Genomic DNA, 144,179 nt, shown 5'->3' on the forward strand with positions numbered 1-144,179 from the left:
TTTTTTGGGGGGTGGAGGGGCGGAAGATGTATGGAGGCCCCCACCCACTGTCTCTGTTTCTCTCTCAGGGTGAGGGGGGATTTGGGGGGGTGAGGGGGGATTTGGGGGGGTGAGGGGGGATTTGGGGGGGTGAGGGGGGATTTGGGGGGGTGAGGGGGGATTTGGGGGGGTGAGGGGGGATTTGGGGGGGTGAGGGGGGATTTGGGGGGGTGAGGGGGGATTTGGGGGGGTGAGGGGGGATTTGGGGGGGTGAGGGGGGATTTGGGGGGGTGAGGGGGGATTTGGGGGGGTGAGGGGGGATTTGGGGGGGTGAGGGGGGATTTGGGGGGGTGAGGGGGGATTTGGGGGGGTGAGGGGGGATTTGGGGGGGGGGGGGCGTGGAGGAGAAGAAGAAGAGTTGTTCTCGAACCTTCTCAGCCGACTGTCACCTCGTTGCCCGGCACAGCCTCCAGCGGCTCGGCGCTCTCCAGCGGCGGCCCCGGCTCAGCCCCCGGCCTCTCCCGACAGCGGCACTCCCGCTTCAGCCGCTCCAGTTGCCGGGACGTGGCCTCCAGGGCAGCCTCGAGCTGGCGGCTCCTCTGCCGGAGGTGATCGTTCTCTCCCTTGAGGCAGGCGATGAGGGTCCGGGCCACCCTCTGGCTGGAGCTGCAGCGGAGCCGCATGATGGCTTGGACGGCCGCCTGCTCCCAGGAGCCGCTGGCAGTGGGAGGTGGTGGCGGCAGCCAGGGCTTCGGGCCGTCGTGCCTCTGTTGCTGCTTCTTGCGGGCCCTGGACGCCCGGGTCTCCCGGACCCGCCGGTCTTCGGCCGCCTCGTCCCAGGTCGGAGACTCGGGCGGCAGTACTTCAGCCCGCGGCTTTTTGCGAAGGCCCAGGCCCAGCAGCAGCGTCCCTTCCTCTAGGTGCAGGGAGCAGACGGCGGCCTCGGGCCCGGGGTCAGGGCCGGACACCAACCTCAGGCCACGGCCCCGCAGGGCCTGAACCCACCGGCCTCGCTCGTCGGTGCCGCTCGGGAAGCTGTAGAAGCAGAAAGGCTCGAGGCACGGGCACTCGCGGTGAAGCTGCGGCCGGTGCTGCTCGCAGGTCGCCTCCCTCCACTGGCTCAGGACGTTCTGGGTGTTGGTGCAGCCGCGGACAGCGCAGCTCCGGCTGTCACCCTCCTCATAGGCCATAGCCGGAACCGGAACTGCCGACCCCCCTGACCTCTAAACCGCCCGCCGGAACCGGAACTCGCTCACACCCACTCTCCCAGCCCTACCCCCCGCTCACACCGGAAGTGCGCTTTTACTTTATTTGTAAAATCAAACCTGTTTTGGTCCTTTTCCAGATTCAGTTTTGTAAATAGAAAATAGGAGAATGATTGTAATAATTTAAATATTGCCCTTTTTAAATGTAATGTAGCGCTGCAAGTTTGATCACGTGACCACCCAGCCCTGGGCACCCCCTTAGCCCCGCCCCATTCCCTGATATTGGTCATTATCATTGAAAATAAATAATCATTATTGTTAGAGACAAAAAACCTGCAGGTGCTCGAATCCGAGTGGACACACAGGCGGCTGGAAGAACACACCAAACCAGGCAGCATCTGGAGGAAAGGGAAAGTAAGTTTCCAGGTATTTTGGTCCTGAAGAAGGTTAATACCCAAAACGTTGGCTGCTCCTTCCCTCCAGATGCTGCCTGGCTTGGTGTGTTCTTCCAGCCTCCTGTCTGTCCGCAAAGTATTTCATATATTGAATGTTTAATATGCTGTGTTAAATATGTTCACTCTTCAAAATGCCAAATATGTTTTATATGTTCAATGTGAAATATCAGTATTAAATATATTCAAGGTGTTCAATGTTTAGTATATTCAATGTTAAATATGTGGGTGACCCTGAAACCGTTGTCAATTGTCAAGAAAAAACCCATCTGGTTCACTAATCCCCTTTAGGAAAGGAAACTGCCATCCTTACCTGGTCTGGCCCACATGTGACTCCAGACCCATGACAATGTCGTTGTCCCTTAACAGTCTTCTGGACGATTAGGGATTGGCAAAAACTTCTCACCTAACCAGTAACACCCTCATCCCTGAATGAATAAAACATGTTTAAAATGCTCAATATGTCCAATATTTAATATGTTCATTGTTTAATATAGTTCAATGTTTAATGCAAAGTATGATCACAGAGTATGGAACTGATACAGTACAAACAAAACCTTTCATCTCAGATCCAGTTCCAATGTTTCCTCTGGTAGCCTTGCTTAAACTTCCTTTTAAGAGAATAATCCATTTTTTTTCTCAGAATCAACTGCCTCCACCTCTTAGGTAGCATGTTCCACACCTTAAATACTTCCTACACATTTTCACCTTCACTTCTTTTGTCAGTAATCTCAAATCAGGGTCCTCTGGTACATACACCTTCCACCAATAAGAATCACATAACACCAGGTTATTTCTGACTTTGTCCACCCCAGTCCAACACCAGCACCTCCACATCATGAACAATAGGAATAGTTTCTTATATTTACTCTGTCCAGATCCATGATTTTGAATATCTCTATTAGATCTCCCTGTAATCTTCTGTAGACTAAAGTGAACACACCTAGCTTCTACAGTCTTTCCACATTTATGAACCCCTTCACCCTCAGAATCTTATTGTAAATTTTGCTCACTGCATTTAAAAGATTTGTTCTTTTTCCAATCACCTTAAAGTGATATCATCTGCTTCTCAATTCTAATGCCATGGAAATGGTTTCCAACAACTCTTAGTGAGGGTCTCTGAAGTAGAATGGGAGTGTCCCTAGTGTGCCTGCATTCAAGTCCCACCTGCTACTGAGATACTTAATAATATCTCTTAAACAGGTTGATTAGAAAGTATGTAAAATTACTGTAATTTTAAGCATATTGATCAAATCTCCTCCCCACCTTTTCTGAGAATAATATCCTCATTAAATGAGGTTCCCCATCAGCTGACCCAAAATTAAATTGAAAACACAATTGTTTGAATACCTCTGCGCAGATTTGTAACCCAATGGAGATTAATCTCTAAACAAAGACAGGAAAGCTTGAAATACTAAAAAGGTCTTGCAGCATCCACAGGGATAAACATAGTTAAATGTTACGTGATGCTGCCAATCCTCATGGACCTCTCCAGTAATTTCGGGGGAGGTGATGGCATAGTGGTATTATCACTATTAATCTAGATTCGCAAGTAGTGTCCTGGGATCTGGCTTCAAAAGCCTGCCATGCCAGATGGTGGAATTTGAATTCAATAGAAATTTGGAATTAAAAGTCTAGCCATTGTCCATTATCAGAACAAACCCTAATGCTCTTGAAGGAAGGGAATCTACCATTCTTAACCTGGTCTGGCCTGCACGTGACTGCAGACCCACAGCAAGTGGTTGACTGATGGGTGCCACATACTGGCCGATTAGTGACACCCACGTCATGTTTTGTTTTAAATTCTGCTTTTATTTGTTTAACATTTCAGGCTGATGACCTTTGTTCAGATTTTGGGGGCGGGGGGAGAAAAGAATTAGAAACCTCATCAAAATGAATTTTAAAGCCACTTTAGGATACACAAGAGAAGACCCAAATGGGGTGGGGTGGAGATCAGGAGGGATTAAATGTTTAAAAAAAGTCTCAATGTGCACAAAACAATGGGAGTGGTGATGGGGAAAGTAAGGCAATAAAAGATTTTCTGAAGAAGGGTCTAGGCCCAAAAGGTCAGCTTTCCTGCTCCCTTGATGCTGCTTGGCCTGCAGTGTTCATCCAGCTCCACACCTTGTCATCTCTGATACAAAAGGTGTATCTGGATGGTGTGAACAGCTGAGACTCCTTACAGGTGCATTCTGGATGTTATAGTTCCAAAATAAAATCACTAAGAAATAATATTAAAAGCTGTTAAATATATCAAGCTCTGCCTCGGAAGTCATCAAGACCCATTTAGTTTTATTTATTGATTATTTTGTTTTATCTCCCTGTTTTGGCTGGTTTCCGGTGTGGTGACGCGGCAAACCTGCCGCCATTTCCGGTCCGTCTCCATAGTAACCGGGCCTAATGGTTAGGCTCCGTTCGGAAGATGCGGCCGGAGATGATTGCCGTTAAACTGGCCGAGCAGCCGCGGGCCCCGAAATTGCTGTTGCCGCTGCCCGAGGGCCTGCAGCAGGGCCCCGGTGGTGGAGTCCGGATCTCCGCCTTGAAAGAGCTCATCGTCGAGAAGTTGCCCGGAGCCGCGGCCGCCCCGGAGCTGATGGGTGAGAAATCGGGATCGGGAGAAGGACCACCTCGCAGGCCCCGCCCCTACTCCTCCCTTCCAACACCCCCCCCCCCCAATCTTCCAGCGCCCCCCTCCCCCACCCCCAACACGGTCTCGCAGCCCCCCCCCCACCACACCGTCTTGCAGTGCCCCCTCCCCCTGAACCCCCCCCCCCACACAGACTCGCAGCCTCCCCTCCCCCGAACATCCCCACCACACGGTCTCGCAGCCCCCTCCCCGACACCCTGTCTCGCAGTGCCCCCCACCTCCTCCGACACTGACTCGCAATCCCCCGAACCCCCCCCCCCAAACACGGTCTCACAGCCGCACCCCCCCCCCCAACACGGTCTCACAGCCGCACCCCCCCCCCCCCCAAAACACGGTCTCGCAGCACCCTCCCCCACACAGTCTTGCAGTCCCCCTCCCCCAACATGGACTCCCTTCCAACGTGTCCTGGATGATGTGCTGAATTTGAAGTTAGTTTGTAAACGCATGTTCCTGGCCTTACTGACTGACTTGAACACACAGCCGCCTGATTCAGAGCTGGCTGTGAACCTGCTGCTCGTACTGCAGTCGTTGGAGTTGGAGTTCGTGTTCCTGTCGTCATGGCACTCCCTGTTCAAAGTCAGGCAGACGGATGGTTTGTTACTTTGCTGGTTGATTTTTTTTTTGTTTGCAGAGCTGGTGTATTGTGGACGGAAACTGAAAGATGAGCAGACGCTGGATTTCTATGGAATTCAAGCTGGATCCACAATCCATGTCCTGAAGAAGTCCTGGCCGGAACCAGAGCAGAAACCTGGTTTGGAAAATTGTGATTTATGAAGCATTGTTGTAATAAATCCAACGGGGAAGTGAAAGGACAGTTCTTAATGCAGTGGTGAACTTTCCTACCTCAGAGTGGTTAAGGCAAATAGATGTATTTAAGATAATTATATTTCAGGTGGGAGGGAACTCTGAGCAGGCTGGAGTGGACGTGAGGCCATGAATGAGTTTAGCTGATATCACTCATTCCAACTAAGGGAGTAGTTGAGTTTGTGGATAAGGTGGATATTCAGTTTGGATGAGAGTCTGCGCCAACTCGGTGGTCGGACATTGAGTGATATAGAGTTTAAACGTTCAATGTGATCACTGATCAAACACAGCATAGACAAGGGCTATTCCGCCCATTGTATCTGTAAGGTCCTCTGATGGAGTGATTCACTTTAGCCACTCCCTCACCTTTTCCCTGTAATCCTAAACCAAAGGTCTAATTCCCTTTTGAATTCTTAGATTGGCTGTGCATCCACCACACTCGGGCAGCGTATTCCTCACCACTTGCTGTGTGAGATAGTTTGCCTTGTGTCTGCCTTGCTGCTTTTGGCAGTTATCTTAAATCTGTACCTTCTGTTTCTCAGTCCATCCAGCAGTGGGAACAGTTTCTCCCCACTGTTCTGTCCAGACGTACTTATCACTTTGAACATCTCTGCACCAAAGCACTAGGCTTCAGTTGCATGCTGCCCTGTAGTAGCTTCATAATGCTGGAATAGATTTCGTGTCACTCGTGCCAACAGACAAGCCAGCTGTGCGGGTGAGATAATAGGAACTGCAGATGCTGGACAATCCGAGATAACAAGGTGTGGAGTTGGATGAACACAGCAGGCCGAGCAGGAACGCTGCCCCTTGGTCTAGGCCCGAAACGTCAGCTTTCCTGCTCCTAAGATGCTGCTTGGCCTGCTGTGTTCATCCAGCTCCACACCTTGTTATCTCATCTGTGTGGGTGTTTGTCAAGTAAATTACTTAGTTCCCAATAGTTCCTCAACCTTGAAAATATAAATTAGAGATGGTCCCTAATGACTTTGTCAAATAAAGAAAATAAACCTTTAATGATATTTTTAAGATTGCCAAGGCGACGCAGCTTGTGAAGATTAGGTGACGATTTAATGATATGGATGGAATGAGTTGCCAGCAGTGGTCATAGAGGCTGGGACCTGGGCTCATTTTGGAAGAAGTGGATTATTAGTTTGAAAGGATAAGGCTGACACAGGCACTTGTTTAACTAGGAATACATGGCTTTGTTCCGAGGGTGAAATTGTTAGAAGAATGGGAGAAGAACTCCATCCCAAACATCACTGTGCGTGTCTTTGCACTAAATGGCTTGCTTTTGACCGGGCACCTCTTTGGCATTTAGGGACAAATAATAAATGAGGTCTAGCCAGCAACATGCACATCCCATGAAAGTGGTGAAATGAATTTTCAATTCTTTGTGTTTACCAATTTCTCAATATGGGAGTCAGTGGGAAAAGTAATTGTTGGTGCAGTATGCATTTGGTCTGTGTATTTCAGAGTGCACTGACGTGTCCCTTCTTCCCAGAGCCTGTGGAGCAGTCAGCCGCAGCCCGGGAATTCCGTGTTCTCCAGGCAGCACTGCATGCCAGTCCTGCGTACAGGGAGGCAGTAAGTGAAGTTTTCTGGACCTTTGATCTGCTTATGTTTTACATATTGTTATTCTTTCTCACTTGCCCTCCGTCCAAATGATGAGTCCTGTTGTGATGCTGGTGCTGACTGAGGTACATTGTTACCTCTGACTGTCTGACTCTTGGATATGTGGGCATTTGACTGCAGTAGCTTTGCAGTTGAGCCCGCCTTGTTCTACCCTGGGCTTTACATGCCAACTTCCCAAGGAGAGTCGCTGAATAATGAGGAGCAGGTAATTTATTTTTCCTGCCGCACCTTTTGTGCTGGGCCAGTTGCGGGGTGCTCTATTTGAGATTAACTGGATAGAACAGACTGGAGATCAGAGCCTAATGATTTCCTGTGGTCTCTGTAGCACGATGCCACTCTTGAAGGTGCCCTGAATCAGTGAAGTTCTGAAGCCTCCTATTGCTAATGCGCTTCACTGTTGCTTGGTTACATTCATGGAACTCCATCCCGAACAGCACTGTGCGTGTCTTTGCACTACATGCTTTGCTTTTGACAGGGCACCTCTTTGGCATTTAGGGACAAACCGTAATTGAGGTCTGGCCAACAACACGCACATCCCATGAAAGTAGTGAAATAAAATGTCAATTCTTTGTGTTTTTATATCACAGGAGCATTGTCAAACAACATATGTTGTTCAGTCACATCAGTTACTAGGTGATGCAAAGCTTGTGCAAAGTAGGTTTGAAGGAGAATGTTAAAGAGGAGTGGAGAATAGAGAGGTTGAAGAAGGGAATTTGAGTTTGTGGACCATGGCCATCATTGGTGAAGAATTCAAAGTAGGATACCCCTTCAAAGTTAAATTCATGTCTTTGTTCCGTTTGGAGCTGTTGTTAATCCCTTCGCTTTGCTGAATACATGAAGGGAGAGCAGACAGAAAGATGTTGAAGGCCATACGTGGTACTCCCAAAAAAAAAGCCACCTGTACTTCAAAACAAAGAGAGAACCTCCTTATTTGCCAAAAGGAATGCAACTGCAAGCTGAAGAATGTCATCAGAACATTTATCCTGGAGATTGTTTAAAAGTTACTTTGTTTTATGAGTCATTTACTTATACAAGTCTGGATTGCAATTTGTGGGAGAATGTGGGTGGGGTTTATGTGAAACCTATCTCACACTTTGTCCTTTGTCCAAGGCAGCTAACACTGTACTGGCGCAATGTATTGCACAAATGTAGTAGCTGTAAGGATGCAGATTCTATTTTTAAGTGTCCTTCTCCTGGATGAGTTGCTGAGAAGACTAAGGAGCCCCATCTACCCTCAATATTGGTGTCCAGTCCGTTGACGCTGTTAGTAATTTTCCACACGATCAACTGATGTACATCTTGCGAGTGAGCCAATAGCTGGGAATCCCAAAAATACCCCACAGTGAAATATAGCAGTTGCGAAATTAAAACCAGTTCTATGTTCAAACTGCAGCCTAGATCTAATTTGCAGCATTGACCAGTTATTACTATATTTCACAAATAAACTGTGCGTGAAATTAAAATCTGGTGAAGTCTTTTTTAAGAGGATGGTTCACAGCGGTGTTGCATTCCCGCAAAAAGAAATTAATTGTTCCCTGACTTTCGTCACTCACCCCTGCCCTACCCTGAGAACATATGAAGAAAGGTATTATCAATCTGCACAGTTTGCTGCCCAGAACTGTAAATTTACATTAAAAACTAGAGTCAGTCAAAACTTATGACCATTTGGAAAGGCCATGATGTTCTACTGACATTATGCTGTGTTTTCTACCTCATGTTGTTCTATTAAATCAATCACAGGTTTTCAAGATGTTGGCAAACAAGGAGTCACTGGACCAGATCATTGTTGCTACACCTGGGCTCAGCAACGATCCCATTGCTTTAGGTGAGTTTGAAAGATTTATCTTTCTCACAGTAAAGTGGCATTCTCGTGACTTAAGTTATTCCACATGGAGGAAGTCATCTGCAAAGCACACCTTTCTCTGACCTGGATATATATTGGTGTTCCTTCAAGAAAAGGCATGCAAGTTAGCTGTAATGCTGTTTGGAGTTTAGGTGAATGAGAGGATAATCTACTATCTCACAGAAGATTGAGGAGAACTTGGCATGTTGGGTGCTGAGGGAATGTTTTCCCTTGGTCCAGTGGTACAGTTTCAAAATAAGGGATCTCCCATTTAGGATAGAGATGAAGAGAAATTTCTTCTCTGAAGTTGATTGCTCTTTAGAATACTCTTTCCCCAAAGGCTCACCATCACCTTAGAACAAGAGAGGTTGGCAGTAAATGGGAAGGAACAGTGGCTCGGTGGTTAGCACTGCTGTCTCACAGAGCCAGGAATCCAGGTTCAATTCCACCCTTGGGTCACTGTGTGGAGTTTGCACGTTTTCCCCGTGTCTGCGTGGGCTTTCCCCCGGTGCTCCGGTTTCCTCCCACAGTCCAAAGACGGTGCAGGTTAGATGGATTGGCCATGCTAAATTGCCTGTAGCGTTCAGTGATGTGTAGCTTAGGTGGGTTATAGCAGGATGGGTCTGGATGGGATGCTGCAAGGATTGGGGTGGACTTTTTCCACTCTGTAGGGATTCTATGAATATCTTGCATCTATTTTAAATGTATCTTTGTCATGAATATTCCAAGAACTAGTCTTAAAATATACTATGACGAGTCACGGATGGACAGCGTGGTTCATAATGATCCCACAAACACACACTTGTGTAGAACTCGCTCAGAACTTCAGAGCATCTTAAAACTGTTCACCTCTCTTGAAGTACTTGTTCCCTACAACAGTGAATACGTTTGATGTGTTCAGCAACCTATTTTAAATGTGAGCATTTCATTTTTCAAATAATTTTGTAAATAAACACGTTAGTCATTGTTCTTAATGAACTCTTGCTCTTTCTTGAAGAGGCAGACTTGTTGGAAAACCGCTTCTCAGTAAGTCTGTTGATACTTTATCTGTTTGTGAATCCCGACGGTGTCAGCCTTGGCTCACTGGGTAATGCTCTTGTTGCTGAATCAGGTATTAGCTTTAAGGCCCGTAGGAGAGAACTGAGCATCTAACTTAGACCAGCATGTGCAGTACAGTATCAAGATACAAAGTATCAGTACACTATCGTCTGAATAAGACATTAAACCAAGGCCCCATCTGTTGAGTTAAGTAGATATAAAAGATACTGTACCTGTTCTTTTGAAAATGGGAAGGTTCTCCCTAATGTCTGGCCAGTATATTTCCTCTGACAATGTAACAAAAAGAAATCAATCTGGTCATGATTTTGATAGTGTGAGCCTTCACAGGTTGCCTGCTGCTTTGTAATGACCTGAGGTCGTGGAAGGCACTACGTAAGTCTATGATTGTAATTGACAACTCACAATCTGGTCCAACTGGCTTCTGTTCTCTAGCATCAATACTGGCTACCCATCCCTAAATACCCTCGAAGGTGGTGAGTTGTATTCTAGAGCCACTGCTGTCTATGATGCCGGAGCACCCACAGAGCTACAGGAGAAGGAAATCCAGAATGTTGATCCAGTAGCAGTGGAACAGTGAGGATAGAGTTCCAAGTCTGGAGTATGGCTTGGAGGGACAGGTGTTGCAGTTATACTGAAACAGTCTATCTATGGACGTAGCAAGTCCTGGTGCTCAAGTCTTCAGTACTATTGCCAGAATGTTGTCAGCATCCATACTCTATGCAAAGTCTAGTACCTTCAGTGATTTCCTGATACTATGTGGCGTTAATCAAATTGGCTGGAGACTGGCACGTATGATGTGGACACCTCGCAAGGAGGCAGAGATGGATTATCAACTTGGCGTTTCTGGCTGAAGATGCTAACGAATACATCAGGCATATATTTTGTACTGATGTACAGAGTTGCCCATCATTTGAAGATGCTGATATTTGTAGAGCTGTCTCCTTCAGTGAGTTGTTTAATTGAACACCACCATTCATGGTATGGTCTTGCTAGGTCTGAGAGCTTAGATCGGATCTATTGTTTGTAGGATTGCTTGGGTCTATGTACAACACATAAACAGACTGCACAGGCCAGATGGCAAAAGAAAGGAGATAATGGGAACTGCAGATGCTGGAGAGTCCGAGATAACAAAGTGTGGGGCTGGATGAACACAGCAGGCCAAGCAGCATCTCAGGAGCTCAAAAGCTGACGTTTCAGGCCTAGACCCTTCATCGGAGAGGGGGATGGGGAGAGGGTTCTGAAATAAATAGGGAGAGAGGGGGAGGTGTACCGAAGATGGATAGAGGAGAAGATAGGTGGAGAGGAGAGTATAGGTGGGGAGGTAGGGAAGGGATAGGTCAGTCCGGGGAGGACGGACAGGTCAAGGAGGGTGGATGAGGTTAGTAGGTGGGAAATGGAGGTGTGGCTTGAGGTGGGAGGAGGGGATAGGTGAGAGGAAGAACAGGTTAGGGAGGCGGGGACGAGCTGGGCTGGTTTTGGGATGCAGTGGGGGAAGGGGAGATTTTGAAGCTTGTGAAGTCCACATTGATACCATTGGGCTGCAGGGTTCCCAAGCAGAATATGAGTTGCCATTCCTGCAACCTTCGGGTGACATCATTGTGGCATCTCCCCTTCCCCCACTGCATCCCAAAACCAGCCCAGCTCGACCCCGCCTCCCTAACCTGTTCTTCCTCTCACCTATCCCCCCCTCCCACCTCAAGCCACACCTCCATTTCCCACCTACTAACCTCATCCCGCTTCCTTGACCTGTCCGTCCTTCCCGGACTGGCACATCCCTACCTCCCCACCTATACTCTCCTCTCCACCTATCCTCTCCTCTATCCATCTTCGATCCACCTCCCCCCCCCACTTTCCCTATTTATTCCAGTTCCCTCTCCCCATCCCCCTCTCTGATGAAGGGTCTAGGCCCGAAACGTCAGTTTTTGTGCTCCTGAGATGCTGCTTGGCCTGCTGTGTTCATCCAGCTCCACACTTTGTTATGGCGAAAGAAATGAAATGCTTTTAACAAGAGTCGTATTAATGTGTCATAAAACAATAAGACAATATTGTGCATTCGTCTCAAAGAACTTCAGGTAAATTCCATAGCTATCAACAATTATGATTTCATTTCTACGAGATTTGTTCATTTGTGGAATGTACTTGTGAAACAAAAAGGTAAAGTCTCTATAGCCCTAGAGGACCATGGGGCTGCTCTCATTACAGAGAGAAACGACCAGTGATGATTTACACTGAGGGTCACTATACCACTGGGAAGGCAAGAGGTTGATAAGTCAGGACATTTGTGGTAAGTTTAACTAATGAAGAACCTACTTGTAGCTAAGTAACAACTAGCGATTATATTGGTGCCTTCACATTCTAATTACATTTTTCGATTGAAGAGTCGCTGCATTGTCAGATGTAGCAACTTTTTGCATCCAGCAAGATCCCAAACCCAGTCTTGCGATAAATTACCAGATAAACAGTAACTTTGGCTGATAAAGGAATGTTGGCCAGAAAATCTTCGTGCCTTTTATTTTGTGGTGCAATTGAATTATTAAGTTTTGGCTGAATAGGAAAATGAGCATAAATTTGATGTCATTTCATCAGGTAGCTTTGCTGGAGCACATCACTCCTTCACTACTGTATTAGCATGCAAGCAGAGATTGTGCACTTGTTTAATGGGATTTAACCCTTTCAATCCAGATGTATGCTTACATTTTTGATGTGCATAAACAGAATTTATTCAAACCTTTTTTTTTATTTTCTAGGTGTTTTGCAAGACAAAGATTTGTTTGTGCTCTTCACTGACCCAAACCTATTGGACACGTAAGTGCTGACTGCTCAAATGTCAGATGTAGCAATCATATCGAAAACAGTCTCTGTTGTGGAACTTCCATTCCAAGGGTCTTGGGTCTGCAGCTTATTCTTAACCATTGGCTTCTGGACAGGCATTTGAATGGTGCCAATGAAGGTCCATGTTACCCATCAATTAGCTCACTGCCTGAGTAGAGTGGCTCAGCAATTACATGCAGATAGATGGGCAAGTTGTGTTACTGGCAGCTTTTTATTGGGAACTTGCCGAGTGACCATTGGGATTTGTGTGGGTATGATATCTGGGTTTGAATTTGCTTGCCTCTTGCTTTCCACTAAGAAAAATGTAGCCTGACTATTAGGATAGTTATTAGTATTTATGTGTATAAAATTTTGTGCATTACAAAATATGTGAGAGATATAATGTTTATCCTGGAATGCAATAATGGAGATTGTAAGGGCTCTGTTATTAATTTTCGCATTCTCTCTGGCCACCAAAGAGATGCCAGAAGATTGGAGGGCAGCTAATGATACCATTATTCAAGATAAATCGTACCTTATGTGCCTGTGGGTTGAGAGTCCTAGCCATGAAGAATTCACATACGTTAAGCAGTTTATGAGCTCTTTTGCTAATCTGCTGTATGCTGATGTTTGCAGTGTTGGTCTTTAATGAATGTTATTCCCTCTGCAGGTTGATTTCTTCACACCCTGCATTAGTTAATGCAATGGTGTTGGTCCTACACTCTGTAACTGGAGAGGCCCCTTCGCCAACTGCTGCTGGTAACTCGAGGAGTATTCCATCCAGCTCTTACAGTGAGGTTCCAGGTAAGCCTTTCATCAACACCAAGACCTTTCATTTATATAACTCCTGTAATGTATTAAAGTGTCCCAAGGCAATTCACAAGAGTATTATCAAACAAAAGAATTTGTTTGTTATTACAGGTGACCAAAGCTTTGAGCAATAAGTTAGATTTAAGGAGTATTTTTGAAGAAGGAGCATTGTTTAGGAGAGATGAATAGGAATTCCAAAGCATGCACGTACAGGGGAAAAAAAAGTTATTATTTTCAATGCCATCCTTCAGACTGGCTGGACCAGGCATTCCAGTAAAGAACTGCAACTAAAACATTAACCTGTTGGCAGGCTCTAGTTTTTATTCCCTATTTCACGACTTTTCACTTCAGGAACGGTGGATGTGCCAGATGTGTGTGAGAGAGAGAGAGATTTGTAGTGAAGGGGGAAATAATGGAAGGCAGGAAATGCTAGAAATTACACTGCTAGATTTTGTAGAGAAACGGAAAGTAGGAAAATTGGTTGACACATTGAGATGGGTCTTCACCTTCAAGATAAACTTAATGCATTGCCCAAAGCTTTGGTCACCTTAATAATAACACCAAGTCTTCAACTTCTGATCCAATCCCTCGTGTTTCCCCATGTTCACTCTTTCAGAAACCCCTCTTCCCAAACCTCTGCCCAGTTTGATTATAAATGGAATGCCTTTTACCTTTATGGGTAGTGGCTAACTTAAGGTAGATAGGATTGTGGTGGGGAATAGTCAGTGGGAAGGGTGGAATGGAAACGTGGGAAAGATGAACAGGTTGTGTCAGGTCAAGGAGGCTCGGGGAAGGTAGTTGGGATGGTGATAAGTGGATGCAGGTAGGGATTGGTTAGTGGGAAGGGTGAGGTGGATAGCTGGGGAAGATTATGGACAGATTGTCATGTCAAGGAGGTGGGCATCAGAGGGACGTGGGATGAGGCTGAGTGTGGGACATCTTTGAACAGTGAATTCCAAGAATTTGGGCCATTGTGTTGTCGGCTCCCAAGGCGGAATATAAAAATTGTTGAGTTTTCCTACTCCTCTGCCTGATCTGCTGTGTTTCTCCAGCTCCATGCCATGTTGACTGTGACTCCAGCATAAACAGTTCTTGCTATCTCCAAGTTGGTATGCTGGCTGTATTTGAAATGATAATTGATTCACTCATGATCTCTGCCATGTCTTTTGCTTTCTGCTTAAAGTGACAATGGAGGAGGGGAGTGTTGTGATATACACATTGATAAAAGCCACAATTTCTTTTTGCTTCACGTTCCAGGTGGGTTCCTCTTTGACGGGCTTTCCGACGATGAAGATGAGTTTCATCAGGTAAATCCCATTGTTCCACCTAGTTGGAGAGTGTGCTTGTGTTTGTGAAAAGTGTTTTATTGTGTACCTAAATTGATTCGAGTGCACCAAGTTAAATATCATCATGATATTTAGCACTAGGTTGCCGGTATACGCTGAGTTTACTAATGTGGTCAAAAGGAAACTAGTTTTCTTCAGTGTGTGTTTCTTTTTTTTGAGAGGGGGTGGTTTTGTGCAATTCTAAGTGTGTCTTAGTTGATTATCTTTAGTCAACAATTGATTTTAATACCACTAATGCAAAATGGAAGCGGGTTTTTAGTTTGACTAAAAAGTGTTTCCAAGTGCAGCTATAGACTAAATATCTAATCATAAATGGTAATACAGAGGGCTGTATAACCTCACTGTCCTGCAACTGACACTTGGCATGTTGAATGTTCCTACTGTCAATAGTTAATATTCTTTTATTGTCATGTTTGCTGGTATGGAATTTGAGGATTGCTGAAAAAAATACTTTTTTGTTGAAGCTTTTCATTGTTCTGATCAGGATATTTTAAAGCATATAAATTTAAAAGGAAAACCAGCATGAGGAGTACTGATTAATTGACAAGTGGACTCTCTTAACAGGCTATTAATTGTCGATCTGCATTAATAGATGCATTTTCCATGGTTACACCTTTGCCAATCAGTGGTCTCCTCTCATGCAGTGTCTATGTTGGTCTTGCCATTTAATTGATATTCTTGAGCGATCCTGATGAGTGCGAGATGCAAAGCTTTGACAAAATATCTTTATGACCAATTTCAATTAATACCTTCCAGTTGTCTTCACAGGCCCGGGCCACTGCTTCCTCCAGCAACCCCTCTAGCTCCCGTCCAGCCACATTGGGCTACAGTGGCTCAGTTGGACCTCGACCTATCACACAGAGTGAGTTGGCGACTGCGCTGGCATTGGCCAGTACCCCAGAAAGTAGTGCTGCCACTCCGACCACAGGAACACAGGTGAGCCAAACTCAAATGGTGCACTTACTCTCCACGAGGGCATCAGCTCCTCTATTATCCTAGTCTCGACTTCTTTTTCTCTGTCCTCACAGGGCACAGCATCAGGTCTGTCTCCAGTGATGAATTCAGTGCCGTCAGCCACCCCGATCAGCCACGATATATTCAGCCAGGCACTGCAGCAAGCTCTGCAAGCTTCGAACATCTCAGCACTTCAGGTTGGTGCCTTTTTGATCAAGTTTCGTCCACTCCTCAATACAAAGCCATCTGAGTTAATCTTATTTGGGGTGCTGCATTTGACCTGGGTATCATTGGCTAACTTTTCGATGTCAGATTCAATTAGGAGTCTTAGTCCACATGACTCCTGCTGCTCCTACAATAGGGTTAGGGTTGCAAATTCTGCATTTGAAGGATGCAGGTGTAGGGTGATGGGGTCAGGTGTGGGGGTTATGTGTTTGTCGTTGGGCTGTGTGGGTGTGTGCATCTGTAGCTGTGTCCTGTGGGAAGCTGTGTGCCTATCTGCGAGGTTGGTGCAAGTGTTAAAACCTTCAGTAATAGAAATTATGAAATTGGTGGAAAACACAACTGGTGCATTGCTATCCCTTTTGGAGAAGGAAATCTGCCACCTTAGTTCAATCTGGTTTCTGACCCCATGCTGAACTGCCCTTTGAAGTGGCCTCACAACTCCGGCAGGATCTGCCAGTGGACTACTCTGGGATTGTTGTGGGTGGAAGGCGTCATGAAATTTCTTTGTTCTCTCTCAGTTTAGTCAAATGGAGTTCTTCTGCTCTATTTTGATTCATGGTTAAGCTTTGCCTGGAGGAAGGAATAAAATTTGACCCTGTATACCTTTTGTCTCCTTCAGAGTCAGTGGCAGCCGCAGCTCCAGCAGCTCAGGGACATGGGGATCCAAGACAGCGAGCTGAGTCTGCGGGCTCTGCAGGCCACCGGAGGGGACATTCAAGCCGCCCTGGAACTCATATTTGCTGGAGGAGCCCTTTAGCTTTACTGGCCAGTACCTGAGGTGCTCCTGCCCGACAGAAGAGGCAGGAGAGTGTGTGTAGTGCATGCCAGAACGTGTAACTCTATAGAATCAATTGTTTTAGCAGGAAGCTTTCATTTGTGAGGAGAGCACTGGCTGTGGTAAGTACTTGGCTGCTACAGGTCGCTAGGATCTTTCTGTCTGCAGTAAGAAGTGAGTCACCCAGTTTGTTTGTTTTTAAAGATATGCCCATTTCAACAAAACCTTGTGACTGGCATTTGTTCTGTTAAACTGTGGTGGAGGAGATATGCTCCTGCCACAGGGCGTACTTTGTATTTTAAGGCTAATTTCTGTCTCAGAAGGTGGGGTGAACTCCCTAAAGCTGGCTTCTTGTCACTTTTTGTGTTACTGCCTCATGTTAATGCCGCATGTGATAAATACTGAAATATAAAGTCATCTGTCACTTTCCCTAGTTTTTGAGTACAAGTCCATCAGTTTGGTTTTCCAACCCTTCTATCAATGTGAGTACATTTAAATCCCATGCCGCTGCTCTGTCCCAAAAAGTAAGTTGTAATGCTTGGAACTTGTCTTGCCTCACCACTGGCCATTCCTGAAGCCCGGAACCTTATTCTAAAGTTCCTCCTTAAATTGCATCAATTTAAAAATGCAATTGGAGTAGTTCTTCCTGGAGTGTTTACATTTCTGACCTCTTCCATTTTGCATGACTTGTGTATGCTGATGAAGGCTTGGGTCTCCAGTGCCATTCAATTTTGGGTTGGGGGATGTTGCTACAAACAGTTTTACCATTCAATCTACTTTGGATGACTTGCATGGTTTAAGAGAATTTCCATGACAATTGCCTTATTTTTAACCTGACAATAAGAGCTTCTAGTACTATGGTGCACACCAGCTCACCTGCCTTCGTAAAGTTATCTGCTATCCAGTAGTGGCTTCTTTGTGTGGACTGGATTTACATTACACAGTGGTGGTCTCTATTTGCCCCAAGCTTTCAGCATGGGACACAAATGTCACCTTGCCAACCTCAACAACTGGTCAGTTTCTGAATGACTGCTTAAGATTACTTTAGACTGTTTTAAATTATTGTGTGATGTTACTTTACAAATATGTTGACCATTAAACTTTACTTTAACACTTTCTCTGGATTCTGTATCTCATTTCTTTTCAAGTTGTTTCTTACCCTTGTTTATCACCCCAAGTATAGATTAAGTTTTTGGTACTGCCTTTGCATTTATTTAAATCCTATAATGTTTTGGTATCCAGTGAATAAAAATGCATCCTTCATGATATGAAAAATCTGTACAGAAAGATCTCAAAAAAACAACAAATGGCACTTATTGAAAACAGGAACGCATGTCAGGACACAGTGGGAACTAGCCACTTGCTCACTAACCATATCCAGAATCTTGGGTTGTGTTATAGAGTTATACAGCACGGAAACAGACCCTTCGGCCCAATAAGTCAGTGCTGAACGACATCCCAAACTAAGCTAGTCCCACCTCTGTATCCGTCCAAACCTCTCGTATTCATGTACTTATTTAAATGTCTTTTTAAACATTGCAGTAATACCACCACTTACTCTCAAAATTAATTCCGCATGCGAACCACCCTCTGTATATTAAAAAACAAATTTACCTCCTACGGCTTTTTTTAATTAAATCTCTCTCCTCTCAACTTAAAAATGTGCCCCCTAGTCTAGAAATTCCCTGACTTAGAGTTAGTGCTAGTTGTCGTTTATCTGGTTACCTGTCAACCTCCAACACTCCAGTGAAAAATGTCCCAGCCTATCCAACCTCAAACCTTCCATATCCAGCAATATCCTGGTAAACCTCTTCTGAACCCTTTCCAGCTTAATATCCTTCCTATAACTGGGTGGCAAGAACTGGATACAGCTGGGTTATGTAATTTGTGCGTTCTCATTGTAAAAAGATATTTTGGGGTGAAATGATTGCCGTTTTCAGGAATAGTGGATGCAATAACATTGAACTGTGACAAGCTGTTTCTGGAACAGTAGAAAGCGAGGATTCAAACTGCACTGGAGTTGAGAATAAAAACTACACTAAACTTTAGAAGGACTTTCGAGTGAGATTTTGTTAAACTTATTGAAAACCCACTCATTTGCATAGAGGTAAAAGCGAGCATCGTGTTTTAATGGATGAGGGGGTGGCCAGTCTGTGGATCAGGCTGTCCATGGAGACATTGGAAGCAGCTAGTATTGATTCAGTCTAATACTTTTCTTCTTCTGGTATTGATTAATTAATTAATTAGTTACATAATCTTTTGTGTGTCACCTGCTTGGGGTTGATTCCCAAACATCTTGGTGTTATTTTTGTGCCTGTTGTCAACTCATTAAGGTGATTTGTCAGCCACTATATGCTGTTGTATCATGAGATGGTAGCAAGTGACTTTTGTTTTGGTGAATTCCTACACTGGTCCACCTAAACAGGCTGGATTGGCCTCTGTTAACTGTTTTATTTAAAGAAGTAGACCTTCTATTATGTGCTGAAAGGTCAGGCTAGGTTATAGTACAGAACAAGTATAAACTTTCCTCTGAGGCCAAGGTTCTACCAAGTGAGTCAGGCTGACACCAACAATGTAGATCTGAGAGATCACACTGTCAGTGCTCTGACTCTCTGTCACTCTGGAGCAGTTGTAGTGGGTTGCTATATTGTAAGTGTTAGATCTGTTATTGACATGTTAAAAATCCACATTGAGATCATGGTGCGTTAACGGAACTTTTTTTCTTTAAAACACTAGTGTAGTGGCATTTTAATTATTTTATTGGATATCACTGAGCTGGCAACAGCATTGCACTCAGTGTTGACCCCCCCCCCCCCCCCCAAGCGAAATGTGTACTTACAATCTTTAACTACATATGTGTGCTTTAATAAGCTGTGAAGATGGAGTACCCTTCATCTGTTGCAAGGAAATAAAATCCCAGTACACACACGTTTTGTTACTCAGGAAAGTTACTCAGGCAAAGGCTGGTGTAGGTTGAATCACTGTGCCTTTAATGAACAAATATGCTTGCAGTCTTGTACAAAATCCCTTTGGCCTGCCTATGGGTTAATGCCTTTATTGAAATGGAAGGTAGAAGAAAATATTTGTCATACAGCAAGTTCAGTCATCAGTACATTGGCACCAGCTCTCTCACTTTCCCTTCTCAGGATTATTGAATGTAGTTGTCTCTTCACCTTGCTCCCTTTAGTGATTCTCTTCGTGCTGACTTGCCAGTTTCTCAGCACATTTTCAGACATACTAAGTCTAAAAGTCTATTCTTTTCCAGTGAACTTAGACATGGTTGATTCATCAGATTGATTTCATACACTAGCAGAATTCCGATCTCAGCTGACCTCCATACACGAACCTGCTAGTTGGAAATGTCTGACTATAATGGTGATCACTGCATACAAAATATACTGTGTGCTATTAATCCAGGGGTTATCTGATGATAGAGGGGCAGCAGGGTGCCTCAGTGGTTTGTACTGCTGCCTCACAGCGCCAGGAAACACTCTGGTTCGATTCCACCCTTGGCAAACACCATCTGTGTGGATTTCCTCCCACAGTCCAAAGATGTGCATGTTCGGTGGATTGGCCAAGTTAAGTTGCCCCATGGTGTCTAGGGATGTGTAGGTTGAGTGGATTAGCCATGAGCAATGCAGTGTTACAGGCATAGAGTAGGAGGTTGGATGTGGGTTGGGATGCTTTTTGAAGGGATGGTGTGACTCGATGGGCCAAATGGCCTGCTTTCACCCTGTGGGGATTCTACGATTCACTGAGGAGGAATTCACCAGTCAGAAATGTTCAACTCGTTTGCGTGGCACAGATTTTATCTGTTTCTCATGTTCCCCACAGGATAATATGACCTTCTGGTGGAGTGAGTGGGACAGGCTGGATGGAATTTGTATGTTTGATCCCTGTAGTAGATATCAGGTACTCAGGCTGGCTTTGCCAATCTAACTGGTTTGCTTATGATCCAGCAACAACCATCAGTGGTGGGTAAGTTTTGGAGGGTATTCTGAGGGACAGGATTTACATTTATTTGGAAAGGCAAGGACTGATTGAAGGATAATCAACACGACTGTGTGTTGGAAATCATGTCTTACTAACTTGACTGAGTTTTTTGAAGTGACGAAAAGGATTAATGTAGGCAGAATGGTGCACATTGTCTACATGACCTTCGGTAAGGTGTCCGACAAGGATCTGCGTGTTAGCAAGGTTAGATCACATGGAATATAAGACCAACTAGCCATTTGGATACAGAACTGGCTCAAAAGTAGGAGACAGAGTGATGGAGGGTTGGTTTCGGACTGGATACCTGAGACCAGCAGTGTACCACATTAATCAGTGCTGGGTCGACTGCTTTTTGTCATTCATGTAAATCATTTGGATGTGAACAGAGGAGGTATGGTTAGTAAGTTTGCCGATGATGATGGCAGCAAAGGAGGTTACATCAGAGTACGATGGGCCCTTGATCCGATGGGCTGGGGAGTGAGAATTGTTGCATTTTGGTTAGGCAAATCAGGGCAGCACTTCATCATCTAATGGTGAAGTCCCAGGGAGTGTTGCTGAGCAGAGAGACTTTGGATTGCAGGTTTGTAGTTCCTTGAAAGTGGAGTCACAAAGACAGGGTAGTGAAGGAGGTTTTTGGTATACTTGTCTTTATTAGTCAGTGCATTGAGTATAGGAGTTAGGAGGGCTTGTTGCGGCTGTACAGGACATTGGCTAGGCCACTTTTTTTAATTTGGAATACTGTGTTCAATTCTGGTCTCCCTGCTATAGAAAAGATCTTGTGAAACTTGAAAGGGTTCAGAAAATATCTAAAGGATGTACCAAAGTTTGAAGGGTTTCAGCTATAGGGAGAGGCTCAGTAGGCTGAGGGGTGACCTTTTATAGAGTTTATAAAAGCTTGAGGGGCATAAATAGGGTGAATAGCCAAGGTCTTTTTCCCCAGGGGTAGGGAAGTCCAAAGCTAGAAGGCATACATTTAAAGTGAGAGGGGAAATATTTAAAAGGGATCAAAGGGGCAACTCTTTCACGCAGAGGTTGCATGTACGGAATATCCTCCAGAGGAAGTGGTGGAGGCTGGTACAATACAATATTTTAAGAGGCATCCGGAGGGGTATATGAATAGGAAGGGTTTGGAGGGATATGGGCCAAATACTGGAAAATGGGACTGGATTAATTTAGGATATCTAGTATGACATGGATGTGATGCATCGAAGGGTCGGTTTCCATGCTGTACATCTCTATGACTGTAATAAGGGGAAGAACAGCCTAGTGGACTATTAATCCAGAGACCCAGCTAATGTTCTGGGGACATTCTGGAATCCTGCCACAGTATATGGTGAAATCTTAATTCAATAAAAGTCTGGAATTAAAAGTCTAGTGACTGTGAATCCATTGTACATTGTCAGAAAAGCTGATCAGGTTCACTAATGTCCTTGGGAAACTGCCAACTGCCTCCAAAGCCACAGCAATGTGGTTGATTCTTAACTGCCCTCTGGGCAATTAGGAATGGACAATAAATGCTAGTTTGTGACACCCTCATCCTGTGAACAAAAAACAAGTCAGTTGTCTGAGCACAGCATCAAAGTCGGAACTGAAAGTTATTGTTTGGTGGGTTCAGGTTTGTAATGGCTGATAATGAAATACCCATGTCTTGAACTTCTAATCACTTGATAAGTGCCAACTGCCTCTTGGCTGAAAGACAGCGTGCAAGATCTAAAAGTTGTAGGAAATATCCTTTTTTACAACTTGAATGTTGCAGTCTTTGAGCTGTACTAGCCAGTTATTGCAGTTGTCAAAATTAGCTTCCGAGATTCTGGTTGGACAGATTTGACATCACATTTATGACATGAAAGCTCTGTAACTAAATTTTGCTAATACTAATTTTTAAAAAAACATGAATGTACACCATAGCAAGTATCTCTAAGGTACAGAAAAAGATGTTCTCTAATAGCTGTAATTTCTTTCTAGATCTGTTGTATAAGCCAGCTCTCCCTCAATGCACAATGCTCACACAATAATCGAGGACTCCCCTGTATTTACAACAAGTTACCCATCTCCTGACATTCACAACTCCTTTACATTCATTAGGGGCTGTAGGAAAGAGGTGGCTGTTCCCAAGATGCCAATCAGGATGAAGATCCAGAGGAAGATCCGATCAATTACCATGGCAACATACTTCCAATCATCTTGTATCTGTAACAAGCACCAGATAGAGAAAAACCCAAATTATTAGACTGTAATTGATTTACTGTAAGTCCCTAATAAATACTCCCAAGGGAAGAGACAGCCAGCACAGAATTATAGAGTAAAGTACATTCTACGTTGTCCCTGTCAAACACTTCCAGGACAGGCACATCGCAGGTTCAGTTACAAAGGCAACCCTTTAATCAAAAAATACAGTGGATGCTGAAGATCTGAAATAAAAACAAAGCACAAAAGAATCTGAGCAGTTTAGACAGCATTTGTAAATTGAGGAAACAGTTGATTTTTAGAATTCAATATGGGTCTTGGGGAAACATTTCAAACAGTACCTGGCTAGGTGAAGCATTGATTTGATACAGAATAAAGCTCTGTCTGCATTCTCCACGTCAAACATTTTTTTGTTGCAGGCGCAGGGTGGAGTTAGCTAGACAGTAAAGCTTTCTTGATGTCACCCCCATTTGCTTGTCCTCAAGATACTGGGTTCTATTAGATGTTCCTTGCTAAATTGCCCAAGTGACAATTCTTGATGCTACCTGAGTCAGTTCTGGCTTTTCAAGTATGCAATGCACTATAATCAGATCCTTTTCCTGTGTGATATTCAGATGCGATCCAACACTTAGATAAAATCAAAATACTGCAGATGCTGGAAATCTGAAGTAAACAAAAATGCTAGAGAAACAGCAAGTTTGGCAGCATCTGGAGAGAGACAGAGAGTTAATGCTGCATGTCTTAACTGGAGTTAGGATGGTCGAGAAGGCATTTAATCCTCACCTTCACTTGCTCAGGCCTTTGAGTATAGGAGTCGAGGTTGTACAGGACATTGATGAGTCCTGTTCTGGAATACTCTAAGTTTCTCTATTCTCTGCTTGTTTTTCCACTAGCCAGTGTCATTCAAAAACAGAAAGCATGAATGATCGTCTCTGGCTGTTCTATGCCCAACTGCAGCGTTTTGTGTTGTTGCTAACGACTGGGAATGATCCTACATAAGCACTAATCAAGAATTAAACCTGGTATACATTCTGGTTTGTGTGTGGATCATTGCTACGTCACAAGGTGCAGTGTGAAACAGAACAATTGAAGGATGCCTATTTATTAAAGAATTTTAGTAAACATTAATTAATCTGTTCTTTTACAATCCCATAGGGAGCCTAGTCGAACATTGAGTAAAAGAAAGTGAGCTCAGACTAAAGATTTGCAGTACTAGTGTTTGCCACCAGATGTCAACCTGTGCCACTGGAAGTGGTTGCTCTAGTGATTTGTGGAAGCCAGGAGGAAAGCAATCCTACACCAATTTGAAGGGGTACTTAAAATCACTGCTATTATAACACAGGAGAACACTTTGCCCATTTGAGTTTATGGCAAGCCAGTTCTATTTCCTCATTTTCTACCCCTGTACCCCTACAAATTTATTTCCTTCCCAGTGCTTACACATTTTCATTCTGAAATCAGTTGCTAATCAATATTACAGATAAATTATAAAATGAAACCTTACTTTATGGATGACACAGTGGCTCAGTGGTTAGCAATCTTGCCTCACAGCACCAGGGACCCAGGTTCAATTCCACCCTTGGGCGACTGTGTGGAGTTTGCACATTCTCCCCATGTCTGTGTGGGTTTCATCCAGTTTGTTCCCGTGGTCCAAAGATGTGCAGGTTAGGTGGATGACTAAGCTAAATTGCCCATAGTGTTCTGGGGTCTGTCGATTAGGTGGGTAAAAGGGGAATGGGTCTGGCTGGGATGCTCCAAGGGTCAGGGTGGACTTGTTGGGCCAAAGGGCCTGTTTCCACACTGTAGAATTCTAATTCATGCAACCTTTTATCTGGCACTAAATACAGAGTGAAAACTTTCCCTGTATATTTTTTCCGTGAGCAATTTTTGCCCATTTTGCAGTTATATGTGGGGTTATACTGAATGAAAATCATACCTCCCCCGCCATCTCTTTTCTCTCTCTCTCCTATGCCTCTTTTCTCTCACCTGCGCTACCCCTCCCCCCCGACCCACCTTTCTTAAAGTACAGCTCTCTATCCTGCACGAGTAATTCAAATGAGTGGATTGGTGGACACTATAGTCTCAGATTAAATGCTCAAAAATAAAGGAGAGCATTTAAATCATTCAGTAGACATGAAACCTGGAGCCTTTCATGAGTCAATCAGTGTTTGAAGAAGCATTTGCTTGTATCATTCCTAAATTTGACTACTTTGATGAAAGAAGCAACAAACTGGAAAATAACTTCTTAAGGAACCAGCTCATGGCACAAATAGTGACAGCAGGCTTAAGGAATGGTGGATTCCTGGTCTGACATCTGATGAGTTTCAAAAGCCAAAGGAGTCTCCCTTTTATATTGAAGGATCATATCTACTGTAAGGAAAGCTCTGTTGTGGCTGCCTGCTGATGTCAATTTGTCCTGTTTAAATCTTTCCACTGCAGTTCAGATGATGCATCTATTAATGACCCTGTAGTTTGGTAATAACATTTTGATTAGGACCCCCAGGAATTCTAAACTCTCACAGAGACTCATGAGTTACATAATGAACTCAGCTTCTGTTTATATTGCACATCTCTCAAATTTCCACAGAGATATACTTTCAGTATCATTTTGCCCCTGTATTTGGTTGTAATTATCCCCACTTTTAATCCATAGTCCTTATTGCCTTCAAATAACTGCAACAGTATCTAAAATTTCATCTGCACATACTAAGTTAACTATCACAGACTTTTTTTTAAACCCCACACATGCTTGCTTCCAGCCTGACTTTTCCCAAAATGATGGTGGATATTCAGCCTGAAATTCCAACTCTTTCTCTCTCTTGAGATGTGTCTGGAGTGTTTCCAGCATTTTCTGTTTTTATTTCAGATTTCCAACATCCTTTTTGCTTGTAATTACAAAGTGCTATGTTTACATTCAAATGTGAACGTAAGAAATCCTAACAGATGTATGGAATGACTAAATGTGCACCTAGAAGGTGGGAATCGCATTATGTCTGCTTGGCCTGGCTCTATAATCTCCAACCCTCCAAGTCTATTTCATTTGAAGAAACCCCTTTGTATGTCTTGGTGTAAAAAGAATGCATCTACAGTTTGTCACCTCTTTAGACTCATTCTGCAACTTCATGTTTTCTGCAATGTAGGTGATACTCCCGATTGCTTCTTGAACCTCAGGAGACAGGGAGGAGATTGCGAGCAGGGCATCTAGGGACTCTGTGCTGGAACTCTGTGTTGAGTTGATGCCTACATCCTGATTCTTCATCTTGCAGAACCTGCAGTGAGTGCACTGTGGGTCCTGGTAGCAGAATCCATCCCCTGGGCATTTGGATTTAGAGCCTCTGCTGAAGCTGTTGATGCTGGTGAGCTCAGTGTTGCTGTTGAAGAACCTGGGGTTCTTTTGAACCTCAGAACTAGCCGTCGGTCTCTTCATAAACATAACCCGTGGCAGCAGCTTTAAGAAGATGGTTTTCACCCAGACTGGCATGGTATGGGTCATGGGGGTTCTGTAATGGATGTTCAGCACAAAGACGGTTATAACAATGGATAGAATCACAAAGATCATGGTGAAGAGCAGATATTCTCCAATAAGAGGAATCACCAGGGAGGTGGATGGTATGCTCTCAGTGATGACCAGAAGAAACACAGTAAGGGACAGCAGTACTGAAATACTCAAAGTTACCTTTTCTCCACAGTCAGAAGGCAGGTAGAAAACCAAAATAGTCAGAAAAGAAATCATCAGGCAAGGGATGATGATGTTGATGGTGTAGAAGAGTGGCATTCGTCTTATGTAAATTGAGTAGGTTATGTCTGGATAGATTTCTTCACAGCAATTGTACTTGATGGCATGTTTGAACCCTGGCGCAGCGATGATCTCCCATTCACCGCTTTCCCAGAAGTCCTTCCTGTTGATCTCGTTGCCGATTAAAGCCAAGTCGATTTTGGCTTGGTCGTGGGTCCAGGAGCCGAACTTCATGCTGCAGTTCTGGTAGTCAAAGGGGAAGTAAGTCACGTCCATCCTGCAGGAGCTCTTGAATATGGCCGGTGGTATCCAGGTCACGGTCCCATCGAACTTTACCAACACTTTGGTCTTTTCATCCACTTGGAAATCAGCAACTGCACTGTAGTCACAAACCATAGAGACAGAGAGAGATATCAGTTTCCACTACCATTTTCAAGCCCCAAACTGAATTTTGACACTTTCTTTAATGGAATGTGGCCATCACCAACAAGGCCAGCATTTATTGTCCTTGTCTTAAGTGTCTCTCTCAGCCATTTCAAAGGACAGTTGGGAGCCTACCACATTGCTGTGAGTGTGGAGCTGCATGTTGGCCAGACTACGGAAGGATAGCAAATTTTTTTTCTGAGAAAGGAAATTGTATTTTTTTTTGAATGAAAGTTGTCATCATTGAAATTGGCTTTATATTCAAGAGTTTGTTAATTGCATTTAAATTCCACCAGATAACATGTTTGGGTTTGAATCCATATCACCAGAGTATTAGCCTGTAGTTTAGTAGACCAGTGACATTAGCACTATGCCATTTTATCTTTTTTCTCATTTAGAAGTCTCACGCTCCAGATTTGAAGAGAATACCTTGAATGAAGAATGAGATCTTCAGTTAGATGGGCTGAATGGCCTACTGCATTGTGAAATGACACATGGCTGTAAGTAGCCATGGTGAGCCACAAATGATTTACTTTGTGGTTGAACAGTTTGTGATTCACATGTGGACAATCATCTCAAGATGGTATTTTGTTTAAATTTTCTACAGCTAAGCTTCCAAAAAGAGGGTGAACTCACTCCAGAAGCATCTGTAAGGACTTATCCACAAAATGTTGGCCATTCAGCAGTTTAGTAAAATATTTTAAAGGATGACTTGGAACAATTTATCTATGATAGTGTGGCTCAGTTGATAGACTCTTGAGCTAGTATGCTAGGCTCAAGCCTCACTCATAATTCACATTAATACTTGCAAAAGAGAGAGGTGCTGCAATGTCATCAGTGTTTTGGATCCTACTTTGGGTCCTGCTGTTTGCTTTCATGAATAGTGCAGCTAAAATAGAGATTTCACAATGAAAGGATGAGAATTAAAAAGCTTAATGTATACAGTGGTAAGGATAAATGTGTACAAATAAGAACAGCTTTACATTTAAATGTGTACCTTTCATGACCTCAGGAAGCCCTGTAGTGTTTAATGGTAGTTCATCTATAGCAGCTTGTGTTGGCTTGTTCACTGATCTTAGTAATTCTGTGTTAGACTGTTAGTCTGTGAGTACAGCTATCGAGTCAGAACAATGAAGAAAGATTCCTGGACTTGAAACATTCATGCTGTTTTCACAAATGCCACCGAACCTGCTGGGTTTCTCCAGCAAATTTCTGTTGTTTGTTTCAGATCTCCAGCATACACACAGTTCTTTGTTTTCTAAAAGGAGACAGTTGGAATAAGAGGTGCACTTTCAGGATTGCCCCCTGTAACTAACAGTGTGCCACAGGGATCAGTGCTGGGGCCATAAATATTTAAACTATATATTATTAACTTGGACAAGGGAAGTAAATGCGTGAGCGTATGATAGCCATGTTTGTGATCAGTACAAAAATAGATGGGAAGGCAAGTGGTGAGGATGACAGAGTCATAGAGAGGGATGTTGAAAAGTTGTGAATTGGCAAAAACTTTGCAGAATAATGTGGGAAAACATGAGATTATTGTGAACTTTGGCAAAAAGGTAGCAGAGATGAATCTTGTTTAAATAGAGAAGGATTGTAAAAACCTTGACTCAGGAATTCGGGAGTTCTTGTGTGTAAATCACAAAATTTTAAGCCAAAAGTTCAACAGGTAATAGGGAAGGCAAATGGAATGTTGGCCTTAATTTCAAAAGGAAATAGCCTATAGAAAGAGGGCAACCTTGCTAAAATTATACATGACTTAAACTACACCTAGAAGCCTCTGGACGGAATTGGGCCTCTTATCTAAGGAAAGAAGCAGTCCATAGAAGATTCATTAAGGTTGATTAGGGGGAATGTTCTTCTTTCAGAGAATAGTAAATCTGTGAAATTCATTCCCACTGAGGGCTAGAGAGGGTGGCATTTTAAATATATTCAAAGCTGAAATAGACAAATTTTTAATCGGTAAGGGAATGGACGGATTTGGGGACGGGACAAGGTGGAATTGATGATTATCAAAACAGTTGTGATTTTGTTGAATAGCTGAGCAGCCTAATGATGAAAGCAAGCACTGAGCCAGGGATGATATTTAACCATACAGGATAATTGTTAGATCTCTGTGCTTGCAAATGGTCTTCCATTCCCAAAAAAAAACCACAGAGAGCACACGGTATAGATTCATCAAGCTGTTCTAGGAATTGTAAATAGTCTTAGGTAGACACTTAAATAGTGGAGGATAACAGGAGATTTAGCAGACTGAATAGGGAAAACCAATTTCATTTATTTCTGAGTGTGCGGTAAGGAGTTAAATTAAGAGAAAATGAGTTTCAAGGTAAGGAGAAATTGTATTGTCGGCATAAGGAATGCATATCCAGAGGGAATGACGGAGACAGAGATTGATGATCCGCAAGAGATAGAATGAGTAGATAGATGGAGCAAGTGAACAGCTAATCAGGCTAGAGAGTTGTAGTGTATGAACTTTTTCAGCAGAGGTTTTGCATAAATATAAATGTTTTTGTTCATTCACAGCATTGTGGATCATATTTATTGCATATCCCTTACTGGCCCAGAGGATAGTTAATAGTCAAACAATCACTGTGGGTCTGGAGTCACATGTAGGCCGGACCAGGTAAAGATGGCAGTTTCCTTCCCTAAAGGACATTAGTGAACCAGATGGGTTTTCCTGACAATTGGCAATGGATTAATGATCATCTTTAGACTCTTAATTCTGGATTTTGAGTTCAGGTTCAAACCCAGGTCCCAGAACATTGCCTGGGTCTCTGGATTAACTGTCTATTGATAATACCATTAGGCCATCATGTCTCTTAATGGGCCTAAGTGGCCTCTTTCCATTGTGTAGCAGGTTTTCATTCTCAGTTTGTCTTTACAGGGAGGAACCTGAGTTGTAACATCATTCACATCGTAAGGACATTCTAAAATGTCTTACAGTCAAATGTTGTCATTGTCATTTTGTAGGAGAGCACAGCAAGATCCAATTCCTGAAGATAAATGATCAGTCAATCTGTTGCAGTAATGGATATTTGCAAAATTATTGCTTGTTGAAAGACAGCTGTATGATTATTTTATCCACTTGAAGAATGTAGTCAGACATCAATATCTCATTTGAAAGGCAGCATCTCTGACAATGTAATACAATTGTGTTGTGGTAACGTACTGAAGTATTAAACCAGAGGCTGTAGCCAGTGATATTTTTAATCAATCTGTTCAGTGATTTTATGACACCTCTGGAGCTGGTGGGACTTGAACCCAGTCATCATGGCCCATAGGTCAGGACGCTATCACTTTGCCCCAAGAGCACTAGGCTCAGGCTAATGACCTGGATTCATGGATATAAATCAGCTGGTGGGACTTAAACTAAATTAATTCTGGTGTCTCCGTAATGGTGATCTGACCATTGGTATTATAAAAGCTCATGCATTACACTATAATGCCCATAAGGGGAAGGAAATTCACCCTCCCTATCCAGTCCGGCCCACATGCAGCTGTAGATCCACAACAATGTGGTTGACTTTTAACTGCCCTCTGCAATGATCTAACAAGTCACTCAGTTCAAGGTCATTTGGAGATGGGCAGCTATTGTTTGCCTTGCTGGTGATAGTGCATCCCAGTGAAAGCAGTACACTCATGCCAGGCCAGAAAATGGAGTTGAATGATGCGCCAGTTTCTTTGCAGTCTACCCAAAATCAGAATAACATGAGCACAGTATCGTGGAATTTTAAACACAAATATTGTTCAATCAAAATTTATTTTCCAGAATCTGTTGGAATTGTTTAAAAAGCTCCTACTAGCCTTTAGTCATGGCCATTTGATTAAGATAATGGATTTGATTTCTGTTGGGCATTGTGGTGCCCACCTCTGGGTCAAAAGGTCCGGGTTCAAGTCCCACTTGTCCTGAAAGAGTGTCATAACATGTCCACACAGGTGGATTAAAATAACTAAAACGCTAACAGTTAGGTATTTCCCCCTAGTCTGTCTATTCAGAGATGTTCTGTACACACCTCTAGAGCCTGTAGGATTTAAATCCAGGTTTCCTAGCCTAAAGCCGATGTTATCATTGTGCCACATGAGCCCTCTAGTGTTCAGTTAGAACCTGGCCCCAGATATAATACTAGTCACGCTCATTGGATGAATCAATCGTCAGCGGACATTTCTGCTAATTTTTATGAACCTTCCAAAAGGTATTTTTAATTAAATTCCAGCTCCATTTTGATCCAGCCCCTCCCAATCTCCACTCCTCTCCCTCACCTTTTGAGTTTCCACTGCCTTTAATGGGTTTTGCATGTAAGTTATTCAATTGGAGAGCACGGATGGTTAATAGGTGAGAAAAAACAAGAGATTTGGTGATAGGTAATAACTGTTCAGTTGTGTGCAACAGCACTTTTGGATATAAGCTGTTTTTAAACAATTAGTTCCTCTGAGTGGAAGTTAGGTGCCCTGGAATACATCCAGAGTGAAGATTCACTTCCAACATCAAGTTTCATAGAATTGCAGCAGGGTTATGACATCAAAAAGACCATTCAGCCCATCGAGTCTGCATCAACTAGTTACCTAGTATGGTGCCAATCTGCTGCTTTTCTACCCATATTCTTGCACATTTTCTTTATCCAAATAATCATCCAATGGTGTCTAGAATGTCCTCCACCTCCACTTCTCCCTCCCACCCGCCTTGGTGCCCTATTACTAGCACAACCACCTCCTTGGGTGCCCTCTACACCTTCACCTCCACTTGGGTGCAATTTGCATACCCTATTACCCCCGCCCCAATTTTCATGCTCTGAGTCCCCTCTAATTCTGTTTTACCCCAGCCGAAAAATAATTGTGCCCTGACAGTTGCCCCAAAGTCCTCGCTGTCCTCCCCGGAAACACTGCCAGTCCTCCACTCCGTGAGCTTCAACTCATACGACACAGATTCAGAAGGAACAACCCCGCTAACAAACTAAACTGACACTTCCAAAGCAGCTCACATTTACTGTACATCTGCAAAAATGCCAGTGTGCATGGTGAATTATATTGCTTATTCATGAAATGGGCACCCAGTCTCATTAAGTGCACAGCTCATGTGGAATAATTTATTGATTTTAATGTGAATTAGTGTTCCTATAAATTTCACATCACTTTAATTGTACTCTGGCAGCATTTCTGCCTGCATTGATCTTGGCCAAATGAAATTGGCTGGTAAGTTAGGAAGTGTAGGAGAAACCCCGTCAGCCTAATGCAATGCAGCGTTGGTAGAATCATCACTAAACTATCATCTTGAGTGAAAGTAAACCAAAAGCAAAATGCAAGGAAAACAGAAAGAATACATTTTTATTTTTCATTGCAGAATTAATCTTGTCCTAATTATACTTCCCATCCTTTGACAATACTTTGATTCTGCCCTTTCTACTGAGGAAATCTGAGAAGATTATAGATGTCTTCTAATATTGACTTGTACATGAATTCCATCAATCATCAACAATAAATTCAGTAAGGTAAGGAGAAATTCCTTTAACCAAAGTAGAGAGAATATGGAATTCACCATTAGAGAATGGACTGGAGATAAATAACATGGGTGCTTCCAAAAAAAAGAGTTGTATTCATGAGGGTAAAGGGAATAGACAGATATGTCAGAAGACCTGAGAGTTAGTGCATACAGCTGAAGGAGATTTGTGAGGAGTATAAACTGCAGAACAAATTAGTTGGGCCGAATGGCCCAATTGCTTCTAAGTTTTCCCAGCTTTCTCTGGTTGCAAGGAATGGTCATTTTGGACTCAGAGCATTAACTTACTTTCTCTCTCCCAAGATGCTACCAGAATGGTTTAATTTTCAAGCACTTTCTGCTTTATTTCATATTTCCAATGTCTGCTATATTTTGAGTGTGTGTGATGCACTTGAATCTGCCTTGTTTATTTAATGCAATTGATTCTATTCTATGAATCTGCTCTCCTCGACATTACCAAAGGATGATACAACTTGTGATTCCTCAAGAACCTTGGTGTATTGGTGCATCATTGAACTGTTTGGCATCATTGTCAAGCTAGATATCATTGTCAGTTGTTTTATTCGATCTATATTTCACATCAAGTTTTTTTGAGCTAAAGCAAGATTGCTTCCAGATGACACTGAATTTTGCAGGGGCATGCTTCCATGGACACGCAGAAGCCTAAGATATTTCACCCCAATGTGTTTGTTTAAGTCGGTGGGCTGCTTAAGAAGGGGAAACATTACACCCTGGCTCAGCACAATCTGACATACAAATATGTGGACCACTGGACAGCAGGAGCCCTAATGTTTCCCTAGACTGTCTGAAACCAATTGCATCTGTCAATAGCACATCAGGGGGCAGTTAATTCTGGGCTCAAAGTAGGCCTCTTCTGGCATAGTGGTAGCGTTCCCACCTGTGAGCCAGGAGAGCTGAGTTTAAGTCTCACCTGCTCCAGAAATGTGTCATAGCATCTCTGAACAAATTGATTTTATGAAGATAAACTGAGATCAAACTAGAGCTCTTGTGTAGTGGCGGTGTCCCTAGCTCTGAATAAAGAGGTCCAGATTCAAGTCTCACCTGCTCCAGAGGTATGTAATGAACATTTCTGCACACATTGAATACAAATATATCTGGGGAATTAACTGGAAACATTGCTGTCTGTTTATCTGGCCTCTATATTGAATAATGTGGTTTACTAATTAACTCATTCCAGATCTAACTGTAGAAATGTTATCGTCTGTTATGAACAAGGTCAAAGTTTACAGTTCAGCTGTGCCAGTGACTGGTTAATTTGACCTCACTTCTTTTTTACTTACTTGTTGTACAAGACAATGTCTGGTTTCCAGATTTTTTCAGAAGGAATGCGAATAGACTTGACACCTCCATATTCAGCAGGATCCCACTTTAGCTTATAATCACTCCATATCTGAAGGAGGCAGAAAGGACAAAAGGGAGGTTAAAGGTGCCATATGAAGTTATTTATCACAAGATTACCTGGTGGCCTGTGGTATTAAAAGACCAAGTTATAGTTATATAGCACCTTTAATAACATGAACATTATAAAGCAAAGTATGACATCAAGCATAAGGCTACATTATCATGGTCAAAGAACTAAGTTTTGAGAACTGTCTTAAAGGAGGAAATTAAGGCAAAACTGTAGGGAGGGAATTTCCAAATTTAAATCTTAGGCAACTGAAGATGCAACCAGCAATTAAATAATGGTTGAGATTGCATTAGAAATTAGAATCAGGGGAGTGCTGATACTTCAGAGGTGTGTACAATATGCCCCCTCATTCTTGTTTCTGTTAACAGTTTTTCTTTTGTACCGTGTCCAGCCTGCTTGTGATTTTGAAAACACTTATCAGACCTTCTCCTAGCCTCCTTTTCTCCAAATATAACAGTCTCAACTTAGAATCTCTACAGTGCAGAAAGAGGCTATTGGCCCATCGAATCCACACCAACCCTCCAAACAGCATTCCATCCAGACACAGCCCACTCCACACTATCCCTATACCACCACATTTCCCATGGTTTATCTGCCCTAACTGCACATGCTGGACAGCATGGGGCAATTTATTATGGTCAATCCATCTAACCTACATATCTGTGGACTGTGGGAGGAAACCGGAGCACCCGGTAGAAAACCCACGCAGATGCAGGGAGAATGTGCAAACTGGACATAGACAGTTGCCCGAGGGTGGAATTGAACCCAGGTCCCTGGTGCTGTGAAGCGGCAGTGCTAACCACTTCAAATTATCCTCATAACTGATGTTTCTCCAACTGGAACCATTCTTCTAAACTATTTCTGCACTCTCTCCAATATGTTAATACTCTTCCTGTAATATAGTGCCCACAGCTGTACACAATACTCCAGTTGAGGTCGAAAAAGTCTCTTACACAACTTTAAAATCACCTCCTTGCTCTTGTACTCTATTCCAGAGATAAAGAGGGACAAGACCAAACAGGGATTTGAAAACAAGGATAGGAATTATAGAATCAAGACGTTTCTTGACGAGAAGGTAATTTAGGTCAATGAGTGCAGAGTTGAGGGCAGAATGGGACTTGAAGTGAGCTAGGACAGAGACAGAGGGACAGAGATGACTTTAAGTTTACAAAATGTAGGCGACCAGATGGAGTGGTGAAATTGCATTTTATCAAAGTAATCTGTTGAAGTGGAGCATTTTTGTATGACACAAGCTATTAAAGGATAATGCCTATTATTTTGGTATATTAGTTTGATAGAGCTGAAAGGTTAATATGTTTTCCAAAAACTGATACGTCTACAAGGATATGTAGACAGTATGGACTGTTGTTAAACTCCAGTTGCACTTTGATCCACATTGGCTATATAACACCATTCAGTAGGATCATGGCTAAATCCTGACCTGTGCCCTTGATTCCCCATCTGATCAAGAATCTATCTGCCTCTGCCTTAAATATACATAAGGTCCTCTCAATTCTCTGTATCAAGGAATTCCAAAGACTTTAAACCCCCTGACAGAAGAAATTCCTTCTCATCTCAGTCTTAAACTGGTGTCCCTTTATTCCGAGACTGTGCCCTCTGGACTCTCCCACAGGGGAAACATCTCTCAGCAAGTACCCTGTCAAGCCCCTTAAGAATTCTATATGTCTCAATGAGATCACCTCTCATTCTTCTAAATTCCAATAAGTAGCACCCCCAACCTGTTTAACATTTGGTCACAAGACAAGTCCCTCCATACCAGGGATCATCCTGATGAGCCTTCTGTGAACTGCGCCCAATGCAATAATAGTTTTCTTTAAAAAGGGAACCAAAACTGCTCACAGTACTCCAGATGTGGTCTCCAGTGCATTATACAGTTGTAGTAAGACTTCCCTACTCTTGTATTCCAACCCCATTGAAATAACAATTGCAGCATTTCATAAGCCCATGTATTAGATCTCCTATTTTGAAGTCTAATCACTGATGTAAAATGAGACACAGCAGCTTCTTACCTCAGGGGCTCCAACATCCACCCCTGCTGTTCATTCAAACAGTGCTGTGGGATTGCTTATAACCAGCTGATGGGAGACAGGGATATAATTTAAAATTTCATCAGAATCACTCTATCTCAGGGAGGAGAGCATCACTGCAGTAGAATTTGTATTTAAGTCTTTGTTAGGTCTTGAACTCACAACTTCTGAACTACACTCTGAGAAATGACTTTGCCAGTAATAATATGCTGAGAGGAATTAAACAGGGTGCTAGTCTATTTTTTTGTGACTCTCCGATGGTTCACCATAAATGAGAAGATACGACCCTGTCTCTCTTAAGTTTGTAATAAAAATGGATAATGCTGGATATGCTGAGCAGGTTTAGCACTGTCTGTGAAAAAAGATTTAAATGCATCAATTCAATAACCTTTCATCAGAGCAATGCATTACTGTTCCAGAAATATAGATTCACCAGTGTTTGTCACCAAGCATATTTATTATGTAAGGAAGTGTTATTGACACATGGAATTGCTAAGAAATGGCTTGTTTGCAGTTGAATAGCTTTGAGTGATATTATTATCACTTTGAATTGGAAATGTAAGTTTATTAATTATTTAAACATCGCCAATAAATATAACCGCAGTGCATAAAATGAGCAGCCTCTTGTTTGATGGAAAATCAATGCTATCTTATCTCGTGAAAGGTGAAATTAATGAAATCCTGCCTGAGTCACGAACAGATTTACAACATTCTTCTGGAAGCTGTTGCCTTAGCTTTGTTCCCCAAAACCCTTTCCTGCCCAGAAGTATTGCATTCTTTATCGGGTGAAGTTTCAATGGTTCCAGCAGCTCCCTGATGCAGATTGTTTATATCACCCTGCTGAACATAATTTCTTTTGAAAGTTGTTATATATTAGAGAATGTTTCTGCAAATTACATTAACCTTTCTGCTGAATGTCATTGCCTCTCCTACCCTAGCCTTGTCCCTTGTCAATTTCTTCCCACACCCCACCACCTGTCCCACACTCTCTCAACTGCCCTGCCAGCATTGCCTCCTCTCCCCAACTCTACCTCCTAATGTTCCCTTGTTTCTCATCTATTCTTGCTTCCCCTCTGGTGTTGTTTCCCTCTGCCCTTGCCCCAGCCTTGGCTTCCTCTCTCTGTTCTTATTTTAGACCATTTCCTTCGTCATACTTGGTAGTATATTTTATTTTGCCAGTGATTTCTGCTAATAACACTGTTGTACATATTGGACAAGAAAATATCTGAAGGAACTTAACTCCAGTTTTGAGTTTGTTTCCTATGGGCAACTGTAGTTGTCTTATATAAAATAGTAATTTCCAAGAACAAAACCTCAATTTCCTTCTACATGTATTTCAAATGGCCATCCTTTACAGGTAAGTAGATCTTTTGTTTTTAATTATTTGTTCCTGGGTATTGCTATCAGAAGAACGGCAATCCTTTCCCACACTCAGCTTCCCTGGTAAGGTTGTGGTTAATCCACCTGTGTGAGCTGTTACCACCCTTGTTATGATGGTGCTGTCATCGATACCCATGGGTGAGGTGCCGAAAGACTGGAGAGTGGCTAACGTAGTGCCATTATTTAAGAAAGGTGGTAAGGGAAAGCCAGGGAACTATTGACCAGTCAGCCTGACATTGGTGGTGGGCAAGTCATTGGAAGGGATTCTAAGGAACAGGATCTAAATGATTATGGAAAGAAAAGGGCTGATTAGGAATAGTCAGCAGAGCTTTTCATGTGGGAAGTAGTGTCTCACCAATTTCATAGTTTTTTTTAAAGAAGTGACAGAAAGATTGATGGAAGCAGAGCGGTAGACATTGTCTTTCTGGACTTCAGAATGACAAAGTGCCACATGCTAATAAGGTTAGATCACATGGAATCCAGGGAGAGGTTAACTATTAATTCAAAGAAAAAAAACTCAAAGTTAATGTTTCAGGTCCAGTGACCCAATAGAGGGCATTGGTTTAAAGTGAGAGGGGAAAGATAAAGAAGGGATCTAAAGGGTAACTTTTTCACGCAGAGAGTAGTGCATGTATGGAATCAGCTGCCAGAGGAAGTGATGGAGGCTGGTACAATTACAACATTTGAAAGGCATTTGAATGGGCATACGAATAGGAAGTGTTTAGAGGGATATGGGCCAAATGCTGGCATATGGGATTAGATTAATTTAGGATGTGTGGTCACCATGGATAAATGGGACTGAACAGTCTGTTTCTGTGCTTTACAAATCTACACTGTATTATGTTAGGTAGAGAATTCAGGAACATTGACTCAGTAGACATGATGGAACAAGATATGTAGGTTGACCCACAATGCCCTTAGAGAGGTTACTCCTGGGCTTTAACCTGGTGACAGTCAAGGAACAGTGATATACTTCCAAGTTAGGATGGTGAATAGAAATTGTAGGTGACAATGTTCCCATGTATCTGCTGCCCTTCCCCTTCTAGATGGAATGGTCATGGGTTTGGAAGGTGCTGCCTAAGAAGCCTTGGTGAATTTCTGCAGTGTATCTTGTAGATACATTGAGCGTGGGTGATGGAGGGAGTGAATGTGTGCCAATCAGGTTGACTGCTTTGACCTTGATGGTGCCGATTTTCTCAAATGTTGTTGGAGCTGCATCCATCCAGGCAAGTAGAGAGTATTTCATCACTTTGTAAATGGTTGACAAGCTTTGTGGAGTCAGGAGATGCGTTACTTGCTGCAGGATTCCTAGCCCCTGACCTGTTCTTGTTGTCATTGCATCTATACGGTTAATTCAGTTCAGGTTCTAGTCAACAGTAACTCTCCCTGGGATGTTGATAGTGAGGGATTCAGTGATGCTGACGCCAGTGAATGTCAAGGGATGGTGGTTAGATTAACTCTTATTGAAGATGGTCATTGCCTGGCATTTGTGTGATGTGACTTACTCGCCACCTTTCGGCCCAAGTCTAGATATTATGCAGGTCTTACTGCATTTGGATGTGGATTGCTTCAGCATCTGAGGAGCTGTGAATGGTGCTGAATATCGTGCAATCGTTATACAGATCAAATATCATCACTTCTGACCTTAGGATGGAGGGAAGATCATTGATGAAGAAGTTGAAGATGGTTGGGCTATGACATTATCCTGAGGAATTTCTGTAGAGATGTCCTGGGCCTGAGATAACTAACCTCCAACAACCACAATTATCTTTGTCCAACCAGCAGAGTGCTTTCCCCCGATACACAATGATTCCAGTTTTGCTAGTGTTCCTTCTTGGCACACTCTGCCAGGTGCAGCCTCAAAGTTAAGGGCTGTCACTCACCTCACCTCTGGAATTCAGTTCCTTTGTCCATGTTTGAACCAAGGCTGTAATGAGGTCAGGAACTACATGGTCCTGGCAGAACCCAAACTGGCCATCAGTGAGCAGGTTATGCTGAATAGGTGCAGTTTGATAGCATTATTGATGACATTTTCCATTACTTTATTGATGATCAAGAGTAGACTAATGGGGCAATAATTGACCAGTTTGGATTTGACCTGACTAAATTCCGAAAGAACTGCGGGTGCTGTAAATCTGGAACAAAAACAAAGATGCTGGAAAAGCTCAGCAGGTCTGGCAGCATCAGTTCTGAGGAACGGTCACCGGACCCAAAATGTTAACTCTGTTTCTTTCTCTTCACAGATGCTACCAGACTTGCTCAGCTTTTCCAGTAACTTTGTTTTTGTTCTGGATTTGTCCTGCCTTGTGTTCAGAACAATTTTCCACATTGTCATGTAGATGTTGAAATTCTTGCTGTACTAGGCCAGCTTGGCTAGTGGAGTGGCAAGTTCTGGAGTGCGGGTCTTCAGTACTATTGCCGGAATGTTGTCAGCACTCATAGCTTTTGTAGTATCCATTGCCTCTATCTGTTGATAAGATGTGATCAGAGATAATGGGAACTGCAGATGCTGGAGAATCCAAGATAATAAAATGTGAGGCTGGATGAACACAGCAGGCCAAGCAGCATCTCAGGAGCACAAAAGCTGGCGTTTCGGGCCGAGACCCTTCATCAGAAAAGGCTTTTCTGATGAAGGGTCTAGGCCCGAAACGTCAGCTTTTGTGCTCCTGAGATGCTGCCGGGCCTGCTGTGTTCATCCAGCTCCACACTTTGTTATGTCTGTTGATAAGATATGGATTGATTAGATTTGCTGAAGATTGGCATCTGTGATGCTGGGGACCTCTGGAGGAGGCTGAAATGATGCAGTTAAAGTCACAGTCGGACTCAGTGGTAGAGGTCATGGGGTTTTGGAGGTGTTGTCAAAGCTATCACATTCTATCTCCATTGTGAGAAGGAGTCAAATCAGATTTGAATTATAGGGAAAGGCTAAATGGATTAGGGCCTTTTTCCCCTGGAGCTTCGGAGGCTGAGGCGTGACCTTATAAAGGTTTAATAGGGGTGGGAGTCCTAAACTAGAGGGCATAGGTTTAAGGTGAGAGGGGAAAGATTTAAAATGGCCTGAGGAGTAGCTTTTTCATGCTGGGGGTTGTGCATTTATGGATCAGGCTGCCAGAGGAAGTGGTGGAATCCGGTACAATTACACCATTTAAAAGGCATCAGGATGGGTATATGAATAGGAAGGGTTTAGAGTGATATGGGCCAAATGCTGGCAAATGGGACAATGTCTGGTCGGTGCAGACCAGTTGGATAAAAGGGTCTGTTTCCATGGTCTATGACTCTGTGACTTGAAACCTAAATTCTGTTTCTTTCTCCACATGCTGCCAGACTGAACGAGTTTCTCCAGCATTTTCTGTTTTTATGTCATTACATTCTACCTCATCTCCTTACTAGGTTCTCCCTAATATTCAATAAAAACTGAAAGAACTGCAGATGCTGTAACTCAGAAACATTAACAAACACAGGAAAAGCTCAGCTGGTCTGACAGCATTCATGAAAGAAAAAACAGAGTTAATGTTTCGGGTACTATAACCCTTCCTCAGTACTTTACTCTTCTCCCTAATATTATATCCCTTCTGCGTTCTTCCCTCGAAATGGCGTGGATACGATCACTTTGCAGAGTTTTCTCAGTTGTTCCCTCCCTTCGTTAATACAAATACAAACTTGGTCCACTGTAGAGGTCAATTGTTACACCTCAGCTGAAGTTTCTGTACAACTGTAAGCCCTACATTATAGGAGGTACATGAGTGCAGAAGTGATGTACAAGCACGGTTGCAGGAATGTGAAAACTTCAGTTGTCAGAGTAGATTGAAAACACTGGGACTGTTCTCCTCGAATAGAAGGCAGCTAAGAGATTTGATAGAAGTTTTTAAAATCATGAGTGGGCGAGATACAATAAATAATGAGATGCTGTTTCTTCTGGTAAACAGAAGAGGAGAGCATAGTTGAAAAATGATATGCTGATGACGCAAGGTTGATATGACAAAAAGCTATTTCAGCCAGTGAGTAGTTAGGGTCTGGAATTCACTGTCTGGGAATGTCCGTTCAATTGAGGCATTCAGGAGGGCATTAAATAATTATTTAGAATATTTAGAGGGAGTTGATGGCCTATGGATAGATAAATAATCTAGACACCCAGGTAATATTCTGGGTACCTAGGTTTGAATCTCATAATGAACAGATGATGGAATTTGAATTCAATAAAAATCTGTAATTAAGAGCATAAGTTTGACCATTAAACTGTTGTCAATTGTTGTTTTAAAAAAAGCCCCATCTCGTTCACTAATATCCTTTAGGGAAGGAGCCTGCCATGCTTACCTGGTCTGGCCTACATGTGACTCCAAAGCCACAGCAATGTGGTTGACTCTTAACTGTCCTAATGGCAATAAATGCGGGCCTAGCGATGCCCTCATCCCATGAATGAATTTAATAAAACTATGAGGTGCAGTCATGATAGGCTGAACGGCACCTTTCAGCACAGTAACAGTTCTATGATTTACCACTGATGTAACCACGCTATTCCTGCCAACCACTCGCTGTTGTACCTCCCCCACATGTGGAAGGCTATGGGACCCCCTCCCCCACATGTGGAAGGGTACGGGACCCCAATTCCACCTCCCATCCAGCCCCTCACTCCACCCATATGTGGAACTAGCCCGCTGGGATAATCCAAGCAGCAAATCCAATACTGCGCAGGCCCCCAGAGCTCTAACCTTCCCTCTCCCCTGGAAACAGTCACGTCCTCATCACAACCTTGCCTTTTTGGTCTGGGAGCAAATCAATCTGTTAGGATAAACGGTAGGACACTTACATGTTTCAGCCACAGATTGGTCTCCATGATCTGATTGATCTCGTCCTGTGGAGGGAAAAATTGAGTTGTTACAGGATCAAGTAGCACTGGTAAGTCAGCCCACAGCATGAGGACAGAAAGTTCGGGAGAGCACAGTACCATACCACTTTGATCAGCTGGGACAGAGAGACCTCGAACTGCACCACCGCCGGCCTGGACACGTTCTCCACCGGCCTGATGTACCGACTGTAATTAGCGAAGAGTTTGGCAAATAGCTTCCTCTCTCCTTCTGTAGACAGGGCAGCTTGTTTTACAGAAGAAATCATCGGGGTTTGTTGGAGAGTGGGTGGACAGAAGGAATGGGGGGGGGGGGGGTGGGGGTGTAGGGAGAGAAAACAGCTTTCATTACTTTGACAAGCCTTCAGATTTCCAACAGTGAACACTTTTCAACTCGTTCCCCCTCAGCCAAACATTCCTTGTTTACCGTGACAAAGCAGACAAAACATTTAAAAAGCGTTTCACTTTAAAAAAAAAGCCGGTTGAGAAATAAACTGGTTGAAACGAGGTGTTAGGCCGATGTTAATTACTGCCCACTTTAGCAAGACCCACATCTAAAGAGGATTTTTACTTCACTAGTTACAAATTAATAATGCACTGCAAACCAGGGCTAGGACATGTAGCCAGCCTGATGTGGTCAAACCATTTCCCTATGCAGCAGATGTGATTGCTAAGCTTACCTCCAAGAAACAGAAAGAAGACACAGCCGGCCAGCGGCTCAATGCTGGCTTTGAGCCTCATTGAACCGAGCGGGTAGACTGGGAGTGAGCTGAAAGCACTGCGGCTGGAGCGAGCGGAGCGCATGCAAGAAGGAGCTGGAAGTCTCAGGGGAAAAAGCTGAGATAGACTCAACCCCTGCCAGGCTCGCCTCACAGGCAATTCAAAGCTCCTGCCTCTATCCCAGGCACGCAGCCATCTCCCAACTCCACCACACTCCCTCTTTCTCACGTTCACAGCACATAAGCTCTCACACTTTCACATTCCCCCTCTCTCTCACATACTTTCACACACTCTCGCCCTCACTTTCACACACACTTTCTCACACACGTTCACGCTCACACTTCACACACCCTGTCACACTGAGTTCAGATACTCTCTAACGCTCACTTTCACATAGCCCTGTCAGATACACTTCGCACACTGTCACATTCACTTCACATACTCCTCTCACACTCACAGGCTTGGAGACCGCTTTGCAGAACACCTCCGCTCAGTTCGCAACAAACAACTGCACCTCCCAGTCGCAAACCATTTCCACTCCCCCTCCCATTCTTTAGATGACATGTCCATCATGGGCCTCCTGCAGTGCCACAATGATGCCACCCGAAGGTTGCAGGAACAGCAACTCATATTCCGCCTGGGAACCCTGCAGCCATATGGTATCAATGTGTACTTCACCAGTTTCAAAATCTCCCCTTCCCCAACTGCATCCCTAAACCAGCCCAGTTCGTCCCCTCCCCCCACTGCACCACACAACCAGCCCAGCTCTTCCCCTCCACCCACTGCATCCCAAAACCAGTCCAACCTGTCTCTGCCTCCCTAACCTGTTCTTCCTCTCACCCATCCCTTCCTCCCACCCCAAGCCACACCCCCATCTACCTACTAACCTCATCCCACCTCCTTGACCTGTCCGTCTTCCCTGGACTGACCTATCCCCTCCCTACCTCCCCACCTATACTCTCTCCACCTATCTTCTTTTCTCTCCATCTTTGGTCCGCCTCCCCCTCTCTCCCTATTTATTCCAGAACCCTCACCCCATCCCCCTCTCCGATGAAGGGTCTAGGCCTGAAACGTCAGCTTTTGTGCTCCTGAGATGCTGCTTGGCCTGCTGTGTTCATCCAGCCTCACATTTTGTTGTCTCACTTCCACATCTCTCTCTCATATGCATTTCACAGACTTTCTGACACTTCATATGCTTATACTCACACTTTACACACCCACACTTCACACACCTCTCACACTTCACATGCTCTCACACTTCACATATCTCTCACACTCACACACCCTTCACATATTCTCACACTCACACATAATTCTGACACACTACTTTTGTCCCATCTCCCAAAACAAGTCCTAAACTATCTTTCTGAAACTCATACCTGTAGGCAATGCTGCAATGATGCTATCACACCTCTGGCAATTAGAAAAATGCATTCCTCGGGGGGTGTCTCTGTAAACTCCATTGCTGTGGATAAATATTAAGCACTGAGCTTGAATGTATTGTTACACTCTAGGGAGGAGAGGGTCTGCTAATGAAACATTAAGCCCAGGAACACTGGAAAGCTCTTAACTGGATAATATTTACGATGAGGAACATTGGCAAGTTGCTGTTATTTCGGGAAGACGGGATCCATATGAATGTGGTTTATTGATACATCTAAATGATTTACAAAATGGACTTCCCAATTAAATTTTGAAGAACCTACTAGAGAGAATTGTAAAGATCACAAAGAAATATCAAAAATCCTTTTCAATATGATGTCTTACACTATTTGCTGGAGGTCAGTAGTTTGATATTGAATTCTGGGTATAGCAATTCTTTTAATGTTTGATAGTCACTCTATTAAAGGTCCTAAATTGAACAAATTAGATTTACAACTGCATGTCATTTCCGTTATTCAGTTTAATATTGAAAAGCAGATGTCCATCGAGGTTACTCATGGTAGCTTAGATGACTGTTATTTTATAATGAGAGCACATTACATCAGCTTGTTCCAGAGTTTGTTCTGGCTCAGTGAGTGTTACTCCTTTCTCTGAATCAGAAGATTGTTTGCTCAAATCATATGCCAGAAATTGATCCATAATCTGTTTACCACTTCAGTGTAATGCCAAGGAACAGCTGCAGGGGTGGCTTCTTGGATGATATATCAAGCCATGGCCCAGTGCACATTCTCCCATGAAATCAAATGATACCAAGACACTGTGCAAAGAATAGCTGGAGAGTTTTCGTATGGAAATGGGCATACAATGTAGTCATCTTCTGCTGGTGAGATAGCTTGCTGTATAACTAAGCACTTCTTTAAAGATATATAGTCTAATAAATTTATGACACATCCTGAGGTCAAATATACACTAGCATCTCTTAGACAAATCTTGTGGACAACTGAGGCAGTTTTTGATTTAACTTGATTTATTGTCGTCACATTTACCTAAGTACAGTGAAAGCTTTGTTTTGCAAGCAGTACAGGCAGATCATTGGGTGGCATTGAGGATGCACCGCACAGGGGAAGTGTGCAAAACAAGATCAACATCAGCAAGATCAACATTATTTGAAGTCAGACAGTCCATTCGACAGTCTAATAACAGCAGGAAAGAATCTGTTGAATGTTCTTGAATCTGTTGGTGCGTGTGTTCAAGCCTCAGTATCTTCTGCCTGACAGAAGAGGTTGGAAGAGAGCATTACTGGGGTGGGAGGGCTCTTTGATGATGTTGGCAGCCTTTCTGCAGCAACAAGATGTGTAAATGGAGTACATGGATGGGAGACTGGCTTCTGAGATGGTCTGGGCTATGTGTAGCTGTGCAGGTTTCTTTGGGAGTTTCCCAATCAATAAGCACCCATTCCTCAGGCTGTATAAATTGTTGTTCCCTCTGCAATTTGATATTCATGCGTCTTTCCTACTGGGGACCAGATATAAAGCTTCATCAGCATATTGCCTCTTGTGGCAATGCTCAAGTGTCTCTGGCCTGATCATTTCAGCAGTGGCTCGGAGGGATGCATGCTTCTTCCTGAGTCAGAAGGTCATGATTTCACATCGATGACTTGAGTATATAGTTCAGGCTGAGACTTTGGTGCATCATTGAGGGACTGCACTGCTGAAGGTACAGTTTCGATTGAGATGTGAAGCAAGAGTCCACCTGCTGCTCTGGGTGAATACAAAATATTACACAGTATAAATTGTTCTGTTGACCTAGCCAGCATTTATACCTCAACTAGCATCCAAAACTGATGGCCATATTATTTGCTTCGGTTCTGTTTCTGGGAATGAGCTTTGTGCAAATTGGCTGCTGCCTTTTCCTGCCTTAAAACAATTATTACATTTCAAACATACTTCACTGCCCATGAAGAGCTTTGGCATGTCCTTAAATTGTGAGAAGTATTATTTTAAAACAAGTCCTTTCTTTCTGACAGCTGCTTGTAAATCAGCTCCAAGAAAACCCCGCAGCAGTGATCGACATTCTCATTTTTAATGCCTCTGTTAAGTGTGACCAGGAATTTTACGTGCAACAAGATATGATACCTGATGTGTGACTGATGCATTTCAAAACTCATATATGATCAGATCTATCATGATGTGATTTTTATGAGAAAAGGACATTACAGGCGTACAACACAACATATCAGTCTGTGAAGGTATAGGACTACAATATCTGCTTCAGTAAACTGTGCATGAGTTAATTCAGTGGGAAGTAGGCAATTCCAGACAATCTGACTCCAGCATCCTGCATTTCCATTCGGTTATTTTATTTATTTATACACCGGAGACAGCAGTGAGAACAGAGGCTAGAAATGCCGGTTTTTATAAAATCTATTCTTTTTGTCTCAGCTGAATTTAAGATATTTGTTTGAGAGCACCACCTTGCTCTGAACACTTCAGTGAATCCAGCTGTGTAATAGATAGCTCGGTTAGCATGAATCTTCAGTTGCCCATGTCTAGACAAACAGCAATTAGTAATATTTAACACGACAAATTTTCTTTGCAAATTTCCACTTTTCTACTGCAAATTTTCTTTGACATTTGTGCATTGGTATACATATGAGGCCTGAATCCACAAAGACTGATTATAGTTATGCTTTGTATCATGTTTTTCCTAATGCTAATGACATGATTTGGCCAGGGGAAAATTCAAGCTCATTAAGCCTAACAACATACCCAAAATACAAATCACTGCTGGCTCAATTTAGCTCCTTGTCAGTGAATGTTATCCTGCAAAATTAACCAGCAGCTCAGAATAAGGGAAGCAAGAACCATAAGGACAAGATTTGGATGAATTGAATGACATAACTGTTTTAGATTTTGGCTGTATCCAAGAGAGTTTAATGATGATTTGTTGGAATAGGTGGTTTTTCAAACTATTTTCCAATCATTTTGTCCATTTCTCTATCTAAGGCACTACTTCTGACTGGGGTCTGAACACACAGACAGTAATTGCCTATTCCCACCTATCCAGAATGTTGAGAATATTGAGTTATGGAATGCTTCATGTATAAACCTGAACTTTTCACTGCCATCTCGCATGCACTTTCCAACTTCATCAACTGTCATAGAATGCCTCATTGTGGAAACAGGCCATTTGGCCCAACAAGTCCACACCTACCCTCAGATCATCCCACCCAGACCCATCCCCCTCATCAACACATCCCTGAACACTATAGGCAAGTTAGCATGCCCAGTCCACCTCTTTGGACTGTGGAAGGAAACCCACACAGACACTGGGAGAATTTACAAACTCCACACAGACAGTCACCCGACGATGGGATCAAACCCAGTCCCTGGCGCTGTGAGGCAGCAGTGTAACCACTGAGCCCCTGTGCAGCTCCTGGAGGGAGATTGGGACCAGGAATCATTTTCTCAGTTCAAGAGTACAGAGACCCATTAACACATTGCGAACCACTGTGGCAGTGGAGTGTGTGCTCTATGCTCAAACTGGGAGTGGATGCTGTGATAATCTGGCTGGTGTTGTGGCACTGTTTAAGCCAGGACAGAGAGTTCTCCTCTTGTCCTTGTCAGCTTTCATTGCTCAACAACATCCATCAAATGCCCTAACTGTTCACATACAGTAATGTGCCAAAGAAACAGGAGGAGCAGTGGCCCAGTTGTTAACATTGCTGCCTTGCCTGGTTTTGATTCCAGCCCTGGGTGCCTGTCTGTGTGGAGTTTGCACGTTCTCCCTGTGTCTGTGTGAGTTTCTTCTGGGCGCTCTGGTTTCCTCCCAAAGGCCAAAGATGTGCAGCTTAGGCTGGATCGGCGACATCTAATTGCCCTTTAGCGTTCAGGGATGAGTAGGCTAGGTGGAATAGCCACAGTGAGTGTGGGGTTCTGGGGATAGGGTGGGACTCTCTTTGGGGGTGGCTGGTGCAGACTCAATGGGCTGAAGGTTTCTGCACTGTTGGGATTCTACGAAACACCCTATGGCTGCAGGTCATGGGGTCGAGCTTCACTCCGCAGACATAAGGACAAAGCTCAGGCTGATAGTTCTGGTGCAGTGCTGAAGGAGTGTTGCAGTGGAAAAGGTGCTGCTTTTCAATTAAGCTGCTAAACCAAGGCCCCATCTGCCCCCTTCAGGTGGATATAAATGATCCTGTGATGTCATTTGGAACAAGAACAAGGAAATCATCAGCGATGTACAGATCAATATAATTAAAAGAAGACAGATTATCTGGTCCTCATCTTGCTGCTGTTCATTGGATCTTGCAATTTCCAAATTGGCTGGCTTCATCGTTTGCTACGGTACAACAGCAATTACACTTCGAAGAATTGCAGTGGTCGCAAAGCATTCAGTGTATTCTCAGGACGTGAAAGGCAGTATATAAAAGGCAGCCTTTTTTCAAATATACACTGTTGCTTGTGGAAATTTACATTATATAAATTGCTGCTTTACTTGTTTGCATGTGAATACTTCCCTTCTGAATGCAACTTGCAAAGTGCTTTGTATTTTGAAGGGAATGTATAAATGCAGAGAATTAGATATACTTTCAGAAGTCAAAATTGGAAGCAAGACCGTAACAAACTTATAGCAAAATCAGAAAGAGTCCCTAAAATATTGTAGAGTCATAGAGTCATACAGCAGGAAACAGACCCTTCAGTCCAATCGGCCCAATCCAAGCATAATCCCAAACTAAACTAGTCCCATCTGCCTCTTCCAGGCCTATATCCCTTCAAACCTTGCCTATTCATGTACTTATCCAAATGTCTTTTAAACGTTGCAATTATGTACCTGCTTCCATCACTTCCTCTGCAAGTTCATTCCACAGCGAACCACCCTCTATGTAAAAAATATGCCTATTACTCTTCTTTAAATCTCTCTCCTCTCACCTCAAAAATGTGCTCCCTAGTTTTGAAATTCTTCATTCTAGGGAAAAGACAACTTCCATCAACTCTATCTATACCATTCATCATTTGATAAACTTCTATCAGGTCACCTCTCAACCTCCTACTCTCCAGTGGAAAAATGTCCCAGCCTATCCAGCCTTTCCTTACAACTCATCCTTCCATTCCCAGCAACATCCTGGTAAATCTTTGCTGAACCCTCTACTGTTTAATAATATCTTTCCTATGACAGGGCGACCAAAACTGGACACGATATTCCAGAAGAGGCCTCACCAATGTCCTGTACAACCTCAACATGACCTCCCAACTTCAATACTCAAAGGACTGAGCAATGAAGGCAAGCATGCTAAATGCCTTCCAAACCATGCTATCTGTATGTATGCAAATATCAAAGAATTATGTACCAGAAACCCAGTTCCCTCAGTTCGGCAACACTACCATTAATTGTAGAAATAAATTCTAGAAGTTTAACAAATGATTTGAGAATGAACACCAGGCAGACACAAACAATGGCAGTCAGAAAAAATACACTAGAAGAGATTAGAGTGAAGGTTGAAGTAGATGGTGTCACATTGGGATATGTTTGTCTTTTTAAGACAAATGATAGCTGAAGATAGCAAATGTGACACAGGAATCATAAGAAGGAAGGTAATAGCCAGGATAAATTTTGTGAAGATGAAGGATGTGTGAACAAGAAAACTGAAGCTGATAATGAAGAAAAAAAACTTATAAGATGTTACATTCTATTCACTTCCTGTCTGCATCAGAATTCTCCAATTCATATGCAGATTGACAGGAAGCGCAGACCAGGCTTCTACACTTAACAAGAATTACTACTTGTTGCAAATAAATGTGCTCTAATTACAGGTAAACAATGAAGAACATCAGTATACACCCAACTACTTAAAACTACAGCCCCCTTATAAACTAGCCCCACTACACATGCATACAGGCAGATAAGGACTGGAAAAAATAAATTGGTGTTATAGGTGGAGGGAAAGACTGAGAAAGCAATTCTTTTACATCTAGCAAAAAAAAGTCAGTTCCCCAAACATTTGTTCAGAACTGCAAAGGTATGGAAATCTCTTCTGGAGTGCAAAGTGGAGGGTAGTGGTAAAGAGAGGTTAATCAAAGTTTTGTGGGATGACAGATGGCACAGAGCAGTTTCAGACGAGCTGCAGTGGGTGTGCGGGTGATAGCATGGAACAGATGACAGTAACATAACATGATGGTAGGACTCCTGGTAGGAAAAGCTACTAGTAGCAATAACACTTGAATGCAGGTGAAAACAGAAGTTACCAGAGAAACTCAGCAGGTCTGGCAGCATCTGTGGAGAGAAAGCAGAATCGACATATCATGTTCCAGTGACCCTTGTTCAGGACTTGAAAAGTTGACTCTGTTTTCTGTCACAGATGCTGCCAGACCTGCTGAGTTTCTCCAGCAATTTCTGTTTTTGTTTCAGATTTCCAACAACTTAGCTTTTGATATTAACACAATTTTTTTCTTATTTATCTTTAGGTCACCCTAAATCATTAGAATTTACAACAGGAGGAATTGGGAATTTAAAAAATTGAAATTTGCAATGCCTCTAAACTCTGAGCGATTCTGAAAATTCTGCAAGACTTTCCATGACATACCCAAAGCTCAAACATGTATAGAGGTAAGAAAGTGTGGAGCTGGATGAACACAGCAGGCCAAGCAGCATCTTAAGAGCACAAAAGCTGATGTTTCGGGCCATGAGCCTTCATCAGAAAAAGCCTAGGCCAGAAACGGCAGCTTTTGTGCTCCTAAGATGCTGCTTGGCCTGCTGGGTTCATCCAGCTCCACGCCTTGTTCTCTCGGATTCTCCAGCATCTACAGTTCCCATTATCTCCGTATTATACAATTGATCTTCATTTACTTAAACATTGTTTTCTTGATTCTTGTTTCCAGTATGCTGAGTTACTGGCAATGCATGAGATAGTTGGTGCCACCAGATGCTAGTTGCTCCTTTCCATGAGAACCTCGAGCCTGCTCCTCTATTCAATAAGATCATAGCTGATCTCTTCATGGACTCAGCTCCACTTATCTGATTGCTCACCATAACCCTTAATTTCTTGACTGTTCAAAAATCTAACTATCTTTGCCTTAAAAACATGTAATGATGTAGCCTCTGTTGCTTCACTAGGCAGGGAATTGTGCAGATTCACAACCCTTTGGATGAAGAAGTTCCTCCTCAACTCAATCCTAAATCTTCTCCCCCTTATTCTGAGGCTATACCCTCTAGTTCTACTTTCACCCACCAGTGGAAACAACCCCCCTGGTTCTATCTTGTCTATTCCCTTCATATTTTTATATGTTTCCAAAAGATTCCCCCCTCATTCTTCTAAATTCCAATGAGTAGAGTCCCAGTCACCTCAATCTTTCCTCATAGATCAACCCCCTTAGCTCCAGAATTAATGCTGGTTTTGTTGACCTTATTGAAGCATGCACGATTCTAAGGGGGCTTTACAGGGTGAATGTGGAGAAGATGTTTCTACTAGTGTGGAAATCTCAAACTCAAGGACACAGAATAAGGGGTCTTGCACTTAAAATGGAGCTGTGAAGGAATTTCTTCTCTCAGAAGGTAGTGAATGTCTGGAATTCTCTACCTCAGAGAGTTGTGGAGGCTAGATCACTGGAAGTTTTTAAAGGGGCACGAGATAGACTTTTGAACTACCAGGGAGTTGTAGACAATGAAAAGCTGGCATGAAAGGGGAACTCAGGCCTTGGGTAGATCAACCATGACCTTACTGAATGATGGGAAGCCTTGAATGTCATACTCCTGCTTCTATTTCAATTTGATCTGATTTGATTTATTCACATGTACATCAGTACAGTGAAAAGCTTTGTTTGTGAGCAGTACAGGCAAATCACAGCAAACAAGGACATATAGTTGATAGGGTGCTTAGACAGAGCAAGGCATTCAGATTACAACTGCACAGGAGGTGCACAAGGCAAATTATTTGAAGTTGGTCTAATCAGCAGTCTAACAACAGCAGGGAAGAAGCTGTTCTTGAATCTGTTGATATTTGCGTCCAAGCTTCTGTATCCACCATCTGATGGAAGAGGTTGGAGGTAGTATTACTGGGTTGGAAGGGGTCTTTGATGATGTTGGCAGCCTTTCTGCAGCAACAAGACATATAAATGGAATCCTTGGATGGGAGGTTGGCTTCTGTGATAGTCTAGGCTGTGCACACAATTTTCTATAATTTCCTATGGTCTTGGGCAGAGCAGTTGCCATTATGCACCCAGAAAGAATGCTTTCTGTGGTGCATCTGTAAAGGTTGGTGAGGGTCCTTCTTCACCCTTCTTGACCATCACATTATGTGGAAGGTCCAGGACCTTATTAATATCTAACAGGGATAGATTGAGACATTAGACTGAAAAAACAGTCTTGCAGTGCTTCCATTTATTTAGAACAGTGTAGCTGTCAAAATCTTTTAAAAAATTTACAAAGTTACATTTAAAAGTATTTTATATTAAATCAAAGCTTTGCATGGTTATTAAAAGTTGATACTGAGGAAAAGTTATGCCACAATTGATATAATAATGCATCTTAATATAGTACAGACACTTTGCAGGTAAAGGGAGAGCGTTTGAAGCATATTCATTACTTTGGGATGGTTCACCTTCCTTGTGCAAACAGTCATTGTTTAAAAAGTTCCATGCACAATACACAGCAGAGATCCAACAAAGCTCAATGTTTCTGCGACTGACAAAATGGCTGGAGAAACAAACCAACTGTTCCCATAATGCAAAGTACAATAAAAATCCAGAGGAACAAGCGATCCACCACCATGGCGACATATTTCCAATCTTCAGTCACCTGGAAGACAAAACATTCAATGCATTTTTATTTATGCAGAAGGGGGTTACACAAGACTCATTTCTCCTCAAATAATTCAAGCTTCATAAACATTCTGAAATTTCATGCTGCATCAAACAAGGCTGTATCTCATGTTATTCAGATTTTGTATGCTTCTCTCCAATCTCACTCTTCTATGTTCAGCTGGCTCTTCAGCAGTTGTAATTACTTTTTAAAGGAGAGGCCTCTAAAAGAGTCATATCCATACTGAGGGGGTCGGCTCATTGGCAATGTACCAGCCCTCAATTACCCTGTCATTGTCTAACTCTCTTCCCTTCCTCTCCTGAATGGTTATTGTGCAGTCCCGATGGGAGCTGAAATCTCAGATCACTCACCTCAGAAGCCAAATGTCATTGTGCAGTTCTGGCCAGGCATTACTCATTGATGCAACTGACCAATAATCCTGACAAACCCCTGTCTGTGCATCGCACCACAGGGCAAATGAACAGAGATCTGGGATGGGAACAGTGGCTGATTTTCTTTTCTTTAACATTCCATACAATTTCACAGTATGGAAGGCAGCCATTCCAACCAATTGTGTCTTGTGCTGGCTCTTAGAAAAGGCTTGCCAATTCATCCCAATATCTTGCTTTTATTCAATGCACTGCATTTTTCGTTTTCAAGTATGCATTAAATATTTCTGCAAATTTTTATCGCTTCTAATCTGTTCTCAAGGCAGCAGATTCCCTGAGACTAATATATTGCACCTTATACATATGGTATTGTCATTACCACAACTTACTGCATTAAAAAAAACCTCATGCTCTCTCCATCTGATTCTTAGTTACCTTTAATCTGTGTCCTCTGGTTACTAGCCTTTCTGCAAATGGAGTCAGTACAAAGCTAGTTTTCACATTCCGACAGTCTCAAACAGCAGCAATTGAACCTTGGATCTTCTGGAATATAAGGCTTAGCACCATCATTTCCAAACTAAGTTATTACCAAACCCCACCTCTGTGTGTAATAAAAATCCTGTTCCTTGAAACTTTGACTTCAAAGTATATTTTTTGATTTCTCTCTTTGATGGTTTTTCTGGCCAATTTATACAAAGTTTAATATTTGTTTAGTGCTGCCTGAAAATCCTTCTGGGAAATCTCAGCTCACTGACTCCTATAATCTTCAGACTCTCTTTGCTGGTTTTCAATTTGAATCTGTGAGCTGAGCCTCTGGCAAAGACTCCCAACAGAGTTAGAGGCAGAAACATTCATCAGGCCCAGCCATTAGTCCACCCAATCCCATCTATGAAAACAAATGGATTTGTGTTATGTAGCTCATTTCATGTCTGCAGGGCAAGAATTAGGTTTGTACTCTGTCTAAGTCATCTTTAAAAATATACTTGTTTATTTTTGGTGAAGTTTGTGCTCAGAAGGTTAAGCAACATTCCTCGATCATTTTTCTCACTCTGCATCAAGCATGTATAGAGTCATAGAGCTGTACAGCATGGAATCAGACCCTTTGGTCCAACTCCTCCATGCCAAACAGATACCCTAAATTAATCTTGTTCCATTTGCCAGCATTAGGCCCATATCCCTCTAAACCCTTCCTATTCATGTACGCATTCAGGCGCCTTTTAAATGTTGTAACTGTACCAGCCTCCACCACCCCCTCTGGCAGCTCATTCCATACACACACCAACCTCTGCGTGAAAATGTTGCCCCCTAGATCCCTTTTATATCTTTCCCCTCTCACCTTAAACCTATGCCTTCTAATTTTGGACTCCCTACTCTGGGAAAAAGACATTTGCTATTCACCCTATCCATGTCCCTCATGATTTTATAAACCTCCATAAGGCCACCCCTTAGCCTCTGTAGCTTCAGAGAAAATAACCCCAGTCTTTTCAGCCTCTCCCTGAAGCTAACCCTCCAACCCTGGCAGAATTCTTGTAAAGCTTTTCTGCACCCTTTCAAGTTTAACAACATCTTTCCTATAGCAGGGAGACTAGAATTGAAAACAGTATTTCAAAAGTGGCCTAGCTAGTTCTAGGCTAACTGTGGCATAGTTAAGTTCTCATTACGTTTTGCTGACAATTCAGCCATAATTTCAGACAGGCTTTCCAAAGTAGCATGTTCATATTCTCCCATTTCTGCTTTCAACCATTGTTTGGCAGCTCTGCATGAAAATTTGCGTCAAACTGGTTGTTTAGTAACTATGAATCCTGCTATACAGGGGCGTGCTTCTTGGGAAGAAGAGAGCTCATTAGCTACCCAAACATGCAACATTCCCTTAATTAAATATTTGGGAATAATCTCATTTCTTTCACTGTCGCACACAATCAAGGGAGGCGTGCACTATCTGAAAGATGGTTCCTCTCCCACTCCTAGTCTCCAATCTCCCTCTCTCTCTCTCTCTCTCTCTCTCTCTATCTATCTATCTCTCTATCTCTCTCTATCTCTAACTCTATCTCTATCTCTATCACCACTTTATAAAGGAGCTGGATCTCACTGCCTGAAAGAGTGGTAAAGGCAGGAATCTTCAGTTCGTTGACGCGGTGTCTAGATATGTACCCCAAAGTCCCATAACCTCCAGGGGTATGGATCAAGTGCTGGAAAATGGTATTAGGCTAGGTGGCTTGTTTTCTAGCTGGTGCAGATGTGATGGGGAGACTGGGATCCTTCTATGCCCTAAATCTTGCCACTTTTTCGAAATAAGAGTCAAATGGGACCATGCAGGGATGCGGGGCAAGGTTGGGGTAATAGCTCCGAGGGAGAGTCAGCACAGACAAAATGAGTTAAACATAATTCTTTTGTGCTGTCATGATTCAAAGTTATTCTATTGATAATTCTGCAAACAACATACCCTCTTCTTCTCCAAATAATGTGTCCTTTGTGCTTATTCTCATTCCCGCATCCTTCCTGCATTGAAATCATTGCTCTGTTTACTACTTCATCTTTCCCAGTAGTTCTGAAGAACAATCATACCACACTCGAAAAGTTAACCCTGTTTCTCTCTCCACATGTGCTGCCAGACCTGCTGAGTTTCTCCAGGCCTCTCTATTTGCCTCATGTCCTGGCTCCCTTCAGTCTTCCTGCTACAGATTTTACTAACGCAAGCAAAATGTAATTTAATTGTTACAATCTTTCCATGCTGTGAAACTCTATGACCGTGAGAATACTAACTCAGCCAGCTGCAACAAACATGATCAGATAATCTGCTTTAGGAATGTTGGTTAAGTGGGGGAAACGGTGTGGTGAACATTTCTGCTCCTCTTCAAACAGTATCGTAGGATCTTTTTTCCATGAATAATTGAGGTGGATTAGTGTCTCATCAAAAGACAGCACCTCCAACAGGGCAGCATTGAGAGGCCCAATTTCATGCTTTGAGCCTGATGTGGGACTTGAACTCACAATCCTTTCACACAAGAGTGAGAACACTGTGCTCTGTGAAGTAGCCACTAGCAGCCCCCATGTGAACTTTAAGCGGTGTCACCCCTCCCCACAATTAGCATCCAAAGTGAATGTTGTGCTTTTGTGTGAGTAAAAATTCTGCATTTATAATCATGGATTTATTTTACATGAAAAGAAGAATATGATGATATTGATTGTGCATTCTCATTGTTCAACAGTCATCCAAGGACATGTACTGGAAGAAAAGTATGTTATAACATGGTATAATCCTATGTGTTCCTGTTGAAACAAAATAACATTTTAAATGCAGTTTACGCAATCATGACAGTACAGTAGTTTGGATGAAGTTACATTCCTTGTTATTCCTTACTTACTTGTAGTTTTGGAATCATCATGTGTAGATAGAAATTTGAAAACTGTTGTTTAAAGAATGAGGAATAGTAAACTGATTGTACGCACTACGATTACTGCTGAAAACAGGGGGTTCAGTTTAGCTCAGTGGGTTTGCAAGGCAGTGCAGTGCCAACAGTGTGGGTTAATTCCCCACACCAGCTGAGGTTACCATGAAAGGCTCTCCTTCTTAACCTCTCTCCCCTCACCTGAGGTATGGTGGCCCTCAGGTTAAATCACCACCTGTTGTTCTCTCTAATGCAAGAGGAGCCTAATTGTCTGGTAAGAGTACAGTGACACAATCCCAATACTGCTGAAAATAATTGCACACTTTGTTCTTGCACTCATCAGGATGTTTACAAGAATACCAATGTGAGGGGGATTATTTTGATTTTCCATGTTTGGACTTGTTTGAGGGCTGAAGGGAACTGGATACCCTAGACCAGTTTATCTATGGAGATAGCACATGACGCTGGTTTCTGCCAGGGATTGAATTCCTTCATTCCCTTAGGTTCCAGCCTTTGAAATAAGTCTGCTGTCTTGGGTTACCCTTCCATGCTGACCCTTCTTTTCATTCTGATCTGCTGCTTCATTGTCAGTGCTGAGCAAGCAAGCAACTCAATAACATCGAGAGTGTTGGAAACAGCACCCGGATTGCAACATCTTTGTTGGTTCAGTTTGCTGGGAGCACCAGCGGTCCTTTCAGCCTGGCTTGGCCCAGTCTAATGACTAAAACTGAAAGAACTGCAGATGCTGTAAATCAGAGACAACAGTAGAGATTTCTGGAAAAGCTCAACAAGTCTGGCAGCATCTGTGGGGAGAACTCAAGAGTTAATGTTCTGAGTGAAATGGCCCTTCCCCAGAATCATTCTGAGGAACGGTCACTCGATCCAAAACGTTAACTTTGATTTCTCTTTACAGATGCTGCCAGACCTGTTGAGCTTTTCTAGCAGTCTCTATTTTTGTGTCTAATGACTAAAACTGCCTGCCTGGTGAAGGGAGATTGTGAGACGGAGAGCCATTTTGCTACAGGAGAAGATTATGGACCAAATCTTTTGCAAGGACAGAGGAACAACTACATCAACAAGAACAGCTTAAGGACCTTTGCTTGAAAAACCCAAAAGAGTGCTGCTACTCGGGAGCCCATTATTATACAGATCGGGCACAAGATAGGGGTGTCTGTGGGCGATATGATCATTCGTAGGTCCATTAACCCAGTACAGATATCCACAGAGTTGGGTATTTGTAGTGACTCCAAATTAAAAATAGTGGACATAAAGGTGACCCGTACTGGACAAGGGGATGGACTGGCTGTAAACCAGCTGGGGAACCACTCCAGACTTGGAGCCATAGCCATAAGTCTGGGCTCAATTGATAGCTCAACTTGATCTCATAAAATGACTTACGTTTTGATTTTCATCATCATTCTTCAAGTGATCCGCAATGAATTTCACCCCATCGAGAGCATCCTGCAATTCAGGTGGGAGCTTTGTGGATGTTCTCAGCCTTAGGTCTTGTTGGCAGGAATCAGCTGCTTCCATAAAGTTGAAGTCATAAACTTTGGTGGAGGTGGGATTTATAAAGAAAGAAAAGTTCTTGTTGCTCTCTTCTGGACTTGCATGGGCATTGCAGAGATTGCTTTTCCTGGGTTGGTGTAATTTTTGCTTAGTCCAATTGTTTTGAGGTCTCTTTATGAACAGGAGAGAAGGCAACCTATTCAAAAAAATGTTCTTCACCCACTGGGGCATGGTGTGCGTGCTAGGAGAGCGATGGTGAATGTTGAGCACACAGACACTGGTCACTATAGAAAATGTCACTAGCACCATGGTGAACATCAGATACTTCCCAATCAATGGAACATCCAAGGAGGTTGGTGGGACAATTTTGGAAATCAACAGGAGGAACACAGTCAGTGCGAGTAGAACAGAGATACATAGAGTCATCTTCTCGCCACAGTCTGATGGAAGGTAAAACACCAGAATGGCTAGTGAGGTTATGAGAATACATGGGATGATGAGGTTGATGGTGTAGAAGAGGGGCTTCCTTTTAATGATGAAGTCATATGTCACATCAACATAGGTTGGGTCCAGTGGATTTGTGTTTCGCCTCCCTGGGAGTGTCAATATGTCCCACTCACCGCTGGGAGTGAAGTCATCCATGCTTGCACCATCAGTTTTGGGGATCAGGTTAATTTCAGTGTGGTCATAGGTCCAGGACCTGAACTTCATGGAGCAGTTCTGCTGGTCGAAGGGGAAATGTTTCACTTCGATCTTGCAGGCACTCTTGTAGATGGCAGGTGGTAGCCAGTAGATGCTTCCATTATAGGAAATAATGGCGTTAGTGTACACAGAAACTTCATAGGTCCCGTCAGCACTACAATGAGAAAGAAAGGTTTTCAGAAATTAAAAAAAAGTTAGTGATAAAATAGATGTGGAGCATGAGGCTGGTGGAGTGGAGCAAACACATTGCAATTGCACACTATTGAATGTCTTGACATGAAATTCCTCTATTTGCTCTTCAACAGAGATCTTCAGTATATTCTAGTCGCTTAATACTCTTAAAACAGGCGATTTCAGGATTTTGTATGAACTATTAACACATTTGCTGTTACAATTTCAGAGCACAGTTGAATCACATTGTGCGGAATACCTGCATTCACTGTTCACTTCAAGTGTTTGTGAATTAATGTTAAAGTAAGCATGGGGCTTGGAAACATATAATGCGCACAAAAATCCAGGCTGACACCTTATGGTATTGAAGTGAAGGAATGCTCCACTGTAGGGTCCCCACCTTTCGGATGAACTATTGATCAGAGGTCCAATCCACCCTAGAATCATAGGATCACTGCAGTATGGAAACAGGCCATTTGGCCCATTGAATCTACAACAACCCTCCAAAATGCATCCCACTCAGACTGGCCCCAATCCTTGTAACACTGCATTTCCCATACCTAACCTGCACATCCCTGGGCATTATGAGCAGTTTAGCATGGCCAATCCACCTAACCCGTACATCTTTGGACTTTGGTAGGAAACTGGAGCAAACCCATACAGACACGGGAGAATGTGCAAACTCCACACAGAGAGTTGCCCCAGGGTGGAACTGAACCCAGGGCCCTGGTGCTGTGAGGCAGCAGCACTAACCAAGGAGCCACTGTGCTCCCTGTTTCCTGTATGTGAATAGTTGTGGCATTTGAGGGTTTTGGTTGAGCAAGGAAAACTGACCAGGACAAAAGGAGAACTCTCTGGCCTGGCTTGAATAGTGCTACAATACCATCCTGATCAGACCCAGGCCCCTGGCGCTGTGAGGCATCAGTGCCACCCTCTCAAGTAAACAATAACATGATGCTCTTTCAATGAGATCACAGGGGGTCTGGCTTATGTTCCCCATGGTTTTGCCCACCTCTGCACAGACCCATGAGGTTCATGCATGGCAATAGCTTCTGAAACTGGAAGTCAATATGGGCATGCATAGACCCTCTGAGCAGCTGCACTATACAGGTTAGGGTTGACATTGTTTCTCACTGCTGAGCACTGCAGAGTTGACACTAAGGGAGTACTGCATTGTCAGAGGTAGTTTCAGGTCCCAGAGCACTTATACAGAAGGGCAGGGGTATTTTCCATACTGTTCTTACTAACATATGTCCCTCACCAAACTCCGTAAAAGGAAATTGTGATCAATATATATCATAAGCTTGAGTCCTTTAACGTCAAATTGTTGTTTGTGGGAGCTTGCGTCTCATATTTTGGCATTTTCTATGGCAATGATTACATTTCAAAAACATGTCATTGACTATAAAGAGCTACGGAACATTCTGATTTCATCAAAGGAGCTCAAGAAATGCTTTTGTTTTCCTGCGTTTGCAATTTGACTTACTTGTTGTATAATACGATGTCTGGGAGCCAAAGCTGCTTGGCGTTAATCCGTAGTTTCCGAATACCTTCAAACTGTTCCGGGTCCCATCGTAGGCGGTAGTCATTCCACTCCTGTAGTGGACCACACAAGAGGAAGTGACCCTGTCTCCATGCTCAGCGTGGTCATTCCCACATTTTAAAGATAAACATGCAGAGATACTGACCTGTTTTAACCAGACGTTTGTTGTCATGATCTGTTCACGTTCATTCTAAACATAAAGAAGGTTGAGGGTGGGAAGTTGGGGGACACAGAGAGTCGACATGAATAATATTTGTAATTGTCATTGATTAGTTTTACTCATGCCTGTGCCTCTCTAAAGTCTGTAAATACATTTCTGTATTAACGCAGTTTTTTTATTTTTACCTTCTAAAATTTGTTCAAGGGATTGGGTGTTGCTAGATGGGCCAGCACTTTTTGCCCAAGGTGATGGTATCTATAGAATCCCTACTGTGTGGAAACAGGCCATTGAGCCCAACAGTTTACACTAACCCTCAGAGCATCCCACCCAGACCCATTCCCCCTATAACCCACCTAATCTACACATCCCTGAACACTATGGGCAATTTATGGCCAATCCACCCTAACCTGCACTTCTTTGGACTGTGGGAGGAAACTGGAACACCTGGAGGGAACCCACACAGACACGGGGAGAATGTGCAAACTCCACGCAGACAGTCACCTGAGGGTGGAATCAAACACAGGTCCCTGGCGCTGAGAGGCAGCAGTGCTCACCAGTGAGCCACTGTGCTACCTCTTGAACCATGGCAGTCCAGGGAGGAGTTACAGGATTTAACCCAGTGAAGGAACACTGATACATTTCCAAATCAGGATGGCGTGTGGCTTGGAGGGGAACTTGCAAGTAATGGTGTTCCCATGCATCTGTTGGCATATTGTAACATGCACTGTTACCATGTCAACAATTGTACACTTTTACAACACTAATTCTGCATTAGGCTATGTCACCTGAGAACAGATATCCTCTGCGTAGAATGTGGGTGTCACCGAGGGCAGGAATGTACAGACCTAGGAGTGATCTAATGGATGCTCTGTCTCTTTTGATCAAATACTCAGCTGATATGCACACTCTGGGGTTATACTGGAGAAGCACTTGTGTGAAGGATCACTGAATTACCTGTGGGAATATAAGCCAGCTTGGAACAAAACTTTAGGAGAGGAAGGGAGTTCACTTGTAGGGGAAGAAACAAAGCTGACCCCTTGACACACATCATGCTATAATAAAATATCCTCAACCACCGTTTAATCCGAAGATATTGGTTGTGGTTTAGTGGGAGAACCTTTGTCTCTGAACCAGAGGTTATGGATTCATGCTTAACTCCACATGCATGATTGCAAAACCTAGGTTGACACTGAGGGGGTGCTGCACTGTCAGAGGTAAAGTTTCAGGTCCCAGGGCACTTATACAGAACGGCGGGGGTATTTTCTATACTGTTCTTACTGACATATATCCCTGACCCTACTCCATGAAAGAAAATTCTGATCAATTTACATCATAAGTCTGAGACCTTCTGATTTTTAAAAATTTTATTTAATTTACCATCAGCCGCAATGCCTGAAATTCTCGAGATTCTAAGCCCTGGATCTCTCCACCGTGTTTCTCCTTGAAAGAATTAATGAGATATAGTGTCAAACCTATTAAATGGCAGTGGGATATGTTGTTGTCAAGGGCACTATACAAATATTTCATCGAGACCTATAATATGAAAACAGATGCTTTAAATGTTGGCAGTACATCTTTAGCCCCTGCTAACTTACCACATTGATGAGCTGTGCCAGTGAGACCTGAAAGACAATAGAGACCAGCTCAGAGTTGTTGACAGCTGGTCGGATCAGTTTATTGTACCTTTCTGGATCCAGGAGGTAATTCATTAGCCTCTCCTCAACCTCTGCACTGTGGCTTCCTGCAGAAAAGTAAAGTGCACATTAAATCCAGCCTAACACTGCTCTGGTTTCTAAACCGCTTCATTTCCACCCTCCTCTTTCATGCCTTTCCTCTGGTGAGGATAGCTAGAGAATTTGCTGCTGTTCCCTGTCACTACTGATTTTGAGCTAACTGTTAGAAGGAAAGAAGGTAACAGAGTTGGCTTGACTCTTGGAGGTGAAAAAATCATTTCAATGGTGTTGAGGTGCCTGGTGTTAATTTTGTGACACGTGTAGGTTGTCAACTTTGATTTGACCTATTTCTGGAGGTTTCATGACCATCTAGGTTAATGCCCTACCAAGTCAAATAGCCTGTTTCTCACACCTCCTATATTTTTGTAACTAAAGTAAATATTATTTTTAAAATAATGTCGTCTGGATTTCATGGAATCAAAGAATTGTTACAAGTGCAGGGGCTGGTCATTTGGCCCATTATGGCTATGCTAGCTCTGTGTAAGGAGTTTAACCAGCCCCACCAGCTCCACCTTTCCCTATAGTTCGGCAATTACTTGCATTCCGGCGTTTATCCAATCTCCTCTTGAAAGACATGATTGAATCTGCCTCCACCAGACTCTCATTCCAGATCCATCCACTCCCTGTGTAAAAACAATTATCTTGTCTTGCCTTTGATTCTTTCGCTGATCACTTGGATTCTTTATTCTGCTGCCAACGGCAAAGTCAATCTTTATCTATCTATCCAGGATCCCCATGTGTTTGAAATTTTTGTAGAATCTTTTCTCTGTATTCTCACAGTTATTTTTATTCATTCAAGGTATATGGGCATCTCTGGTTTAGTGAGCATTTATTACCCATCCCTAATTGCCAATTGAAGTGATGGTGATCTACTTGGGTGATCTACTTTCTTGGACTGCTGCAGTCCCTAGAGAGTAGGGACACCCAATGTGTCATAGTTCCAAGTCAGGCTGGTGAGTGACTTGGAGAGGAACTTTCCAGTGATTGTGTTCCCATGTATCTGCTGTCCTTGTCCTTCTAGATGTATGAAATCATAGAATCCCTACAGTGTGGAAGCAGACCATTTGGCCCATTGGGTCTGCACCACCCTCCAAAAAGCACCCCACCCAGATCCAATCCCTTACCTTATCCCAATAATGCTGCATTTCCCAAGGCTAACCCACCTAACCTGCAGAGAACTGGACACCATGGGCAAATTAGTATGGCCAATCCACCCAACTTGCACATCTTTGGACTTTGGGAGGTTGCTAGTTTGAACATTCTGTCTAAGGAGCCTGGGTGAGTTGCTCCAATGCTTCTTGTAGGTGCTGCACACTGTTGCTACTGAGCTTCAAAGGTGGAGAGAGTGAATGTTGGAGGTATTGGATGAGATACGGGCCGACCCGCATTGGAAATGGTATTGAACCTGCAGGAGTGCTGTTGGAGCTTCAGTTATCCAAACAAGTGGAGACTTCTCCCTCACACTTATGGCTTATGTTGTGTAGATGGCTGGCAGACACTGGAGAAGCAGACAGTTAATACCTTGCTGCAGGATTCCTCTGATTTGTCAAAGGTATTCAAAATCACGCGGGGTTCTGGGAAAAGCAGATTGATGAGCAAAGCTGTTCACATTCATGGAAGGGTCGAGAATGAGCGAGCACAGATTTAAGGTGATTGGCAAAAGAAGCAATGACATCATGAGGGAAAACCTTTCAATAAGTTAAGAACGTATTGCCTGAGTCTTTGGTGGAGGTGGGTTCAAGTGAAGGTTTCAGGAGGATTATTATTGGAAAAAAGAAGAATGTGCAGGGTTGTAGGGACAAGGTGGGGAGAATTACATTAAGTGAATTGATCCTCTGGAGGGCCAACGCCAACAGGGCTGGCTGAATGGCCTCCTTCTGTCCTGCAGCCATTCTGTGATTTTTTTTCCTTTTTCTATGGAGAAGAGCCCCGGCTCTCCAGTCTTGTCTGTGACACAGGTGGTTTTCCCTTGGGTTTGTTTGCACCAGCTTCCAGGAGGTTAATCTTTAATTGCTGATAGCTCCAGGGTAGTTCTGGAACATTACATAGCTACTTGCCACTCCAAACCATGGTGCAGATAAGAATCAGAGCACTGCTTAACCCAGCTGATAACAGGGAATCGGGTTCACTTAGTTTTGATCAGTAGCTGGTGGAATTCCTATCTCCGTTGAGAATGAATCTCATCAAAGAGACAGTGAGAGAGGAAAGTGAGTACCCACTCTTTAGACAGTGCGGGCTGTGTCTTCTAGGGCTACTCAAAAATAATTATGCTTTTTTTTTCAGAAAACCGCATTCACAATGCAAATTGTTATCCCTATTGAAAACGTGAAATGGCCCTTTAAATTTTAAACCCTGCATCTGCCCCATATCAACCAGGGGCAAAGCAATCCTCTGAGCATCCAGTACTCAGAGTGAGGAGCAGAAAGAATGTCCTCTATCAGTTGTGTATTGTTCAATTATGCCTGTGTATGAGTCTCCTTCAGCCCTTCAAAATCTCTGTATTCCTCCAGTACTGGCCTCCTTTAACCTCCCATTGGCAACTGTGCTTTCAAACATCTGATTCTGGAACCTCATCTCTAAACTTCTGCCTCCACATCTTCTACTTAGAAATGAACTTTATGACCAAGTTTTTAACAACGCTCCTAAAGCCTCCTTCTTTAGCATGGGGCCAATTATAACCTCATCACCTTCTTTGCAGTGTGTTATTGCCATTATGTTAAAAGTGCTATGCAAATGCAAGTGTTGCTAAACAGTTATAAAGTCACATAGCAGTGAAGAGGGTGTTTGGTACACGTCTTAATTGGTCAGTGCATTAAGTTTAGGATTTGGGATGTCATCTTGCAGCTGTAGAGGACATTTGTTCGGCCACTTTTGGAACACCGCATGCAATTCTGGTCTCTCTGCTAAGGAAAGTTGTTGTGAAACTTGAAAGGGTTCAGAAGAAATTTACAAAGATGTTACTGGCGCTGAAGGGTTTGAACGACAGGAAGAGACTGAATAGGCTGGGGCTATTTTCCCTGAAATGTCAGAGGCTGATAAAATTATGAGCAGCATGGATAAGGTGAATAGCCAAAGTCTTTTTCCCAGGATGGGGGAGCCCAAATCTAGAGGGCATAGGTTTAAGATAAGAGGGGAAAGATTTTAAAGGAACCTAAGGGGCAACTTTTACACGTGTGTGTGTGTGTGTGTGTGAGAGAGAGGCTGGTACAATTACAGCATTTTAAAGACATCTGGGTGTGTACATGAATAGGAAGCTTTAGAGGGATATGGGCCAAATGGAGCTAGATTAATTTACCTGATCTGCATGGATGAGTTGGACTTGAAGGGCCTGTTTCCATTCTGTACATCTTTATGATTGCTTTCTCATTAGAGAGAGGGAGATGTCTGGTGGTGGTTTAACCTGATAGTCACCATGCCTCAGATGAGAGAGAGGAGGTTGAGAAGGTGAAAGCTACATGTTCTACTCATCTGGAGGAACTGACCCATGCTGCTGCTGTCACTGTGGATAATAAGCCAGCTGTCCAGCCAACTGAGCTGAAGATCCTGCTGTTGTTGAGCAGGTGAGTGAAGCCCTACGTTGATTTGTACTCTGAGAAAAACACTGTCAATAAGAAAGCTCTAAAACACAGTGGAAAGTCTGCCCATCATGCTGGGCTGTATATTGAACCTGCAGTGCAATGCTTGCTATGAACAAAGCTCTGGGTGCAATGCCATATGCATTACGCATGGCAAACCACCGCTCCCTGCAGCATCTCCAGAAACTCTCTAAGGTGAGGGGACAATGCTGCAGGGTAAAGGTGGGACAAAGATTGTGACTCTGTGCAGGAAGGGCAAGCACAACAATGGTAACAAGATTTGAGGCAACACCTTGCTCAGCATTGTGGCTAGAGTATTTGTTTGTGTTGCGGATCCTGGCTGAACACGTTTGCCCCGAATCCCAAACAAAAAACTCCGCAGGTCCCAGCAGCTTCTGTGGAGAGAAAGCAGGATGTTCTGCCAGGCTTTGGTATTTTACAGATTGAATGTATCAAGTGCAGCTTCTGCAATGGTATCAGCATCAAAGACAGATTGATGGTGATCGTGGAGCCTGTAGATGTGAAAATATCAACAGCTTTCAGTGTCACTTTGTCAATGCTGATATACAGCTGTATGGCAGTATCCTGGAACATGACATTTCCTCGCTCTGACTGTAGCTAGGAAAAGGTTGGTATATATGGGGTGGGTGGAGGGGGAGGAGTAAGCGACGGGTAGATTGCAAATGAAGGTGCCCGCTGCTGTGATTAACAAGACCCGGGTCATGCTTGACCTATCTCCTACACTTCGGCCCTTACCCCTTTCTACCCTTCCACATGGATCCCCCTCATCCCCACCTACCATCTCACATCCAAAAGATCATTAGCCGCCATTTCCATTCATAGCTACAATCAGTTCTGAAGAAGAGTCCCTGGGCCCGAAACTTTAAATTTGCTTTCATTCCGCAGATACTGCCAGACCTGCCGAATTCCTCCAGTAATTTCTGTTTTTGTTTCTGACTTCCAGCATCTGCTGGTTTTTCAAAACCCGAATCACAGTCTGGTTCCAGAACCCAAACGCATCTACAATTCACACGATCGTCTCAGCCTGATTAGCTGTAAGAGAATTGCCATGATATCTATATATACATACAGACTTCATTGATCTCACCGAGGCACTTGATGATGTGAGTAGAAATGGTCTATTAAAGCTGATGGAGAAAATCGGCCACCGGTTGTACCTGCCGAATGTGATCTCCTCTTTCTGTGACAACATGGTGAGTAAGGCTAACCATGATTGGGCAACTTTGGAACCCTTTGAGATTTCCAGTGAGATTAAACAGTTTTGGCATTGACACACTTTTGCACATTTTTCATTTTGCTGCTGTCATATGCCCTCAGGTCATTGGCAGGGGATATATACTAACAGTCCAGACTTGCGAAACTCTAATTGTTCTTGCTCACCTGAGATCCAATGTCAAAGTTACACCAAGACCCCTTCAAGTAATTCCTTTATTCTGATGATGCATTAACATTTCACAGTGAGGAATACCTACATCAGCAATCGACCAATTCTTTCACCAGTAAAGAGTTTGGTCTGCCTGTCAGCATCAGGAAGAAAATTGCTATACTGCTGTAAATCAGCAGTGACAAAATGCCACTGGGGGATGTTTGCATTTTCACATATCTAGGCTTCACAATCACGAATATTCTGTGATTTGATGCTGATATCATTACCAAAGCGACAGCTGGTACATCAATCTGTAGGCAACAAAAACCTTATAGAACATCAAACTGTGCATTGACCAAGCCTGCAACCTCAGTGCACTCCTGTACAGAATGCGCCCTGGAGTGTAATTGCATAGCAGGAGGAATGTCTCAACCATTTTAATCTTCACTATCTCAGACAGGTCCTGCATCTCTTGGCAGGATAAAGTCACCCATTCGGAGGATCTGGGGGATACTCATTCAATCAGCGCACACTCATCACTGAGCCAGTGACATCTGCAATGGCTCAACCACATTCATCAAATGGACGACAGCCTTTGTTTTGGACAGTGAACAGAAATAGAAATTGCTGGAGAGACTCAGCAGGTCTGGCACCATTTGTGGAGAGAAAGCAGAGTTAACATTTCTTTCAGACAGAGGTCACAGGACTCAAAATATTAGCACTGATTCTCTCTCCACAAATGCTGTCAGACCTGATGAGTTTCTCCAATACTTTTGGGTTTTTGCTTCAGACCTTCTGCATCAGGAGTTCTTTGTTTTTCCTTCTGGACAGTGATTAGCCACTGGATTAGGACTAGTTAAAGATGAGTTAGATATTGTTTTTAGGGCTACCTGAGTTACAGGGGAGAAATTGGGAAAAGGAAACTAGGTTTATGATCATCCATGATTTTATTGGTGGGGAAGGCTTAAAGGGCTAAATGTGCTGTTCTTGTTCCTGTTTTCTGAGCTTCAATGACTTCCTGGGGGTCTATATCTCTGGTTCAAGGGTATCTTCACAGTGAGATATGAAGATAGCAGATAATGACACTGACACATGGGAAACATTGGTTGATGGCCATGACATGTGTTTGGAAGGACACTGGGAGAGATGAGCAGAACCGAAAAGCTCAGCTATCTCAGAGTAATAAGTGGTCAGTGAATCATGCACTTTCTAAGCCTACAGTCTTGCTCTGCAGAGATTGTGGTGCTGGAGTGGGCCTCCTGAGCCACAGCAGATGATGAATATACAGTTGACTGTGTAAACCATCATCTAATAAGATGAAAAGCTGCTACCACTATGCCATATAAATGCAAGGCTTTGTAATTGTTGTCAATGCACCCTGTCAAATGATAAGTGAAATTCAAGTGAGCTGCCATAGAACCATGCCTTACAGCATGTTGCAACTTCAGGGAGAAGATGTGGGAAAAATTATTTTTCAGATACGATCTTTAGAACATAAAGCATTCAGTGTACAACACCAGATGTAGACTCTGTATGAAGTTTAGATAGACAACAGAATCAATTCCTCTGAGACTATGGAGCGGGGTTTGAAAAAATAAAACTAAAAACTAGTTAAGAATATTTATTTTAAAATGCCATTGAAAACTAAAACATCAGACATTTTCATCTGTTTGATTTGATTTCAGTGTTGTGCACCATTCTGTCAACATCTTCAAGCTACTTGAAACAGGCCTGACATTAGCACTTAAAGATAGAATTATAGAATCCCTATAGTATGGAAGCCAGCCATTGAGCCCATCAAGTCCATACCAACTTTCTGAAGAGCATCCCACCAAGACCCACCTCCTTATCACATCTCTGTAACTCTGCCTTTTCTATGACCAGTCCTATCCAACCAACCTATCCCTGACACCACTGACAATTTAGCATGGTCAATCCACCAAACCTGCACATCTTTGGACTGTGGGAGGAGACACTAGCACCTGGAGGAAACCCATGCAGGCACAGGGAGAAGGTACAGACTCCATACAGACAGTCACTCGAGGCTGGAATCAAAGCCAGGTCCTGGCACTGTGATGCAGCAGTGCTAACCACTGGATCACCATGCCATCCCAGTATTCTAATGATTTCTTCATCCTGTTGACAGTAAATGTCATTTCCAAAGGAGAGTTGAGTTAAGTGGGAATAGGGTTTGTAATGTGCAATATTAAATTGACTTGGTTCCCAGATCAGAAAATGTGGAATTCTATATTTCTAAATCCTCCCTCACACCCAGACACATACAAACACGCATACAAGCATCCTTTTGCTCAATACAATCCTGTTTTCTTGGTTTTAATAATCTCTGATTAAGGTCAACATTTAATCAATCAAAATCCAAACCAAGTATTCATTTCCACTCAAGGTAATGTATTTGCATTAAGACATATTAGAGAGGTAATTGTAATTGCAGTCTTCTGATTGTGTGTGTATGGGGTTTAGGAGGTACTGAGGTTTCCGAGACTTGAACTTATGTTTAATGCAATTCAAGAAGTGTCGGTTCATTGTCCCTATATAATTTGCCTCAAGGTTCAGTGTAGAGTGTTATTTGCAACAATGCTGCTCCTCACACTATATCGGAAAAACTGACAGAAACTAATCCAAAGGCATTTCATTACCAAAACCCTTCCAGATAATGCATAGTATAGCGTCTCTCCTTTCCAGTTTATGGGGGCGGGGGTCGACAATTTGGGCCTGTAGATGTCCTGGCAAACATTTTTTTTCTCTTCTCCCAGCATTGTATTCTCCCACTAATTCTATAGCTGCACACTTCCGAACGTCCAGCATCAGCTTTACAAGTTAACATATGAAAACAAAACTGATCCTTCACAGTCAAACCTAAACGTCTGGGCTGCAGTCACAAACACACACACACTCGGATTACAACACATGTCAACATGCAATATCTGTGGGACTAATAGTACACATTAGATGCAGTCTTGTAGACTCATTAATGTAAGCCTACCCAATTACACATTTTGCACCGCCTCAGTGTAACTTCTTTTAGAAAGGAGGGATAAATCGAGCACTTACTTGTTGCGATAGTTAGTAGGCACAGATACAGCATTGAACCCATGTCCGCTGCAGACCTCCAACGCTGCTCCGGACGGGGCTTCCGATCATCAATTTTTTTTTGCGGGAGAGGTGTTTAAATAGTTAATAACCTCTGGTCAGAACTATCGGAGGCGATCAAAGGAGCCAGTAGAAAAGGATTTGGAGAAGGTGAAATTCTAGGAAGGAAAGAGCAGCAGGGCGTTTATCTATTCAGTCGTTGGGAGCTCTCCGTGGTGCTGAATACGATTTCTGGTCGAAAAAGAGACAGGCTGGAAGGTGAAGAAAGAAAGGCGTCACTCAACCGCAGGCTGCAGCATTATGTTCATAGCATCACAGCCAGGCAGGATACAGACCGCCGGGTGATCAAGGAGCTCAATGCCAGTTCTTCTTCTGAGTTAATAAATATTGCCGGTCCCATTTCAGGTTACAGATCCCATCTTGTTAGGTCTCAAACTCTTGTACGTTGTCCAATAGCTGATATCCAACAATGGTCCCGTGTATGCGTATGTATGAGTATTCACATTTACAGATCTAGTTCATAAAATCGTATAGGGCAAAAGGATGAAAACTGGCCCATTCTGCACATGCCAACTCTTTGATAGTGCTTTCCAATTTGTCCAACTCCACCATCACCCTGTAAATCTCCCATTCAAGGTTTTCCTCTTCACAATCAGTATTCACAAATAAATAAATATAAATAAATAAATACAAACCAGTATTGACAGACAAATATCTGCATACATTATGGACATGATTACATCCATATTTAAATGGTAGCTTATTGAAAACAAAAAAAAATGTTTAAAATAAGTCAATTCCTAAATTGGCAAATTTTATACCAACATGCATTGGAGTTCATTACTCCATAGGTGTGACAGCCAACACACTTGCTGCAGATCAATTCTCTATTCTACATTGAAAAATTCAATTCACTAACATCTTAAAAAAGTGTATGGCTTACTCAGGCTAGAATGAACTTTAACTTTTATTTCAGTTATTTACTGAAGGTAAGCCCTGATCCTCCCAACCCAGAACAGGGATCAGCCCCGTGCTGTTATCTGGTCATCCAGCCAACTTCACCTCCAACCCCCAATCCACCCTGGTCCATCAATAGATTGCTATGGCAGCTTGCATGTTGCATGGATAATAATAGTAGAGATTGCAATACATCTTCAGTCCTGTGGCTGACCAGGAATCTCACCTATTCTTACCGCCTGCTAATGGAGCATATTGAAAGGATTTACAAGTTGATACCTAACCTGGTTGGCTACATTATGAATGCACCTTCTTTAGCCATCAAGCCCTGACTTGCACCCAGAGCTTTTTGCTCAGAGGCAGAGCCACCACCATTACAGCACAAGATTGCTTAACTTCTAGTACAAAGGGAAAATACTGCAGATGTTAGATAAACAGAAATGTTGGTAAAACTCAGCATGTCAGACTGAATCACAGGGTGAAAGACCAACTCTCTGTCACCTTTTCCACAACCTCTTATATGACCTGCTGAATATTTCAAGTGTTTTCTGTTCATAAAATCCGTGCACCTTCTATTGGTCTTACCAATAACAACAGCACTTACAAATACACAACATCTACTACCTAGAAGGACAAGAACAACAGATACATGGGAACACAGCCCAGGAGATTTTGCAAGTCACACACCAGCCTCATTTGGAAATATATCACCATTCCTTCATATCACTTAGTCAAAATCCTGGAACTCCCTTCATCACTACTCCCATGTGTACTTACACCCCAAAGAATGCAGCGATTCAAGAAAGCAGCTCACCACTTCTGCCTCTTCTCTTTGGAATTTAGGGATGGGTAAATCTAGCAATGCCCAAACCCATGAATGAAATGGGAAAAGGGCACAAAAGAGGACATGAGGAATTCAGATCAGACATCATCCTTTTGAATAGCAGAGCAGACTCGAAGGTCTTAATTTTTAATTTATTTCTATGGGATGTGGGCGCCACTGGCTGGCCAGCATTTATTGCCTGTTCTGAGTTGCCCTAGAGAAGGTGGTGGTGAGCGTCCTTCTTGAACCACTGCAGTCTACCTGCTGAGAGTTAACCCACAATGCCATTAGGGAGGGAATTCCAAGATTTAGACTCAGTGACAGTGAAGGCATGGCAATACGTTTCCAAGTCAGCATGGTGAGAAGCTCGAAGGGGAACTTGAAGGTGGAGTGTTCCCATGTATCTGCCGCGTTTGACCTTCTAGATGAAAGTGGTCATAGGTTTGGAAGGTGCAGTCTGAGGATCTTTGGTGAATTTCTCTCATGCATCTTGTAGATAGTACACATTGTTGCCACTGAGCATCAGTGGTGGAGGGAATGGAATCTTGTGGATGTAATGCCAATCAAGCAGGCTGCTTTGTCCTGGATGGTGTTAAGCTTCTCGAGTGTTGTTGGGGCTGCCCTCATCCAGGCAAATGGGAAGTATTCTATCACACTCCTGACTTGTGCCTTGTAGAAGGTGGACAGGCTTTCATGGGTCAGGAGATGAGTTACTCTCTGCGGTATTCCTAGCCTCTGGCCTGGTCTTGTAGCCACTTGTGCTTATGTGGTGAGTCCAGTTGATTTTCTGATGTATCAACCCCCAGGGTGTTGATAATGGTGGATTCAGTGATGGTAACACCATTGACTGTCAAGGAACGGTGGTTAGGTTTTCACTTATTGGTGATGGTCATAGCCTGACTTGTGTGGCATGAATGTTAGTTGCTGCTCATCAGACCAAGCCTGGATATTGTCCACGTCTTGCTGCATTTGGACATGGACTGTTTCAGTGTCACAAATAAACATTGCGCAATCATTGGCAAACATCCTCACTTCCGAGCTTTATGATAGAAGGAAGGTCATTGATGAAACAGCTGAAGGTGGTTGGGCCTTGGAACTCCTGCAGAGATATCCCGGAGCTGACATCACTGACCTCCAATAACCATGACCATCTTTCTACATGGATACAGTAAGGACTGCAGATACTGGCAGAGTCCTCTGACAGGGTTTTGGCCCAAAACGTTGATTTTCCTGCTTCTCGGATGCTGTCTGATCTGCTGTGCTTTTCTAGTTCCACATTTATTGACACCATCTTCCTTTGTGTCAAGTATGACTCTAACCACTGACAGTTTGTCCCCTGATACCCATTGATTGAAGTTTTGCTAGGGCTCCTTGATTCCACACTTGGCCTTAATATCAAGGGCTGTCACTGTCACCTCTCCTCTGGAAGTCAGCGCTTTTGTCCGTGTTTGAATCAAGGCTGTAACAAGGTCAGGAGCTGAGTGACCCTGGCAGAATCCAAACTGAGTGTCCCTGAGCATGTTATTGCTTAGCAGGCGTAGCTCGATAGTAGATAGTACTGTTGACGACACCTTCCATCACTTTACTGATGATTGACAGTGGACTGATCAGGCAGTAATTGACCAGGTTGGATTTGATCTGCTTTTCACACAGGATACACTTGGGCAATGCTCCACATTGTCAGGTAGACGCCAGTGTTATAACTGTATTGGAACAGCTTGGTTAGGGGAGCGGCGAGTTCTGGAGCACATGTCTTCAGTATTGTTGCCAGAATGTTGTCAGGGCCTATAGCCTTTGCATTTTCAGTGCCTCCAACCTTTTCTTGATATCACATTGAGCGAAGGTACGTGGAGTGGAGGGAGAATGGTAAATGATAATTAGCAGGAGGTTTCCTTGCCTATGTTTAACCTGAAGCCACGAGACTTCATGGGGTCCAGAGTCAATGTTGAAGATTTCCAAGCATCACCCTCCTGATTGTACACCATTATGTCGCCATCTCTGATGGGTCTGTCCTGCTGGTGAGACAGGACATATCCAGGGATGGTGATAGTGGTGGGCTTGAAGGTCTAAATGGTCTACTTGCTATTTCTTGTGGTTTTGGGGATTCAGAAGCTGACATCAATATATGTTATTGACCAAATATAGCAATATACTTGAGAACTCAGGAAAAGGAGGAGGTCATGCACCCCTTGAACGTGTTCCACCATTTGGTGAGGTCATGTCCAATATGCAAAATAGAAACATCAACGATAGGAACAGGAGTAGGCTATTCGACTCCTTAAGCCTGATCCACCATTCAATATGATCATGGCTGGTCATTGAGCTCAATACATTAGCCCCACCCTCCTCCCCATAATCCCTTGGACCCTTTAGATACAAGCCTTTGGCCATCTCGAAAACACATAATGTCTTGGCCTCAGATTAACTCTGCATACCTGCCTCTACCCAGATTATTTAATAATTTGGCTAAGAAAAATCCATCCATCTCTGTTTTAAAGTTAACAACAAATGTGGTATCAATTGCTATTTGCGAAAGCAAGAGTCCAAATCTTCAACCAACTTTTGTGTGACAAAGTATGATCGGTTTTCCTCCTGAAAGATCTGGCTTTCATTCTTGGCTGTCCCTCCTGAACTCACAGGAGAAATTTCTCTCATTGCGCTTAACTTAATACCTTGAAAACTTGGTAAATCTCAACCCTGCACTTAAATAAGAACCACACTCTGCCCACATTTCCTGGTGAAGGTCTTAGAATCTGGATGAAAAAATTGGTCAATGTGGAAGAGATTTGTTACAGTAGCCAGAATTGAAATTGTAGATGCGCTTCATTTCATTTGTACTGTGTCTGAGTTGACTGAATTAGGTGTTTTATGGAACAAGAATGGGATAGACGCTGAAAGGGTGTTTTCCCTGGGTAGATTGGGAGGGGGGCTCTCAAACTAGGGAATACAGTCTCAGAATAAGGATCAAAGCATTGAGGACTGAGATGAGGTGGAATTTCTTCATTCAGAGGGTGTTGAATCTTTGGAATTCTGTACCCAAGAGGCTGTGGAATCTCAGTCATTGAAAAAGTTCAAGATAGAGATTGATAGATATTTAGATGCATTGAGGAATATGGGGATATGCAGGAAAGAAGCTTTGAGGTAGATTAACAGCTATGATCTAAAATGAACAAGCAATTTTGAGGGGCTGAGTGGCCTACGCCTGTGTTCCTTAAATTTGTTAGTTGATAATTCAAGGTAGAAATTTGTGTCAAATCTCATTGTGTGGTGACTTTCCCAAAAATTTCTAATAAATTCCACTTTCTGATTTTCATAAAGTTGATGAGTATCTAACTACACTTACAAGAGCAAGAGCTGGTGTTTGACGAGAAGGAACATAATATTGTAACTTTGCAAGATGGGACACTAAGCTTTCATGAGCTCAGTGCACAATTGCATTTCCACTCTATATGCCAACTACTCTGGTCAATGTAGGAAAATAATGGAATCTATTTGCAATGCAGATTAAATTTAATAGGGTTTTCGCTGAGTTAATTCAGAACTCACCACAAAACTACCTTATCCTTAAGTAATTTATTCATTGGAGACATTACAATCAGGGTTTGTCAATAAGGCGTAAGTCTTGAACTATTTTATGATGCAGTTGCCCATTAAAAGCTGAAAGGCAGTTGATACAACTTTAGATGTTGGGACTTAGGTATTGACAATTGATGCATTCAAAATAATCAAGACTGAGTCTCATGCTGTCGTCACACAATAGCCCCAGTTTTGTTTAGGAGTTGTTGGGAAGTTGCAAGCCTTAGAGCTGTCAGTAGCTAATCCCTTCACCTCTGGCTCAGAGGGTCAAGGGTTCAGCTCCCAGTTTGGAGACTCGAATGACAATCTAGTACATTTTGTGAAGGAGTGCTGAACTGTTTAAGGTGCTGTCGCTCAAATGAGCTGTTAAACGAAAACCCCATTTGTCTTTTCAGGTGGATGTAAAAGCTTTCATGGTGCAGAGAGTCACACAATCATTTGGATGCAGAACAAGGCCATCTGGCCCATCATGTCTGCGCTGGATCTACAAGCATTTTGACAGTGCCAATCTCTTGCCTGTTCCCCTGTATCCTGCACACTGTTTCTACTTAAAATAATCATTAAATGCCATCTTGAATGTTTTAATTGAACCTGCCTCCATGACACACCCTTTCGTGCATTCTAAGTAGAAACACTTGCTATGTAAAGAAGAGTTTTCTCACCTCGCACTTGATTCTTTTGCAAATGACATTAAAACTGTGTCCTCTGTTTCTCAGATAACAAAGTGCGTAGCTGGATGAACACAGCAGGCCAAGCAGCATCTCAGAAGCACAAAAGCTGATGTTTCGGGCCCCTTCATCAGAGGCTTTTGTCATTTTGTGTTCCTGAGATGCTGCTTGGCCTGCTGTGTTCATCCAGCTCCACACTTTGTTATCTTGGATTCTCCAGCATCTGCAGTCCCCATTATCTCCTTTGTTTCTCAATGGCTTTTTATGAGTGGGAACAGTTTCTCCCTATCCACTCTGTTGGGACCTGTCATTATTTGGAGAACTTCTGTTAAATCTCCCCTTAGAAAAGCAGTTCCAACTACTTCAATCCTTCCTCATAACTGCACTCTCTCAGGACTGGAACCATCCTCATAAATCATTTCTGCACTCTCTCCAGTGCATTCACACCCTTTCCTAGACTCTGCCACCCAGAACTGTACTCAATAATCCAGCTGAGGTCTAGCCAGTGTCTTATTATACAAGTTCAGCCTGACCTCTGTGCACTTGTACTCTCTGTCCCCATTAATGAAGTCTAGAACACTTCTTTTTAACTGCTGTCTCTACTTGTCCTCCCACCTTTAATGACTTATGTAAATACACATCCTGCACTTTAGAATAGCAGCCTTTATTTTAAACTATCTTTCCATGTTCTTTATACCCAAGTGTATCACCTTACATTTCTCTGCCACTTATCTGCCCACTCCACCAACTTGCCGATGTCTTTTTGACTTTCAAAGAAGATCAATGAAGTTCATCCTGAACCATAGTTATACCTCAATGATACTTAAATAGTTCTTAAATGGCTACGAACTGCAGTGTGAGGCCTCCTGCCATCATTATGTACAACTTCATTTCTTTGTTTGAAACAAAAAGAAAGATTTTAAGTTTTCTCTGAACCTAAACACTGAGACCAATTGCATAATCTCAAATGGAAAAATCTGAAAGGGAATGGATAAAGCTCATTAGAATGAAATATCTTCCTTGTGAAGTTCCATTCTTGCCCAGCCAAATAGAAAATCAGAATATGCTGGGTCTGTCTTTAATACCTATCACAACAGATTGTTAGGAACTAAGCCAGCAAGGAGGATCATGCTCTTATTAACAGGCCTCGATTACTGACACAGAGAAACCATTGTGATTTTAATAACAGTGCGAGCAGGGAGTGATTTGATAAATATCTTCCTTTCTTAGGCAGTCCCTCAGGATCAATGATCACTTTCTTCCACTCTGGTGTTGTGGGTCTTGAGGTGATTAAATAGACCAATGCTGGATCTTTGCACACTCTGCCAAAGGTGGGGAAGGTGCTGTCTGAAGGGGGCAGTGGGTGGATGGACTCCTTGGATTTTTGCATACTCCTTCCACTGCTCGGCCTCTACCTGGATGCATTAGGGAAATGATTGGTAATTTGGCAGATGCTTCTTCAATGATTTGGGCAATGGGTTCCCATGAGATTTTATATTTCCAGGGAGACACCCTTTGCCCTTCTGGTAACTAATTGTCTCAACAAAGCTTGGACTTGAGATGTGGTTTTGGAAACCTTGTGTCAGACATACAGACGATAGGGCCCACTCAATGCAGCTGATGGACCTTAACCAGTGCTGGGGAGTTGGCCTAAGAGAGGGCTCTCATATTAGACTGTTCCCCATCATCCTGCACCCTGTTTCTGTTTAAATAATTAATAAACGCCATCTTGAATGTTTTAATTGAACCTGCCTCTACCACACTGCATTCTAAATTGAATCACTTCCTTTGTAAGGGAGATTTTTCTCACCTCGTATTTGCTGATATTAGACTGCCAGTGGATTTGCAGGGTTTTGTGGAGGCATTACTGGTGCTATTTCTCCAAGACTTTGAGGGGTCTGCTATATACACTGTCCATTATTCCGATGCATACGGGGGACAAGTAACACTGCTGTCGTGTAGCCTATCAGCTTGATGTCAGGTTTGATATCTTTGTCACCAAATACTCTTTTTCTTAGGCTACTGAAGGCTGTGTTGCCTCTCCAAAGGAGATGTTATCACTCTCAATGTCTGCCATTTACCAAATGCTCTCCATGAATCTTGATACTCAGTGGGTAGTGTTGTATGGTAGAAGCAGGCTGGGAAAGGACCTTAAAAGGACCTTAGTCTCTTTTTTTTTAATTCATTGGATGAGAGTGTCACTAGTTAGGCAACATTTATTGCCCATCACTACTTGCCCAGAGCTCAGCTAAGGGAGTCGGGAGTGGTTTGGGAGTAACACATAAGCCAGACCAGGTAAAGATAGCAGTTTCCTTCACTAAAGGACATGAGTAAACCAGTAAACCCTAGTCCTCAGATCATTACCTGGATCTCTGGAATAACAGTCCATTAGATCATCATCTCCCCAAATATGAATGTTTAACCTAAAGCCCATTCTTTCACATGCCTCTGTAAATGCATCAACAATGGTAAGGATCCTGGTTTCTGAGTCTGCGCACACACCAGCCATCTCCCTTGCTGCAACTCAAAGACAGAGATTGGGATTGCCTTGGTCTGGATGGGAGGCAATCTAGGCTGAATAGGTGCAATGCCACAGTCGCGCTTGACCCTGGGCTTGGGTCTGTGGTGAATCTGTTGGTGAGGATCACATTTGTATATCCAGATGACAGGCACTCAGATCAGACTGTAACCCTCATTCATTTTTTAAATGATTGGATTGCCTAGGCATCTGGTTATTGTACACGATAAATACAATTCAATTCAAAATATAAACACAGGGCTTAACAAAACAACATTTTAGGTCTATGTGCAGTGCCTCAATTATTCCGAACCTTCTAACCCATTTTACTTGAAGCCTACACTTTGTCAACTCAATCGCAACAGCAATTAGGGAAACCAATTAGCTATACTACATAAGTATATATAATATATATATATATATATATATATATATATATATATACATGCATATCTATAACCAAATGAATCACATTTCAATACAGTACACCTATTATTCATGGCATTACAGGCAGTGAGTTAAGACCAAATTTTAAAAAAAAAATTCATTCACAAGCTATGGATGTCACTGGCTGGGTCAGCAATTATTGCCCATCTTTAATTGCCCAGAGGGCAGTTAAAAGTCAATCTCATTGCAGCGGGTATGGAGTCACATGTAGGCCAGACCAGGTAAAGTTGGCAGATTTCCTTCCCTGAAGGACATTAGTGAATCAGATGGGTTTTATCCTGACAATCAGCAATCGATTAATGATCACTATTAGACTCTTTATTCTAGATTATTTTAGTGAATTCAAATTCCACCATTTACTGTGGTGGGATTTGAACCCAGATCTCCAGAACATTACTTGGTTCTCTAGATATTAGTCTAGCGATAACACCACTAACGTCCCCTTATGTTGTTTCCCAAATGTTATTTTCAGGTAAGTAGGGGTTTTGGATCCAGGGGTTAATTGATCCTGGGCTTCCAGATGTGATTAAATCTCCATCCTAAAGTTGGACACTAAAACCTTATTTTTATTTTTCCAATATTTCCAATTTTTCCAATACTATGACCACATCTATAATGAAACCTGTCTTTAGAACCATTGAATAAGACAAAATACAGAGAGGCTATTTAGCCAACAGCTGCTCAATGTCGATGAAATACAATGCCATTGAAAAGTTACAATCAAAATTGCTTTTGATTCCTTTTTCAAAGACCATTCCAGATTATAACTTCCCGTTAACAGATGTAAACTATTCATGTTGCAATAATAATCTTTCACAAATGGTTATATCACTGTATTTCCGAGGGTCAAAGCATGTGACTACAAAGCGACGTGTATATATATAGGGAGTCTCCTTTCTAAATGTGGACAGAGGGATTTATAATGGAAAGCATCAACAGGAAATAGTGGTAAGTTAAAATGTGACATCAATCACGTTGAGGCATTAACAACAAAACTGGGTCAATTCCTCAAAAGATTAACATAACACATAAAAACATAGAAGATAGGAGCAGGAGGAGGCTATTCGGCCCTTCCATGATTCATTAAATTCATGGCTGATTGTCTAACTCAAAAGCTTAATTCTGCTTTCTCCTCATAACCTTTGATCCTATTTGCACCAAGTGCTATATCTAGTCGCCTCTTGAATACATTCAATGTTTTGGCATCAACTGCTTGTTGTGGTAAAGAATTCCACAGGCTCACTATTCTTTGCTGTCTCCTCATGTCCATCCTAAATGGTTTATCCTGCATCCTCAAACTGTGACCACTGATTCTAGACACACCCATCATCGGGAATATTCCCCCTGCATCTACACCGACTAGTCCTGTTAGAATTTTGTAAGTCTCTATGAAATACCACGCCCCCCTCCTCATTTGTCTGAACTCCAGTGAAAACAATCCTAACCTAGTAAATGTGATAATGGGAACTGCAGATGCAGGAGAATCCAAGATAACAAAGTGTGAAGCTGGATGAACACAGCAGGCCAAGCAGCATCTCAGGAGCACAAAAGCTGACGTTTCGGGCCTAGACCCTTCATCAGAGAGGGGGATGGGGACAGGGAACTGGAATAAATAGGGACAGAGGGGGAGGCGGACCGAAGATGGAGACAAAAGAAGATAGGTAGAGAGGAGAGTATAGGTGAGGAAGTAGGGAGGGGATAGGTCAGCCCAGGGAAGACAAGACAGGTCAAGGAGGCGGGATGAGGTGGTAGGTAGGAAATGGGGGTGCGGCTTGGTCTGCTGTGCTCACCCAGCTCCACATTTTGTTATCTAACCCTGTAAATCTCTCCTCATACATCAGTCCCACCATCCCTGGAATCAGCCTGGTAAACCTTCGCTACACTCCCTCAAGAGCAAGAGCATCCTTCCTCAGAAAAGGAGAACAAAATTGCACACAATATTCTCGGTGTGGTCTCACCAAGGCCCTGTATAACTGCAACAACATATCCCTGCTCCTGTACTCAAAACCTCTCACAATGAAGACCAACATATCATTTGCCTTCTTTACCGCCAATTGAAAGAGCTTCAGATTAAGGCACAGTTTGATTTCAGGGCCACAGTAGATTGATTGCACTTTAAATTCACACAAAAGGCAGAAGATGTTTCTGGAATTCCACAGGCAAATTTTCATGACTGTGATTCAATTAGTATAATGCTGTTGAATGTAATATTCAGCACTCATTTCCAGGCCAGTGGTTGCTAATGACTTGCGAATTACTCTGTTTATAGGATAATGGTCTCCTGTTTTCACAGTGACAGTATTTAACCCTATACATCCTGAATCTTTTGCTATCATTGTGGAATTTGGGATCTGGGCTGTGGCCCAGAGGCTGAACATGATGGGAGAGTTAAAAGTGTAAACTGGTAGTGGATAAATGAAGGTGAATCTGGATTTTTAACAGTTTGTGGATAATTTAAAGTGCTTCACAGCCAACTGAGCATTTTTGTGATGCTGTAATTGTTGCGTTGTAGGAAACACAGCAGTCAATTTGCACACAGCAAGATCCCAAAAGCAATCAATGTGTTAGGTACCTGCTCATCTGCTTCCATTGGTACTGCTGAAGGATAAATGTTTGCGCACAACACACCTCCTTTTTTGATAACAGAGTGTGGGGCTGGATGAACGCAGTTGGCAAAGCAGCAACTTAGGAGCACGAAAGCTGACATTTCGGGCCCAGACCCTTCATTGGAAAAACACTTCTTTTTTTGCCCTTCTTTGACTCCCCAATCTGAAAATGTAGTTTTTCTCTCTCTCGCTTATCAAATCCTTCAAATATACTTCACACCATCATTATCTATATTTTTCAGTCTTCAGTGAAATACAAACCAAGTCATCAGTGTACCAGACAGTCTCCAAATAGATGGTGATGTCTAGCCCCGTGTTCTGCAGAAAGACATAATAGAATGAAAGAATGAGGATTTGAATTATAAGAATCAGATCTGTACCAAACTGTAAAAAAGGAGAGAGTAATTAACTAAGAGGACATCTGCTTCACTGAACGCTGGTGGCTACCCGCAGGGACAGTCCTTCCCTTTAAAAACCGCTCTGACTGAGGCAAGGACTGTGAGCAGCACAGATTGATTCCCTAAAGGTTTGGCCATCTGTTCAAAGAAAGACAATACCATCTGTTCATCCCAAAGGAGTTCCATGCATTAAGAGTGCCTTACCGATTGATATGTAAATGCCTCAGGGAAGCTGGATCTGAAGAAAAATCATCTTGGATTTAAAACATTTAACTCTGTTTCTCTCTCCAGAGGTGCTGCCAGATCTGCTGAGATTTTCCAGCACTTTCTGTTGTTACCACAGACATCCAACCCAGCCAGCTTTTATTTGGGGTAGTCTGTGTTTGTTTGTAAAGGAATTTTCCATTCCAGCTTGAGTTTGGGAAACTGTAGAAAGTGCCAACATCATGAAATCCTTGAAATGTGTCCTTCAATAACATCAATAAAACAAATAGATGAACTGGTTTCTAACTCTTGCTGCTTGTGGGATCTTGCTGCATTTCCTATAATGCAAGAATTACAGCACTGCATTGGATGAGCTTGATGTTGGATATGGATTGGAAGTGAAAGAAGCCTTCCTATCCCTGTTGATGCCCACTTCATTGAATCATTCCCGCAGCTTGTTTGAAAAGAAGAGACTATTTATGCCTTTGCCCTTGTGGATACATCAGGTCCTTCAAAAACTATCATCACTCAGCATGTAAACCCAGAGATTGAAGACAAATGTGAAGAGCTATCGTTAGGGTGAGACCAAATAATGAAGGGTCTAGGCCCGTAATGTCAGCTTTTGAGCTCCTCTGATGCTGCTTGGCCTGCTATGTCCATCCAGCTCCACACTTTGTTATCTCCTCAAAACATGTCAAGGCGATAGCCTAGACCCTAAATTATGTCTTATTTAAAGGCAAGTATAAGGTGCTGCATTCCAGATGTGGTTTGATTGGTCAAATTACTAGGTGTTAAGCAAAACACACTATTCTTACACCACAGTTAAATGCAAACAAAAAAAAGGCATAACTTTAATTCTGTTGGAATTCTGAACAAAATAATATCTTATTTAACTATTAATCATCAACTGTTCCAATATAGCAGCATCCCATAAGTACTCCCTTGACAGAGGCAAATTCAGCAAAACAGATTTCCCTCACTTGCTATCTCCTCCATTACAGGAGAAGGAACACTAACAGAAGAAATCCAGCAGCAAAGAAAGACAACTCAGGCTTTGTAGCAACAGAGAGAAAGAGAGAGAGGGAGAAAGAGTTGTATCTAGCAGTTTCAACTCCAAAATCACAACTTCAACAACTGAAAGCAAAACTAAAGCCCTGGGTCTGTGTGAGCCTGACTCCACCCACTCATGCTTCTTTTATCTTATCTAATAAGAAACCCAAAGCTATATCCTTGGCTTTCCATGGAGCAGACACCTCAGCACCAGGTTTACATCTCCTCTTCAAGAGAAACAGGATAGAACAAATTCCTCTTAGAGGCACATCTTGTCTCACTGTCCAAACTACATCATAGTGAAAAATCCAACTGTCTTGTCTATTGTAGCATTGAATTGGACCATGATCAACTCATTACTTACTAAAGTCATAGGGTCATACAGCGCAAAAATAGATCATTTGGTCCAACTCATTCATAGCCCACCAAGTTTCCCAAGCTAAACTAGTCCCATTTGCCTGCACTTGACCCATACCCTTCAGAACCGTTCCTATTCATGTACCTGCCCAAAAGTCTCTTTAATATTGTAACTGCATCTACCTCCACCACTTCCTCTGGCAGTTCATTCCACATACAAACCACCCCCTATTTCAAAAGGTTGCTCCTCAGATCCCTTTTAAATCTTTCACTTCTCACCTTAAAATACTACCCTGTAGTTTTAAACTCCCAACCCCAGGGAAAAGACCTTTGCTATTCGACTTATCTATGCCTGTGTGAAGGCGTTCTTCCTATCATTCATCCTAACCATACCTTTCAAAAAGGAAGCTTGCTACTATGAAACACCTTTCAAGTAATAAAATATCATCCCAAGGTGTTTTATACAAGTGTTACAAAAGAAAATTGGCACAAAGCCACATCAGGAGATCTTGGGTTAGGGACCTAGAACTTGGTCAATGTTAAGTTTCCATAGTCCTATCAGACCATAAGTTTGTTCTCTCATCAGACAGAGACAACTGGTGGTGATTGAACCTGAGAATCACGATGTCTTAGGCAAGGGGAGAGAGTCCCTTCATGGTAACCTCAGCCACAGTAGGAATTTAACCCATGTTATTAACATTACACTGCATTGAAACCAGCTGTCCAACCAAATGAGCTAACTGACTCCCAAGGTTGAACAGGTAGGCGCTAAGGAATGTATTAAAGGAGGACAGCATGCGAGGTAATGAGTTGGGAGAGAATTCCAGAGCTCAGGGTCTCACTCACTGAGGACACAGTCACCAACGATGGAGTGACATAAACCACAGCCCCAAGACGTGAATGAGAGCACAGCAGAGGTCTCGGATCTTCGAACATACTGTTCTGAGAGAACCCTTGTTCTATTGTCAGTGTCTTTCTTGAATCTCAGTTCCCCAGCATTTATTAATGGGTGCATTGGTGTTAATGTGAGCTGTGAGCTGTGAGGCAGAAGCAAGGTATCGTCACTCGCTTTCTTCTCTATGAAGAATTCAGCAGCAAAACTGATTTAAAAGAACTCTAGTCAATCCGTGTGACCTTCTGAGACTGAAGATCGAGCTAGTTAGACAAAGGAATGCCTAAACATAGTGAGAAAAGAAAGTGACAGAGGGAAAAGAACCTTGCAATGGGCAAATGGATACAGAACAACAATCTGTAGTTAATGAAGCAGGAAATCAACTAAAGGTTCAAAGGTAAAGAACCCCAAAACAGCCTGTCCATTTCATGTGTCCTAATAAAGTCCTTTATGTTTTGATTTGATTTGATTCATTATTGTCGAGGTACAGTGAAAGGTTTTGCCTTATGTGCTTTACGGACAGATAGTACTATGCAAGCAAATCATGGTTACAGAACAGAATGCAGGATACAGGGTTGTTGCTGCCAGGATGGTGCAGAGACATTAACATTAACATTTAAAAGGTCCATTCAAAAGTCTGATAACAGCGGGGAAGAAACTGATGGAAGAGGGTGGAAGAGAGGATAACCGGGGATGGAGGGATCTTTGATTATGTTAGTTACTTGCCTGAGGCAGTGAGAAGTACTGATGAAGTCAATGGATGGAAGGCTGGTTTGCGTGATGGACTGGTCTGTGTTCACAAGTCTCTGTGGTTTCTTTTGGTCTTCGTTAGAGCAGTTGCCAGACCGCACTGTGATGCATCCAGATTGGATGCTTTCTACAAAAATTTGTAGGAGTCAGTGATTCTGAGTTATTTAATAAATAACCGTTAGCTCGATTACAGACATTTGCCCATGCTAAAGGTGAGCAATGTAAGTGCAGGAGGGAAAGGCTGAGGTGATGCTGTGGTAGTGTCCCTACTTCTGAGACAGGAAGGCCTAGGTTCAAGTCCCATCTGCTCCAGAGGAGTGGAATAACATGAGTTATTTCTCATCATTATAACATGATGAATTTCTGAAGAAACGTCAGCCTTCCTGCTCCTCTGATGCTGCTTGGCCTGCTGTGTTCATTCAGCTCTACACCTTGTTATCTCGGATTCTCCAGCATCTGCAGTTCCTATTGTTGCTGAGTGGAATAACATGCCTGATTGGAGTTATCAAAGTAAGGAAAGTTGTGATGCTGTAGAAATATTCTTCAGTGCTTTGGCGGGACAGTAAAGGGAGATTCTCCTGTGTCTGCCCATGGACCATGCATGCTTCCAATGACTACACTCCAAAACATTTAGGAGTTCAATACCATCTAGGACAAAGCAACCCTGCTTGAATAGGAGTGTGGAGCTGGAGGAGTACAGCAGGCCAGAGCTCAGCCAGGAGCTCAGCACCAGAGGAGCAGGAAAGTTGTAATTTTGGGTCAAGAAACCTTCTTCAAAATGGGAGGGGGTTGGAGAAGGGAGCTCTGAAACAAATAGAGAGAGGAGGGGTGGGGCTGGGGAAGGTAGGTGGGATGGTGATAGGTGAGTGCAAGTAGGCAATGGTGGGGATTGGTCAGTGAGGTGGGAGGAGCAGATAGGTGGGAGAGAAGATGGATAGGTCATGTCAGGTCAAGGAGGCAGGGATGAGAAGGAGGGCTGGTCATGGGATGAGACCAGGGTGGGGTGATTTTGAAACTGGTAAAGTCCACATTGAGATCATTGGGCTGTAGGCTCCCGAGGTGGAATATGAGGTGCTGCTCCTCCAGATTCCGGGTGGTGTCATTGTGACACTGGAGGAGGTCCAGGATGGACATGTCGCCCAGGGAGGGGGGTGGGGGTGGTGGTAGTTGAAGTGATTTGCAAGTGGAAGGTGTTGTCATTTGTTGCAAATAGAGCGCAATTGCTCTCAGCTTCCACTTAGTCTCACTGATGTAAAGGATGCCACACCGGAAGCAGAGGATGCAATAGACTGATGTCCAGGTGAACCTCCATCTGATGTGGAAGGTTTTGTTTGGTGCATTGAATGGAGGTGAGGGGGGGCAGCAGTGTAGGGGCAGGTGTGGCACTTCCTGCGGTTTCAGGGAAATGTGCTGGGGGTGCTGGGGCTAGTGGGGAGTGTGGAGCTGTTGAGGTAGTTGCAGAGAGCGCAGTCCCAATGAAAGGCAGATAGGGGTGGGAAGGGAAATATATCCTTGGTTGTGGGGTTGGATTGTAGGTGTCAGAAGTGGCAAAGAATGATGTGTTGAATACGGAAGTCAGTAGGATGATATGTGAGGACAAGGTGGATTCTGTCTTTGTTTTAATTGTGGGGGAGGTGAGGGCAGAGGTGTGAGAAATGTACCTTCCCCAGCCCCATCCCTCCTCTCTCAATTTATTTCAGAGCTGCCTTCCCTTTCCCCCATTTCTGAAGCAGCATCCTGACCTGAAACATCAGCTTTCCTGCTCCTCTGATGCTGCCTGGCCTGCTGTGTTCCTCCAGCTCCTACTCTGTTATCTCTGACTCCAGCATCGGCACTTCTTACTATCTCTGCTTGAATAGGATGCCATCCATCACCTTCAATATTCATCCTCTTCACCACTGACACCCAGTAGCAACAGTGTGTGCCATCTACAAAATGCATGACAGCAGTTTCCAAACACACAAACTACACCATACAGAAAGGCAAGGGCAGTAAATACATGGGAACACAAGAATCTTCACGTTCCCTTCCAAAACACTTACCATTCTGACTTCAAAATGTGGCATTATTCCTTCACTGCCACTGGGTTGTCCTTAACATTAACCGTACCTGGGCATCTCTACAACACGCAGTCTGTAGCAGTTCAAGAAGGCAACTTTCCACCAGCTTCTCCAGAGCCAGCAATGCTCACACCCCAAAAATCTAATATACAAAATAATTGGAAACCAGCTAAGATTGTTAATGATGAGTTTGACATTATCTGGGCCTAAGCAGTGTGCTTTGGCATCAAGCCAGATGGGAAGGCAATGCTGGCCTTTTGAGCAGCTCTGAATTTAATCACACCACAACTTGCAACTGTGCCATCAGCTGCCAAAGCTCTAAACTCTTCATGGTCACCTCAGCTAGTGCAGGAACTGAACCCACACTGTTGTCATCATACTGTGTTGCAATCAGCCAGCCCGCCAACTGAGCTAACTAACCTTACAGCTTGTTACAACAGTTCCACTCCAAAGCAAATATTACATATCTTATAAAAGATTAATCAGTTTGATTATTTGCCACTTGTCCCATTTTGTGGCACCAGCGTGTGAGTGTGATCTGGCAGTCCATTTGTTAAATAATTTGCTTTAATATCTTGCATATGACTCAACTAAATTTAGGAAAATGGCTAAGATTGGTACAAATTTTAAGTTTTTCAGAAGAATAAACATAATTTGTGTGGGCTTTAACAAATTTTGACTTTACACGAGAGAAAAAAGGAGCAAAAGTAATAACATGCATCTGGATTCCCACTAGACCCTTACATAGAATGGTTATCCTTTAACCGTGTATCTCTTCTCTAAAAAAGTGCTATCCATTTGTTCTGGAATTTCTTTCTAAACCGTCCTAACACTCTTTCCTCCTTTTAAGACACTCCTTAAGGCCTCCTTTAATCACCCTTTGAGCCAACTGCCCTAATGCAACTCTTAAATTAATGGCTCAGTGGCTAATTTTCTCTGATAATTGCTCTTGCCAGGTGCCAATGCTGTTAAGTAATGGAAATAGTGGTCAATGTCATTTCTGGAGATCTTGTCTTTAAAGTTGCATCCTCTCACTTAACTCCTTTAAGGCTAACTTGCCAAATTTTGTGCAGTCTTCTCTTCACATACATGCTGAGATGATGAAGGGCATTCCAAGTTACCTGTATTATCCGCTAAGTTCAACCAGGAGAAGCTATAGGACGGGGGGAGGGATGTAGTTGGCCTCGGTAACACTGGGCTAGTGAAGGTGGAGAGGAATCACTCAGGCTTTCTATTCCTGATTTCTAGTTGTTATTCTTTGCTGGACAGTGAGGAAGTTGACCAAAGGACATTTGAGCTCAGCCTTCAGCTACTTCAAGGTAAACTGGCCTATTCAGAGTGAACTTGTTGACTAATCACAACAGGAACACAGTCATTTTTAGAATAACGCCACAGAGTGAAATAAAGTGAGACTTATCAATTCTATTTTTTTTGTAATATATTAATGCTGGATGAAATGGTTTTACAAAAGAGTGTGTCAATATAATCAAGGTATAATGAGCAGGTAGCATCATATTGGGTTTGTAGGAGGTATAAAACTGGGGATAGTGCAATGTCTGAATGTATGAATGGTATTTGCTTGCATGAGTTTTCACCTTAACGTACATTAATATGAAAAGTAAGATCAAGTCACTCAGAGAATGTGTGACTCAATGGATAGCCTTCAGGCCTAAGAGGCACAAGACTAAGCCCCTCTCTGGAAATAACTGCACAGAGGCCGGGTATCCTGTCACCAAAACACCCTTTATGTAAATGTCCACAGTACACTGGCTGTGGCCAGTCAACTCAGTGTCAGCCCCTGAATCTCTGAATCTTACCTATTTGTATCAGTCAGCCAGGGCTCCCTGATGGGCCCAGGCTAACAGCCCCAACCAAAGATCTCACAATAAGTAAAATCCACCTGGTTCCAATCACTACATTTCCAGAGACCCAAGCACAAAGCACAGGCTGACATTTTAGTGCAGTGCTGAGGGCGGGCCACACTGTCAGGGCTTTTGTCCCTTGGCAGAGATTTTAAACAGTTTGTCTTCTCACACAGATGTACAAAATCCCAACACGGAATGATTGAGGAAGAGCAGAAGGTTTCTGTACTGCTAATCTGGCCGATATTGATTCCTCAGTCAGCATACTAAAATAGGTTATCTGGTCACTATCTCATTGCTGTTAATGGAAGATTACTGTGCTCAAATTGGCTGCCACATTTCTGACATTGCAGTCGTGCTTACAGTTTGATGGCACTCAACTGATCTTTGGTTGAGCGTCACATATTCCTCATCTGACGTGATCTTACTATTCATTTGATCTGTTTATAGATGAGAATTCATGTAACAAAGTACCATTCAATGCATTCAGATGTTTCATTATCCCCTCTGTTTTCACTTCTCCTACAATCTACAAACACAATGTCACTTGATCATTGAAGGTATAGTCCTTCCAGACCATAGACCCACTTTCTCACTGGAGAGAGACGGCTGCTGGTGGTTTAACCTGAGGGTCAGGGGAGGGGGAGTTGGAGGAAGAGAGTCCTTCATGGTAAACTCAACCAACGCAGGAATTAAGCCCACGCTGTTGGTATCATTCTGTGTTGCAAATCAGCCATCCAGCCAACTGAGCTAAACAACCTTACACCTTGTTGCACTGGTTCCACTCCAAAGCAAATATGTTGTGGCAGCAGTCTAAGTGTGAGCATGATCCTACAGTGCACAATTCCTGTGAAAGGTCTTGTAGTCATAAAGAAGTGTGTGGAAATCCAAATCAAAAGTTCTTCCATTCTGTAACAGATAAAATTAAACATGTTATGATAATTCATTTGTTAAATAATTTGCTACAATATCTTGTTCATAACATAACTAAATTTGGGAAAGTGGCTCAGATTGGTACAACTTTTAAGTTTTCAGAAGAATAAACATAATTTGGGTAGGCTCTTACAAATTCTGACTGTGGTAGAAAAAGTTGGAGCAAAAGTAAAAGCATGCATCTGCGTTCACAGCAGACATTTGCATAAAATGGTTATCGTTTAACCAAGTTTCTTTTTTCTTTAAAAATAAGTGTTATCCATTTGCCTAAAGGGGACCAAATCTTTGAAGTGCAAAAACATTGGCAAACTGTGGTTTATTGTATCCGCAGTTCCCGTTGTGGCCTCCTCTACATCAGGGAAACCAAGCGGAGGCTTGGGGGCTGCTTTGCAGAACACCTCCGCTCGGTTCGCGCTAAACAACTGCACCTCCCAGTTGCGAACCATTTCAACTCCCCCTCCCATTCCTTAGATGACATGTTCATCCTGGACCTCCTACAGTGCCACAACGATGCCACCTGAAAGTTGCGGGAACAGCAGCTCATATCCCGCTTGGGAACCTGCAGCCCAATGGTATCAATGTGGACTTCACCAGCTTCAAAATCTCCGGTCTCCTTACCGCATCCCAAAACCAGCCAAGCTTGTCCCCACCTCCCTAACCTGTCCTTCCTCCCACACATCCCCTCCTCCCACCTCAAGCCTCACCCCCATCTCCTACCTACTAACCTCATCCCACCCCCTTGACCTGTCCATCCTCCCTGAACTGACCTATCCACTCCCTAACTCCCCACCTACACTCACCTTTACTGGCTCCATCCCTGCCTCTGTGACCCGTCTGTCTCCTCTCCACCTATCTTCTCCTCTATCCCTCTTCAATCCGCTTCCCCCTCTCTCCCTGTTTATTTCAGAACCCCCTTCCCCTCCCCCATTTCGGAAGAAAGATCTAGGCCCAAAATGTCAGCTTCCCTGCTCCTCTGATGCAGCTTGGCCTGCTGTGTTCATCCAGCTCTACACCTTGTTATCTCAGATCCTTCAGCATCTGCAGTTCCTACAATCTCTGGCAAACTGTAAACATTGGTTTTCTGATCGAAACACTGAGACTAATCCTAACAGGAACTGGGAACTTTACATGTTCAGTGTGCTGTTTGTAGCAATGAGATGTTAAACCATTCTGCTGCTTTTAGCTGAGAAACTCAACGCTCAGTCCAAAGATGTGTTCTGGCCCAATGTTCCTTCATCATCTCTCACTTTCTTCCTATTGTCCTCCACATCCTCCCATTCATTTTCAAGCCTCCTCCTCAGACTATCCTCAATTGAAGGGATTTGTGGAGTGATCCATGGGATCAGTCAAATAGGATCCACTAGCAATATTCCTTGTGCTTGTGATATTTACCAGCTCCAAGTGCAACTTAAATGAGTTCCTGACCCTTGCTTTGCTCATTGTTCAGTATTTAATTTATTTCCTCTGTTGCTGTATGACAAATGGTTGTGGTAGCATCAATGTTAAAATCCATGTAAGGATAATGGCTTGAAAGCTATGATTCAATGTGATGGATGTTGAAGGGTGCTCCTTTATGGAAAAAGGATGTTAATGTAATCACACAGTGCTGTAATTCATAATAGTAATCACTTCACTGGCATCACTGACCTTGGCTTCTTAATGGGGCGACATTTATGTTATTACTCGATTAGAAAGTTTGGTTATTTTTCCATAATGCATTCTGTAATTTCTTTTAACAGGTCAGATAACCAAAGTATTACCATGAGGGGTAAGTGGCCTGGCTGTGTTTGTCAGCTATCCTTCAGATGAATTGTCTGGTGTGCAGCTGCACTGGACAAACCTTTCTTTGTATCTGACCCATGTTTTGACTTGTTAGTGCAAACCAAAACAGCCTTCCAAATACTGCCAGTAAGGGTCACTAGACTAGAATTTATGGCTGAACTTCCCTCTTTTCCAGCAAAGATTCACTAAATCCGTCTCTGGGATAAGGAGCTTGCTCTCTGGTGGCAGACTGAGCAACGTGGACTGATATTCGCTGGAGTTTAGGAGGAAGGGAGGTGACCTCATTGAGATGGATGAGATCCTGAAGGGGCTCCTCAGGGTAGCTACTGAGAGGTTGGTTCTGCTGGCCATGGAATTGAAAACATGGGTTGAGGGGTCTGCAAGCTCAAGGTAAAGGTTCCAATAATTTAGAACGGAAATGAGATGAAATTTATTCACGTAACTGACTGTGAATCTTTGGAATTGTCCATTAGGTTGTGGACCAGATAACCTACTGATAGAGGTCACTGACTGAGTCGCAGTTGGGAGTGTGTCTGTGAGTGTGTATAGCTATTCAGTTATGCCTCAGATGGCCAAATTGCCAAAAGACACTCAATTAAATATACGTTACATAGCAAAGTCCAGTAATGGTGTACATTTGTTCTTTACCTCATCTGATCTGGGTCAATAGCACTAAAATCACTCATTGCACAATCTCTGTGGACTGGGGATGCCAGTCTAATTCATCTCTGTGTCAAACAGCCAAATGACACTCAAGTGAGAGGAAGAAAGTTAGCAGAAGCTTCTGACAGCTGATATAGCTGAAGGAATATCCACTCGGAGAAACAGAAAGTCGCAGAAGGGGACCTACCTGAGAGTGGAAATTGCAAGTTTCTAGTCTATGTGACTCTAGTCTGAAGTGCTTTCGCTCTTTTCAGAGGTGCAGATAATCAAAGACCGAGGTCTGACAGGCGCTTGCGTTTTTGGTGAAGCGGGGGGTGGGGTGGCCATGGTTTAGTTTTACAGCCTGAGATGCTGAATCTCCCTGGATCCACTAGAATGTTAACACTTCCACCTGGATGACGTTGCTGAATCCCATAAGAATGATCAGCTGATTGTCAGGGTCTACCCTATAAATTGTCCAGCTAACAGTCTCACAGCAATACCACACAATAGCCCGTACCTGAGACAGATAGATCACACCTGGGCCAGCACTCAGGCTGAGACTGGAGCATGTTGCCGAGAGAGTTTCCCAAAGGCCTTTGATGGGGACAGTGTAGAGGGGTCTTTACTCTGTATTAACCCCGTGCTGTCCCTGTCCAGGGGGTGTTTGATGGGGACAGTGTAGAAAGAGCTTTACTCTATCTCTAACCTCATGCTGTCCTTATCTGAAAGTGATTGATGGGGACTGTGCCGAGTACGGTTTACTTTCTCCTTAAAGGAGTAGAGAAAGCTTTACCCTACACTTGGGTTCTGCTGCCCCTGTGCTAAACTTGTGTGAATGTACTGCATTCTGGAATATTAAATATTGTCGCCGCCGTTAAAGCAGGCTTCGCAAAATAGAGAGGAATCTTTGTTTAGAGAGGCTCAACATACCGTCCATTCTGCGCCTTCACCTCATTGCAAATTTCACGACCTTCAGTCTTCTAAGTCATCCTTGCGCTGTAGTTAATTTAATTAAATCACGGACAATGTGTAAATCACTCTGCTTTTAGCATATAGTCTGGAGCTGGATCGTTTTCGGCTTTCAAGTGCAGCTCTTGTACATTTACCATCTTTAACAGACTGTTTAAAAAAAAACCTGTCTACACATTTTCCTAATTAAATATGAGTTACATAGCAAAGTCCAGTAATGGTGTACCATTGCTCCTGTTTAATTCATTTGATCTGGGTCTTGGACACCAAAAACACTTACTGCACAATCTCTGTGTCTGTGTGTAAGCTGATCTCTTACATCCTGGAAGGACTGGGGACGCCGTTCTAATTCACCTCTTACCGTTTGCCGAATGTCAAATGTTTGTGGCGAGGGGGACAAACGCCTTCCAGAACCAAACACTGCTGAAACCAGATTCGCTGCCCATTTGTCTTGCCATCGTTCAGGGGATCTTGCTGAATGCTATATCACATTGTATCACTACATCTCCCGTCACTGTGTGTCGAGCGCTGTGATACAGGCTCTGAGGAAGGGTCACCGGATCCGAAACGTTAACTTTGTCTGTTTCCTTCACAGATGCTGCCAGATCTGCTGAGATTTTCCAGCACCTTCTGTTTCTGTTCCCGATTTACAGCATCCGCAGATCTTTTCGGTTTTTACACTTTAGGATGCTGTTTAAGTTTGTAGAATCAGAGAACTCCTACAGTGTGGAAGTAGGCCATTCAGCCCATCGAATCCACATTGACCCTCCAAAGAGCGTTACCAGTTTGGTCTTTCTTAAGCTACCTTGTTGAAACTTTTCTGATTTAAATCTTCTGATGAAAGCACAGGTATAGGTGCCAGGTGAGGGTGGTGATGTGATATTGCCTCTCCCTGTGGTCATGCAGGCAGCACACATTCCCTGTTGGGGCATTGTGTTGGACTGGACACTGGAAAGTGTTGGGTATTCCCAGACTTTGATGGGAGTAACACAGAACAAAGGACTGCGGATGCTGGAGATCTGAAACAAATCAGAAGCAGAAGTTGCTGGAGAAACTCAGCAGGTCTGGAATTACCTGTGGAGGGAAAGCAGAGTTCAGGTTTGGAGTCCAGTAACCCTTCTTCACATCCTTCAGCAGCTAAGAAAAAGTGGTGTCTGGTGCTGTTGATAGGGGTAGATGGGGGTGAAAAGGGGTGTGAGGATATGTAGAGATGGAGTCTATAGAGAGAGAGAGAAAAATAAAGGTGAGCAGACAAAGGTTGGTCCCACAAGAGATTAGTTAATTCAAAGAAAAAGGAACAAGACTTCCTAAAGGGAAGGTAGAAAAGTGCATTAAACTGCATCTTTAGAACATCCCCTTTATGACCAATTAAGTATTTTCCAAAGTGTAATCACCGTTGAAGTGTAGGAAATGTGGTAACAATGGTGGTGTTGCCTAAGGGTCATTGCCCAACGTGGCCATTTCATAATGAAGTTCATCACAAGAATTTCTCCACCGATTACAGACTAATTTCCTTCCATGCAAGTGAAAATACAGTTTGATCCATTGATTTTGAGAGAGTAGGTGATCACAGTCACCTACTGTAGGCAGTCAACCCTTCATAAGCAATTTTCAGACAGTTTGTTGAGCTTGTTAAGAAGCAGTTTAGCTATGATATACTACTTAATTCGACAAAGAAAGTGTAGCACCTGGCACGGGATGGTTCACTGATATCAAAGGACCAAACAGCTGTCGGAACAGTGTGTGTCAGCATTGTAAAAGTTGTTAAGCCAGGGTCCTGCTTTCTAGCCAAAGTGTTAGAGAACTTTTCTTTGGTTCTTCCTCCTCGTCTCCTGGTCCATCTGGAGAAGACAACTCCCCAGGGACTGCCTGACAAGGTCTTCCCTCTGTCACTGAGAACCTATTGAGATCGCCCAGTTCAAAGGGGCTGGGTACTTACTCTGCACCAATCAATTGTCTGAATCCTTTTGGCCAATGACCATGGGACAGCTACTTGTGACAGTGAATGACCGTTGTCCCCTTACATTTTACAAGAATGTTCAGCTGATTGTCAGGCTCTTTATATTAATAATGAACAGGGTCTACCTCATAAACTGTCCAGCTAAGAGTCTCACAGCAATACCACATGATAGCCCATATGTGAGATAGCTAGATTACACCTGGGCCAGCTCTGAGGCCAGGGCTGAAACATGTTGTAGAGGGAGCGTCACTCTGTACCAAACCCATGCTATATCTGTCCTGGGAATGTGTGATAGGGACAGTGTAGAAGGAACTTTACTCTGTGTCTAACCCTATATTTTCCCTGTCTTGGGAGTGTTTGTGTAGAGGAAGCTTCACTCTGTATGTAACCTCGTGCTGCCCTTGTCTTGGGAGTGTTTGATGGGGATTGTGTAGAGAGAACTTTACTCTGTATCTACCTGTTTGCTGTCCCTGCCCAGGCGGTGTTTGATGGGAACCAAACAAAACAGTGGATACTGTAAATCAGGAGCAAAACAGAAGCTGTTGGAAAAGCTCAGCAGATCTGGCAGCATCTGTGAAGAGAAGATCAGAGTTAATGTTTTGGGTCCAGTGACCCTTCCTCAGAAGTCCGATGGGGACAGTGTAGAGGGAGCTTTACTCTGTATGTAACCACGTGCTGTCCCTGTCCTGGGAGTGTTTGATGAGATAAAAGTAGAGGAAGTTCCATTTGAAAATTAGCTTTCATTCTTTACAAGAACAAAACTTCTCATTTTCCAAAACATCAAATCATAAGAGGCCAGCATAGCACCTGATAATTTTTCGGTTAACTCTGCTGTAATGCAATTCCATGAGGTCTCATGCTACACAGAAAGTACTGAATACAGAATACCTAGAGAACACAGATTTATAGGGGACTTCAATTTCCAAGAGCTCTTCAAACTCTTCATACAAATGGAGAATGGCCCTGTTCTTCTTCAAAGGTTAAGAGAATGGTTAGTTAGGCAAACAGATTCCTGGACTTTACAAATTGAGGCATTGAATACAAAAGGAAGGACATTATGATCTGTCTTTACAAAACACTGGTTCAACCACACAACTGGGCACTCTAGGAAGAGATGAAGCTGAAGAAATCAAAGGCGCTGCAGTAAAGATTTATGAGATCAGTTCCAGGAACAAATATCTTCAGTGATCTGGAGGGGTTGTTGTATGGAGGTTTAGAAGTAATCTGACCCTAAGATTGTAAGTGGTAGGAGTGGAAATTGACTATTTGGCTCATCATGTCTGTTCTGACAATCAATTAAATCATAGCTGATCTGATCATTTTCAACTCAATTTTCCTGCTCTTCCAAATAGCAGCTGCAGGATCTTATTCAGTCGCTGTGTCTCCTGCATTTCCCGCAACTCATCCCTCACACCCCCTATCCGCAGTAATAACCAAAACAGAACACCCCTCGTCCTCACATACCAACCCACCAACCTCCAAATCCAAAACATCATCCTCCGACATTTCCGCCATCTGCAATGTGACCCCACCACCAAAGACATTTTTCCCTCTCCACCCTTGTCTGCTTTCCGGAGGGACGCTCTCTCCGTGACTCCCTTATCTGCTCTACACTGCCCTCCAGCCCCACCACCCCTGGCACTTTTCTCTGCAACAAGTGCTACACCTGCCCCATACTTCCCCTGCTCACGCCCATCCCAGGCCCCAGGAAGAATTTTCACATCAAACAGATGTTCACCTGTACGTCTGTCAATGTGATATACTGTATCCGCTGTTCCTGTTGTGGCCTCCTCTACATCGGGGAAACCAAACGGAGGCTTGGGGACCACTTTGCGGAACACCTACGCTCAGTTCACAACAAACAACTACACCTCCCAGTCGTGAACCATTTCAACTCCACCCCCCCCAACTCCTCGGACGACATGTCCATCCTGGGCCTCCTGCATTGCCACGATGACGCCACCCGAAAGATGCAGGAACAGCATCTCATATTTCGCTTGGGAACCCTGCAGCCCAAGGGTATCAATGTGGACTTCACAAGCTTCAAAATCTCCCCTCCCCCGACTACATGCCAAAGCCAGCCCGGCGTGTCCCTGCCTCCCTAACCATTCCTCCCACCTCAAGCCCCACCCCCATCCCCTACCCACTAACCTCATCCCACCACCACCACCCCCCCCCCCCGACCTGTCCGTCCTCCCTGGACTGACCTATCCCCCACTAATTCCCCACCTACATTCACCTTCACTGGCTCTAACCCCGCCTCTTTGACCTGTCTGTCTCCTCTCACCTTATCTTCTCCTTTATCCATCTTCTATCTGCCTTCCACTCTCTCCCTATTTATTTCAGAATCCCCTTCTACACCCCCATTTCTAAAGAAGAGTCCTGACCCGAAATGTCAAGCTTTCCTGCTCCTCTGATGCTGCTTGGCCTGTCTGGAACGGGACTTGATTCCAGAACCTTTACAGAATACTAGTCACAGCTGATCGGGCACTGAGAACTGTCACTTGTGTTATGAGAGCGTGTTAGAAAGCTGTTGGAGTGCTGCTGCAATTCTATAATTTGTAGAATAATGAAATTATTGAAAGCTAATTACAACTCCAGCAACAAGACATAAATCAGTTTTAAGCACAATGGCACTGAACAGAGCCAAATAACTTCTGTAAATTCCATTAAGGTTGTGTGAAATCCGAGCAGATGTAGCCCATTCAGCCCTTTGTGTCTGCTCCCCATTCAATGGCTGATCTGATTGTGATCTAGCCTCCAATTTCTTGTCAATGCCCATAATCCTGGATTCCCTCGTCAATCATAATTCTGTCCAATAAAGCGTTGAATATCATCACCTACCCAGCCTCCTTTCCACCCTGGGGAGACAATTCCAAACGCTGGTAATCCTTGATAGAAGAAATTCCCCCTCATTTCCATCTTGAACAATGGGCTCGTTGTTTTTAAATTCTGACCCTTTGTTCTAGATTCACTCATGAGGGGAAACATCCTCCCAGCATCTCCCTGTCAAGCCCCTCAGAAACATATATTTCAATAAGATTGCTACTCATTCTTCCCAATTACAATTGTACAAGGTCCATTCCTCACAAGACAAAATGTCTTTATCCCATGAAACCATCTAATGAACCTTCCCTGTTCTGCCTCCAAAGCGAGCACCTTTCTCCTCATGTAAGTTGGCCAAAACCTAGAACATAGAATAATAGTAACGAACAAGCCTTTTGGCCCACCATGTCTGTGCCACCCATTACGCCATTCCAAATCTCATCATGGTCCGTATCCCTCTATTCCCTGCCTGTCCCTGCATTTATCTGTAAACCTCTCAAACGTTGCTATTGTATCTGCTTCTATCATCTCCCCTGGCAGCATATTCCAGGCACCTACCACCCTCTGTGTAAAAAACTTGCCTTACACATCTTTAAACATCACCAACCCCCTGGCCCCCCAATCCTCATCTTGAACCTATGTACCTTAATAGTTGACATCTCTACCCTGGGAAAAAGACTCCAACTATCCACCCTATTCATGGCTCTCATTATTTTGTATACTTCTATCAGGTTGACCCACACAGCCTCTGATGCTCAAAAACGGTCCATGTTTGTCCAAACTCCTTACAGATAATGTACTCTAATCAGGCAATATCCTGCTTTTTTCCCTCTTTTGCTTTTCCAAAGACTCTGCATCCTTACTGCAGTGTAGGGACCAGAACTGAACACAATACTCCAAATGTGGCCTAACTAAGGTCTTATACATCTGCCAACTTATATACTCAAAACTGAAATGGTACTGGTGTGGTCTCAGCAACGCCCCAAAACCTCCAAGCAAGATAATGCCATGAACCTTCTGCAATGCAACGCTTCTCCTTTTGTGCTTTTCAGGGTATGGAGGTGCTGGTGTCGGACTGGGGTGATCAAAGTCAGAAATTACATGACATCGCACATGATGAAGGCGCAGTGCTGTGAAAGCTTGTGATTGCAAATAAACCAGTTGGACCATAACCTGGTGTCATGTGACTTCTGACCTTGTGCTATTCAGGGCACTGCTCTCACAGATATAAAGGTGGAGATTCTCAATGGCCTTTTGAGTAAATTATTTCTTGCGCTGAGGCATACTGAGCTCTGGGATTCAGATTCCAGAGTCTGATGTACCAGCTTGGAGAGGGTTGGGTGTTATTGGTAACGGCACAATAATTAGGCTCTGGGCCCTTGGACTGGCAATGGACGGTAAGGAAGAGAAAGTAAAACCACCGGGGCCCACCACAAGCCGACACAACAGATACAATCTATTTACTTTATCACACACACAAAAGAAAATGACTAACCAGACAAGGAACATACTTAAAGAATATGGAGTTCGCCATTGTAAGGAGAGGTTGAAGTGAAGAGTATAATTTAATTTATGAGATTCTTACATGTTTATGAAGGAGAAAGGAATAGAAAGACATGCTGACAGGGTGTGATAAAATAGGTTGGGAGCTAGCACAGCATCAAACGCTAGCATTGACCAGCTGGGCTGAATGGCCTGTTTCAGCAGTGTAAAGCTGACAGGAACAGAAATTATATGTATAATGGATACAATATTTCCTGTAAAAGTTTAAGACTGATCTTGGAGTTGAATGATCTTTTTTACCCTCAGTTTTTTTTTAAAGAATAGCTTCACACTTCATGAGCTCCATTAAAATGTCAAGTTTAACTTGGACATTTTCAGAGACTAATAAAATTTGGATGCATTACTGTGAGGCACACACTTATTTGAAAAGATTTGTCAAGGGCAATAGTTCTATCAGTTTAGTGGAATTGGAAGGGATAGACACTTTCACATGGAAGACTGGGAGGAGAGTTAAATTTTGTATGTCAGTTCTTGTAATCTAGGGGAAACTAACGGTCAACTGGATCTTGAAACAGTTTATTTGCTGTTAAATTTAAAATGAAACATGACTTCTTTTGTAGTAATAGAGGCAGACACCAGAACAGCTTTAAATGGACTAATGTTAATTTCAATAAGAAGGTGAGTAAAAGGTTGTGGGGAGGCCATTGTGATAAATTTTGATAGCGCCAACAGAGAGATTAGTAAATGGATTGAATGGCATTCCTCTGTTGTAAAGTTTTGTGATGTGTTACACCTTTAGTCGAGCTCTGCTGTTCTCAAAGCTGATTACTGTAACTGATGTTCCTTGAGCAAACCTAAAAAACATTTCCTTTTATCTTGTAAATGACCCCATTGCCTTCCTGTACTCCTGATAGGTTGGACATCTTGGGAGTCTTCTAAAAGAGTGAACAGCTCTGCCTGCATTACTAAATGTCTATTCTCCAGATAGTTCATTCACCCCACTGCATGTACTGCTTGTGCATCTACAAAAGAAGTGCCTTCCACGCAGTTTTCCTACAACATACTCAGTCTCACTGAAGTATTGCAGAATTTTTGAGTCTCTTGAAACAGAGATAATATTAACTTTATTTCAGGAACATCTCGCTTTGGCTTAATCTTGCCACAAGGCTGTAGGACAGAGCAAGATCATGTGCCATTGCACCACCTCCTGGGATGATATATACTGTGTGTCAATAAAATGTTACAATTAAGTTTAAGCCCTTATACCATGCTTTCAAGGTTCCTAGAAATCAAAATGCCTCATTCTACATGCCCCTACAGTACTTGACTTCTGGGTTTGCGGGGGGGGGGGGGGGGAGCGGTTTGAGGTCACCGTGTCTCACAGAAAAGACACACACAGTGGAACTGTAGCAGGTGTAGGTGTCTGAAACTCCATCCATCGCAACCACCCTCCCTATTCACCCTCTTACTCCCACCCACATCATCAGGTACTTAAAGCTGGGCTACCATCCCTCAATTTATATTTGCCCTCTTTCAGTCACCCTCTCAGCCTTCACTTTTCAGAGAAATGTAGCCACAGTTTGTTCAGCCTTTCCTACAGTCCTAGGCATTTATGGCAAAAAACGAGGCCATTCAGCCCATCATATCTGTACTTGCTGACAAAAAAGTCATCAGGCCTAATCTCACTTCCCAGTCTGCACCCCTGTAGGTTGTTTTTCAAGCTGATATACAGATACTTTTTAAATGCTTGGAGCACTTCTGTCATGCTACCATCTCAGGCAGTACCAGAGAGCTCTCAGTGTCATCAGTATAACTTCTGTTTACTTGACCCATTGCTTAATGTTAAAACACAAAGGCTGTCCCGATAGCTGCAATCTCAAAACAGCCTGAATAATCGGCTTCATTTTTAACAGAAACATCCAATATGCACAAACTGCCAAACATTATGGGCCTTGCCCATCACAAGAAATGTAGGATCTCTATAAGGGGTCATCAAAATGCCAAAGGGAGCAGCTCAATACTTTTAATGTTGCAAAGAAAGATTTGTTCATCATACCATCAGTTCCGATGCTTACTTTCTCTCTTGTCTGTACATGACTGAAGGTGTAATTTTGTTGCCATAGCCACACATTCCCCAGTACTGATCCACTTCAATGTACCTCTCCGTTTTTACAAGTAACACCTTGTAGTAATACATGTTACAATTTTCAATGCTGCTTCAGGCTTTGATGTGCTTAACTGATTAATAAAAGTGCAGCGGGGCAGAGAATTATTCAGCCCTGCTGGCAGTCTATTCCTCTTGTAGTTTCTCCAATCAATGTTGTTAATTAAACCATAACAGGACCATTTGTTATGGAGTATAGGTTTGCATACTTATCTGCTTATCTATATTGGATTGAAAATGAGATTTCTAATGAATCATGAAAGATTTCCATTACTCTGGTTTCTTTTAACCAGCTTGATTACCACTTCAACACTTCATATTTATCTTATTGCGCTCTAATTTTCTGAATAGTGTTGTGTTCCCCCTTGTACAAGGGGAACTTTTATCTCTGAGAGGGTTGTTACTAATTAAAGCCAAGACAATTCTTTTAGGGATGAGTTTTATCTTAGTCAAGGTGAAGGCTGGTATTCCTGAAGAATGATCTGGAAATGCAGCCAATCGGAGCAGGAAGCACTCGGATATCTCAAATTACTTACAGAATCAAACAGAGGGCTCTTGTAGTGCAGTGGTACATAGAACATGGAACAGCACAATGCACAATCAGGCCATTCGGCCCACTATGTCTGTGCCAATTATGATGACACTCCTAGCTAATCCTATCTGCCTGCACATGGTCCGTATCCCTCTATTCCCTGCCTATTCATGTGCCTGTCTAAGAGCCTCTTAAACATTGCTATTGTATCTGCTTCTACCACCTCCCCTGGCAGCATGTTCCAGGAACCCGCCATCTTCTGTGTTAAATAAAACTTACCTCACACATCTCCCGTAAACTTACCTCCTCACCTTAAACCGAAGCCTGCTATTATTTGACATTACCACCAAGGGAATAAGGATCCGACTATCCATCCTATCTATGAATTTTATATCCTTCTATCACTTCACCCACCCCAGTCTCCAATGCTCTAACAAATACAATCCAAATTTGTCCAACCTCTCCTTATGGCTAATACACTTCAATCTAGGCAACATTCAGGTAAACCTCATTATCACCTTCTCCAAAACCTCCACATCCTTCCTGTAGTGTGGAGCCAGAATGCACACAATATTTCAAATGCGGCCTCTGACTCCAGAAGGTCTGGGCTCAAGACCTACCTGCTCTGAACAGATCGATTTAGAAATATCTATTTCTGGATTCATGGCCTCTCTACATGACTCTGGAGAGCCAGGAAACCACTGGAATAGAGCCATATAGTGGTTGGGTGAAAAGAAGTAATGAAGAATGAAGGGATGTTGGTGAGAAGCGTAGACCTTGAGATAGACCAGTTTGATCAAATGGTCTGTTTCTGTACTAAACTTGCCATGCAATTCTATCTCATCAAACAATCCCAGTTAGACACTGTGTAAAGCTCTCTCTACTCTCTTAAACTGAAAGTAAAGCTCTCTCTACACTAAGTGATAGTAAGAACTGCTGATGCTGGAGTCTGAGATAACACAGTGTGGAGCTGGGGGAACACAGCAGGCCAGGCAGCATCAGAGGAGCAAGAAAATTTTCTGAAGAAGGGTCCCGACCTGAAACATCAGCTTTCCTGCTCCTCTGATGCTGCCTGGCCTGCTGTGTTCCTCTTGCTCCACGCTGTGTTATCTCTCTCTACACTGTCACCTTCAAACACTCCCAGGATAATGATGGCATGAGGTTAGATATAGAGTAAAGCTGCCCTACACTGTCCCCATCAAACACTCCCAGGGCATGGACCTCTTGGGGTTATATACAGAGTAAAGCTCTCTCTACTATTTTACTCTGAAAGTAAAGCTCTGTCTACACTGTGCTCATCAAACACTCTCAGGACAGAGACAGAGAACAGCGTTAGAAACAGAGTGAAGTTCCCTCTACACTGACCCCATCAAACATTGCCAGGGCAGGGACAGCACAGGGTTAGAGACAGAATAAAGCCCCTTGTCTACCCTTCTAAACTGAAAATGAAGCTCTCTCGACACTGTCTCCATCAAACACTCCCAGGACAGGTAAACTATGGGGTTCGATACAGTGTAAAGCCCCCTCTGCTCTTTAAAATGAAAGTAAGACTCTGTATCCATCAAATGTTGCCTGGACAGGGACAGCACAGGGTTAGATACGAGTAAGGCTGTCTCTACACTGTCTCCATCGAACACTCGGACACGGACAGCACAGGGTTGGATATGGAGTAAGGGACAGGGACAGCACAGGGTTAGATACAGGAGTAAGGGACAGGGACAGCACAGGGTTGGATACGGAGTAAGGGACAGGGACAGCACAGGGTTAGATATGGAGTAAGTTTGTCTCTACACTGTCTCCATCAAACACTTGGACAGGGACAGCACAGGGTTAGATACGGAGTAAGGGACAGGGACAGCACAGGGTTAGATATGGAGTAAGTTTGTCTCTACACTGTCTCCATGAAACACTCAGACAGGGACAGCACAGGGTTAGATACGGAGTAAGGGACAGGGACAGCACAAGGTTAGATACGGAGTAAGGGACAGGGACAGCACAGGGTTAGATACGGAGTAAGGGACAGGGACAGCACAAGGTTAGATATGGAGTAAGGGACAGGGACAGCACAAGGTTAGATATGGAGTAAGGGACAGGGACAGCACAGGGTTAGATACGGACTAAGGGACAGGGACAGCACAGGGTTAGATACGGGAGTAAGTTTGTCTCTACACTGTCTCCATCAAACACTCGGACAGGGACAGCACAGGGTTGGATGCAGCGTCTATCACCTTCCACACTGTCCCAAAAATATGACTACTGTAGAAGAGCAGCCACTACAGCACTACAGGATGGTCTTTACTCTCCTCACTGACCAGGTTTCTGAGTGTGATCATAGAGCCTCCCTATTCGCCCACACGATGCCAAGTTAATCCCCTTGCTCTCCTCTCTGAGGTTCAATAAACATCAGAAAACATCCATCAACTGCCACTGGCCAGAATCTTGTGGAATTCATTGATGACTTTGTTCAGGGGGATCCATCGTTTACAATTAAGCTCCAATAAAGCTCAATAAATCCAGAGCAACAGAATTAAATTCCACTTCCTTCATTCATCTACGGAAAACCACATCTATGGGATTGAATTGTGGGGGATTAAGTCACAGTTTCCAAAATTGAATTGTGCTGAGTGCACACTGATTAACACATCGATCTTCCCTAAGACAGCTCTTTAAGCTTCCTTGGCAGCTACACACTAGATTTCCCAAATCTCAAGGTTGCTGTGGTACTGTTGTATAACTCCCCAGTGAGCTATTCCACCCCGTGACCTGAAGTTTATAAGAATGTGAGGTTATCACATTGTCACCTCGAGGGTTGCACAGGGTTGATGTTTCCGGGCAGTTTGCAAACTGATAGTTGGATATCTAGAACTAGGGGTAGAGGCGGGGGCACTTTTCCCTGGAGTGTCGGAGGCTGAGTGGTGACCTCGTGGAGGTTTATAAAAGCATGAGGGGCTTGGATAGGATGAATAGCCAAGGTCTTTTCTCCAGAGTAGGGGAATCCAAAACTAGAGGGTTTAAGATGATTTAAAAGGGACCTAAGATGCTACTTTTCCATGCAGGATGTGTTGTGTTTATGGAGCAAGCTGCCAGAGGAAGTGGTGGAGGCTGTTACAATTAGAACATGCAAAACGCATCAGGATGGGTATATGACTAGGAAGGGTTTGGAGGGATACGGGCCAAATGCTGGTAAATGGGATTGGATTAATTTAGGATATCTGGTCAGCATGGATGAGTTAGACTGAATGGCCTGTTTCCATGCTGTACAACTCTATGACTCTATGACCATGTAGGACCGTAGGATTGAGGTTAGGAAAAATTCCTTCACTCTGAAACATATGAATCTTAGGAATTCTTTAGCTGAGTCATTGGATCCTTTCAAGACTGAGATCAATAGATTTAGGGTTGTAAGGGAATGGAGACAAAGTGGAGTCATTAAAAAGAGTGATCTTATTAAATAGTGAAGCAGGCTTGAGGGGTCACTCAGGCTTACTCTTCAGATTTCTCATGCAATCCTTAGCCCTCACTTGCTGTCCTTAGATGTTTGTATGTTGTGCAGTTCCCATTTCCAACAACTTCGTGAAGCTAACCGAACCAGGACAAAGCAGCACATTGAAAGGCATCACATTCACAAGCATCCGCTCCCTCCACCACCGATGCTCAGAAGCAGCAGTGTGTACTATCTACAAGACGCACTGCAGAAACTCACCAAAATCCTTACACACCACTTTCCAAACCCCTGACCACTTACATCTAGAAGGACAATGGCAGCAGATATATGAGAACACCACCCCCTGCAAGTTCCTCTCCAAGCCAGTCACCATCCTGACTTGGAAATATGTCGATGTTCCTTCACTGTCGCTAGGTCAGAATCCTGGAACTCCCTCCCTAAGGACATTTTGGGTCTACCTACAGTACATCGACTCAGTGGTTCAAGAAGACAGCTCACCACCACCTTCTCAAGGGCATCCAGGGATGGGCAATAAATGCTGGCCAGCCAGCGATGCCCGCATCCCACAAATGAGTAAAAGAAAATTTCAACACAACACTCCCTATTGCTCCAGTTTAACATTTGTGATGCTTTGAAGAGTTTTACTACATTGAAAATTAATTGAGTCCTGAGGGTCCCTCCATGTTTGACAGCAGACTCACTGGTAAATGAGTTGGCTAGTGTTACTGTTTCCAATATTAATTCATCATTTATTTCTTGCTCAGCATCAAAGCAGCATAGATTCAGGCCTGTCGGGGATTTCAAATAAGCAGAAAAGAAACAACTTGAGCAGTCGATGTGGCTAATTTTATGCATTTCATTGTTTCCCTGTGAGGGATGACCGAAAGCTTATAAAATGCAAAAATAATGTTGCACAGACACAGGTTGTTTGGCCCACTGAGTCTTTGCTGTGTTCATTGAAGAACACTCCAGTTAACCCACGCCCTGGCTCTTTTCCCAAAAGCCTACATTTTTTCCTTGAAGCTTTGCACCTTCAGTACGGCATTATACCCATTGCACGCAGAAACATAGAAACAGTGGGAGACCACTCAGATCCTTAGGCCTGTTCCAATGAGATCATGGCTAATCTGCAACCCATGTACCCATCCACCTGCCATTGAATTATTTCACTTTTGAGAAATTGTGCTTTTAGAATATTGACTAACTAAATGATCCCCTACAATGAGTTGCATTTGGTCAGTGTCAATTCAAAAGCTCATATAAAGTACAACCAGGTACAAAAGATGAAGTGCCTGCTATACAGTTAAAATAGAAATCTTAAGAAACCCATACACTCACACGTTAGCTACTGCATGGGATTAGATACAGAGTAAAGCCTCCTCTACTCTTTTAAATGGAAATTAAATCTCCCTTTTCACTATCCCCATCAAAAATCCCCAGGACTGGGACAAAGTGAAGTTAATTACAGAGTAAAGCTTACTCTACAGTTTTAACCTGAAAGTAAAGCTGTCTCTACACTGTCCACTTCAAACATTCCCAGGACAAGTATAGAGAAGAGTGAGATACAAAGTAAATGGTCTGTGGTAAGTTCAGTGAAACATCTATTACGTTTTGTCACGAACATAAGTAAACCTTCAAAAAATTAACCACGAGAAACAGACAAAATATCACTTAAACATCCCCTGAAACCAAAACAAATATTACAGATGTTGGAGATCTGCAACCAAAGTAGTAAGTGCTGGAGATGCTCAGCAGGTCTGTTAACATCTGTGAAAAGAGGAACTGCTATAGCATTTTGTGCCACAAATTACCCTTTTCTGTCCTTCTTCAATAATGTAGTGGTCAACATGTTTGTGGATGACATTGAGCAAAGTAGTTGTTATGTTAAGATCATGTATTCGGGGAACTAAAGAAAATGCTGGAAGACTTAGTTCAGCTTAAGCCTGGGAGGAAAGCTTAGAGTGAAGGTGAAGGCTTGAAGAAAATGAGTGGTTTTATATAGCTGGGGTCCATGGTGAGGAATGCTGGAAATACAGAAATGAAAACTCATCAACGGGTTAGCTGTGGTTAGACTATTTGGGAGAAGTCCCATGAGTGTTCTGTGATAGAAAAATATTTTTAAAAATGAAAGTTATATTCTACAGGTGTGAGACAAGTTTTGTTATATCATGGACAGAAGTCACACAACACCAGGTTATTGTCCAACCCGGTTTATTTGAAATCACAAGCTTTTGAAGCACTGTTTCCTCGTCCTCCTGATACCCTGATTAGATGCACTGTATCTAATCCTGGGCAGTAGCGATTCTGTAAGTGTAGGGGTACCTTAAGATTTCTATTTAAATGTATTGTAGGCACTTCAACTTTTGTTCCTGGTTGTACTTTATATTACCTTTTGAATCGACACTGTCCAAATGCGACTTATTGAAAGGGGCCATTCAGTTAATCAATAATAACTAAACTGGTGTTGTGTGACTTCTGACTTTGTCCAACCCAGACCAACACCGGCATCTACACATCATGGCTACCATTATATCATAGAGAGATGGACACATGGGCAACATCATGAAAAGACGAAATGTTCCTGGACACTAATGACATACAGGTTCTGAGATATGAAGTATGGGCTGACAAGAACAATGCATTGTTTGGAACTGAGGTTGAAGACTGTGGAAGTGTTGAAGGAAGGAGCTGAGAAGGTATTGAAATGGTCTGGTCATCTGTCGGAGACTTGAAAGAGGCAGATAAGAGATGTGGTACTTGAATGACAGAGATGGAACTGACAGGGAGAAGAAAGAGAGGAACAGGTCGCATGAGATGGAGAGATAAAGTGGTAGCAAACAACAGAACAGGAAGAGGAAAGGGTGACTGGTAAGATGAGATGGAGAAAGGTGATTAACCAGCCCTGTAGTGACCCCAAGAAAAAGGGAAGCTGAAAAGGTGGGTAAATACATATTCCATGACTCACATGTGATTGTAAGCTAAACATTTGTGTCACTGAGCAGCCCCCATTTTGCCAAATGCAACTCACAACTGATGATGCAAGAACTGCAGATGCTGGAGAATCTGAGATAACAAGGTGTAGGGCTGGATGAACACAGCAGGCCAAGCAGCAGAGGAGCGGGAAAGCTGACGCTTTGGGTTTAGACCCTTCTTCAGAAGAAGGAGGGTCTAAACCCAAAGCGTCAGCTTTCCCGCTCCTCTGCTGCTTGGCCTGCTGTGTTCATCCAGCCCTACACCTTGTTTTCTCACAACTGATGTGCATTCTTTTCAATTTCAAAAATATATTTTATTCGTAAAAAAAATCTTTGTACATAAATATAGTCACAAATGCTGTTGCGTTCCGTACATTCTTCTAATTCCCTCACAACGCCTGTAAAAGGTGTAACTGTGTTTCTAGCTGCACCTTTCTAGTCTGCTGATCTCTCCTCAGTCCTTTATCTCAGAGGTCCTAGTGGTGAGATTGATGGGTGATTTGCGCACAGCTACTAATATAGCACTGTAGCTGAATTATTGCAAACATAATCTAGAGACCTGAGCTTATGATGCAGAGATACATATAAAGCCCATCATCACAGCTATGAAATTTAAATTCAGCTGATCCAGTAAGTCCGGAACAGAGAGATAGTGTTAACAATGGGGACTATTAACTGCCTGTATTAACAGAAAAACTGATCTGGTTCACTAATGCCCTGGGGCGAAGGAATTATGCCATCCCTACCCACTCTAGCCCCAATACAATTGGCACGCCATGCAGTAGACCCCACGGTTCTGCTTTCATCAATCTTCTTTGTCACTTCTTCAAAAAAAACTCAATCAAGTTAGTGAGATACATTTCCCACATATGTTGACTACCTCTAAACTATCCTTGCCTTTCCAAACTATCCTGTCCAGCAAGGCACTCAATTCGTTGGAAAAAGGCATCTCTCCACTAGGTAGTTAGTGGTAACTAGGAATTGGAACTTAAATGTTGGTCTCATCAGCAACACCTACATCCTGTGAACAAATTTTCTTTCAAAAAGTGCGTTTTTTGATTCAGAATCATGAGAGGAACGTGGTTTCAATGCATTCAGTGTTTAATGTAGGGTTTTGTAAACATCTGTTAAGCTTTTCTGATGCAAGTGACTGCATTGCCTTACCTTGACCTGCTGCAACAGATTTGCCTGTGTGGCTCTGACACTTTGGGCTGTTACTCATCTTCCACTAGCCTGTAAGATGCTTTAGTTGGACTTTACTGTATTATCCACACGGTCATTAATTGTGCTCTTGAGCAGCGTCTTTACCGACAACTGAGAAGTACAGACACCCTGACAGGAGCTAATTGTAAAACCAGCTGGATTGCAAAGTAATTTGTATTTGATATGATACATAACAAATTGAAAAGGATAAGAAGGAGCCCCATTGCTGTCACTTCCACACTGAACTGCAAGCACTTAAAAATAATACTCTTGGAAAGTACAAGCTTGCCTGACGAGATGCTTTTGCGTGCAGTGGCATGGGAGATTAGGCAGTTTAAATGTCTTGAAAATGGCATACGCCATCCTTATTTGTGTCATTTGCTTTCTGTCAGATTTTCCCTGTCACCAATTGTCACTAACACCTGTACTGTTGCATGGGTTGCTACCAAAGAAGTGATCGAAACTGATGGCAAAGATGCACAGGAAGAGGAAGTTGGTTACGTACGACAGGGAGAAAGGATGGAAAGTTTTGCTGAAGGGATTATATGAAGAAGGCTAGCAAGAGGCCTATATGGGGCTTAAATGCCCATGTAGATCATTTCAGCCGAGTGGCCTCTTTCTGTTCTGTGTACCTGATGTAATTCCATGTAAAACACCAGATCTCTGACTCAACATGAATATGCCTCGCAGATTCACTGAGCTCATGAAAAATATAGTCTGAAATTGCCTGTACACCATACGTCACATATCACCCTCTATCTTCTCCCCAGGTTACTCTTGCCACCACTTATCTCAAATGAAACAGCAACCCGTGATCCTCTGGGATTATAGCTTTATATTCAACCTCCCAAAACACCAGGACCAGAATATCTACAGCCTCTTAAATAAGCTATGTATGAACCTAATGATGTTATTTTAACAAAAACAACTTAATCCTTTGAAAAATATACTCTTTTTTAAAATCTTTTCATGGGGTGGGTGTCGATAGCAAAGCTGGCGTTTATTGGCCACTTCTAATTGATCATGAGAAGATGGTGAGAATCTGCTTTCTTGAGCCACTGCAGTCCATTTGTTAATCTAGACTTTACATTGTTTAATGCTCCTAGGCCAATAGAATAGTCTTGTGGGCATTTCCTTCTCTGTCATGCTTCAAACTTAAGAGACCTACTGCATTCAGTGTATTTCTGCATACTCTATGCATTAGGTATTAAAGTGTGACGGTTAAAATAAAATGACAAAGAAATCCATTCTCTCTCACACACAGCAGGTCTATTTGGCAGTGACAATGCAATGGACACTTTATAAGGATCACACAATTGGGCCAAGACTGTCTGGAGTCCCATCCAGAATTAAATTAATTGGTGTTTCACAAGGGTTATCTATAGTACAAATCATTCTGTTGTACACAGGGCTGTCAATAAAGCAGATTGTATTCTGCACCAGGAGTTGTGAACCACAAGACATCGTTCCAAACATGTTGTGATCATGCTACAGATATGGTCTAGAGGAATTCACTTATTAACTTGAATTAGGAATCAGAGCTCATGTTTTAGGTCAAGGACCCTTCCTCAGAACCCACTCAACCCGAAATATTAACTCTGATTTCTCTCCACAGATGCTGCCAGACCTGCTGAGCTTTTCCAGCAATTTCTTCTTTTGTTTCTATATAAATGCACGTTGTTCTCCAAACACAGCAGTGATTCTCAGGTTCCTTCCAGCCCATTATGCTGGGCGTCACATTTAAATGTTAAACTCACTTTCTAAAGATTCCCATTTCTCTCATTCCATAAAAGTTGTGTTTTATCAAGCTAAATATCACTGCTTATTTGTTTGCTCATTTCCCTTACCTGTTTTTGCACTTGGACTGACAGTCAGTGGTGCTTATACAACATACTACCTTGAGGATCTTATGCTCATTTAGACATATCTACATTTTCAAAGATATGAACAGATAGAGAAAATTCAATTACTTGTGCCAGACATGGGCTATCAGCTCTATAAATGAGGAAGTGATACAGTAAAGCACATAGTATGAGATCAAGGGCTGTGATACTTTAATAAGATTGAGTGAGCATTCAAGGCTAACAGTAGGCCACTGGTATCCTGAGGCTTTTGAAACAATAATGCACGCACGTCTCATTAGCTTTTTAGAACAAACTGACATCAGTGTCTCAGTCAGGCTACTTTCAAACAGGACTGATCAGTTTCAAGGTTTTTAACCAGTTGTCATAGCGCTGTAGAGTGATACAAGTAGAGGTGCTGGTGACTGAGGTTAACACTTTGTCGAATACAAATGTGTGCACTTCCTCATTTTGGTGGAAAGTGCTTCTTTGGGTTTCGAATGATTTTCCCTCCTGTGGTCTCAGCCGTAAATGGCTCAGCATGGTGCCAGTGACATTTGGCCTCCATACACTGGGCTGACAGGCCGAGGTAGGAAGGGAAGAATTCTCACTCTTGATCACGCAATAATGACTCCTGGAAATGCCATGTGAAATCAAGATCACATAAACACAGAAATCAGGGTAAGGAATTCTATCATGTTTGTCTCTCCACAAAGATGTTAATGGAATGCCATGTAGCTGGGCAGCCTAGTGCGACTGCAGATTGATCCTGAGACCACGGTGCCCTATAAAACTTTATTACCATACTTATATCACTGGGAAACTTATACTGGGGAGGCGATACCTAGTGGTATTATCACTGAACTGTTAATCCAGAGACCCAGGTAATGTTCTGGGGACCTGGGTCTGAATCCTGCCACAGCAGATGGTGGAATTTAAATTCAACTTAAATGAGTTTAATGATGACCATGAATCAGGAAAACTCATCTGGTTCACTTATGTCCTCTAGGGAAGGAAATTGCTATCCTTACCTGATCTGGCTCCAGATCCGCAGCAATGAAGTTAACTCTTAATTGCCCTCTGGGCATTTAGGGATGGGCAATAAATGCTGATCTAGCCAGAGATGTCATATTCCATCAATGAATAAAAAAAGAATTGGGGTGCGTCCATGTTGATGTCTGGTAAGTCACCTTATTAAGGTGCGTTAGTGTCGTTGTTAAGATCAAGAAAAATGGGTGGAGACTATTAATTGCTTTCGAGCACATCTAAATAGAGAACAACGGTGACATAGATGTATGATGAGAACTGTGAGATTGACCGAGTTGATCAACTCTCTCCACAAAGATAGGATGAATACTTCTATCTCATCAGCTGGCTTGACTTTTACCGGCAACATACAGTACAGTGGCATGACAATAGTATCCCCTTTGTAATCCAGACTTGATATTGCCACTTTCCCTCTACCCATTCCAGAGCCTCTTACAATTGGTTTGAAGGTGAATTGAAAAAAAAGGACTGAAATCTCACATATAACAAACGGAACCGTTTGAATTCATTCAGTGCCACTTTTTTTGTATGAGCACTCAGCAAAATGATCCCCTCATGCTTTTCCAAAGCACTTAATTGCCTTCAATTAAAGAAAAATGCTATTACTGCTGGAAATCTGAAAGATGCACAGAAAATGTTAGAGAAATACAGTAGGTTTGGCAGCATCTGTGGAGAGAATAACATTTCAAGTCTAGTATGACTCTTCTTCAGATTGAGATCCTTTCTAGATTGGAACATACTTCTGAATCTGGATGAAAGCATTTCTCCATGAACTGGCCTCTTTAAAACCCTGTGGTCTCCACCAACTGAATGGGTCTGCAATAGGGAGCACTGGCTAGGCCCTGGGAACAGGGACTTCCTGACAACAATTGAAAGAAGTAATTAAAGATTATTGACCTGAGGGGCTGAGCATTATGGGTCACCTGCAGATAGGAAGACAGTTGGCTGCCCTTGTAGAGTAGGGCGCCATGCCATTGCTAACATTCCACTGCTGGTCTCCTCCCACTCCTTTGCCAACATGGGATTATGGGTAGTTGGGAGGCATTAGGTGGTTCACTTGCCTGTGGGCTAATTGAAGCTATGAAGCCCTTTCTCATTCATTCCTGGGATGTAGTCACTGCTGGCTAGTCCCACATTTGTTGTCCATCCCTAATTGCCCAGAGAGAAGTTGAAGGTCAATCACTTCACAGTGGGTCTGGAGTCACATGTAGGCCAGCCCAGATAAGGATGGTGGTTTTTCCTTCTCTGATGAACCAGTTGAGATTTTACAACAATTGGCGATGGTAACATGATCATAGTTAGTCTAGCTTTTTAATTCCACATTTGTATTGAATATAAATTCATATTTGTTATGATCAGATTTGAGCCCACACAGCGTATCTTGTAAACACACTGCAGCTATTGTATGTCAATGCTGGAAGGCTAGAATGTTGAAGGTTGTGCCAGTCAAGCATGCTGCTTTGTCCTGGATGGCATTAAGCTCCTCAATTGTTTTTGGAGCTGCACTCTGCTGGACTTCTGGGGAGAATTCCAGTCTGACTTGGGATTTCTTTCTGGGGGACAGGTTTTGAGGAGGTGTGTTACTCATCAGAGAGTTGCCAGCCTCTGATCTGCTGTTGTAGCCGCAGCATTTATATACCTGCTGTACTTCAGTTCAGGCCACACAAACACACTCTCTCACACACATAAACTCTCTCCCTCTCTCTCTCTCTCTCTCTCTCTCTCTCACACACACACACACACACACACCACACACACACACGCACACACACACGTACAAACACACTCTTGCACACACATGCACACACACACTGTCATACATACACAAACACACAGACACAAATGCACACATTCTCACAGACACAGTCTCACACACTCAGTAACAGCAGTGTGTATGATCTATAAGATTTACTGCAGAAATTCACCAAAGATCCTTGGAGAGCTCCTCCTAAACGTACGACCACTTCCATCCAGACGGACAAGGGCAGCAGACACATGGGAACACCACCAACTTCAAGTTGACCTCCAAGCCATTAATTTTCCTGACTTGGAAATGCATTGATATTCCTTCGCTGTTGCAGGGTCAAAATCCTGGAATTCCCTCCCTAACAGCATTGTGAGTCAAGCTACAGCACATGCACTGCAGCAGTTCAAGAAGGCAGCTCACCACCACCTTCTCTAAGGGCAACTAGGGATGGGCAATAAATGCTGGCCCAGCCAGAGGTGCCCACATTGCCCTATGAGTGAGTTAGAAAAAAACTCCATCAATTTCACTGACAGTGATGTCAATGAACGTGTTGAATGTGACTCAATTCTGTGGACAACCAGTCAAAGAATTCACAATGTGACACCTCAGTTCTCCAATGTTACATTGTGGCGCTCCTAGATAGGAGTGCAATTAGTGGACCACAAGAACCAAGGATTCCAGGGCCAACATCGAGCCATGTGCAGTTGCTTCAGACCCTTGGAAGTGCACCTATGCCATTTAAGGGAGGCCGATGCCAGACTTCAAAGAATAAATCTTCAATTGAGAATTGTATGCTGTATTTCTTCTACAGAGCTGAACCGAAATTCAGTTAGCGTATCTCGATTGTTTGCTGCCGTTAATGTCAGCTCTGTAATATAATTCTGTAACCAGGGTAATGCTAACCTTTCAAGAAATGAAACATGCCATGCTCCCTTTTTAGTTGGGAGCCTATAAATGTCATATTTAATTCACATATTGGGTATGAAAAGTGAAGGGATTTAATTCATCGATTCACTCAGAATTACTTAAATGGATGTGGGCTGAGATCGCACCACAAACTCTTAGAGTTGAATCTCTAGTTTCTTCAAAGTTCCTTTGACACGATATTAATCATAGGATTACAGATTGCCACAGTCCTGAAGAAATCCATTTGGCCCATTGTTTTAGTGCTGCTTTTCTGAAAGAACAACTAGGCAAGATACTGGAGACAAGCAGAATAATCTCATAAAAATAGATGATAAATACATGTAACTTGTAGGGCAGCAGATACATGGGAGCACCATGACGATGGATCAGTGCTTAGCCTGGGTTCAATTCCACACTTGGGTGACTCTCTGTGTAGAGTTCCCTGCCTCTGCATGGGTGCAGGCTAGCTGAATTGGCAATGCTAAATTGCCCACAGAGTTCAGGGACATGTAGGCTAGGTGGAAATGCAGGGTCACAGGAATAGGGTAGGGGGTGGGTTTGGGTGGCATGTTCTTTGGAGGATTGGTGCGGACTTGATGGGTTGAATGGCCTGCTTGCACACTGTAGGGACCCCCCTCCAAGCCAGTCACCATCCTGACTGGAAATATATCACTATTCCTTCATTGTCGCTGGATCAAAATTCTGCAATTCCCTCCCTGATGACATTGTGGGTCAACCTACAGTCCATGGACTGCAGTGGTTCAAAAAGTCACAAATGGGTGGCCAGTAAATGCTGGCCAGACAATGGCACCCACATCCAACAAGTGAATAATAAATAAAATAAAAAGGTCCCACCACTGATTCCTGTGGCACTCCATTACAATTTGAAAACCTAAAAATTACCCATTCACCCTTTGTGTTTCTTGTATCTTACAAATTTGTTAACTGTGCTAATATATCTAATTGCCCTGAAAACCAGGAGCTTCTCTACAATAACCTTTCATCTGACCATATTAACTAGCTTTTGGCAATCCAAACACGCTCCATCTATTGTTCTTTTTATCCTCCACAATTGTCACTTTGTCAAAGAACACCAATAGATTTGCTGAACATGACATCAAAATCTCCTTCAAAATCTCCCCTCCCCCGGCTGCATCCCAAAGCCAGCCCAGCTAATCCCCGCATCCATAACCTGTCCTTCCTCCCACCTCAAGCCCCACTCCCACCTCCTACCTACCAACTTCATCCTGCCTCCTTGGCCACTCCGTCCTCTCTGGACTGACTTCCTAACTCCCCACCTACACTCACCTTCACTGGCTCCAACCCCTCCTCTTTGACCTGTCTGTCTCCTCTCCACCTATCTTCTCCTTTTTCCATCTTCTATCTGCCTCTCCCTCTCTCCCTATTTACTTCAGAATCCCCTTCCCCTCCCCCATTTCTGAGGAAGGGTCTAGGCCCGAAACGTCAGCTTTCCTGCTCCTCCGATGCTGCTTGGCCTGCTGTGTTCGTCCAGCTCCACACCTTGTTCAAGTTGCAACATTGCACTTGGTGAGGGCAGGGATCTTCTGGTGTCAGTCAGAATCAGGGAACTATTTTGTCTGGTTGAGGAATCTAGAACAAGGAGCCCTGTATGTTTTAATTTAGGATTGTTTAGGAGGGGACTCACGAACTACGTTTCCAAAGGATGGTGTAAAGTTGAGGTTCTCTTACCCAGAAAGGCTAATAATTGCAGAGGGACATTGTTTTTACACCAGAGAATCAGGCAAATGGAGAGGAGGCACATTGAACTAAAAGGCTACAGACTGGAGCCAATCTGAAAAGCAGGTTACAATGCTGTCATCATTTGCAATCCAGTCTGGAGAAGAAAAGCACAGACAGATGAGCTAGATGGAAAACATTTTGGAAGTCTGCAGCCTTTAATTGAGTCAGGCAGTACATGAACTACCCTGGCGTCAAATAAAATCTTACCATGACTTTCATATCTGTTCAGGATAGCTTCAAGCTCCACAGCATTGCAGAAAGCCAAGCACATAATCTCAGTTGACACTCCCACTGCAGTACAGAGGGAGTGATGTGTTTTTGGACGTGCTGCCTGTTGGATATGGGTCTGCAAGGGCTAATTGTTGATTGAGTGCAAATTAACCACCCACTTTGATGATGTCATGAAGCTTTGGTGGGAGATTGAGGTCGGATCTCCTGAGTGACAGAACTAAGTGAGGTTCTTCCTTCTGAGCTGTGCTAAGCAATGAAGGCAAGTGTGCCAAATGCTTTCATTAGCACCGTGTCTACCTAAAATGCAACTTGTAAGGATCTATGCACCTACACGCCGATGTCTCAGTGTTTGACAACACTATCCAGGGCCTCTACCACTGGGAATGGCATGGTGGCTCGGTGGTTACTACCTGCTGCCTCCCAGCACCAGGGAGCTCATTGTGACTCCAGCCTCAGGTGACTGTGTGGAGTTTGCACATTCACCCTGAGTGTGCGTGGGCTCCCTCTGGGTGCTCCAGTTTCTTCCCACAGTCCAGAGATGTGCAGGGTAGCTGGATTGGCCATGCTAAATGGCCGTAGTGATCATGGTTCTGCAGGCTAGGTGGGTTAGCCAGGGGAAATGCACGGTTACAGGGATAGGGCAGGGGATGGGTCTGGGTGGGATACTTTTTGGAGGGTCAGTGTGGAATCGTTGGGTGAAATGGCCTGATTCCACAGTGTAGGGATTCTATGATTAACTGTGTAAGTCCTGCAATTGCTTGTCTTAGCAAAATGCAACACCCAGCATTTATCCAAATTTAACTCCATTTGTCACTCCTTGGTCAAACGGCCCAATTGATTGACTGCCTTGCCATGACCTTCAGAGTATCAACTGGTAGGTAATTCCTGCCCACAGTGAGCCCCTTCTCCAGGGCTAGGTGCACCAGCTGCTCGGACTTCAGCAAAAACACTGCCTTTCAATACATTTTGGAGAGTGCAACAATGGCTAGTGGGTCAACAATACTAGCCGTCACTTTCAGGCAGACTTCAATGGTCATTTCTGGGCTGGCATTTATTTTAACCCTGAGGTCCTTGGTTAGGAGCCTGAAAGGCGATGGGGCCACAGCTGGGGCCGAAGCAGCGGTAGCAGCCAGCGTGTAGATGGCTTGGCTCCACAATAAGTTACTGTGGCATCGGGGGTCACCATGTAAACAGATGTCATGCCCTCTCAGTGAGACATGAAACAAGCAGCTGGTCCCAGGCAGCACCAGGATGCGGTTCAGTTTATGGCTGGGCTCAGGCAACACCAGGATGCGGTTCAGTTTATGGCTGGGCTCCGGCAGCACCAAGACCCGGTTCAGTTTATGGCTGGTCCCAGACAGCACCAGGGTCCGGTTCAGTTTATGGCTGGGCTCAGGCAGCACCAGGATCCGGTTCAGATTATGGCTCGGCTTAGGCAGCACCAGGATCCGGTTCAGTTTATGGCTGGGCTCCGGCAGCATCAGGATCCGGTTCAGTTTATGGCTGGGCTCGGGCAGCACCAGGATCTGGTTGAGTTTATGGCTGGGCTCCGGCAGCACCAGGATCCGGTTCAGTTTATGGCTGGTCCCAGGCAGCACCAGGATCCGTTTCAGTTTATGGCAGGGCTCGGGCAGCACCAGGATCTGGTTCAGTTTATGGCTGGTCCCAGGCAGCACCAGGATCCGGTTCAGTTTCTGGCTGGGCTCAGGCAGCACCAGGATCCGGCTCAGTTTCTGGCTGGGCTCAGGCAGCACCAGGATCCGGCTCAGTTTCTGGCTGGGCTCAGGCAGCACCAGGATCCGGCTCAGTTTATGACTGGGCTCAGGCAGCACCAGGATCCAGTTCAGTTTATGGCTGGGCTCGGGCAGCACCAGGATCCAGTTCAGTTTATGGCTGGGCTCAGGCAGCACCAGGATCTGGTTCAGTTTATGGCTGGGTTCGGGCAGCACCAGGATCCGGTTCAGTTTATGGCTGGGTCCGGCAGCAGCACCGACCTGGCGTTGGGAGCAGGAAGAACAACATCATCAACACACTACCCCAAGTCCACACCGTCTCCATACTTGAGGCTGCTCAGCTCTCCAAAGCCCCTCTGCTCTGGTGAGGCTACCTGGCTGGAGTAGAAAGCTGAGATTTCCTCTTAAGTGCCATGTTGGTATAAAACTAGGGAATGGGCCAAGCCAGGTTGGGTTTATAAACCCATTGGGATAATCTGTCCACTTCTCAGAATAGTGCAACTGATGTGGGGGAGGCTCAGCTCATGTAGAGCTGTGCATTTCTGAATCTTTGGATAAGGAAACAGAAGGCAAGATTGTTGCACGTGAGGCTGGGCTCGGGCAGGAAGAACAGAGAGTACTCGTTCTTTAACAGAATGGACGTTAGTTTCATCGAGTGAACATAATCCAAGCATGGAATCAAGTTCCTCCAGCAACAGGGCGGATGCTCAAACCCCTCCTGACAAACCCAAACCAAAGTCATTTCAGAATTATCAAGAAAGGCTGGATAGGCTGGGACTTCCTTTCACTGGAGTGTAGGAGGTTGAGAGGTTACCTTGTGGAAATTTATAAAATAATGGGAGGTATAGATAGGGTTAATGGTAGGTGTCTTTCCCTAGGGTTGGGCTGTTTCAAGACCAGGGAGCACATTTTTAAGGTGACTGGAGAGAGATTTAGAAAGGACTTGGGGGCAAATTTTTATGCAGAGGGTGGTTTGCGTGTGCACTCCTGCGGAAGTGGTGGTTTCGGGCACAATTGCTGTGCTTAACCGACATTTTGGAAAGTATATGACTGGGAAATGTTTGGAGGGATATGGAGCAAGCAGGTGGAACTAGTGTAGTTTGGGATTATGTTCGGCCTGGACTGGTTGGACTGAAGGGTCTGTTTCCGAGCTGTATGCCATTGACTTTATGACTAGCACAGCTCCCACCACTAGGTCATGGCTTCTTCAAATCCCTTTTGTCTACTCTCTCTCCCTCTGTGCACTTTTTACAAATTGCAGTAGGAAGGCTACACCTTTTTAATTGAAATGAACCACGTTTTTGTCTGTCAGAGAAACTCAGGTTCAGGTCCCAGCTGCTTCAGAGACATGTAATAATATCACTGAGCAAGCAGTTCCCGTTGTGGCCACCTCTACATTGGGGAAACCAAGCGGAGGCTTGGGGACTGCTTTGCAGAACACCTTACACTCGGTTCGCAACAAACAATTGCACCTCCCAGTCGCAAACCATTTCAACTCCCCCTCTCATTCCTCAGACGACATGTCCGTCCTGGGCCTCCTGCAGTGCCACAACGATGCTACCCGAAGGTTGCAGAAACACAGCTCATATTCCGCTTGAGTTCCCTGCAGCCTACATGGTATCAATGTGGATTTTACAAGCTTTAAAATCTCCCCTTCCCCTGCCACATCCCAAAACCAGCCCAGCTCGTCCCTTTCTCCCATCTAGCCCCTCCTCCCACCTCAAGCCCCACCCCTATTGCCTACCTACTAAAGTCACCTGCCGCCTTAACCTGTCCGTCTTCCCTGGACTGACCTATCTCCTCCCTACCTCCCCACCTAAACTCACCTTTACTGGCTTCAACACCTCCTCTTTGACCTGTCTGTCTCCTCTCCACCTATCTTCTCCTCATATCCATCTTCTATCTACCTTCCCCTCACTCCCTATTTATTTCAGAACCCCCTTTCACTCCCCCATTTCTGAAGAAGGGTCTAGGCCTGAAACATCAGCCTTCCTGCTCCTCTGATGCTGCTCAGCCTGCTGTGCTCATCCAGCTCTACACCGTGTTATCACAGATTCTCCAGCATCTGCAGTTCCTACTATCTCTGATCAGAAACTATGTTAGGCACATCAGCGTCACTGGGCATGGGATGAGAGGGTTAAGACTGAGGAAGTCAATAAACATCTTTGCAAAAGAAATCTTGATTTCAATTTTTTTACTTGGCATGAAACTGCAAGCAAATGTGAAAGGAATGTTCATATGAGTGAGGCCAATGCTAATGGATTACGAATTGTATTGTTATGTTATACATTGTTCAGTTAAGTAATTAGAACACTTACAAGGAGTGACTGCTGGGAAGCTAAGATTTTGGGAATTAGGAAGCAGACGTGAGAAATGCCTTATTCTGTGAATAAACCCATTATGGAACAAATAATAGTGTCTAGGTTCATACCAGTCTGTAATGAATTTAATAGCCAGGCTAAATTGCTCATAGCATTCAGGAATGTGTAGATCAGATAGGCTATAGGGCGATGGATCTGGGTGGATGCTCTGAGGGTCACTGTGGATTTGTTGGACCAAAGGGCCTGTTACCACGCTGTAGGGATTCTATGGACTTTACACGAGTGGGACTTGCATGAAGAAAGAGAAAGAATTTGGAAGGGAAATCTGAACAAAGCTATCCATCAAGTGTTAGTCCCTTCTTTTCATGGGCTGTTACCAAAGATGCTCATGTTCTTTTTTTAAAAACAGACAGCAAGAAATTAGTAAATAAAAATCAAAAGAACTGCCGGTGTTGTAAATCAGATGCAAAAACACAAATGGTAGGAAAAGCTCAGCAGGTCTGGCAGCATCTGTGAAGAGAAATCAGAGTTAACGTTTGAGGTCTGGTGACCCTTCCTCAGAACAGTGAGCCTGGAAAAAGAAGAAGGAATATATTGAGTTTTAGCCATCGGGCTCAAGTGAATCCCTAGACGATTATACAAAGTGTGAGTGCTCACTTAAGAGGGAAATCAGGAGAGCAGAGAAAGGGTATGAGATGGGCCTGGCACACAATCGTTAGAGATAATCCCACGAGATTTTATAGCTATATTAAGAGAAAGAAGGTGCCTAGGGAGAGAATAGGATCCCTTGAAGATCAGCAAGGCTGTCTATGTGTGGAGCCACAGGAGATGGGGGAGATTTTTGATAAATATTTCTCCTCAGTGTTTACTGAGGAGAGAATCATGGATGCTAGAGAAATAAGGGAAAGAAGTGGGGATGTTTTGGAATGGCATACATATTACCAGAGAGGAGGTGTTTGCAGCTTTAAAGTGGCTTAAGGTGGATCAATCCCCTGGGCCTGATCAAGTCCATCCTTGGACATTGTGGGAGGCCAGGGAAGCAATTGCAGAGGCGCTTACAGAGATTTTTGCTTCATCCCTAGCCACCGGTGAAGTTCTGAAAGACTGGAGGTGGCTAATGTTGTTCCTTTTTCTTAAGAAAGGTAGCAAAGCCAAGGCAGGAAACTACAGACCAGTGAGCCTGGCTTCACTTGTAGGCAAGTTATTGAAGAGGATACTGAGGGACATGATCAACCAACATTTGGATAGTCAGCATGGAGTTATGCATGGGAAGCCATGTCTGACAAATTTTTTAGAGCTTTCCAAAGAAGTAACCAGGAGGATAAATGAGGGTAGGGTAGTGGATGTTGTCTGTATGGGCTTTAATAAGGCCTTTATCAAGGTCCCACACAGTAAGCTAGTCATTAAGGTTAGGTTGTGTGGGATCCAGGGAGAGCTAGCTAATTGGATTCAAAAATTGGCTCAATGGTAGGAAGCAGAAGTTGATGGTTGAAGGTTGTTTCTCAGCCTGGAGACATGTGACTAGCAGTGTGTGACAGCGATCAGTGCTGGGAGCTTTGTTATTTGCTATTTACACAAATGACCTGGATGTGAATGTACGAGGCATGAATAGTAAGTTTGCGGATGATACAAAATTAGGAGGAATAATGGATAGTGAGGAAGGTTATCAAAAGTAACAGAGGGATCTTGATCAGATGGGGAAGTGGGCTGAGGATTGGCAAATACAATTCAATACAGATAAGTGTGAGGTGTTGCAGTTTGGAAAGTCAAACCAAGGTAGGGCTTATACAGTAAATGGTAAGGTCCTGAGGAGTGTTGTGGAACATAGGGACCGAGGAGTACAAGAACATAGTTTGTTGAAAGCAACATCACAGGTGGACAGGGTGGTGAAGAAGGCATTTAGCATGCTGGCCTTCATCGGTCTAGGCATTGAGTACAGGAGTTGGGACGTTATGTTACAGTTGTATAAGTCATTGGTGAGGCTGCACTTAGAGTATCATGTACAGTTTTGGTCATCCTGTTATAGGAAAGACATAAGTTAAACTGGAAAGTGTGCAAAGAAGATTTACAAGAATGTTGCTAGGACTAATAGGCTTGAGTTACAGGGAAAGGTTGGCCAAGATAGGGCTTTATTCCTTGGAACGTAGGAGAATGAGGGGTGACCTTATTGAGGCATGTAAAATCATGAGGGGCATAAATAGGATGAATGTAGATAGTCTTTTTTCCCCCGAGATGGGGAATTGAAAACTAAAGGGTGTAGGTTTAAGGTGAGAGGAAATAGATTTAAGGAAGACCGAGGGGCAACTCCCTCACACAGAGAGTCTTGCATATATGGAATGAGCTGCAAGAGAAGGTGGTTGAGGCAGGTACAGCAGCAACATTTATAAAACATTTGGATAGATACATGGATAGGAAGGGTTTAAAGGGATATGGACCAAATGCGGGCAGTTGGAACTAGGAGAATGGGCGCTATGGTCAGCATGACCAGTTTGGGCTGAAGGGCCTGTTTCCATGCTGTATTACTCTATGACTCTATGCTGTCAGACGTACAGAGCTTTTCCGGCAATTTGTGGCTGTCCGTCTCTCTCCTATTTCCATCAGCTTTGTCAAATTAAAATATTCCTGTTCGTTCTTTGATATTAACATCTGGCTGAATTCCAGTGATTCCATCAACAGCTTGCATTGCACATTTACTGATCTTAATAGTCCATGCAGAGTGCTCTCATTATTTGGTTTTCTGTAATTGCGTCCTTGCTTCTTGTTTGTCACTTAAATCTGGCAGGAAATTAACAGGGAGGCACCTTATCTTGTCATCTATGTTATCTAGTAGTGAATTTTTACTCACTCATTTCTCGATCTTCAAATTTGTACTGACCTCATATCCACCACATTGTTTAAATTAAGATCCATCACTCCATGTTCCTCTGCTAGTGCTGTTATCACTGACTGGTTAATCCAAAGACCAAGATATTGTTCTGGGGCCTGGGTTCGAGTCCAGCCATGGCAGATGGTGGAATCTGAATTCAGAAAAATATCTGGAATTAAGAGTCTAATGATGACCATTGTTGATATTCAGAAAAACCCATCTGGTTCACTAATGTCCTTGAGGGAAGGAATCTGCCATCCTTACTTGGTCTGGCCTACATGTGACTCCAGACCCACAGCAATGTGGTTGACTCTTAACTGCCCTCTGGGCATTTAGGGATGGGCAATAAATGCTGGCTTAGCCAGAGACACTGTCATCCTGTGAATGAATTGAACGAAAAAATCCAGTGGCTCTCAAACTTCTTTGATACATAGGCCCCATTTCAGGTTTTTTAAAAGTGCCTTCATGCATGTAGGAGTCACAGGCTAGGCTAGCTTATGTTGCCCGTACTTGAGAAGATGCTGGTGAATGCCCGCTCCAATCACTGCAGCTCCTGCGGTTAGGGACACACTCAGTGCTGTTAAGGAGGAAGTTTCAGGATTCTGACCCAGTGACACTGGAGGGATGGCAATATATTTCTCAGTCAGGATGGTGAGTGGCTTGGAGATGGTGGTACCTACATGAATCCTCGTTACATCGTTAACCTTCATATTTAGTAAATTAATCTTTGGCATTATTGCTCGAGGACAGTATTGTGCCAATGCATCATTTAAAATCACACGAGCATTTAGCTGAAAGGAACCAGATAGTTATAAAAGTGGCAGTTACAATCTTTGTAAACACCAGGAGTTTGGCTAATTTCAGGAGTAGCACATTGGAATCCACTCCGGTATTTTGCACATCTCTCTACACCCCTGGCCCATAAACAAAATTATCAGGTCTATGAGGAAAGTGGTTTTAATTGAGCAAATTGTTCAAGGAGCCAGCACAGGTATGATGGGCTGAATGGCTTACTTCTGGAATGCGAGGTCTGATGGTTGCATTATTCCCTTTTATCTAAACTTCTGAGACTTCTGCTGTAGTTTTTAGTTATGATACCAAGGTGTGTGCAATCCAGCAAACTGATTGCTGCCTATCAACTATACCACACTGAGCTCTGAGTCCGATGTTTCAGGCCCCAGTCGGAGAACCGAGCACATAACCTCAGCTGATATTTCCCGTGTGTTATTACACCAGTGCTCAAGTAATTAGAAGTGGCGCCTTTCGGATGAATTGTCAAACATTTTAAAAGGAAGGTTGTGGGACATTGGCTCAGTGGTTCGCACTGCTGCCTCACAGCGCCGGGGACCTGGGTTCAATTCCACTCTTGGGACAACTGTCTGTGTGCAGTTTGCACGTTCTCCCATGTCTGTGTAAGTTTCCTCCCACAGTCCAAAGAGGTGCAGGTTAGGTAGATTGGGCATGGGAAATACAGGGTTAACAGGGATAGGGTAGGGAGTGGATCTGGGTGGGATGCTCTTTGGAGGCACAGTGTGCAGTTGATGGGCCAAATGGCCTGCTTCCACACCGTACAGATTCTATGACTTTTTGAAGAATAACAATACCAGAGACGAAACATTAACTCTATTTCTGTCTTTGCAAACAGTGCCAGACCTGCTTCTGTTTTGATTTCTGACGCCCATCATCTGTGGTATTTTGCTTTCTTCCTAGAGATTATAAAACACCATTATGGTGTTTTGAAGGAGGGTCACTGGACTCGAAGTGCTAATTCTGTTTGTCTCTCCACTGATGCTGCCAGATCAGCTGAGTTTCTCCAGCACTTCCTGTTTTTGTTTCAGATTTCTAGCATCCCCAGTCCTTTGTTTTATTATAGCATTGTAAAAGACTTTGCCTTCATCTAGTGCATTTCACAACCTCAGGATATCCCAGTGCCAACTGCAGCCAATGAAGCATTTTTTGAAATGTAGTTACAGCGTGGAAAACACAGCAGCCAATTTGCACAGAGGATGCTCCTAAATACAGCAATGTGGTCATATATTCTTTAGTGATGTGGGTTGAAGGATAGGTGTTGGAGAGTACACCAGGAAGAGCCTCCAGCATTTTCTTTGCAATAGTGACCACAGGATCTTTTACAGCCACTGGAGAGGGCTAGAGTGGTCTAACAGTGTCATATCCTCGATGACACCTCTGAGAGTGCCGCACACACCCATAGACCCAGTGCTGAGATCATCAGCTTGGACTGCAACACTTTGTTGTTGCATTTCAGTGTGTAGAAAGAATCATTCTTACTGTGTCGATAAGACTCACAGCTCACAGGCAGTTCCCAATCATATTGGCCAGGCAGTTGGCTTTTTGAAACAATCATTATCATTCCTTTGCATTAATCATGCCTTTACTGAATTCACTTTCACAGCCTGTCTGTAATTTAGGGAGAGTCCAAGAGGTACACACTAAAAAACATACCTGCTCCCTATTAGCTGTGAAGCTGCAATTCTGACGCCCATCATGCTGCTGGCATGAGTTTCTCAAAGAGATAAATCCTTGCTTTTGTCTTCATTTGGCTCATTTAAGACAAGAGTTTTCTTATGGACGTAATCCCTTTCTAACACAATTTCACATCTTCAAATCCAACGATCTGCATTATTGACTAAAACAAAAAATTGCGGATGCTGCAGATTTGAAGCAACACCAGAAAGTGCTGGAGAAACTCAACAGGCCTGGCAGCGTCTGTGGATAGAGAAAGCAGAGTTAATGTTTCATTCCAGTGATGCTTCAACCACACATGTTTCCAGACCTGCTGAGTTTAGTCATAAGTCATATTGCACACAAAAGGCCCTTTGGCCCATTGAGTCTGTGCTGACATATCTACACTAATCCCACTTTCTAGCACTTTACCCATAGACTTGAACGTTATGATATTTATAAAGGATCTTCACTGTTATATCTTTGACCAAACCATTAGCCATATTTCCCAATATCTCATGTGGCTTGGTGAGGAAGTTTTGTTTTGATAATGTTCTTTAGCTCTGTTAAAGAAGCCATCTAAATGCACATCATTGTTGTTGTTGTGATGCTTGAGCATGGACTTGTGAAGTGCTCATCTCAGTAACAGAGAATCAAGTCTCGGATCACCAGGAGGCTGGTTCTGTACATTATGGGTACATCCTGGCTGCCACAGACCAAAATGCCAGAGGAAAATTCAAAAGTTGGCATAGATCAAAGAGTAGATTTGTCCTTCTGAGGGTCTGTAGGATCCATTGTTAATCTTCAGTAAAAAAACAACTGTCCAGCTGGCACTATGCAGTGGGAAAACACACCAAGCCTGAACCAGCACACAGTTCAGATCACAATAGTATGATCTATTAAGCATTTTATCATTGGAACTCTTCCCAAGCATCACATGTCTGTATTAGCACAATGCAGAGAGAGCTGGTGATGAGCTATATCTGACAGTCACTCGATGATGTGCGCACTAATGACAGATTATGAGCTCAGTTGTACACTGCTGCAAAAACAGATCTCCACAAAGTGACAGGATGAAATATAAAACTTGTGACCTGTTACAATTAACTAAAGCCTGCTGTGAGATAAATGGTGAGGACACAGAATTTGCTGGGATTTCATTGTCAGAGGCTGCTACTTATTGCTGAGATGATTGCACTGATATTGCATGATGAAAAATACAAAGGGCGTGGAGGTTTCTAATGGGGAAGATGGTTTTAACCATTCCCCTGGTTGTTTGATTAATGCGGAAGCTGAAAAGAAAGGCTGCTAATAGCTTGGAATGACAGTAAAACTGAAATTGACAGTGAGTTCTGGGATCTGCTTGCATGCAGGACAACATGGAAATCCAGGAGATGTTGCTGGTGACTTTCCCTGTAGGATGTGCTATTTTGGCAGCCCATACTGTGGTCACTGATCTGATTCAAACTTCCCACTCTATGTTGTTTGTTATAAAAGTTTTGGTTGAGCAACATACAACTGAGTGCTATTAACAGAGGGATAAGTCATAATTATCTTTAAACAACCTTTCTGTTCTTGAAAACAATTTCATAGTTGCAGCATGTCAGATTTTTCTAATATGGAAGAAAGCACATATTTCATTTAAAATAGGAGTTTATCTTTTAGCTTCTATTGTAATACCATCATAACCATTCATTTCACTATCTGAAAATTCAAAATGAAGACATTAACTGCTTTTAATTTCCTGGCTTGCTGTTGGTGTGAATATCTTAAAGCATACCAGGGTGGCACGGTGGCACAGTGGTTAGCACTGCAGCCTCACAGCGCCAGGGACCCGGGTTCGATACCAGCCTCGGGTAACTGTCTGTGTGGAGTTTGCACATTCTCCCTGTGTCTGCGTGGGTGTGCTCCGGTGTCCTCCCACAGTCCAGAGATGTGCAGGCTAGGTGGATCGGCCATGCTAAATTGCCCGTAATGTTCAGGGGTGTGTGGGTTATAGGGGGATGGGTTTGCATGGGATGCTTCAAGGGGCAGTGTGGACTTATTGGGCCGAAGGGCCTGTTTCCACATTGTAGGGAATCTAATCTAAAGAATACCATTGGCTGCTTAGCCATGTGCTGATATCATGGTGACAAGAGATCCTTCTGACTCTTGAGTTAGATTTAAATTGACATTGTGAAAGTGTTGCACAATGTCCTGTTGGTTGCAGTTTCATTAAATTCTGAACTATTTTGGAATACAGCGACCATTATAAAAGAGAGAAACATGTCCAATGTTAGAGTTCAGGATACTCTCACAATCAGCTTCATGATGCAAGGCAAACATTTTAGATTTTTACAATTTAACGTTCTTTATTAGCTCAGTGGATAACACTCTTGTTACTGAGTCTGAATGTTCAGAGTTCTCACATTCCACTCCAGACACATCGGGCAAAAACATTAGCCGGTACAGTGCTACACTCTTAGAGTGCTACCTTTATTTAAATATACCTCTCAGCCATGAGTTAACAATTCCCTGGTACTGTTTCAAAGATCACAGTGAGTGCTCCCTGCTGTCCTGCCAATACTTATCCATCAACCAATGAATGTTATCACTGCTGTTTGTGTGAGTGTTGATCAATTATTCACAGGGTTTTCCCACATTACAACAATGGCTGTACATCAGAAAGCACTTTTGTGCTCATGAAGTTCTGTGAGTTTGTGGGAGATAGGGTTGTTTGCCCTGATTGCCATCTCTACTAGTATGTGGCACCGAATCATAAAATCCCCACAGTATGGGAGCAGGCCATTCAGCCCATTGACTCTCCATTGTACATCCCCTGCAGACCTGGGCACCACAGGCCAATCCACATAGCTTGCACATCTTTGGACTGTGGGAGAAAACTGGAGGAAACCCACACAGACATGGGGAGAATGTGCAAACTCCACACAGACATTCACCCAAGGCTGGAATCAAACCCAGGTCCCTGGCGCTGTGAGGTGGAAGTGCTAACCACTGAGCCACCATCCCCCACCATGGGGTAAGGCTTCTTTGTGACAGTTCATTGCTCCATTATTCCTGTGCCCATATTGTGTCTACAGCCTGGTTAATGATCAGAGATGGGGCATAGATGACTGGAGAGGCACCTGTCTGAGTTAGTGAAGTGGGAGGACAGTGACTACATTACTAGTCAGGCATAATTACTAAGGACTCCCAGGAGCTGTGTGAAATATACCTGCTCCCTGTAAAATCTCCTGTACATCTCCCATCTTCACCCAATGACTACAATGTCATATTGTCAGATGGATGGAGCCAATGCAGCTTCCACATTAACTCAAAAGGGCTCAGTGAAGGTTTACAAGGATGTTGCCAGGGCTGCAGGGTTTGAGCTACAGGGAGATGCTGCATAGGCCATGGCTATTTTCCCCTGGGCAAGGATAGGGTGAATAGACAACGTCTTTTTCTCAGGGTAGGGGAGTCTAAAGCCATTGGGCATAAGGGTAAGGTGAGAGAAGAAAGAATTAAAAGGGACCTGAGGGGTAGTTTTTTGAGAAAGAGGGTGGTGTGTGTATGGAATGAGCTGCCAGAGGAAGGGGTGGAGGCTGGTACAATTACAACATTTAAAAGGCATCTGGATGGGTACATGAATAGGAAGGGTTTAGAGGGATATGGGCCAAATGCTGGCAAATGGGACTAGATTAATTTAGGATATCTGGTTGGCATGGATGAGTTGGACTGTTTCCAAGCCCTTGATTTTATAACTCTTTGAGGACTGTTACTTTATATAAGCAACAGTGCCATGGAAATGCAAGCCTTCCACCTCTTGTTATTCTGTGGCCACGGAGCTCTCACTTTGAATTAGGGAGATGAGAGGATCAGTGAGGTGTGTAAACCTGCCGTTAGTGCCAGAGAGATTTACTACAACCTGCATTTTGCCTTCCAGAGCTATCCAATAATTCACAAAGAATGACTTATTTCAGAGAACAATACACTGCACTGAGATAAAAGCAAAATACTACAGACGCTGGAAATCTGAAATAAACTCAGAGAATGCTGGAGAAACTCAGCAGGTCTGGCAGCATCTGCGGGGAGAGAAAGCAGAGTTAAAGTGACCCTTTTAAGCTCTCGGCGATGAGCTTGTTGAGTATACTTATCATATTATGGAACATTGAATCCAGCTTCATTCTCACTGTGGGCAATGGCATGGTTCCCCGTTAAAGATGTTCTCTGTAAACGTCCTGACAATTTGCTTGCAAGTTGCAAGTGTGTGTTAACCCTCTCTTAGCACAGAGAGAGAGAGAGAGAGAGAGTGGGGGGTGTTGGGAGACTGCCCCCAGATTCGCGAAAATGGCTCATTTTAAAAATTCATTTGCCCCCTGTGTGCGTCAGTCCCAGAGCTGGTATTTATAACTGCAGCCAGTTACCCTCCTGTATCCTCCCCAACTGTCTGTTCTTCATTTGTCAGCCCAGGTGAACAGCATTGACAGGCTGCTTTTGTGAAACTGGAAAGAGCAGTGAACCACATGACTGATCGAAGATAACAAAATGTGAGGCTGGATGAACACAACAGGCCAAGCAGCATCTCAGGAGCACAAAAGCTGACATTTCAGGCCTAGACCCTTCATCGGAGAGGGGGATGGGGTGAGGGAACTGGAATAAATAGGGAGAGAGGGGGGAGGCGGACCAAAGATGGAGAGAAAAGAAGATAGGTGGAGAGGAGAGTATAGGTGGGGAGGTAGGGAGGGGATAGGTCAGTCCAGGGAAGACGGACAGGTCAAGGAGGTGGGATGAGGTTAGTAGGTAGGAAATGGAGGTGTGGCTTGAGGTGGGAGGAGGGGATAGGTGGGAGGAAGAACAGGTTAGGGAGGCGGGGACGAGCTGGGCTGGTTTTGTGATGCAGTGGGGGGAGGGGACGAACCATTTGACTGATCGAGCCTGCTCTGCTGTTGGACTATGAAGACACCACACACAAATTCAACCCAGTGGCCTCACAGTGTGTGGTTATTTGATGTTCGGTGATACAATGGGAGTTTAGCATCAAGGGGTAACAAGGTATAGAGCTGGATGAACACAGCAGGCCAAGCAGCGTCAGAGTAGCAGGAGGGCTGATGTTTCGGGTCTAGACCCTTCTTCAGAAATGAAACATTTCTGAAGAAGGGTCTAGGCCTGAAACGTCAGCCTTCCTGCTCCTCTGATGTTGCTTGGCCTGCTGCGTTCATCCAGCTCTACACCTTACCTCAGATTCTCCAGCATAGAACATGGAACATAGAACATTACAGCATAGTACAGGCCCTTCAGCCCTCGATGTTGTGCCGACCTGTCATACCGATCTCAAGCCCATCTAACCTACACTATTCCATGTACGTCCATGTGCTTGTCCAATGATGACTTAAATGTACCTAAAGTTGGTGAATCTACTACCGTTGCAGGCAAAAAGTTCCATTCCCTTACTACTCTCTGAGTAAAGAAACTACCTCTGACATCTGTCCTATATCTTTCACCCCTCAATTTAAAGCTATGCCCCCTCGTGCTCGCCGTCACCATCCTAGGAAAAAGGCTCTCCCTATCCACCCTATCTAACCCTCTGATTATTTTATATGTTTTAATTAAGTCACCTCTCAACCTTCTTCTCTCTAATGAAAACAGCCTCAAGTCCCTCAGCCTTTCCTCGTAAGACCTTCCCTCCATACCAGGCAACATCCTAGTAAATCTCCTCTGCACCCTTTCCAAAGCTTCCACATCCTTCTTATAATGCGGTGACCAGAACTGTACACAATACTCCAAGTGCGACCGCACCAGAGTTTTGTACAGCTTCACCATAACCTCTTGGTTCCAGAACTCGATCCCTCTATTAATCACAAGCTTTCAGGGCACTGCATGAGGACTTGAACTAATAAAGGAGCAGTGCTTTGAAAGCTTGTGATTTCAAATAAACCTGTTGGACTATAGTCTAATGTCATTTGACTTCTGCCCTTGTCCATCCCAGCCCAACACCAGCACCCTCACATTGTCCTTACAGGTTAGCACTGAGTTAGACAAAATTTTCAATTCACCAAACTGCAGTTCCTACTATCTCTGAGACAGTTTAGCATCAAACTGCCCATTCACTGTCATCCCAATACTGCTCCCTCTCCCTGTTGAATTTAGCAGAACACTTGACAAGAAGAAAATTGAACACTTTTTTACTTTTTTATATTTTTCTCCCTTTCGTTTTCTTTGTTTTGGTTTATTTTTCTGAGTTTTAACATTGCTGCAGAGATTGGCGACACTGTACAACGCTTCTCACTGTATTTTGTAACAAAATACACATAACAAGAAATGAATCGAATCAAATTTTCCCTTTTCCTGAATATCAGTGCCACTGTTAGCTGGAGTAACGAGGTGTGGAGCTGGATGAACACAGCAGGCCAAGCAGCATCATAGGAGCAGGAAGTTTGACGTTTCGGGCCTAGACCTTTCTTCAGAAAAGCTTTTCCAGCAACTTTCTTTTTGTTCCCAATAAAAGCAGGATCATTTCCTGCTGTAAAATGCAAGTCAATGGAGGCTGGTTAACCCAATAAAACATCAATCAATCTCAGGCCAGTCTCTGAGGAGGTCCGATACGATAATTACCTGATCATTTCCAAGCTGAATGAGGCTGACGTCTCTTTATTGGCAGGCACAGTTTTCAGTTTTAGCGTCTCATTGATAAAAGCAGCAACAATGCTGCACTCCTTCAGTACTGCATGGAAATGTACAACTGAGAGCCCAATCCCAGAGGTAGGGGCTGGGGGTGGAGGTGGGTGAGGGGCGGCGTGACGGGGCAGAGGCGATAGTGATGCTGACTTAGCCAAGCTGACAGTGACAGTCTGACTGAGGCACTGAGGTATTAGGAATCTGATTAACACTGAGCGAGGTGATGTCTAAGGACACTTTTGCTGTGAGAAAGCTGGTATCAGTAACAGACTGCTACTTTATGCTGTCTTTGTAATAGATTTGGATTTAGATTTAGGTTTTATTGTCACATGTACTCAAGTACAAAAGTACAGTGAAATTTGTATTTATAGGAATATTGTAATGTCTTTTTACATTTATGTCTTATTTTCTTAACTTATACTATGTATATCTATAATGTAGTGTAACTTTTTCTCTTTATTTTCACTTTTATTTTGTACCTAAGACGTACACTTTTCACTCTACTCCTGTTCTTTTGTAACTTTCGTTCACGTGACAATAAATCTAATTCTAATTCTAACAATGTTGCCACACACGGGTTAATCAGCAGAAGTCACATTTTTGCAGCATGATTGCATTTCGCACAATCGAGCTGCTAATTCCTACATTCTCAGCACAGTGCGATGAGCAGAATGGATAAGCTCTCAGCTCTGAAAACACCAGCCTCGACAGACCCGTGCCTGAGTGTCACCTGCACTCAGTTCCAAACTGCGATCGTGGTTCCCTGGTACATTCCCAGATTTTGGGGCAAGAGAGTAGATCCTTTTAGTCCCTATCGCTGGGTCAGAAGATTGAGTCTCACCTGCCCCAAAGGTGTGAAATAAGCATCTCTTAGCATATTGATCAGAAAATATACCGAACGACAAGCCTGAGTTCAATGTGGCAGACAGAGAATGGGTTGATGTTCCAAAATTAGCCATTTAGGACAAAGATGAGGAGAAATTTTCTCCTGGAGAAGTTTCCCTGATCTCCTGAAAACTCCTGATCTTTCTGTCCCTTGCTCCTCCTTTAAGACTGACCTTTTTGACTGGGCTCCAACTGATCTGTCTAAATATTATAAAATTTACTTCATTTATATTCCAGTGAAGCACTTTGGGACATTTCGTTCTGTTAAAAGGGAAGATTAGATTAGATTCCCTTTGGCCCAACAAGCCCACACTGCCCCTTGAAGCATCCCACCCAGACCCATCCCCCTATAGCCCACACCCCCTGAACACTATGGGCAATTTAGCATGGCCAATCCACCTATCCTGCACATCTTTGGACTGTGGGAGGAAACTGGAGCACCCAGAGGAAACTCACGGGGAGAATGTGCAAACTACGCACCTGAGGCTGGAATTGAACCTGGGTCCCTGGTGCTGTGAGGCTGCAGTGCAAACCACTGAGCCACTGTGCCGCCCCCAAGAAGATGATGGCCTAGTTGTGTTATTGCTGGACTGTTAATCTAGAGACACGGATAGTTTCCTACAGACCTGACCCTGCAGCAATAACTGCTCTCGGTAATCAGGGATGCACAATAAATGCCGGCCTGGCTAATGATGCCCTCGTTCCATGAATGAATAAAGGGAAAAAAAGCAACTATATAAATGTAAGATAACACGGTGTGGAGCTGGATGAACACAACAGTCCAAGCAGCATCAGAGGAGCAGGAAGGCTGATGTTTCAGGTCTAGACCCTTCTTTTTTTTTCTGAAGAAGGGCCCCCATCCGAAACGTCAGCCTTCCTGCTCCTCTGATGCTGCTTGGCCTGCTGTGTTCATCCAGCTCCACACCTTGTTATCTCAGATTCTCCAGCATCCGCAGTTCCTACTATCTCTGAAAAATATATATATTAATCTAAGTTGTTGCTGCAATTGATTCCAGTTCCTCCCCTCTTCCCTTGCAGAGATCGCAGGGTTTTGTGGGGGAGCAGTGGGGATGTAGATTTCCCTGCATCCCAGAGGTGGGTGGTAGTGTTTTGGCTTTCAAACACACCCCCTTTCCTCAGACACAGTCCCGGCTTTCTCTGCCACATCTTTGGGCAGGAGACATTCGGGACATTGAATTGGAGTGGGATCCACAAGTTAATATGATCACACGCAGAAGGAATTCCTAGACAATAACTTTATAAAATCTTACATTTATAGAATATTATGGAAAGAACTTTTTCTCTCTCTTATGAAGAATCACAGAATTGTTACAGTGCAGACACAGACCATTTGGCCCATTGTCTCTTTGAATGAAAAGTTTACATAGAGCCATCTCTCCTGCATTCTCCCTGTTACCCTGCACCATATTCCTTGGTAAATAGCCATCTAATTCTATCTTTAATGCCTCAATTTCACCACAACCTCTGGCAGTATATTCCAGACCCTAAGCATTTTCACTGTGTAAAGCATTTTCACTCCTCTCGCACAAAAACAAATTTGCTGGAAAAGTTCAGCAGGTCTGGCAGCATCTGAGAAGGAGAAAACAGAGTTAATGTCTAGGGTCTGTTGACCCTTCCTCAGAACTTTACTCCTCTCACCATTGCTTTCTTTTCCTGATTACTAACATTTGTATCTATGCCCAATCATTCTCAATGAGTGGGCACATTTTCTCCCCATCTACTGAGCATCTTGATTAAATCTCCTCCCAGATTTCGATAAGGAAATCTGTCCCAACGTTTCCAATTTCTCGTTGTCAGTGAAGTTCCTCACTCCTGGAACCATTCTTGTAGCTCCTTCCTGCTTCCTGTCTAATGCTATAACATCCTTCCCATGCAGTGCCCAGAACTCCAGCTGAGGGCAAACCTAGGGCTTATAAAACAATCAATTGCTTTAAAAGTCACACAGGAATTTCACTCCAACATTTTTGTGACCCTCGGTTCCCAGATGAAAATATCTAGGACACCGCAAGATATTTCAGGCTTCAATTTGAACCTCACTAACGACTTCCCGTCCTCTGACTGTTTCCCATAGCCACAAGGCTCTGAAGGTGCTATACAAATGCAAGTTCCTCATTTACAGAACATTGCATGAGGACAGTGTGGCAATGATTCATCAATGCAAGAGTGCCACTGCCACCTTGTGGAAGGAAGAGATAATTAGAATTGGATAAAACACTGGGTGACTCAGAACCCACCGCCCAGCATTACGTCATCATATAAGCTCTGTACATTCATTCATCCTTGCATTCTAACGGCCCCTCTCCAAGCAGGCTCATGTAACTCAGTGTACATAAAGCCTTGCCTCCACACAGCGGTATTTACCATTCCACACATCGCTGAATTCTGCAACCTCATGAATCTGTCCGTGTGAAGGAATTCCCCATCTGCTCTGCTTGTGGCCCCTTGGTCCAGGCTCCCATCTACATGAGCTCAGTTCATCTCCTGCATCCAACTGAGTCTTTCCATCAGATCTGCTTGTTTCCTTCCTTTGCCAGAGGGTGGGGCTCCAGCCTATACTCTCTACAGTCCATACCGACCCAGGGATACCACCCCAAATTGCCCTCCAGAGAACATTGCACCCAGACCCACACCGCCATCCTATTCCAGGGGCTTTGCATTTCCCTCGGCTAATCCACTTAGCCTGCACATCCCTAGACACTACAGGGCAATTTAACTATGGCCAATCCATCCTAACCTGCACATCTTTGGACTGTGAGAGGAAACCCACACTGACACGGGGAGGATGTGCAAACTCCACACAGACAGTCACCTGAGGGTGGAATCGAACCTGAATCCCTGGTGCTGTGAGGCAGCAGTGCTGACCACCGAGACACTGAGGCACCCAGCTTTCCTGACAGTGGCCTCCCCTCAATTCTAGTGCATTCTATAAAAGCCTTCCTGCTCCTTTGATGCTGCTTGGCCTGCTGTGTTCATCCGCCTTGTGTATCTCAGTGTTGTGGTGTCCTTTTTGCAACAGGGAATAATCTGGTCTAGCCGAGGCTCAAGACAAATTTAACCGTCTCCCTGCTTTTGTATTCTCTTCGTCTCACAATCTACCACCAGGTTTCTCTTTATTGACTCTGTGGCTTCTGAAGCTAATGTTACTGATTTGTATTTCTGTACTTATAGGTTTCCCAGCTATAGTTATGAATAACTTTTCTTGTTGCGTGTTTAATTCTCTGCGTTAGCTCCAGATCTTTCTTACAGATGACAAACGGCAAGGGCCCACTTGATTGGCACCACATCCACTCCCTCCACCACTGACGCTCAGTAACAGCAGTGTGTACCAGCTACTGGATACACGGCAGAAATTCACCAGGGCTCCTTAGACAGCACCTTCCAAACTCAAGACCACTTCCATCTAGAAGGACAAAGACAGCAGATACGTGGGAACAGCAGCCACTATGAGCTCCCCTCCAAGCCACTCACCATCCTGACATAGAAACATATCATTGTTCCTTCACTGTTGCTGGATCAAAATCCTGGAATTCTCTCCCTAATTGACATTGTGGGACTACCAACAGCATATGGACTGAAGTGGTTCAAGAAGGCAACTCACTACCACCTTCTCAAGGGGCAACTATTTGATTTGATTACGTTTGATTTATTTATTGTCACGTATTTTGTTACAAAATATGATGCAAGTGTTGTATAGTGTTGCCGCTCTCTGGCACCATCCTAAGATGGGGTAAAAAACAAAACGTAGAATATAAAGGCGGAAGAGGAAAGAAGTAAAGAGTAAGTGCTCATATTTATAATCCTTCGTCCAGCATAGAGCCTGTGCAGTGTGGAAACAGGCCCTTTGGCCCAACAAGTCCACACTGACCTTCAGAGCACCCACCCAATCTCCACCTAATGAGTAATTTCCCATGGCCAATCCAACCTAACCTGCACATCTTTGGACTGTGACAGGAAAGTGGATTACTTGGGGGAAACCCATGCAGACGCGGGGAGAATGTGCAAGCTCCACACAGACAGTTGCCTGAGGGTGAAATCGAACCCAGGTCCCTGGTGCTGTGAGGCAGCAGTGTTAACCACTGAGCCACCGTGCCGCCCCTGGTTATTGCTCCACCGTGGGCCTGATAAGCCAGGCACGCGTCCCCTTTGGCTGGAATTAAAGTTGCCACTATTTGGTGCCATCTCGCCTCCACGGATGCTCCCACCGCGACGAGTCCTTGCTGGATCTTGCCAATGCAGATACCCTCAGTGCAGCCAGATACTGCACCAGCCCAAAAATATCTCCCTGGATCTCAGACACTGCCAGGAACCCAAACTCACCTTCATTGCTGCCGCTGTGAGCCCATGCTGGGCCCATCTTTTGGCATGGGCAGTAAATGCTGGTCCAGCCAACATTGCTCACAGCGAAAGATTTTTAAAACGACTGTGATCTGAAAAACATTTGAAGCAATTTTTAGTGAGATTCTGGGCAGGTGTGCTTTAAAATGCTTTCAGTTTTGCTGTTGGATCAGAAGATGAAGGGGGTTTGAGACTTGTCGTAATTCATCCATCTAGAAGAATCAAACAGGGCATTGCTTTTGTCCCTGAGTCTGAGGGTTTGGAGTTCACAGGATGAGGGCATCGCTGGCCAGGCAGCATTTATTGCCCATCCCTAATTGCCCAGAGGGCAGTTAAGAGTCAACCACATTGCTGTGGGTCTGGAGTCACATATAGGCCAGACCAGGTGAGGATGGCAGTTTCCTTCCCTAAAGGACATTAGTGAACCAGATAGGGTTTTCCTCACAACAGATTCACTGTCATTGTTAGATTGTTTATTCCAGATTTTTATTGAATTCAGATTCCACCATCTGCCATGGAAGGATTCAAACCCAGGTCCCCAGAACATTATATGGGTCTCTGGATTAACAGTCCAGCGATAATACCACTAGGCCATCACCTCCCTTGAGAAGATGTTGCTGGAGAACTGACAGGATACAGGAACCTCAGACAGATTATATTTTATTGCAGGGAGAGATACTTTGAATTACAACTCACCTGTTGATTTACTGCTGCAGCTGCACTGCTGTACTCTGTGATGTGTTACTATGGCCACTTGGTGGCAGCATTTAGCCACAGTGCCACAGTCTCCCCTCCAGCTGCGAATAGGAGGAGGCCTTTCAGCCCCTGGAGTCTGTTTCATACCCTCACAATCCAATGGACATGGCTAAATCTCACTTCCCTGCCTTAGCCCCTAATTCTCATTGAATAAATCTGGCAATCTTAGCCATGTCAGCTCGAGAACCTGCAGATATTTGCAGGAGGAGACTCCCAGACTGATGGTGCACAGCCCTGGGCTATTCCCATCTTCTTTCCTCTGTTGGCGAAATAGGGATAGTAAGTAATTCAGGAATAAGCTGTAAGGCTTGGGTCCAGATTCCTTGACCCCCAACCCCTCACCCCCAGCCTCATTGTAAGTGTTCTCATGCTCCCCTCCCCCCCAAGGGGTTTTTAATGCAGGAATCTTTTTTTAGAATCCCTACAGTGTGGAAACAGGCCCTTCAGCCCAACAAGTCCACACACCCCTTGGACCATCCCACCTAGACCCATCCCCCTCTAACCCACACACCCCTGAACACTACGGGCAATTTAGCATGGCCAATCCACCTAGCCTGCACATCTTTGGACTGTGGGAGGAAAACAGAGCACCCCTTGGTTCAGAATGCAGAATTCCTGGGGATGTCCAAGGGATTGGTTACCTGGTTACCCCTGTCCTCAATGTTGCGTGAGCCATTCCTGAAGGGCATTGATAGCTGCTTCCTGGAGCAGTGAGTCCCCGGTGTGAATGTGAGTGCTCCATACAGCATCAGAATCAGCACCCCCTGCTATTCATCTGTCAACATGGGATCGCAATTTAACTTTCAAATCACAGCACCATTTAAACAGCCAACGACTGCAGAATTCTAAGATGCAGAGGGAGTTAGATGTCATGAGGGTGTGTTGGAATGAGTTAATATGCAGGTACAGCAAGCAATTAGGAAGGTAAATGCAATATTATCCTTTACGAGAAAATGAATTGAACCTGAAAATGATTGTTATACTTCAGTTATACAAGACATTGGTAGGGCCCATACAGTCATAGAGTCATACAGCATGGAAACAGACTTTTCTTTGGTCCAACCAGCCCATGCTGACTATAACCCCAAACAAAACTAGCCCGACCTGCCTGTTCCTAGCCCACGTCCCTCCAAACCTTTCCTATTCATGTACTTGTCCAAATGTCTTTGAAATGTTGTAATTGTACCCACATCCATCACTTCCTCAGGAAATTTATTCCTCACACAAACCACCGAATGTGTGAAAGAAATTGACCCTTGGCTTTTTTAAAATCTCCCTCCTCTCACCTTAAAAATGTACCCCCTAGTCTCAAAATCTACACCTTGAATGCTGTGATACTGTTGAAGTACTGAATACTTATGTAAGGAGGGGTGTAAGAGCATTGGAGGTAGATCACAGGAGTTTTTACTGGATTAATACCTGGAGTGAATGGGATGGTCTCTAAGGACAAGTAAAATGGGCTGGGTGTGTATCCACAAAGAGTTTAGAAGAGTTTGGGCGGGGGTGTTGCAGGGGTTTAATTTGATTGAAATGTGTAAGATCCTGAACTGTCTTAACGAGGTGGATGTGGGCATTGTGATTGTAATGAGGTCAGCCGGCTGGGCCTCATAGAATATGAATTCCTTGATTGGGGCTGTTAGCCTGGTCCAACCAGGGAGCCCTGGCTGACAGATATAAACAGGACTGCCAGACACCCCATTCACTCTGAGGGAGCTGAGTAGGTCAGCTATGATCCTGCTGAATGGTGAAGCAGACTTGAGGGACTGAATGGCCTCCAACAGATCCTTATTCATATCATGTAGAATATTGAATGCTGAGTCTCATTGCCCCTGCCCATGATGCACCTGCAGGGCAGGGTTCAAATTACCCCCTCTGAATTTGTAAAGCACCCTCTTGAGGGAGGTGCTGATGTGGTTGTAATGTCACTGGGCTAGTCATCTGCTGTTGCTGGGCTAAAATCTGGGAACTGTCTCCTTAAGGACTACCTACAGCAGGACTGCAGTGGGTCAAGAAGGCAGCTCAGCCCCACCTTCTCAAGGGCAACTAGGGACAGACAATGTCCATGTTTTAGGTTTCTTAATTCATTCACAAGAATTGAGCTTCCCTGGATAGACCAGCGTTTATGCCTGTCCCTAATTGCCCAGAGGGCAGTTGAGAGTCAGCCACATTGCTGTGGGTCTGGAGTCACTTGTAGGCCAGACCAGTTAAGGATGGCAGTTTCCTTCCCTAAAGGGCATCAGTGAATCAGATGGGATGTTCCCCTGACAATCAACAATGGATTCATGGCCGTTATTAAACTCCTCATTCCGGATTTTATTGAGTTCCCAGCAAGGCAGAGTCTGAAATCAAGTCCATTTGAATATTGCCTGGGTCAGTAGGCTAATATTAATGTCACTAGGTCAAAGCCTCCCCTAGGGTGTAGTTAATGATTGAAATGGTGAGGAATGAAATTTATAGAAGACACAAAATAATGTGGTTGACTCGTAACAGCCCTCTGAAACGGCCTGAGAAGCCACCCCCTTAAGGGGTATTTAGGGATGGGCAATAAATGCTGGCCTCGTCAGTGGAGGCCATGTGAGAGAATTCAATCAGACAGATTTTCTAACTGACCTGCTCAAAGATGAAATTGCAACACCCTCCTGCAGCATGAGATGCGATTCAGTTTACACTCCATCAACTCAGCAACACTTTGATACACACTTCACCCTGGTTAAAGCAGCAGTCGCAGGCTCTCGTGGATTGAAGGCACTTGACTGGACTCCCTGCTGACTTCACCCAGGGACATGAAGACCTGTGCCCAGATTCTGGCTCACTCCTGGCAAAGCTGCCCTACGCTGAGCTCTGGCAGGTCCCCATGCCCCACACCTGCCCCCTTCTGGAAACAGATGGCTCATGTTGAGCTTTGAAGGGAGGAAGGGGGAGTTGGTGTGGTGCCCCAGTGGTTAGCACTGCTTCCTCACAGTGCCAGGGACCTGGGTTCAATTCCACCCTTGGGTGACTGCCTGCATCCCTGTATCTGTGTGGATTTCCTCCGGGTGCTCCGGTTTCCTCCCACAGTCCAAAGATGTGCAGGTTAGGGTGCATTGGCCATAAATTGCCCATAGTGTTCAGGGATGGGCAGGCCGGGGTGGGATAGCCATGGGAAATACAGGGACGGGCTAGTGAGGTGGGACACCCTTCAGAAAGTCAGTCTAGACCTGATGGGCCAAGTGGTCTTGTGTACCCTGTCGGAATCCCATGAGGATGCCGAAGTCTGAAATGAGAAGTAAGCCTGTAGGTGTGGGGGCAATGTTATCGGATGTGAGACAAAAATCGAGGGTAGTAGCAGCTGTTGGGATGTGAGAGCGCACTGTAATTAAAATGGATTACATTCTACAGACCCCATTCCCCATTGCTTCTTGCTTCAATGACCATGCCTGACTCTATCTCGTCTCAGCCCCTGCTGCCTTCACCTAGCGGGCTGCCTGCAGAGCTCATTATCTGTAAGCCATTTTTCAGGGTAATTGTCTGCCCTCAGCGTTCCCAGTCAGGCATTTTCTCTTTAAAAAAATCATTCTCAGGATGTGAGCTTTGCTGCTAAGGCCAGAATTTTATTACCTTGTCCCTACATTGCCCTTGAGAAGGTGAAGGTGAGCTGCCTGCGTGGAAAAGCCACTAAGGTTTTGGAGTAAACCTAGTGTCTGGTCACAATGGAACCACAGGCACCATTTAAACCTGGGTTAATGCTGCTAAAGAAATACTATAAAAGAAATGTAGCTCCTGTACTCGGATTTCGGTTAGCTCCTGGATGAATTTAATATCCTAGTGTGGTCAAAATCCTATTCGGGAAGGATTTCAATCCAGCAACAACGAAGGGATGGTGACATA

At 43.6% G+C, this 144,179-nt stretch overlaps 3 protein-coding genes across 8 annotated transcripts; 1 reads left to right on the plus strand and 2 right to left on the minus strand.

Annotated features, from left to right (window-relative positions):
- The first annotated feature begins 3,995 nt into the window (after window positions 1–3,995).
- On the plus strand, window positions 3,996–17,656 carry ubl7a (ubiquitin-like 7a (bone marrow stromal cell-derived)). 2 transcript variants are annotated; one of them, XM_059640101.1, is made up of 10 exons: window positions 3,996–4,233; window positions 4,915–5,034; window positions 6,586–6,668; window positions 8,457–8,541; window positions 12,366–12,423; window positions 13,100–13,233; window positions 14,497–14,546; window positions 15,342–15,521; window positions 15,614–15,736; window positions 16,384–17,656. In XM_059640101.1, the coding sequence occupies exons 1-10, from the start codon at window positions 4,059–4,061 to the stop codon at window positions 16,519–16,521; spliced, it is 1,146 nt and encodes a 381-aa protein (XP_059496084.1). In that variant the 5' UTR covers window positions 3,996–4,058; the 3' UTR covers window positions 16,522–17,656. The 2 variants fall into 2 exon arrangements, with proteins under 2 accessions (XP_059496084.1, XP_059496085.1); XM_059640102.1 differs by having other exon boundaries at window positions 3,997–4,233; window positions 15,354–15,521.
- Window positions 17,657–19,528: 1,872 nt separating this feature from the next.
- On the minus strand, window positions 19,529–42,859 carry LOC125446812 (neuronal acetylcholine receptor subunit alpha-3-like). Of its 2 annotated transcripts, XM_048520659.2 has the most exons (6): window positions 42,756–42,859; window positions 42,183–42,322; window positions 42,040–42,084; window positions 33,677–33,786; window positions 25,817–26,834; window positions 19,529–22,722 (listed from the first exon to the last, which is right to left on the minus strand). In XM_048520659.2, the coding sequence occupies exons 1-6, from the start codon at window positions 42,814–42,816 to the stop codon at window positions 22,594–22,596; spliced, it is 1,503 nt and encodes a 500-aa protein (XP_048376616.1). In that variant the 5' UTR covers window positions 42,817–42,859; the 3' UTR covers window positions 19,529–22,593. The 2 variants fall into 2 exon arrangements, with proteins under 2 accessions (XP_048376616.1, XP_048376618.1); XM_048520661.2 differs by lacking the exon at window positions 42,756–42,859 and having other exon boundaries at window positions 42,178–42,293.
- Window positions 42,860–52,647: 9,788 nt separating this feature from the next.
- Window positions 52,648–70,938, minus strand: LOC125446806 (neuronal acetylcholine receptor subunit beta-4-like). Of its 4 annotated transcripts, XM_048520653.2 has the most exons (7): window positions 70,605–70,938; window positions 62,433–62,578; window positions 62,215–62,277; window positions 60,823–60,867; window positions 60,621–60,730; window positions 58,151–59,117; window positions 52,648–52,971 (listed from the first exon to the last, which is right to left on the minus strand). In XM_048520653.2, the coding sequence occupies exons 1-7, from the start codon at window positions 70,645–70,647 to the stop codon at window positions 52,843–52,845; spliced, it is 1,503 nt and encodes a 500-aa protein (XP_048376610.1). In that variant the 5' UTR covers window positions 70,648–70,938; the 3' UTR covers window positions 52,648–52,842. The 4 variants fall into 4 exon arrangements, with proteins under 4 accessions (XP_048376610.1, XP_048376609.1, XP_048376611.1 ...); XM_048520652.2 differs by lacking the exon at window positions 62,215–62,277 and having other exon boundaries at window positions 62,433–62,459; XM_048520654.2 differs by lacking the exon at window positions 62,215–62,277.
- Between the last annotated feature and the right edge of the window lie 73,241 nt (window positions 70,939–144,179).

This window comes from Stegostoma tigrinum, chromosome 36, assembly GCF_030684315.1.
Source record: "Stegostoma tigrinum isolate sSteTig4 chromosome 36, sSteTig4.hap1, whole genome shotgun sequence".
Taxonomy (NCBI): Eukaryota; Metazoa; Chordata; class Chondrichthyes; order Orectolobiformes; family Stegostomatidae; genus Stegostoma; species Stegostoma tigrinum.

Excerpts from the sequence above, each read along its gene's own strand:
- ubl7a (XM_059640101.1), top strand. The coding sequence starts at position 4,059 with ATGCGGCCGGAGATGATTGCCGTTAAACTGGCCGAGCAGCCGCGGGCC. Across the intron at positions 6,669-8,456 it reads GTCCTGCGTACAGGGAGGCA|GTTTTCAAGATGTTGGCAAA; the intron begins GTAAGTGAAGTT and ends AATCAATCACAG. Across the intron at positions 8,542-12,365 it reads CAACGATCCCATTGCTTTAG|GTGTTTTGCAAGACAAAGAT; the intron begins GTGAGTTTGAAA and ends TTTATTTTCTAG.
- LOC125446812 (XM_048520659.2), bottom strand. The coding sequence starts at position 42,816 with ATGAGGCTCAAAGCCAGCATTGAGCCGCTGGCCGGCTGTGTCTTCTTT. Across the intron at positions 42,085-42,182 it reads TGTCCCAGCTGATCAAAGTG|GACGAGATCAATCAGATCAT; the intron begins GTATGGTACTGT and ends TTCCCTCCACAG. Across the intron at positions 26,835-33,676 it reads GACATTGTCTTGTACAACAA|TGCAGTTGCTGATTTCCAAG; the intron begins GTAAGTAAAAAA and ends TTGTGACTACAG.
- LOC125446806 (XM_048520653.2), bottom strand. The coding sequence starts at position 70,647 with ATGGGTTCAATGCTGTATCTGTGCCTACTAACTATCGCAACAA. Across the intron at positions 60,868-62,214 it reads TTCAGGCATTGCGGCTGATG|AATGAACGTGAACAGATCAT; the intron begins GTAAATTAAATA and ends CTTTATGTTTAG. Across the intron at positions 52,972-58,150 it reads ATGATGATGAAAATCAAAAC|GTGACTGAAGATTGGAAATA; the intron begins GTAAGTCATTTT and ends TTTGTCTTCCAG.